Genomic DNA, 113,779 nt, shown 5'->3' on the forward strand with positions numbered 1-113,779 from the left:
GCAAAGAATAGCTTTGAACCACCCTGATCTTTTCTTTTAAAAACAGCCTGAGACCTCCGGGTATAGGGTGGTATATAAATTCAATTATTAATAATAATTAATAATTTGCAAATGCAAACTTCCTGGGATATCATCCATTTGTCCGATTTTGCTTTGTACTAGCTGCCCAGGCTCTCCTACCTTAGAAGCCAGGCTGGGTGAGGTGTGGGGTTAGGAAAGGCAAGAAGTTGCTGTCAGTTACTTTAGAGCAGGGATGGGGAGCTTGGGCTGCAGCTCCCACCAAGCTGCGAGAGAAGGGGGCGTCCGGGTTTACAAATGGCAATGGGCAATATATCTTTTTTTCCGGAAGAGAGCGAGCTGAGTGGGTGCTTAGTTTTCTCCAGACGCAGCTATTAACGTGCCCCTTTAACGTGCAGCAGCCCCTTAATCCAGAGCTGCAACCTGCAGTGCGCAGACACCATCCTTGAGCATCTTCGTTATATTGCTGCAGATAAGCAGGATTTCCCTCCTTTTTTGCTATCCCTGCCGCGAATCCATATTGATCCAATATTGCCTTTATTTCTCTCCTACGGTATTAGCAGCGAGGGATGAGAAGCGCTCCGACCTCATCATACTCCACCAACCAAACCCTCCTCCCTTCGCAACTAGGGAAAGGAGCGCAACTAAACCCACCTTTTCCTCACTGCCACGAAGGGCACGCTGACTCCGCCCACCGACCGCGCTCCCAATAAAAAACTATCTTCCCACCCGGATTTCCTTCCCCACTCCGCTCCTCAAAACATTCCTTCCCGCCGACGGGATGGACGCGCACGCGCAGGAAAGCATTCGAGCCCGCGTCTGCCGCTTCCCCAAGAGAAGCGGCGTAACGAGATAATTTAAACACCCGCGGTTCCCCAACTGAGCGGAACAAAGGTTCTAAGCCCTGACTAGCTAACCAGCTGCGTCGCAGATAACTCTGTTCTGCTCCCCCACCCCAAGATAATGCCTGCTCCCCACTAACATAAATCCTGGCTATGCCCAACCATCCCTATGTTTATGTATTTACCCCTATGCTCTCGTCCCCGCATATGGCGGCGCGCCGATAAAGAACCGGAAGTGAGGCTTTGTATAGTTGTGTCGCACCCCCTCCTGCTCGAGGTTCGCGAGCGCAATGCACTCGCACGTGCTTGTCATTCTTCCCCCAGTCCCCGCCCCTCCCCCTCCCCTCCTCCACCCGGCTGCGACTGCGCGGATTGCAGATAAGCAGAGCGTCGGGTCCTTTCCTCGGCTGCCCACAATGCCCCGCGCCAGTGGCGCGCGATGGTTCTGAGGCTCGAGGGCTGAGGGGAGTCGAGCGGAGGCGGCGCTACTATGGCGGCGGCGCTGCTGTCCCGCGTGTGGTCGTCTTCTGTTTCTGGGCCGCGTTATTTTCTCAGGTAACACTCCCCGCGGCGGGGCGGCATCCTCTCCCGGCACTCGCTTTTCTCGATGAGAGAAAAAGCCATTTTAGGTCCTACCCGGTGCTCGTTGACCTTTGAGGTAAAAGGAGCTTAGTCGATGGGCACAGACTTTCTCTGTGTCTTTCGCTGCTCCTCCTCCTCATGCCGTTGCCAGATCTCGATGTTTTGAGTTCGGGGCGTAAGTCTCCCTGTGGATGTTTCTAGAGTTGAAATAGGAAGGAGGGGAAGCTGTTTTCCGGAGGAACCCGTGCCCAGTTTTCTTCAAGGTAGAGTTAGGATACTTAAAAATAAAATCTGATAATTCAGTGAATCATAGAACTGTAAAGATGGAAGGGGGCCAAAGGGTCATCTAGTCCAACCCCCTGCAATGCAGCTGCCCCATATGGGGGGGGGAATCGAACCTGCATCCTTGGCGTTATCATCACCATGGGCACCCTGGTTTGCTGTTGTGGTTTTATTCGGCAACTGTATTACTTTGTCTCTGCTACCTGGTTTTCTTTTTGGGTGTCTACATGCTCTTGTACTATAAAATAACTACCGTGGTTTTAAAAAGTTTGAACCACCCTTTGTTTCTCTCTGTTGTGTTCTTACCAGGCTTGGTACCTTTCTTGGAAACACTGGTGAAGTTGGCAGGCAGGGAGATAGTAACTTTGCACTTGACGTGCATATGAATGAGATCTTCAAAAATCATTCCATGGGCTCTGACCTGATACACACAATCGTGGCCGTTTCCTGTGGGGGGCAGCTGCCCCCCATCAAATAAATAAAAATAACTAACCAATTGTGTCACAGATAACTCAGTTCTGCTCCCCCCACACATTATTCATGCCCCCCAATAGGCAAATCTTGGCTAATGCCCAGGCACACCATCCCTACATTTATGTATTTACATAATCTACGATATATCCCGTGCCTTCAGTATACCGGTACACGTAAGTCGAGGTACCGCTGTAATTGCATCCCTGGGAAGAACCCACACAACCAGCACATAAATTTGTTTTCAGCCTTAAGTGTTAGAGTCTCAAGAGGCTTGGTGACTCTTCTTACCTAATAGGCAATTGACTTGAATTTGAGTGCTATGGAGCCGAAATGTATTTTATTTTCCCTACTCAGAATATTAGCCAGAATTAGCTACTGGCCACCTTGTGGTTATCTCTTTTGATTAGAAAGGACCTTTGATTGAGACTTTGTTCTTGACTGGAGGGGAATCATTATTTCAGCTGGAATTTCTCACCTATTCTAGCTTAATTCTCCACCAATATGCTTCAGCTGAGTAAGTTGGTTCTAACTTTTATTGAGAAAAAGAAGCCTTCAACAACACACAAAGTAATGCTGTGCTTTTTATTAAGGGAGCTTGGTAATAGGGTTTTATATTTAGTTAATACCTTTTTATCTGGTCCAGACTGTACATTTCTCTTGTTCACCTTCAAAGCTATTGAAATTAATGGCATCATGATTAGAACTGCCAAACAAAAATGTCCAAAAATTATTTTATTTCATTAAATTTATACACTGCTTAAAAAAAACACCTCAAAGCGGTTTACATTTACATCATCATTAGCTAACTCTGTAGTTGCATATGACTTGTAGGGGGGTAATGAAGTGTGTGTGATTGCATCTAATCTCTAAACCAGGCATCCCCAAACTTTGGCCCTCCAGATGTTTTGGACTACAATTCCCATCTTCCCTGACCACTGGTCCTGTTAGCTAGGGATCATGGGAGTTGTAGGCCAAAACATCTGGAGGGCCGCAGTTTGGGGATGCCTGCTCTAAACTGAGCTTGATCCTAGGACAATTTGTTACAGAGGATAGAGGTGAAATCAGAGCTAGCATTCATTGGCTGGTCTGCTGTATAAACCAAAATCATAGAGGTAATTTTGTGTCAGGTCTTTCTGTTTCTGTCCACTTGACCCATTTGGGCTTGATGATATAGTGCTTCGGTGAGTCAAGAAAAAGTTCAATTTCAAAATGTGCCCTTGGAAGTCTGCTAAATCTGGGATTGGGTAGAAGATAGATTGATAGCATTTATATCCCATCTTTTCTCCCAGTGAATTCAAAGTGACATACACAGTTCTCCTCAACCTCATTTAATCACAACAACCCGAGTGGGGATTTGAACCCTGCTCTCCCATGCCCAACACTCTAACCACTATACCACACTGCCTAAACCAGGCTGTTATTTTTTATATTTGTGAATGTAGCTGCATTATTCATTTCCACTAGACTTCAGATTATTCTTTTTTCCTTGGAGTCTGATTTTATCTGAAGCTTCTGTTATATTAATAGGTATCAATTGTGCTTTTTTAAAGGTGCAGTGCTACCGGTACTTGTTCAGTAGAGAAATGGTTTTCAAAAGAAAGTAGTTCAGATAACCGTCCAAAGCACCCACTGACAGCATACATTCGATTTTATAAAGAACAGCAACCCTTTTATAAGAAACAACATCCAGGTAAGGAACTCATTAAGAATGAGATTTCACTGTAATAAAGGTTTTTGTTGTTGATTTGTAAAATGTTAAAAGACTTGACTAGCCTTTTATTTATTTTTTTGCCAGCATTCTCCTAACTTGCTTGAATCGTTGGTTTTCTGTCTGCAGCAAATTAATCCCCAAAGCCTCATTTTTAATTGCATTAAGTATAGCCATTGTGTACACTTGTATTTAGATAATCTGCGAACCCGCGTTCTACAAAAACTGTACTGTATCTAGAATGCTGGAAGGAAAGAGCCAAGTGGATGTGGTATGTTCCTAAATTTGGCTAGGTAATCATAAGTATACCACAAAATCAGTATGTATATCAATTTGCTGAGTAATATACTCAAAAACAATTCTGAAATTTAACTTTATCCTGTGAATCAACAGAGAAGAGGAGAGAATGAATGGCAAGCAAATAAATAACATGCCCCACTTATTTAGGCTTCATTTCAGTTTCGGGTGAAACAGCCCAGAAATGGCAGGTTTTGAGGAATTGTTTGAAGGAATAGAGTGGTGTCACTGTGCAGCAGTTCTGGGAATAAGCAGCATAATGGACATATATATTTAGGGAACCAGAGACTTGCATCCAGAAGTATGAAGAACTTGCACACTTAATGTTGCATGAGTTGATTAGCTGAGACTTTGTGTTGCATGTAGACACATTGAGAATGGATGTATGGCCTGTTCTAGATGTGATTCCACTCCTTCTAAAGGACCAGGTTAGCAGTTTAGGGGTGCTGCTGAGCCCAGCATGAGCCCAGCTAGCCGTGCTGTAGCTAAGAGTGCTTTTGCCCAGCTTCAGCTGAAGTGAGACTTTTTTGGTCACAGCCCAGTTATTAAGGGGGATTTCATCAGCCCCTGGCTTTGGTAGGTGGCCAAGATGATGTTATTTTGTCAAGATTTTAATAGTATTTGAGTGGTTAATCTTTTTTGAGACTGTCTTTTAAAATATTGTTTTCACTATTTTTATTGCTCTCAGTTTCTATTGTATTAAAATGTATGTTCATAATTGTAAACCACACTTTTGAGAACTCTAAGGCATTATATAAATATTTTTATAAATCCTGTGTTTTAACTTCTGAGAACAATAGTGTTTTGTACAATGCACACCAAATTTTAGCTTTGTTTCAAATAGTTTGGATATATCTGTCTGTCAAACCCAACTTGTTTATCAGTGATGAAGTTAATTTGAATTTGTTGATTCCTTAAATTTGTTTTTGAAATTTGACACTAAATTTGACAGGATCTTAATCCTTGTTTTTTTTTTACTCTGCAGGCATAGGTGTTGTGGACATCACAAAAAAGATAGCACACGCTTGGAGGGAGCTGCCAGCATCTGACAAACAAGTAAGCATGGATTTTGGTGTTCATGTGAACAGAATGTTATTCTATTTTACTACTAATAAAATTGCTTCCTTGGTTTGAAGAGACCTCCTTAATGCCTAGGATTCTGTGTTATTTGAAACAGATATATGTGCTTTTCACAAGTTTAGTAAAATTGTGTTTGCTCATATTCTAGCCATATGAAGCAGCCGCCAAGACTGACAGACAGATCTACAAAGAACAAATGATCAAATACAAAGCACAACTAACTCCTGCCCAGGAGGCAGCTTTGAAAGAGGAAAGGAGGAGGAGAGTGGAAAAAAGAAGAGCAGCAAGAAAAAAGAGGGTTAGTATCTAAATAATCTTCATAATTTTATTATCCACCCTTCACCAGTAGGTCCCAGGGCAGGTTACATTTTAAAATTCAAAAATAAAAACATTTAAAACAAATTAGTCACAGGAACAGGATAAGTCATGAAATATGATGATCTCATTGTCCAAATACCTGAAGAACGCTTGCCACCTTCTACCAAGATTTCAGTACAAAACACATGCTCTCACACCAGTTAAACATAAAGGTGGTGTATCTTTTGATGTTACACACCTTTTTTCCTTTTGTATACTTACAACTGCTACCTAATATTTAATAATTGCTGCTTACGAATAGTATAAAGGGAAAAGGTTTGAATTCTGTTTTTTAATTCCAGAATTTATAAACCACTCTACATTCAGGAAGTACTCAAGTGGTGTACAGAAACAGAGTTTCAAACAATACAAATAATAAAATGGTATTAAAGCATAAAAACTAACCTTGGGATAAAAGCTAAGTGTTTGAACCTGCTTCACTTCTAAGAGAACAATTTTTTTTTGTACTGTACATCTACCAATTTAAACTTTGATTTGTTTGTGGCTTTGGGGGGATCTGTGTAAAATCATGCAGATTCTATAACATCTATTTTAATTCTGCTGGGTCTGAATTTTACCCAAAGCCTCTGGAAAAGCAAAATAAAAACAAAAAGCACCTTTACATGTGTACACCTGTGCTTTTTCTGTCTGGAGCGGGGAAGTGGGTAGAAAAACAACCAGAGCAGCATTCCAAATTTGCTCAAGAGACTCAAAATGGTTGGGGGGCCCTGATTTAGGGCTTTAAAGGTTAAAACTGCTTGTTTGAATTAGGCATGGAAACTCACAGAATTGGCACAGAATTGGAGCTGTGTGTTCCAATCATAGAATGATAAGAGTTGGAAGGGACCTAAGGGTTATTTAGTCCAACCCCCTGCAATTCAGGAATCTCAGCTAAAATGTCCCTGACAGATCTCTGTGTCATCGTCTTCATTTCAGCGGCGTGGCTGGCCTTTCCCTTTCCCTGCTGTGTGGTCTTACAGGACTCAACATAGAAGCACTGCAACACTATACACAGAAATGGCAATGGTTTTCTAACCTAAGCCAGTTTTAAGAGGAATCTTTAGATTTTAACAAAATATTCTTTTCAATGTGACTTGGAGACCTCTGATTTCAATTCTATCTGTCTTGGAAATTGGTATGTCTTGTACAGCTGGGATTCAGATGTGTCTGGTGTTTTCGCATGCATGGGGCTTTTCAGCCTCTCCCTCCTTGTGGTGGCCTCTTACACCCCTCCCTCAAAAAGCTGAAAGGTCAGAGGGTCCTTCGGAGCAGCACTCCATAGGGTACAAGTCTAAGCCTTGGTCTGCTGAAAGTCCAAGTCTGTCATTCCCTAAATCGTAGATATAAAGGTGAGTGTGTTTTCTATGGCTGAACTTAATAACACCTGAGAGAAGTGCTCACTGATATCCTTTTGTCATTTTAGCAACTAACAATGCTTGGAAAACCTAAAAGACCTCGGAGTGCCTTCAACATTTTTATGTCTGAACACTTTCAAGAAGCTAAAGGAATCTTAATTCAGGTAAACCAAGGGAGGCTGTTTTAACAGCTACAAGGATGAACATCCTGTCTTTTGTATTGAGAATGAAAATTAGAACTGATTTAATGGCTATTTCCCATTATTGCCATAATCTGTTGAAGGTTCAGTTAGGACTTTTATGGTATTTTGAGTGCCTTGCGGGTTTTCATAGCAGTGTCCCTGACCAAGAGTTTCCACACAATAACTGTCAAAGATCTGGCATCATCAGGCTACACATACTGAAATTCCAAGCTAACATGATAGCTGCAGCTAATGGAAATGAAAACTTTAAATTTTGCCTGTGCGTAAGGGCCCAATTCGTTGGGACAATGGGAGATCCATGGCCAGCTCTCCTGCGTGTTTTTTAAAAAATAAATCTTAAGTGCAGCTGTAAGGGTGGGAGGGAATTGAGTCTTTCTCAATTGACTTAAATTGTTTAATAATAGATTTTGATTGGTCTATTCTGAGTAAGACTGACTTTAGGTAGCACCCATATTTTGTATATCTTGCATTATAAATATATGGCCGGTGGGTGGGTGTAGGGAGATTTCTGCTACAGAACTTCAGCAAATATCTTTGTATGTTTTCGTTCCTCTTGTAGGCAAAGATGAAAAATTTATTTGAAGAATGGCAAAAAATAAGCAGTTCCCAAAAGAAGGTATTGTCATAAAAGTGACTTGGAATTCCAATAAATTGACATTTAAATTTAGGAATTTGAATCTGTCATGCTTAAATGTGCAGCCAAGTGTTCTAGTAGTGTCAGTCAAGGTGCAGTACAGGGGTGTGAAATAATTCAATACATGCCATTCACCTATAGAAAGAAATAGGCATGGAGACTGGCCAGTTGCGTCCAGATAACAGTTCATTTTAAAATTAAAAGGGAAAGTTTTCAAACTCCTCTGGCTTGTGTCGGAGGAGAGTGTACATGAGCCTGAGACATAGTGATTCAATAATGTAAGCTACTACATTGAAGCAGGACACCATTGTTTCCTGTTAAGTCTGAATCAAGTCATAGTGTGTGAATGTGTGTGTTGTGTTCAGAAATCTAGGCCAAATCTTAATACTTACGTATGGCTGAATCACCGCTTCAAATTGTAATATTCAAAATACAAATCAGAATGTCAGTTACCTGTTTGGCACTTTGTGCCACCAAAAGTTTAAATGCCTCAGGTTTGCTTTCCTCAGGGAATTGTATGAGTAAGCATGCTTTCAGGAACTGCTCCTGGCATCACTTTAAGCCAGGGGTCAGCAAACTTTTTCAGCAGGGGGCTGGTCCACTGTCCCTCAGACCTTGTGGGGGGCCGGACTATATTTTGAAAAAAAATATGAACGAAATTCCTATGCCCCACAAATAACCCAGAGATGCATTTTAAATAAAAGGACACATTCTACTCATGTAAAAACACCAGGCAGGCCCCACAAATAACCCAGATATGTATTTTAAATAAAAGGACACATTCTACTCATATAAAAACATGCTGATTCCTGGACCGTCCGGGGGCCGGATTGAGAAGGCGATTGGGCCGCATCCGGCCCCTGGGCCTTAGTTTGGGGACCCCTGCTTTAAGCCATACATGAAACTGTCTTAAAATGCATGTACTTGTCATAAGGAAGATTATGCATCATAGCAAAAACAAGGGGTCATAATAACCAGCTTGTGGTGTTTTGCTGCATGAAACAAACACACATGAAATATTAGTCCTCAGATGTTTCAGGGATGTCTCTAGTAGTTGAAAGTAAATATACTGACATTCTGTAGTATATTACCTTTTAACAAACAACTTTTCAGTACAGTATGTGAATTCCATTTCTCTGTGCATTATTTTCCAGACATATCAGCAACTTGCTGAGGATGATAAGATCCGTTATGAAAATGAAATGAAATCATGGGAGGAGCAAATGAAAGAAATTGGACGCGAAGATCTTATACGTTATAAAAACAGAAGGAAACTATCAACAAGAAAGAAAACTAAAAAAAAAGTTGCTTCAGAAAAGAGGGCTACATCGTTAAAGAAGCCTTCGGGAAGCAAAGTTGCCTCAGCTGCAACGAAAAAGAAAGTTAAGGCAAGGCAGTCTGAGGAGTAAGTTGGAAAATACTTGGATTTCGTCATTTCTGATTGCAAGTGGAAAGAGACTGAAGTGAAGTCTTATCATTAAAGGAAAGACTCCCAAATCAAAGGTTAGACTTATTTTGGAAACTGTCAAGTAAGTAGAGTGAATCAAGATTGAGAGAATTTAAGCAGTGATTAATCACGAGAGAAGAGGTGCTTATCCCCAAATGTGTAAATAAGCATTCTCTTATAATTTTTTGCAGATTCTGTGATCTGTATAAATTCATAATGTCTAGTCGCTTATTAGAAATAGAAATTTAATGTAGGCTGCAAGTTTATTTTGTGTGTAAATGCATGTAATCACTGGAGAAAGCATGTATATTTGCTGATTTCAGCCTTGTAATTAAAGAACTACTGAACTTACAGGTTTTCAATAGTGTTTTTCAATTTTTATACGTACCAACAATGGATACTATTACTTATATTGCTTAGAAAAAAATAAAACTAGCGAGTTTGATATAAAACACTTTTTCCTCTCTCATTTTATTCAAATCTGAATAAGGCCATTTCTGTCTAAGATTGTTTTCAAAATGCATTTTATTGTGTCAAATAAACCCTTATTTCAAACATTAAAAAGTTTAAAAACCCAACTCACATATTGATCCAAACACCTGCACCAACAAGCTTGCTGCAGTATAGTATTAGGAAGAAAGGAAGATGCATATATCCAGGTATTGTCTACTCTCCTGCAGTTCAGACAGGAGGTTTTTTACAGCACACTAGGTGGAGACACCAGGAACCATTAGATCATTGGAGATTCATTCATCGAATCAGAGAATTGTAGAGTTTGGAAAGGACCCAAAGGGGCATCTTGTCCAACCCCCTGCAATGCAGAAATCTCAGCAAAAGAATATTTGACAGATGGTCACCCAACCTCTGTTTAAGTACCTACAATTAAGGAGACTCCACCACCTTCTGAAGTAGTCTAATTGTCGAAAGGTCTTCCTAATGTTTAGTTGGAATCTTTATTGTAATCTGAATCGGTTCATTAGAGGTTCTGTGCCAAAAACATCATAAAAACCAGGTAACAAGGAAATTAGAAGAATGTCAGCAACATATTTAAAAGCACAAAAAATGGAAAAAATATATGGGGGAACTAAACACCTCCCCAAACAACATACCCTTTCAGTACAGTACTTACACTTTTCAACCTCAAGTGGAGGAGCATTTCAAAACTGGCAAGGCAGATTTAAATATTAAATAATGAAGTGAAAAAGGCTGCTTTAAGTCAGGAAAAATAAATACTTATGGGTGACATCCATAGCCTGTACAGACCCACTGAAATATAGACTTAAATAAATCCAGCCCGTTTGAATAAAGTGTATCTACTCAGAATATGACTTAGTGTTGGCATAGGTTTTTTTCTTAGTGGCACAGTTTCTATTGCTTTGCCAGATCTGAAATGAAATGATTCTTCAACATCAACTTTATTGGACTGGTCATGTTGTGTGGATGCCGGATTATCGTCTTCCAAAGCAACTACTCTATTCCGAACTTAAAAATGGAAAGCGTAATGCTGGTGGCCAACAAAAGAGGTTTAAAGACTGTCTCAAGGCAAATCTAAAAAAGTGTAGTATAATCACGGACAACTGGGAGACACTGGCCTGTGAGCGCTCCAGTTGGAGAACACCCTTTAACAAAGGTGTCATTGGCTTTGAAGACACTCGATCTCGGGGAGAAACGTGCTAAGAGGAAGGCACTCCTGGCAAATCCACACCTTGATCAACTCCTGTCCGGAAACCAATGTCCCCACTGTGGAAGGATGTGCTGATCCAGAATTGGCCTGCACAGTCACTTACGGACTCATTGTTAAAACCGTGTTTATGGAAGACAATCTTACTTGGCTATGAGTGATCGCCAAAGAAGAAGAAGATAGGATCCATCTTCATTATGGGAAATAATATTAATATAATAATAATTTATTATTCATACCCCGCCCACCTGGCTGGGCTTCCCCAGCCACTCTGGGCGGCTCCCAACAGAATATTAAAAACACAATAAAACATCAAAACTTAAAAACGTTAAAAACTTCCTTAAACAGGGCTGCCTTCAGGTGTCTTCTAAAAGTAAAAGTTGTTTATTTCCTTGACATCTGCTGGGAGGGTGTTCCACAGGGCAGGCGGCACTGCCAAGAAGGCCCTCTGCCTGGTTCCCTGTAACCTCACTTCTCTCATAGGAACATGGGCGTAGGTGTGGTGTTGTTTTTTTTAGGGGAGACAAAACCTCAAATTTGCATTGATTTGTATAGATTTTTATTGATGAGGGGCAATTGCCTCCGCTTGGCTACGTCCATGTATGGGAGAATCTCTCTTCATTTTCTTACGAGGACTGCAGTCTATGTACCACTCTTCACCTTTTTGTATATCTAGGGTTAGTCCCTCCACTTTCCTCCTCCTCCTCTCTGCCCCCACCCTCTCTTTTAAGTTCGCGACATTTCGCAGGACGGCCGTAAAGCAGCGCGGGGTGGAGCAAGAGTGGGCGTGGCGGGCGGGAAAAGAGACGGGAGGACGCGACTGAGAAACAGCAGCCTCCGCAGGAGCAGCTGCAGGTTACTTTGGCGATTTCCCCTCGCCGAGAGCGGGACAGAGAGCGCGAGCGGGCGCAGGCGCGGTGGTGGTCTCTCCGCGCGCTTGGGCTCGGGGATGGGGCTGCTGGAGCTTTGCCGCGAGGCCTTCGGCGCCGCCGACCTATACCAGGTGCTGGGCGTGAGGCGCGAGGCTTCGGCCGACGAGGTCCGCCGCGGCTACCACAAGGTCTCGCTGCGGGTGCACCCGGACCGCGCTGACCCGGACAGCAAGGAGGAGGCCACCCGGCATTTCCAGGTGAGGGGAAGCGCGGGGAAACCTGCCTCGGACTCGTCGGCTGGAGGTTCTCCTTTCCCCGCCCTCCAACAGGCAGAAACCGAACCGGTTAAGTTCTGCGAGTTAGTTAGCCGCGGGCCCGGGTTCAAATCCTGCTCCGACTCACTTGGCACCAAGCTCGACTTAATCATAATATAATACAGTAATAATAATTTATTGTTCATACCCCGCCCATCTGGCTGGGTTTCCCAAGCCACTCCCGACGGCTCCCAATAGAATATTAAAAACACAATAAAACATTAGAAACTTCCCTAAACAGGGCTGACTTCAGGTGTCTTCTAAAAGTCAGATAGTGACTTAGGCCACTTGCACTCTCCGCCTCCTTTCGCAAAATTGTGTACCGCCCTGGTCTCCTAGGGTAGAAATACGACCAAAGTGGGATCCCTCAAATAATAGGAATAATTGGGTTTTTTAAAATAATGATGGTGACGATGATGATTTTATTATTATTTAATATTTGTACGCCACAGATCTGATTGGGTTGCCCCGGCCACTCTAGGCATCTTCCAGTATATAATTTCATCTGTAGATCTGACTTAAGATAAAAAACACAAATCAATAAAAAAGAACAAAGCACAGCTCCGTGAGGGTCCTCTTGTTCTAGGCAGGGATGCAACAGGAGTCCTGCCCATCCTTAGCCCCAATAGTCAACCTGCCTGCCTCCTTGCTTACAACCAGTAGCCCCCATGTAGAGCGCATTGCAGTAGTCCAAGCGGGAGATTAAACTAGAGCATGCACCACTCTGGCTAGACAGTCCGCAGGCAGGTAGGGTCTCAGCCTGCGTACCAGATGGAGCTGATAGACAGCTGCTCTGGACACAGAATTGACCTGCGCCTCCATGGACAGTTGTGAGTCCAAAATGACTCCCAGGCTGCGCACCTGGTCCTTCAGGGGCACAGTTACCCCATTCAGAACCAGGGAATCCTCCACACCTGCCCGCCTCCTGTCCCCCACGAACAGTACTTCTGTCTTGTCAGGATTCAACCTCAATCTGTTAGCCACTTGAGAAGTTCAGTTTCCTCTTCTGTCCTACCCGTTTTGGTTCTCTCCAATGTTTGGTGTTATTTTGGGTTTTTATAATTATACACTTCTGTTTGCCTACAGAGTCCCTCAAGTATGTTGCAACCACTGTGCAATTTTGGGGTAGTCCCGTTTTGTTGGCACCCAACTACTTTGAAATTCCACTGTTAAGAGGGAATGCTAGCATAGTAACATAACCTGAATAAGAAAGAAGCAAATTGTGAGGCAAGTGGGATGGTATGGGTTGTGTCTTACTGGAGTAGTGAGGTGATTTGTCTTGTCTCCTCTTAGATCCTGGGCAAGGTGTATGCAGTACTGAGTGACCAGGAACTGCGGGCTCTGTATGACCAGCAGGGGATTGTGGATGAGGAGTCAACTGTGCTGACTGAGGACCGCAACTGGGAAGAATACTGGAGGCTACTGTTCAAAAAAGTAGGTAATCTTCCTCAATGTGATGGTGGTCCTTATCTCACAACTGGAATGATAAAATCTGTAAAGAAAGTGCTATTTCTTTTATCTGTAGGGCAAACTTCTGTGGGACCTTTGCCCTCATCCCCTTTATTTTATTTTCAACTGCAGGATGGGTTGTTATTTGTGGTGCCAAATTTTTCTCTGGCTGCAAAAATCGATTTTTGCAAACCTGAACCTTATGTGATTTTTTGGGTGTAATATCCAGATATGATGTTCTGTTTTCACAGCTCAAGAAGTTCAGTGCCCTTTTCATTATTCCTTTGATCCCTGGAGAAATTTGCTTAATGTTATTGTAGTAAACGGGGTGCAGCTAAAAAAAATTTGAAGCTGGCATGGCAAGGAATGATAGCTCTGAAATGCTTTAGTGCTGAAACATCATCCTTTCAAGTTTGTACACTGTGGGTTGTATCCAACAGTGAAATACTCAAGGGTGGACCTATTCAAATTAATAGACTTGAGTTAGTCAAGCCCATTGATTTCACTGGGTCTAAGTATGACTTACGGATCCTTAATCCCCCACCCCCCTTTCCAGGCCAACTTTGACAGGTGGGCAGGACCCTTTGGGTGTCAGTGACAAGTGGCTGACACCTGCCAAAGTTCAAAGGAGCTCAAAGTTCAAAGGAGCTTTGAAGATGTTCTTTCAGCGCCAGTCTGATGATTGGTGCTGGGAGCCTGCCTTCGAAGGGGCTCCCAGTCCCCACCAATCAGCAATTACAGGGAGCCCCCTTGAAGACCAATTGGAGAATGCAGATTGGATTCAAGCTATTTTCTCCAATTGAAGCATGTTTCCTCTGCAGATGAATACAACCTGTGTGTGTCCCAATCTGCTTCATCTTGCTTTGCCTCGCTTTGGATATGGATACATTTCTTTCCATTAAAAAGGCCCTGTACAGATGAACTCAAATTACAGAAAAGTAAAATTTTAAAGTAACAATGAATTTGGGATGGAAAAAATGTGTGTGTGTAACTTGAGTGGGGTAAAAGGGATTGTCGTTCATGGATTCAACTCTTTTTGTTGTTGTTTTAAAATTAGATAACTGTAAAAGATATTGAAGACTTTGAGAAGAAGTACAAAGATTCTGCAGAAGAGCTGGTGGACATTAAAGCAGCATATGAGGATTTTAAAGGCGATATGGACAAAATTATGGAATCTGTACTGTGTGTTAATGATACAGATGAACCAAGAATAAGAGAGATTATCCAACATGCCATTGATTCTGGAGAACTTCCATCTTACAAAGCCTTTACGAAAGAGTCTAAGCAAAAGATGAATTCAAGAAAAAGGAAGGTAGGTTTGCAAGAGGCAAAAGACTCTGTGACAAAATGTGTAATTCTTGCCATCAACTACAGTTCTGAATGTTTCACCATCCATAAACATATTTCCTATTTCACGTAATGTACATTTTCAAATGTAACATCCTTTCAGGGGCTGAACCAGTGCTTGAGTTGCAGAGAGAACACAGCCTGTTTTCTTCAGCTACCGGTTTCTGGAAGTTTTATGAAGGGGAAACCCCCCCTCCCCCCGTTCAACCCAGTTCTTTGAGAGGAGAGAAAGCCTGTATTTCTTTATCTTGATGCATTGAGTGAACACACCAAATTCAGAAAATCCTTATGGAACAGAATCCTATTGGTTTTTTATCCTTCTTTTATAATTGATAGGTATTAAATGAGTACCATCTAGGATTTTATGATATACTCCCATTTATTTACTATTTATGATGTGGTAATCCTTTAATGTAAAACACTAGAATCTACCTACAATGCAGCAAAACATTTGCTGGCCTTTCTTCTCTCTGGGACTCATAAGCAAGTTTTCCTAACATTGTTCAAGCCATCCTGCAAATTTGTTGAAAATGGCCGGGTAGAAATGCTTACAATATAATAACAACAAATAAATTGCTTCCTGCTGCAATAGATTAAGAAAGAAATTTAGCATTCACTTCAACAACTGTGTCAATGTTTCAGGCTCGACGAGAAGCTAAAGAGGCAGAAAAATTAAGAGAAGAAATGGGTCTTGGTGAAGGGGAAGATGACCTAAAAGCACTAATTCAAGTAAGAGTAAAAGCTACAAAAAGCTACAAGTAAAAGCTACAAATCATTCTAACAAGTAGCATTACCTTTTGTTAGGGTAGAGGGAGCTTTTAACTCTAAATGGTTTAATCCTCCAGCATTGCAGAGCTAATTTTAATGTTCAGGATAGCAAAAAGCAGTAAGGTCCAATTGGGATTTTTTTTTACAGAGACTAGTGTTATTTAATTTATTCCGAAATGATCAGGAGTCACAGGTGAGCATTGAGACAGCCAGATTTACAGATGACACTAAATTGTTCATGATAGTGGTATCCAAAGGCGACAAAATTGCAAGTGAGATTTAGTGTGTATAAGAAGTTGTAAAGTGATGCATGTTGGGACAAAATAATAACCCTAATTTCACATACGTGCTGATGAGGTTTGAATAGGGCTGTGACTAAGGGGTTGAATATTTAAGGGAATTTGCGCATGAAAGTGAGGCAATGTGTGATCTGATTTCTTCATCAGTTAACTGCCAGCCAACAGTTGTCCTTAGTTTTATTTTTAAATAGTTCGTCTTGAACAGTATTATTCATACTTCACAGTCTGATCTCTTTCAAATATTCTGCAGATACACTATTTTAAAATATTTATATTCATTTTCTTATGTATACCACCTTATTAGTAACTTGATTAAATGCCAAACCTTTTGTAGTCAAAACTTGAGAAATATTTGTAAGCTCATTTAACCATCTTGTTTTTGCCATTTAACAGAGCAAAAATGAGAATCGAAAAACGGAAATGGATGATTTTCTGGCTCAGATGGAAGCAAAGTATGGAACCAAATCCAAAAAAGGAGGAAAAAAAACAGCACCCAAGAAAGGAATGAAATGACTTTGTTAATTTTCTTGTTTCATTTCATTTCTTCCGTTAACATTAATCTTGCTTTGAGACAGCCAAGGAAAGCAAGATGCTTTCACCAGTTCATTGAAACTCACATTGGGTAGAAGACATTCTGAAGAGGCAAGCTGTAGAACTAAAGCTGCTATTAAATGCTTCAAGATGCCACAGAGGAGTCAAGGTGGCATTTCAGACTGCAGTAGTACAGCAATATTGCTGTGAACAAGAAAGAAACTGGTAAAATGAAAAAACCCCAATCTTAAAAAAAAACACCTTCCCATCTGAATTAATGTAAAACGGTATTGTATGTTGCAGGAATATGTTTGCGTAAGTACTGTCAGTTTGACTTTATAAAGGCATTTATTAAACTTAATATGTTTTTGAAAAGTGTGTGAAAAGTCAAAATCTGCCCATGATGGGCTCTAGCTAAAATGCATCAGTTGGAGAAGCAAGGTAGGAGGCAGACAGGGTGGGGGAATGGTAAACATAGGTGTTTTTTGGGCTCTGTAGTATGCTATCTAAAACCTTGCTTCACAGTTGCTGGGGTGCGTGGCCTGGGAGTCCGTCCAAGAGTAGAAGCAAATTATCAAGCTGGTCCTGCCTTCTAACTGTGCAGGACGGGAAGCCTGAATGGTGGAGAATATCTCCCAGACTTTAAAAAACAAGAGGACAATATTGATGCAGTGAGTGAAAAAACAGTGTGTGCTAAGGGTATGAAATGTCTTGCCAACAGTGTGCCACTCATGCCTATATGACCATACAAACTTGTCAGAGCCAGAAGCTATAATGATAGAATTGGACTAATGCTGGGAAGATCCAGGTTAAAATCCCTGCTGTGCCATGAAGCTTGCTTGGGTCAGTTACTCTTGACTGCACCATTCTTAAAGCCAAGATCTACCCATTGGGATTTAATAACAATTCAAATGCATTTTAGAAAATATTTTTTATTTGTATATAAAAGTTATTCCATATTACAATTTAATAAGAATCTGTTCCCACCAGTTTTTTTTTTTACAACTTTTACATGGTATCTAGAATATAATGCAAAGCTATCTTTAATTTACATAACTTCATACAATTGTCATCTGGCACTTACTTTGTCTAGTAAGACCTAGAACTATTTTTTTATGTTACATTAAAATTACAGCAGACATTAAATGCAACATTCAATGTAGGCAATGCTTTTTCTAAATATTTCCATGTTAACAAAATGTTCTCTCCCCAATGAGAGAACATTAAAACTGAATCGTTCTGCTGTACATTATGTGTGTACCAAACATATTGCTTCATTTAAAACAAGGGAAAGTAAGTACTGAAAGTATAGTTGGTAATACACAAAATTGTTGCACTCCCAAGTTTTAATCTTGGCCACCTTTCAGACATCATCACATGCAGCTTTTTCTAAGTATGCAAACAACTGGCACTCAGAACATTTTATACAGTTAAGACAAAATACTGAAAGTGTGCCCAAGCACACTTGTTTAATTTTACTAAATATATTGCCATCAAGTGCCAATAACTGGCTAGTCAATTGGTGTTACAACATTATCACTGCTAGAGGAATCCAATTCTTTGCAATAGATTGTATTAACAATACTAGAGGTTAGCAGATTTCCTGAACACATGCTTTCAGTACCCAACAGAATACCATAGCTGATTTACAGGAACAAAAATAAGATAGAACCTTGTAGTCTTTGGCATTTGTTTTAAGTCAATACAAAAATAAGACGTTTTGTAAAGAAAGTTTTAAGACCTCTTCTGTAAACAGGTTTGATATTGCTACAGTTGAATACTGATTGTAAAAGCTTCTATAGTCATTCCCACATCTTGGAAATGGATGGTTTATTGCCACAACATTATAGTCCCTGTCTGCTTCTCGATCCACCTCGGCTGTGAGTTCTCACAGAGCCATGTAACTGAAGACCTACTGAGCAAAAACCAGATAAAAGCTGTGAAAGCAACTGTACTCAAAGCAAACATCATGCATGCAGTAAAGGGCTGTATCCAGCACTGCAGCTCTGCTAGTGCATGGGACTTCATGTGCAGAACAGAACTTCCTCTTCTGTCCCCTCCAGCTCCCCATGCACAATCAAAATCAGTTCCAGAGGGTTGGGAGACCCTCCTGGGGAGATTTGGGGGGGGGCATGCCGGGGAAGGAGAGGAAATGTAAGTCCCACTGTACAAGTGGCACCATGCTGGCACATCACTGGATACAACCTAAAATTATGCCTACAAGTGTTCATGCCACAATAAACCTGTTGATGATTCAGAACAGCACATGCTCTTGCGGTGTGATCCTCTCGTGCCAGTGTATATCATAATCTATATGGGGTCCTCAATGACACATACATTTCCAAACAAATTTTGACTGGGATGCATTCTAAGATGCCCTAGGCATGTGAAAAGACTGTGCCATTTGAGTTTACTCTCAGGCCCACTTTATACAAAGGTATAGTTGCTTTTCAGGAGTTCTCATGTGGCTTCCTTTTTACAACATTGTGATGAGAGGGACCATTGACAGTAATTACATCCTTCAGCAGTATGGAGAGCCTGGCACAGGGAATAGCCACATCATCAGTCCATCCCACATAATCAAAACATTATCCAAAAGGCATAAAGTCACCATGAGAACAGCAACCCCCCTGCTCCTGCAATGGAGGTACTAGACCTCAATTGGAAAAGGAAATTAACAATGCTCTGTCCTAAATTTGGTTCATACTGCTGGATTAAAATACAGAGCAAGACTTCTGTGTCTTTAAAACAGCAAGCACAGCTCCTTCACACTGGGTGTGATCGAAGAAGCTTCATCTTCTTTCCATACAAGTATTTGAAAAGACAAGGCCGCCCTATATCAATTTCAGTCTTAACTCGAAGCTACCGCTATCAAACTAAAAGGCACTGTCTATTAATACACATTTGGAATGTGGAATTCATATTTGCAGGGCTGAAGAAGTGTGAACTTGGAAGACTTCTGTGGCTGTCATGTATGAGGGCGTGTGCCATGGGTACTCGGTTAGACTGAAAGAATAAACACAGCTGGAACCCTGCTTTGTATGCTCAACAGTAGAAACGACAGGAATATAACCTAAATACACTATTCCAGGTTCAAAATTACATGTTTGACAAAATGGCCAACAACATCAAAGAGAATGTGATGTATTTTATGATTTGCAACCAAATATAGGGCATCGGTTCCTCTTACTTCTTACCCAGCGGAGGTTGGTCTTCTTTGTCCTCCTCGTCCTCATTCAGAAAATTACCAAGAGCCTGGTGGTGGAAGGAATTAATATAGGAAGAGCTGGATATCCCTAAACTGACTCCCATCACTCCAACATTTATAGCATCTGTAACGTAATACGAGATTTCAATCTTAAACTGTGGCATATTATTAATATGCTTGGTGTACCAAAGCCATTTTAAGCAATACATGCTCCACTTTGCACATACCTGTGCCAGCAGATCCTTTACTATTTCGTGGTTGATTAGCATAATCAATAACAGTGCAAGAGCGACGATACTGTGAGTCTGGCTAAATGCAAAAAAAAAAAAAAGTGTTAACGAATCATAGAGTTGGAAGGGAGCCTGAGGATCCAGTAGTCCAACCCCCTACAATGCAGGAATCCTGCCCCCAGCCAGTCCTGGGTGGGCTCGAACCACCAACAACCAGACGCACTGACCCATTGCGCCACTAGAGGTACCATGTTTTGGATCAGGCTATTGCAAAATCAAAATACTCAAAGCGCACAATCCTTCTCCCATGTCTGGTTCTCCTGTAGCTCTGTTTCTTCCCTACCCCAAAGCCGAGCAGCACTCCAGGGCATTATTGGGAACAGGCTGTACAACTTCCACATCCCCATCTACTCTTCCTTCTCTGCACTATAAAGTTACTCGAGATCTCAAGTAACTTAAGCATGGGGAGAGAGGGTGTAATGTCCTGGTATGTTGCTGCTTCCACATACTGAGGCAGAGAGCAATCATTGTGTAAAGCTACTATTATGAATCTGAAAGCCACTCTGAAGGCTCTCATATCTATTCTCAGGCGAAGTGTCAGTCAGTCACACACAGACACAGACACAGACACACACACACACACACAGTTTCTCTTTGCCTTCTCCCCCATAGTCCTGAAACTAAGCCAAGGTACATGGAACTGAAGCAATTCCATTTTCTACCTCTGCCGACCTAGCCATGTTTCCATTCCTTGCTTTCTCTTGTTTCCCTCTGCCTATTTTAGATGGGAAGCCCTTGTCATATGTCTTTGTCAAGTTATATGTCCACAGATGGTGTTATATAAATTAATATACGTGTCGGAGTCACACAACCTGGGACAATTAGAAGGGACCTGTGCAGATTCTAATTCATTTGCTTAAAATCTACCATTGAGTGCCGAAGGATTTTGTACCCACGCTTAAAATAACAGGGAAACCTGCAAGCATAGGCCCATGGATTTTGATAATGGCCACGGATAATGGCAACATGAATATCTACTCTTTCCAGGTTTGAATGTAATTTGAACACACCTTACCCAAAATGCATGTGATGTGTTGGGCCTGGAGAAACTGTCAGGTAATAAAAATCTCTCATGCACTGGTTGATGGTTAATTTCATCTGCTATTGCACTGCGAGCCCGGCTAGCATTCCCCCGAGATTTCTGCATGGTGAAGAGAAAAAAGCCCATGGGTTTTAGATACAAATTTACACTAAAAGAAATGCAAAAGCTTGCAAATACTGGTATCACACCCTCTGCATTAAGGCAGCAGCAGACAGTGGTGCCGTTTATTAATCTGATGAATAACAGGGAGACAAACCTTTTCACTCTCCTGGTAAACACACTGCATGAAGCATTCTGCTTCAAGGTCGATAGTCTCAAGAAGTAAAAACAGATCACTCACAACCCAGAAATTAGATATAACTACTTAGGTATTAATATTTGCTTTGAGGGTGGGTGTGGGTTTTAGTTTTAAAATGCACAACCATTAATTTTATAATAGTCTCTTGTAAATCATAAACATCCATTCAAACAAAACAAAACCCGATTCTTGCTATCTTACGGTAAGGACCACGATGTGAGGCTTGAAGAATCCCCTGTCATTCTAAGACCAGAATTATTTCAACAGAAGAGGTGGCTTACCATTTGCTTTTGAGATCCCAAATGATCTACTATATCTACTGTACTAATTGGAGGAAGGAGGTTATTTCTGCTCAGTGGCATTGGGGAAGGTGATGACAGTTGTTCATTTGCAGTGGACCTGGAAAAGACCAATGGCAATTACTAAAAAAGACATTTGCACTGGAAATTACAAGACTGATGTGAATTCAAGTTAAATAACAAAACAAAGTCTCCATGCAAGTTGATGAAAAATACTGGGTTTCAGTGTGGGGAGTTGATGAAATTCTGGCCTAAATGGTGAGCTCCACGTGGGAGAAAGTCCAGCAGAGATGAGAAATGGAGGAATTGGCATACATTTTGTAGACATTTGTCTCCAATACTGAACCATCACCAGTGAGGAAGACATTGTAGCTATTTCAAGCTTCAACACTTTTCCTAGTTTAAGGTTAAAGGAAGAAAATAACTGTCTTCCACAGGTAACCTGACACCCTTCAAAGCTGATTTATTTAAATTATTTCACCGCAATGAACAGCAACACAACTTCAGGACTGCTTTCAGATCTATGAAATGCCTTCCTTGTTAAGTCCTTTCAAAACTCTGCTTCTCTTTTACCTCTAAAAATCAATGACCAACGTGACCTACTATCTGATGGATTTGCCTCAAGCTTAACATGTGTCTGCAATAATAGTCTAATAAGTCTTGTCAAAGGCCTAGACTTCAGGAATGGATTGAGGCAAAATACTCGCATGTCATCCATTATTCAATCACCAGAGAAGAGAATGATATGTGTGAGCTGAAATACAAGAAACATACCAATGGAACAAGGCAAGCTATTACTAGCATTTGAAGCAGATATCGTCACACAGTGAAGCTAAGTGTCTGACATAATATACATCTTGGTATATGGCTGAAATGGATGAGACAAGTTGTGTTAAACTCAACTCAAGTAAGACAGATGCTTGAGGGCAAAGGGAAGCTTTTTTGCAGATTCTACATCAACTTCTTTAGTTGTCAGCACCTGTCCATTGATTGTGTAGTAGGTGGTGCACACTTTGGGACCAATCCGTCTTGTGTCCAAGTTTCAACTGTGGTCACATTTACTTCTTCTAGGTCTATACCTTGGTTACCTTGAGGGATGAATACTGCAGGGCTCTCTACCTGGGGCTGTAGAATGGAAAATACAGAGTAGCTGCGACTGGTCCAAGCTCAAGTAGCCAATCTCTTTCAGCACTACTATACTGCCTCTCAATTTTATATTGGACTCAAAGGAAATCCTTGTTCTAGCTATAACTTGGCCTTCTCACTGCCCAGCAAGCACCCCTCTGTGGCAGAGCTTCTGTAATATTTGTTCATTATATTTATGAGCCACTCTGTAACAATGTTCTTTGAGCAATGAACAAATAAAGCAGCTTCACAAAATCAAAGAATACAATGAAGCAAAGACTAAAAGCCAACAGCCAAGGGAGCATGATGCGACTCTAAACTTATCTGCTACCATAAAAGGGGGTGGGGGGAAATATTCCAAAGAGACAAAACTCTAAACTTCCAAGTAAACAAGAAGAACAGAAGGGTTGCAGAGAGAATCAAATATGTGTTTACAAAGAACTGAAACTATTGCACAGATTCTGTTCTTAATGGTAGAATAGTGCTAGTCCTCATTCAGCATTAATGGCAGAGTGTGGCTATCCGCATGCAATGCATGCAGGATAAACTCGCTCTGGAGGTGGAAGTGCTGTTCCCGGGCTCCTTTGGGAGGAAGGGTGGGATATATAAATTTAATAAATAAAGTACCCTCCACGGCTTTTGGAAAATGCACCATGCCCCCTGTATTGGAGAAGAGGAACACAAAGCCTCCACAAACCTTTGTGTTTTTAAAAAAGAATAAATTTTAAAGGCTTATGTAAAGTGGTAGAGGATCCACTCAATAGAGTTACCCTTCTTGTCCTTATTTTAAAGATCATAAAATAGCACAGATGTGAAGAACTGGAAGGGAAGGGGAATTGTGTTGCCCAGCACTAAAGATATAATGGGCATTATCTTTCAGAAGGCTATAATAAGCAGCCACATTTTATGTAGTACAGTGGTACCTTGGTTCACGAACGGCTTAGTTGTCGAACAAATCGGCTCCCGAACTCCGCAAACCCAGAAGTAAATGTTCTGGTTTTTGGACGTTTTCAGAAGCCGAATGTCCAACAGGAGGCTTCCAATTGAGTGCAGGAAGCTCCTGCAGACAATCGGAAACCCTGCCTTGGTTTCTGAACGGTTTCAGGAGTCGAACGGACTCCCGGAATGGATTAAGTACAAGAACCAAGGTACCACTGTACTCTATTGCTGGAGAAAGTCTGCACCCCACCCTCGCCTTCCATAAGATCTGATCCTGTCACGCTGAACATTTCAAAAGGCAGAGATTAAGCCAGAAGTACGTATCAACCTACAGCCGTGTTCCCCTGATGACATCCTCCATGGGTCTCGGTGTTCCCGAGCGAGAATGGCTCGTGTTGATGGGGTGCAGAGTACGTGGTGGAGGGTTGCGTCTTCTAGCAGACTGTGCAGAATAGGACAGAGAAGATGTACTGAGCTCAAGTGGGCGATTTGGCCGAGCTCTGGTTGACAGGATAGAAGTGGAGCCTGGCCTCATAAGCAATCTGTCATCCATGTCTCTGGCACCAAGTGGGGGAAAGCACAGGAGCAAAATGAAATATTCATAAACTGATTTCGCACCATCAGCATCATTTAACGAGGCACAATGCCACTACAAAGGCAGCTACCGCACAGCTACTCTGCTCTATAAAGCCCATGTGTATCCCGGTAGGATGGTCTGAAGGCACATGAGGCCAAAGCTAAGCAGGTTCAGTTCATGCCTGGGTGTGTGAACCACAAATCCACCACCTTTGGCTCCATGACAGAAGAAAGGAGCAGTATAAAATGGGTTTTTTTTAAATGTGAAAGGAAAACAGATTCCATCCTAGAATTATTACCCTTTGCATTTGCATTTCAATGAAATAGGTCAGCACCTATTGTGGTGCAGGAGCCACTAGACTGAGCAAATCCACTAGCATATTAAGTATGAATTTTACATCTTCTGCATGTTGAGAGGTGTAATTGATTTCTATGTGGGGGTTTTGACCTGAGCTAGTTTGTCCTTTAGTCTAGCTCAGTTTTAGACAAGCCAAAATGGACTAGAGTAGAAGCATTCAATGGCTCCTCCACAGCTGTGTATGCATAGAGCAGGAGGAAGGTGTTTAAAAGTCAATTTAAACTTAGCAAAACTTGAATCCCAACACAACTGTTTCCTTATATCCCTAACTCGCAGGGCAGCTTTCATACAGAACAAACAAAAGATGGCTACTCTTACAATATTTTATCCATCAGAGGCAAGTTCCTTTGGTGTAAGGGGATCCCTTGAATAACCATCAAACCATTCAAATTACGTTGTGGACCACCACTCGTTCCTTGTGAGGGATTTGCCTGCAGGTTACAAGAAATTAAATTTGCCCTCAGCATTAAATGAAAGATATGCATTTGTTAATTTCCAATCTTGGCTCTTACGGAAAAAAGGATTGGAAAAGAGTAAATGTCATGGACTCAAGAAAAGCAGTGCATACCCTCAAGTTGTTCATAAGTAACACGTAACAAGGCATGAATGGTCTTATAAGCAGTTCTTATATCTTTTTAAATTACGCACTGTTTATTATATAACATGTCTTCATAACCAAGGTAACCAAGGCAAATAAATTATTTAAGCTTAGCATAAATTAATCTGGACGAAATACTTTCAGCAGAGAACAAATGTTTAGGTCACACGCATAAGCAAACATATGACAACATGGTTAGATTTCTACTTTGTGTATATGCTACCAACTAACTATTCAGTCCTCGTACATTTGCATGACTGCATGATAGATTGATTTCAGTGGACCTTGTTACCAGCTACACGTGTACGGCTGCTGAAATTCTCATTGTTGACAAAACATGCATTATCTTGAGGTAAATCTTAGGAAACAGGGAGAGGGGGCACTTGCTGTTCTCAACTGCTGAACCGGTCCCTGCTGCACATATTGGTAGCCACATGCTGACCCAATGGCAGAGAAATCAAACGAGCATCAGTAAGTCAGCTGGGCTTACAACTGTGTTTCACAACCACCTCTCTTATCAGGTTAGGAGAAAGGACATCTTCCCTCTGCCAGCCTTGTATGCATTTTCTCACCAGAAGTATAATATCTGGTTACAGCAGCTTCTCTGTACTGAAAAGATACGATGTCTGTCATAGTCCGCTGCAGCTTTCCCTAGCTATAACTTCCAATGCAATATAATACCACTCTAGAGTTAGCTGGCCTTTAGGAGTAGGTTTTAGAAAGGGCAAAAGGGGGACTAGGAAAAGTCCTGCTTAGTACTGGGGTGCCTAATCTATAATCCTAAAAAAAAAATGTAAGCACAAATCTCATTGACGTTTGTTACTGAATTTATTCAGGATCAGCCTAAACTTGCTAAGATGGAATAATGCATGACTAATCTAAATTGCTTAATAAACACACTAGTGAATGAGGTTCTCCCTTCCCTGGACACTGCATCATATGTCCCATTGCCTCCTTAATAACAACGGGAATCCAAGAAACAGCGTGACCCAAAGCTGTCTAATTTGGAAGTAGGTTTTGCTGAAATTCATGTACAATACTTCTGTGGTAATGAATTTTGACTCAAAATAGTTCTGCATCATCTGGGAAAATGCAAAATCATCACCATCATCATCCACCTGCCATATTACACTGACAGGGGAAAGAAAAGAGCTATACCCCATGCATCATACATACTTCCAGTGTTTTCCTCTTCTTTTTACTTTTGCGGCCACATCGGTGTTTTGAGTACTATGCATACAATAAGGTATACATGAGGAAGACAGAGGATTATACAGGGAAGTGAAAGGGGGGAAATAAAAAAGGAAAGAAACCGAGTTAAAACAGATCAAACACTAGTTAAACCTTGGGTACTTATCTCTATTATGGAGAGTATGCAGAGCAAGAACTAGTACACATTTTTAAAAAACAAAGGTAATTAACAGAGATGCTTTATACATCAAAGCAGCAAAATAACAGTGCTCTCTGTTGCCCACTAAGCTGGGTAATGATTGAGTTGCTATCTCCCATACCAGTTCTCTAACTCTGTATACCTCTTATTTCATCAAAGCGCAAAGAAGGAAAATGTTTTCAAAATAAGGTGGATAGAATTTTAAGAGTTGTGACAGTATGTAATAAAATGAAAGTTTTGCAAGGACAGATATAGTCAAGCCATTGCAATGTCTAATTTTCAGGCAAGTTAACATGATAAATCTCCTTGCCTAGACACCATCTCAACCTCACGTGTCTTCTTAAACTTACCGGATTTGAAGGGATGGAGGGCATCTTAGTTTGTGGCATTCGAGGTAATAACAGTGGCAAAGGCTCAAACTGCATAAAAGGGCTTCCTGAATCTGTCCGGTTTGTTTCAACAGTTATGACATTCTTCTCATCGTCTACCAGAAACAGGACAAACATAAATCAGTATGCACTGTTCACTTTGGATTCTTATAAAGCTTTTATCTACCTGAAAAGTAGATAAATGGGTTTCATACTCTTGATTTTAATCAGAAACATTTAAAAGAGCTAGAATACATGGAGTTCCATGCATGTCAGTGGACCAAAGTATCTGGCCACACAGGATAAGACTTCCCAATGCAAACCGCAAGAGTCTTAAACTATGACTCACTAGACTGAAACTGTTTCTAGGCATAAGGCATATTTCGGGGGGGGGGGGTGTAGTCTGCTAAGTATTTAACACTGCATTTTGAAGGGGGCGGGGAAAACTTTGGAGAATGATATCCACTGCATTTTAGCCTTGAAACTTACCTGAGACTGAGCCTTCCCAGTGTCTACAGATTAATTGCTCCATATGACCCAAGACTTCACTCCAGACATCATCAAACACATAGGAAAGGACAGCATCTCTCATGCAGTAGGATGGCGAAATAGGAGGGAAACCTAATTTCCGTCTGTCAGGTGAAAGACCCATTTTCCAATCATGCAACTCTTCTTCCCTTTGAATGAAGCAAGATAATGTTACAGTTCTGTTTTAATTTTATATAATCAAAGCCAGAAGTGACTTTGTGCCTACCTGACAAATTTAGAGCTGATGGGTGGAATTCAATGCTGAACTCTTCTAATTGTTCCTTCTGAGCAATCCCTGCAGCTTACCAGATGGAATGATCCCCCCTCCCCCGCCACTGCTCTGGAGGGCTTTCCCAATGCCCCTAAGAGGTGGGGAGAGGAAACCCTGTTGCGAAAGTCCTTGCACAGGGATTCTGCTGACAGAGATGGTTAGGTGACTCCTGCCCTTAATAGTCAACAAAGTTTTACTCAGAGAAGACCCACTGAAGTTAATGGTCTTAACTTAGTCATGCTCATTCATTTCAATAGTTTAATTATTAAACCAATAATAATTTTTGTACATGATATCCAATTGTATTAAGTTGCTTTAAATTATGCACAAGTTGCCTGATTTTAAAATATTCCACCTTATGTGTTTTCTATAAATTCTGTAAGCTTTCGTATTACCATGTAATAATACCATTAAGCTTTGTCCACTAATAAACCAAGAGATTTGTTTCAACGATAATCCTGAGTCTGTGGTTTCCCCTGGTTAAGATATACTCCCCGTCACAATGGGTTCCTGTTGAGCAATTCAAAACTTTGAGGGATTCAATGACTAGCCAGGATTTGGCACAGTACTCCGTGGCCATGAGTGGATCACAGAATTAAGACTCCCTACCTCCATCCCAAAGAAAAATGATCAAGACAGCTAGAAGGAAATACTACAGTAAAGGTGAATAACTAAACAAGAAGGCAGCATTCACTAAATGCTGATCATATTCCCGGTCAGTCCAGTAGCTGAAAAACTCTCTGCACTTCTTTTTTTGGAACTTTATGAATGATAAATAGCAAGCAGTACATTCCCACTAGTTATACTAGTAAAATGGCATTGGATCTACCATGTTAATAGACATTTTATTCAAATGAGACATAAATAAAATGTGCAGCTTGAGGTCAGGTATTTTGGCTCACAAGTTTCCATTGTGTCCTCTGCCATTCAGCAACTTAGTTGCAACAACCTAATACTATACGCACTGCATTATAATCAGCATTAAGAACAACATCGTGTTGCTGGGGAGGAATAAAGCTGCAATTTTAAACTCAACAGCTATTTAGTGAGAAAATCACCAAATCTATAGCGTGGCACCACCGATGAGGATTTACAAAACTATTATGAGCACTTCAGTGGAAGAACAACAACCACAACAAAATCACTGTGTGATTTATTATTTTCTACTGTTAGGAACAAATTACATTTTAGCAATTAATTCCAAGTCACTAGTAGAAAATATCAGTGCAGACTAGGTTAAACAAATATTCAATACCTACACATCTCTGCGATCGAATGCTAAATATTCCTCCATTACACCTTCAGAGACAATCACACCACCGTCTCCTGCTTCACTCTCCAATAAAAACAATTCAGGTGGTTTGGAAATGTTGTCTTCTTTACATATAGGAGTAACAGAAAGAGGAACCTTTTTGCCCAAAATACTAAACCTGAAAAAAATGGCAGTAAATAAGGATTACTTTTATATCTCAATGGTATTGGTGACATGGGCAGATTTTCCCGCTCACCCATAGAGGCTCTTAAGCTCTCCCAACAGCAATGGACAGATATCAAATCCCAACCATAAAATGAAAGCTGGAAAATATTATTCAGTTTTAATAATAATAATAATAATAATAATGGTGATGATGATGATGTTAGGCTTTTGAGTTGACTTATTTCATTTTAGACAACAAACCCCCAAAACAGACCTAATTATCCTGAATGCAATTATACCCTCTCTCTTCTTTTTAAGCACTAAGAGTAAAGAAATAATCTCAGAAACAGTTTTCTTAAATATTCCAGAAAGTAGTTGTGGAGAAATTAGCTTATGAGCCGTCTGACATTGTAGGAGCTAGTACAACCAGCAGTAGAATGCTAAGATTGTTTAGACATTCATTTAATTCCTTTATTATACTTGGTACATGATCACCTTCTGACATGGGAACTACCATCCTACCATTGCCATATGAGCTATCCTTACTATCAAGTTTTTCACCCCTTTGAAATTACGACTGTTATATGTCATGGTTTTTTCTGAACGGCAAATATATTTCATAAACAAAATAGTTACAAAGAAGACCAGTTTCTTCTTCCAATGAAAATAAGGTGGTTACAGTTATGCTATTTTTTTTAAAGTCATTTTATACTTCATCTGAGAGCAACTCATGGTGCAATCCCATGTATGTATATAAGTGTAAAGGATATAAGGTTAAGTGTATATAAGATTGCAGTCCTAAAGTGCAATCCCATGGTCCTGCAGGGGCGGGGCGAGGGGAAAGCATTCAAAGGGAGATAGGATTTGGCGGGTTTCCCTCTCCACAGCAGCTCCATGAGGTCCACCCACCGAGGCCTCCTTGATGCAAAATGTGGGGTGGAGAGCTTGCCCCAGTAGGTTTGCTCTGCCAATCATTCATTGATAATGGAACACTTCCGCAGAATTAGAGATCATTGATACTTACTCACTCGGATATTTCTCTAGTGTTGGGGTCATATCTGATGAACCTAAGGTGTTGCAAGTTGAACTAGAGTACCACCCGTAACCTTCGTCTGTGGGAATCACTACTTGTTTCCCTACAATCCTGATATTAAAGAGAGAATTACAAAAAAATAAATAAATTACAAATGGATTTGGAGAAACTGGAAAAGTATGCCTAATCCACAAAATAAGACCTAAAGCAAGCATAGGCAAACTTGGCCCTCCAGCTGTTTTGGGACTACAATTCCCATCATCCCTAGCTAACAGGACCAGTGGTCACGGAAGATGGGAGTTCCCAAAACATCTGGAGGGCCAAGTTTGCCTATGCATGACCTAAAGCATTCAGCAGGTATACAAAACCTACAACTCAAGGAGGGAATTTACTTGTGAGGGAAGGACGGTGTAAGCAACAACTACTCTTGAAGAGCACTTCCTTTGCAACATCAAGATAAAATTATCATCTCCTGCAACACTATGTTAGTATGTTCCAACAGAAGCACTTCTTACAGTTGAGTCATTCAGCATCAAAGAAGAGATTTGGAAAGAAACGGCGGAATCAATCAGCCACTGTGTTGGTACATAATGATTCACTCAGGAACAAGAGCAGAGAGGGCGGCACATTCAAAACAAAAATTGAACCTCTATTAATGTTAGCTACAGCAGTTGTGAAGCAGCTGAAAAGTACAGCTTTGTGCTATTTTCTAGTCCTGTGAAATACACCACTAACACATCATGAAAATACCTGAGATGGGGAAAGCTTGACATCCATTGTTGGCACTCCTCCTCTAGGCCTTCAACATACATGCTTGTTTTTTGTTCATACAGGAGCTCATCAATATATCTGAATATCTGCTGTACTTGCCGCGTGGCAGCTTTATCAAATTCCTGGACAAAAAATGGAGCAGAAATGAAAAAGGAAAACAGAATTACATTTTTTTGGGATTATGTGGACTAGCTATATTTTTTTACAATTTCTTCATAAAGCAAATATAAAATTAACCTTGTGGCACACACCCACATGAGACGAGATGGGGGGGGATTTATAATTCATTTTTCACTACATCTCCTCCAGGTAGCACACCTGAAGGGCTAAGGGGTCCTCAGGGAGATACACAAGGCTTTAGAACCAGGTCAATGAAGAAAGCTCAGTGGCCAGAGAATACTGACTGTGTGCTGAGAGGGTTTTTTTGTTTTGTTTTGTTTTAAAGGAAAGCAAACAATGGAGTATTTATCCATTTATTATTTAAAATAAATACTTAAAGAAATATATTCGGAGGTTATGACTGACAGGCTGACACACTGAATAGGAGCACTCTTTGTTGCAGGGCCCACTAGGAAAGAATAAATGAGTAAGCTGAATGCAGAATTGCTAATACAACTCAATAAAAATAAAAAAAATCCTTCCAGCAGCACCTTAGAGTCCAACTAAGTTTGTCATTGGTATGAGCTTTCGTGTGCATACACATACCAGTGTGTGTGCATGCACACAAAAGCTCATATCTTAGTTGGTCTCTAAGGTGCTACTGGAAGGATTTTTTTTTATTTATTTTTGACTACGGCAGAGCAACAAAGCTACCTACCTGTAACTACAACTCAAAATGTAGCTCAAGGCCAAAAAGGAATGGGGCTACACCAAGTACAGTGGTCCCTCGACTTACGAATTTAATCCGTTCCGAATGCACATCCGTAGGTCGAAAAGTTTGTAAGTCAAAAAAAGCGGTTTCCCATAGGAATGCATTGGAAACGGAAAATTTCGCAAGTCGAGTAAACCGCATCTAAAATTTGTAAGTTGAGAAAACCCCATCTAAATCACAACGGTTTTCCTTTCGGATGTCGTAAAAAACGTAAGCGTGCAGCCATTTTTTTCCATTCGTAACTCGAAATTTCGTAAGTCGAGTACTTCATAAGTCAAGGGACCACTGTACATTGCTATAGGATGGGATCCAAGTCTTTTAGAATCTTATCAGGATGGCTTAAATTTGAATGTCATTTGTTTCCAAGGACTATTTAAAGCAGTAATATATCAGACCTGAGTATTGTCCTAAGCCATGAAAGTTTTACTGACTGATTTGCAGGAAACTTTTTACATTTTAATCGGCAATACAATAACAAAACTATCAAAGATGAAGAGCAGAAGGAGGAGGAATGGGGAAGGATCAGATAAGAGATGGAGTTATTGAGCCCCAGGTACAATCCAGGTAATAAGATGATTTAAGTATATGAAACAATGCACCAGACTGCAATTCTAATTTTTGAAGGATCTAGTTTGTTAAATTATCCAAAACAGAGTTACTGATTTCTGAAGAGGAACTACACTAATAATATTTATCAGAAACTCTTCTAAAGTTATTGGACTCTGAAACCTGCAAATATTTTTAAGATAAAGACTGTTCTTAAGGATGCTGAATTCTGTACTAACTTCCAAGAATGAATACACACAACTCTATTGCATTCGCTGCAAAAAAATCATGTGCATGAGTGTAACTGAAATATGTCAAAGCTGACTTATGTCTACTGACTTACAAGTGTATTTGTTAGGACCAGTGTGTGAAATTATGTGAAGGACAGAGACCTAAACTTATCAATAATATTTTTCAAAGGATTATTCTCATTTTAACTGAAGGATTATAATCTACTCACATCATAGCCCCAAGAAAAGACTGAGCTGTCTTCTGTAGAGGTGCCTGTGAAGCTCTGACTAGCTGACCATGAGTTTCCATCGTCTACTGAAGTGACAGATTGGTAGTTTGAATCTTTTGTACTTTCAGACTCACTAAAATATACAGGGGGAGTGGAGAGAGAAGAGAGAAAGGGAATCTCAATATAAGAAAAATCATATGAGTTAAGCATTCCAAAGTGAATAGGAAGAATATGTGGAACAGTTTAGATTCTAGTGGGGAAGGTATCTTTCAAATAATGTAATTCTGTGGATACACATTAAAGGTACCATAAAATAGACACACATATGAAGTTCCGCTAATGATAAAATATGTACAGCATTCATTTATTACTATTGGACTGAAGAAGGAAGCTAAAGTTACATCACCAAATGAAACAAAATAAAAAAAATTTTTTAAATTCTTCCAGTAGCACCTTAGAGACCAACCAAGTTTGTCATTGGCATGAGCTTTCGTGTGCATGACACTTCTTCAGATACACTGGAACAGAAGTCACCAGATCCCCACATATAGTGAGAGGGTGGGGGGGGGGCACCACTCAAAAGGATGGTGGGAAACCGGACTGTTTATGACCACATTTGGTCTTGCAGGAAGAATTTATGACTGTTTAGACCTGGTCTAAACAAAGACACTGGATTCTTATCTCATTATACATGATAAAGCTATCTTTAGCCATCTCACCCATTGCTTTTCCTGTGGGACCAATTTGCAGTCGTAAACGGTCGCAAGTTCTTCCTGCAAGACCAAATGTGGTCATAAACAGTCTGGTTTCCCACCACCCTTTTGAGTGGTGCCTCTCCCCTCACTATATGTGGGGATCTGGTGACTTCTGTTTCAGTGTATCTGAAAGCTCATGCCAATGACAAACTTAGTTGGTCTCTAAGGTGCTACTGGGGGGAAGAAATTATTTTGTTTCGACTACACCAGACCAACACGGCTACCTACCTGTAACTATCACCAAATGAAGTTTAGTAACAATGAAATCAAATTATACTGTAACTAACAATATTATATAAACATAATGAAATATAGATTGGTAACAATGAAATCACATTACAGTATATTGTTTCTAACAATATTATTTAAACATAAATGTATGTGAACAATACTTAAGAACAGTTGTTGTTGTTTGTTATACTGGAGCCCCAAATTGCAATTATACAACTAAAAATGAAACATGTATATCAATCAGAAAAGAAAGAGTTGTTTTTAAAAGCAGCTATGTTTCTATTGCAAGAAAATAGGTGCCTCTTCTTAAATGGGGTTTCCGTGTATTACCATGTCCCCATTCTAGAACACTGGAAAAAAGAATGACTTTATTTATTTTCAATAAAGTTTGTAATTAAAAAAAGGAAAAAGACTATCTCTTAGAGCCTTTTGTATCTGATGACACCATGATGCAAATTAAAGCATTAGGTTATGCCTTTCCAAAAGGGCATTACTGGCTTCATAGGATTAACACCTCACCATAACCAAACAACAGTCACTATTTGATTGCATGTTTAACAAGTGTCCCAGACCTACTAAACGTGGAAGGGGAAATAGCCATAGGAATGAGAAATGAAAGCAGTCAACAACCCCCCCCCAACAAATATTTATACTATCTGAATACCTTGAAATGTCTTCCTGACTTTCAGTAGATGGATAACTGTCATCCAGTGAGTCTGGCAGGGGATGATGTTCTAAAGAACTTTTTGTAAGTCCTCGGCTAAAAAAAAGTTGGGGGAATAAAAGTAAAAATGTGATTAGCGGAAATAAATTCCAGTCTCTAACAGTGACTTTAATGTCTTCTTACCAACAAGCAATCAGCATTAAAATTGTTGGGAACTGTTTCTTATTAACATAAATATATTAAGTTTTTAAAATATACATTCAAGCCTGTCACACCAGAAGCCTGTCACACTCAAAAGGTTTTCGTATGACATTGATTGGTTCTCTAGCACATGAGTTGGTCTACAATTATGTACAGTACTGTATTCCAATTTACTTTTACAATGAGGGTCTACAAATAGGTCAGCGCCAGCTCAGAATGCATAGTTGGCAACATAGTGGCTAATCTAGTTCAGTCTCAGCCCCCACGTGCAAATACTCAAATTGAACTTGAGTATGGGTAGGATCAAATGTGCATTCAGAAAACTGCAGCTCAATCCTATACATTTCTACTCAGATTTTAGCTCCATTGTGTTCAATTGGACTTATGTCCAGGTCAGTAGAAATAGGATTGTAGCTTTAGCCTACAATAATGTGCTCTTTACCATACTTTGCAACCATGCTTGGCAACATTTGCAAACTGTCATTTGAACCAGTCACATATAGTACTAGCAGGTGTTATACTGAATCATGGGAGAGGGAAATATTGAGTGCAAGAGAGGAAAGGAACAGAAGTGTGCAATCCTTTGCAATGTTCCCTATTTCCAGACAAAAGTTAGGATCTTAATAATGTTATGCATTCACCAAGCTATGAAAACAAAAGTAATATACGTAAAGAGCAAAGGCTAAAAAAACTGGACCCTGGAGATAGGTAATGCACATTTTTTGCACTGACTTAATTTTTAGTATGTATTGCAGCTGTTCCAGTCACATTCCTTGATTCTATACTGATGTTTCCATACCATTATGTACTATAACACCATTATGTTATTCATGAAACAAGTGCACACTGCAACACATTTCCTTCCCACCGCTTACCAAGAAATTTTTCACAAACACTTCCCTTAAAACACACACCCTTCATCCATACTCAGCACAGGCATTGTTCAAAGCCTTCTTTTTAAATGGAATGAGGTTTCCTATTTAAATTCTGCTTAAACAATCACAAATACATTCTTTCTTTTTTTTATGTGTCATATGAAAATCAGAGTCCACCAACAACTAAAGGGCACCAGGTTGGCCAGTCATGGGCTACAATAGTCCTGAAAGGGCTGAGATTCGCCACAACTGTATGCAGAATTAGGTCTGCCTAGGCCCGCTGAAACCAGCAGGCTTAGGCATGCCTAACTCCACAAAGCCTCTGAACTCTCTGCCTTTTCCAAGAATTGTTGGTTCCCCTGTTCCCCACAGCGTCTGATTTATTCCATGAACATCCCAGGAAACCTCTCTGCATCTATAGTAGTGACCAGAGGAGAAATGACCACTGGGAGGAGTGCAGAGAGAAGAAACGCCATGGTGCATCTAAGACAGAACCAGACGCCTTCATCTTACCCAGCTACAACAAAACATGTCTCTCCCCTATCAGTTTCTACAGCCACAGCAGGCGCTGCAACCTTCCAATGGTTTGACTTCACCCCCAAAGGCACACTCTTCCATTGTTTCCTGAGAGACAGTCGAATGCTAACAAACTCATACCAGTAGGTCAAGAGCTTTCCAAACTGTGCGTCACAGCACGTTAAGTGTGTCGGCCGCAGTGTGTAGGCGTGTCAAGCCTTTATAAGGGATTAGTTCAACCCCCAGTTTGCTACGGTAGTACAGCGGTACCTTGGGTCTCAAATGCCTTGGTACTCAAACAACTTGGAACACAAACACTGCAAACCCGGAAGTGTTCTGATCTGCGAACTTTTTTTGGAAGCTGAACGTACTCCGTTTTGAGTGCCACACTTCTGTTTTGGGCTGATGATTTGAGTGTTACGCTGAGGTCCGTCTGTTTTTGCTATTTATTTTGTGTTTTTGTGCCTTTTTTGTTTCGTTTTTGTGACTGTGTGGAACCCAGTTCAGCTACTGATTGATTGTGTGACTGCAATACATTGTTTATTGCTTTCATTTTATGGATCAATGGTCTCGTTAGATAGTAAAATTCATGTTAAATTGCTGTTTTAGGGGTTGGTTTTAAAAGCCTGAAACGGATTGATCCATTTTGCATTACTTTCTACTGTATGGGAAAGCGTGCCTTGGTTTTGGAACGGAATTCTGGAACGGATTTAGTTTTGAGAACCAAGGTACCACTGTAAAGCTGAATTACTGTGTTGTGAAATGATGCCTGTCTCCAAAGCAGAAAGTTTGGGAAGCTCTGCCCTAGGTGGTAGCAGTGGCAAGATTTTATTGATGTTGCTGTTATCTCAGCCTTCGTTTTCAGGGAGGTGGTAAATCAACTCCTGTGAGTTAGTATGACGGATTGTTCCTCCACCAATGAAAAAACAACAGTCTAAGCCAGGCACACGCAAACTCGGCCCTCCAGATGTTTATGAACTACAATTCCCTTCATCCCTGACCACTGATCCTGTTAGCTAGGGGTGTTGGGAGTTGTACTCCCAAAACATCTGGAGGGCCGAGATTGCCTATGCCTGCTTTAAGCCTAGAAAACAGGCGTCAGGATGAAGGTTAGGCTGGGACTTTTCTCTCCAGCAAGGCGGTTTTCCACGTGGAGGGGGTCTGTTTTGGTGGGCGCGAGAGCATCCCGTCAGGGGAGCCTGCTTTCCCCCGAGGCACTCCGGAAAGATACAGCCCGGACCCGCCCCCTCCCTCGGCCTCCGTCTCCTCCGGGACGCCCCAGCAGGCCGCGGCGGCAGGGTCGCTGTCGGGGAGTCGGAAGGGTCCGCCGCCCAGACGGAAGGCGCCTCAGGGTTGCGACGCCAGCAAGAAAAGGCCACTCACATCCCCTGGGCGTCGGGGGCCACCGGCTTCCGTGTGTATCGCGAGATCATCCTCCAGCCTCAGCGCTGCATCCCGGTCCCTGTCGGCGCTGCCGGCTGGCCGCCTCGGCCCTCGGCCGCCATGGCGACGCCCCGCCCCGCCTGCCCTTCCGGTCCGCTCTAGGCGAGCGGAAGCCCTCGCTCTGTGGTGGGGGGGGAGGGCGCGAGCGCGGCCGGCGGCGCGCGGCGATGACGTAGCAGGGCGCGTGCGGCGGCGTTGTCAGTGGCAGCTCAGGTGAGCCGTGGGTCGCCCGGTGGGGAAGAGAGCGGGAAGATAGATACATATCATATTGTTCTAGTTACAGGTAGGTAGCCGTGTTGGTCTGAGTCGAAGCAAAATAAAAAAATTCCTTCAGTAGCACCTTAAAGACCAACTAAGTTTTTATTTTGGTATGAGCTTTCGTGTGCATGCTCATACCAAAATAAAAACTTAGTTGGTCTTTAAGGTGCTACTGAAGGATTTTTTTATTTTACATATCATATTGATTATACATGAGCGGCTATGTGTATGTGTACTGACATAGAAAGGGGTGGTGGCATTTTCCTTTCAAATGCTTTGTTGGGGCACTTTGCAAACGGGCAGAAGTAGAGGAAATTCAGATCGACTTCATTCAGTCACTCAATGGCTAATCGGGCTGGTAAGCTGAATGGAGAGCGGGTAATGGGTTTTTTTTGTGTCCAAATGATAGCATAGATTAAAAAAGTTTCTGGGACTCTTCTTGCTGTTTTGGAAGTCAGGGAAAAATTGATTAAAAAGTGCTCATTATGAAATGTCTTGATATACCTATCCTTTACCTAGTCTGGAAAATTAGAAGCATGCATGTTCTCTCAAGTAGCTGGAAGTGGGAAAGCAGAAACACGTTCTCTTTGCAGTTTTTACGTGAAATCTTAGGCGCAGTGCTGCGCCCAGAAGCTCAGAAACTGTTCACCCTAATGAAATTCCTTGTCGCAAAATTCGCCTAGAACAATAGGAGTTTCGAACACTGCTTAAAGGTGCTGCCAGCATTTTCAGTGTGGTGTGTGTTGGAGGAGTTCTTATTGTGCTGGTGTAAATGGTCTTGAAATATTTATTTCTAAATGGTGCTTTTTCAGGAAGTACAGAATGGAGAAACTGAACCTTGCAGCAACAGAAGATGCAGTGCAGTACCAGTTGTTCTTAACAGATGAACCAGAAGACCCTGCGCACTGTCAAAAAATTCTTCAACAATACATTGAAAGAATATTAACACACCTTGCACCCATGCTGGTTTCCTATATTTGGCAAAGCCAACCATTTAATCTGAAGTACAAACCTGCCAAAGGTAAAGCTATTACATTTGCTTCCATTCTGTTTTGATGTTTGGGAATCTAGAGCAGGTTCTTCCAATTCTGTAAGAAACAATAGAACAGGGCTAGGCAGCCTAAGGCCCGGGGTCCAGGAATCAGCATATTTTTACATGAGTAGAATGTGTCCTTTTATTTAACATGCATCTCTGGGTTATTTGTAGGGCATAGGAATTCGTTCATTTATTTATTTTTTTCAAAATATAGTCCAGCCCACCACATGGTCTGAGGGATGGTGGACTGGCCCATGGCTGAAAAAGGTTGCTGCCCCCTGCAATAGAACATGCAGGTAGTGATTCTGTAGCATTATACAGGCTGTCTTTGAGTTTTTATACTGAATTATCATGATTGGACACTAAACAGTTATCCTGTGCAACATTCTGAGCAGCAGAGTCCATTTTTGTGCTGATCATAATTTTATAATGAATTTGGATTACCTGAAAATTGTCGAATTTTTGCCATACTGGATATTTCTGTATGGTTTTTGAGACCCTTATTTAAATATTTCATATGCTCTTAAAACTACAGTATGTTTATTTTTCTATTATTCAGAAACAGCAAAGTCTAGTTTCAATTATTCAGAAAAACGCAAATGAACATAAATCTCTTAGCCGAATGATCAGCCTTGTTGTAAGAGGAAACTGAGCTCCTCCAGCCTTCTCTTATCACTTCAAGTGTAAATTGTTTTGTTTTGATTACATTTCTATCTACTTCTAAAATAGAATACAAATTGGTTTAGTTAGAGTAACCATCTGTTGTTTACATTGTGTTTTGCAAAGAGCAGCTTTGACAGAGCCCTGTCCCAAGGAGTTTACCATTTTAAAATAGACACTTGGAGGAGGGAGGAGATGGAGGCGATGGCAGCATAGGATAAGATCATACTATGAACCTCAATGAGTGTACTTTGGCTGGATTGCTATAAGGTATTGGGAATAGCAGATAATTTCAAAGGCTATCTGGAAAATAGTCTGGCGGTATTATACTGTAGTCTCATTTCCCCTTCTCTTTTTTAGAACATATTCCTGCTCATATAGGTGGTCTCACAAAGTTTGGGGATAATATTGAAGATGAATGGTTTATTGTATACCTTATCAAGGAAATTACAAAAGAGTTTCCACAATTAGCAGCCAGGTACCTTTTCATTACTAATTTTTACATTCAGAATTTGAACACTTGCTGATTAAGGTGTCACTTGTGAAAGTAGCTTAAGCTAAAATGGTGCATGTTTTCTATATGTTATACCAGGCATCCCCAAACTTTGGCCCTCCAGATGTTTTGGACTACAATTCCCATCATCCCCGACCACTGGTCCTGTTAGCTAGGGATCATGGGAGTTGTAGGCCAAAACATCTGGAGGGCCGCAGTTTGGGGGTGCCTGTGTTATACCATTAGATTTATATTATACTAGTGTCCAATGGAGGGGGATATTCAGTTAAGAGTGGGCCATGGTTTCATTACATCCAAGTAATTTATAGTTTTTTCTTTCATTCTTGCTAAATCAGAATGATAATGTTTTATGTTTACGTAGGAGTAAAGCTGCAGTCCTATACACATGTGCCTGCGTAAGCCCCATTGAGTTCTGCCATCATTTTCCATTTCAATAGGGTGGACGATAACGATGGTGAATTCCTTCTGATAGAAGCAGCTGACTTCCTTCCCAAGTGGTTGAATCCTGAAAACAGCTGCAATCGGGTAAGAGAGATTTAAGTGTGCCAGCTACCAAACCAGTGCTAAACCTATGCCATGCCTGTGTTTATATGGGCTATGCTTATTTAACCTGTTCAAAATGCTTTGTTTTTTTTCTTGTGCTGCCTTGGAAGTCCCCCTCCCCCCCAAAAAAGTGGCTCAAAATGCTTTCAATGTTTATCTTACAGAAATACAATGTTGAAGACTTTTAACGTTGTGGGGTTTCTGTTTCATTTTCTTTCTTTCTTTTGTAAACTGTGATAAATTGTGAATGGATGAAGTACTTTCAGACTTAGCAAAGAAATGTATGTTTTTGTCAGGTGTTCTTTCATTGTGGGGAATTATGCATAATTCCATTGCCAAAGACTCCTGAAGAAGAGACCTTACTACCTGCTACCAGTCCTACAATTCCTCAGGCACTGAAGTTGCTGTCTGCCCATTCTGGTGGCTTTGTGGCTGCAAAAACTATTAGAACAGCAGTATACAAACGCATCAATGAGTAAGTGACCTGATCTGGAAAAAAATGTTTCTATTAGAGTGTCTGGAATGCTTCACATACTGCTTAGGTGTCCATGTTATGGTATGTTTTCTGTGATAAAGGCATGGGAGTTTTCTCTAGGCTTCCTCTCATTGTTGCTGGACAGATTTCTAAACAATGTTGTAATGGAAGGACTGTGTAACCCTTGACATCCAGGGCTATGGTCGCACCTGGCTTGAGCAAAAAAGAAGAAGAGGTGGAGAAATACATTGCTAAAATCTGGCAACTCCAGTCTTTTAGTCATTTGTCTATGAGAAAATAGTATTAGCAGATTTTAACACGGAGTAGTGGCTCTCCCCTGCCTTCAAGAGCAGACAAATTACAAATGATACTGAAGCAAGAGTCTCTTTGAATAGAAAAAACTTTCAAGTCACGTGGGTGGCAGCCCAAGACGAACTTGGGAGTACAGGAACATGAAATTTATTATGGTCAGAGACCAGATTGTGAAACCCAAATGGAACTACAATCCCAAAAGCAAAACAAACATTTAAAACAATATACAACAATGGATTTTAAGTTTTAAAATGCGGTAGGCATATAAACGCATAAAAGCTTTAAGATAGACTACGATAGAGAAATGACCCAGAGTCGCCCGTGGATCCGAGTTTGGGATTTTTGTTGATGGATCTAGACCAAGCCCTCTGCTACCACACCTGCGAGACGTTGCAGTCTAGGACACCGATTCAGGAACAGAACTTCTGGAACAGTAACTTGAGTTGTAGTTGCCTTTATTGTACAGTATACAGTAGGGTAAAGCGCAGCTTTCTACAAGTTACTATAGACAGCTCTCTCATCTAACACACACCAACTAGCTCCAAACTCCAACTACCCAACAACAGTCTTGAAGTGTCATGCTGCTTATCAGGGAACCTTCAGCCAATCACAGCTTGTTGCTAGGCTTCCCAATCTCTAGGCAGACTTTGCAGACTTTGGATCACATACTCCATGTTAACCTGGCTTCTTGGCAGCTAGCTACTTGCTTGTTCAAAGCTGCCATTTCTCACAAACCTTAACAATTTTCTTAACAAACTAGATTGAAACGGGGGATGGACTGCGCCTACAGATCTGTGCGCAAAATCTGGCGACTATCTGGGTTGTCTTGTGATCTTTGCCTAACAGGAGAAGATAGAATTTTTGCTATACCGGGAGGTCAGCAAGCCTCACCAGCAGGGGGTCAATGGTATCTCTATGTGCTTCTTCATAAAAGGGACATCTAAAAAATAAGTGCTCTGGGCTTCCTATCTCTCCCAATGAACAGGTACAAATTCTCTGGTCATATGGGACTTTTTAAAAGGATCCTTCCAAGACCAGCGAGGGTAGAGCCGAGCTTCTGGCAAGTGTAAAAGCCCTTCTTGCATTTTTGGATATGAGAAAATAGAGATGCTGCCGGTGCAGCTATATACGTATATTCCGGCGTATAAGACGACTGGGCGTATAAGACGACCCCCAACTTTTCCAGTTAAAATATAGTTTGAGGTATACTCACCGCATAAGAAATACGACCCGGCATATAAGACGACCCCCGACTTTTGAGAAGATTTTCCTGGGTTAAAAAGTAGTCTTATACGCAGGAATATACAGTATCTCTCGATTTCTACAATTTTGTAGTTGGGGCACCTTAAGCAGTCCTGTTGTCTCTCGGTGTCTATAATTCTTTGCCTAACCATAGCTTTTGCTTGGCCCAAGCCCAGACTTAGAAGGGCTTGAGGGGCAAAACCCAGTTTCTGAAGAGTGTTCAGCACTGCTCTCTGCCAGCCTGACTGAAACTGGTCGCAAAGGATCTGTGGAGCTATACCACGGGGGGAACTTGGGAGGAAGCCCCATTAGACTCACCTGGGTAATTGCAGGGTTTGTGGAAGTCTGGGAGAAAACAGATTTTTCTTTGACTCTGTCCAGACTTTGAATATATCCGACATTGTGGATAGGCTTGAGTTTTCCAGTTGGATTTTATAAATATATTTTGCTACCTTAAATCTGACATACAGGTGTATGTTGCTAGACCAAAGGAGAGAAATCACCTTCATATAAACAAGGTTTATACGCTCAAACCATGTGTCTTAATCAGCATCTTGTTACAATTTTTTGTGCCGCAGGTACCCTGAGCAAATCCAGACTTTCCTACACCGAGCTCACTGTTACCTTCCAGCTGGTATTGCAGCAGTACTGAAGCAATGTCCTGCATTACTATCTGCAGCAGTCCAAGCTTTTTATCTGCGAGACCCCATTGACTTAAAAGCATGCCGCAATTTCAAAATTTTCCCTCCAGATACACGCATAATGACTTCAGTAAGTGATGATTCTACAAGTCCCACCATGTCTGCTTTACATAAGGTTTTAAATGGGCTTTCATGCTATCTTTTTCCTGTGTATAAGATGAGCAGAAATGCAAAAATTATTGAAACTGCACCTATTGAAATCTACTTTTGTGAGAAGCATTAATTTTCTGTCATGGTTTAATACAACAAAGAAAATGTATGAAAATAGAACAGGAAAACACAAAGTAGGCATGGCCCAGGATCAAGGGAGTCCTGTGGTTTTTTCACATCTGAAGCTTTAGTGATTTTTCTTTTCTGTCTACTCAGGCTATGCTTAATGATACTCAGGGCAATGAGTCATTTTGTTAATGTGTGGGAGGGGCTGGAATGGAAAAGGAGGGCCTGAGCACAAGTCTGCATGTGGCTCTTTTGATGCTGGCCATAACATTTTATAGCATTAAGAGAGAGTGGTGGTGATGATGATGAATAGATAATATTATTAATGAATTTATATAACATTTTGTGACAAAATGGGCTTTTGAGTTTTTGAAGTATAAAAGCCAGTTACACAAACATACAAATATCTGTAATTCAAGTTAAAACAATTCCATTAAAACACAGCAATTAAAATGGGAAACTCAGGTTGCATGATCAAGGGAATCCCTGTGTAAGCAGGTGTGTCTTCAAAAGTCAGCAGAATGCCATTACAGATCGGGTCTCATATTTTAGCAGGGAGTACATTCCGTAACACCAGTACCACCAATGAAAAAGCTTGTCTCTGTGTTACCATCAGCTGATCATAATCAGACCTCAGCATCTAACTGATGTACAGTACTGTGGCATAAGCTTTACAGGCTCATATTACTTATCAAATTCATCTTAGTGCATCTGATGAATCAAGCTGTGGGTTATCAAACATCATGAGTCATTAGACAGGAAGTCCCCAATGTGTCAAACAGTATATATTTGGAAAACCTTGTGTGTATTTTTCCAGTTTCCATAATGCTTGAAATACTAGTCAGGGTACATTCAAATGAAGCAGCTGCAAATTTAATAAAGTGTTGTGATCATTTCAGGTTACTTTTACGAAGTGTCTGTATGCACAGTTGGTTAAACAGACGTTCGTACCAGACAGACGAAGTGGATATTCATTGCCTCCTCGTTCAGATCCTCAGTACAAAGCATATGAACTAGGCATGAAATTGGTAAGGCTGTACTTTACATTTCCCACACAAAACTTTTGTTTGCCTTCATTAAGAACTTTCTGGAGACAGTTTTCTGAAGATTTGGTATTGTGTAGTTTGAGAGATTTTCTACCTGTGTTACCAAGAGGGTTGCAAACATGTTCCCGATTTCAGTGAACGCTTGTCAGTTTCTTATATAAAAGAAATAAACTTTTTCCATTTGTTTTTAATTGTTTTAGCTAGTTGTATGTTTTATTAATGTATCTAACTTTATAAATCTGTGACTGTAATAAATCACTCATTTTACTCTGTATTTCTTACAGGCTCATGGTTTTGAAATTCTGTGTTCCAAGTGCAGTTCACCTTCTGATGATTCCAAGGAACACATGTTGAATGTTCCGCTGTGGGATGCCTTTCTCAACAGTCTCAAGAAAAACAATTATTTTAAGGTGAGATTTTGCAAAAACCACTTTACCATTTAACTTTGTGAATTGCAAGTCACAGCTACAGTGTCACCATAGTTGCCTTGGGCCAGACATGTCCAGCTCCCAAGAGACTGCGATCTACTCACAGTAGAAAAAGACTGGCTGTGATCTACCCACTGTCATTTCCAGGAGTTGTTGAGCTTTTTCTAGGGGAGGGTTGACCAAAGGCGATCACTAAACTTCATACCTGTTGGACATGCCTGCTGGGGCCATTGACCAAATTTGCATTCAGTGCTTTGAAGATGAAACAAGATTTGTTCCCACCTAGAGTCATAGACTGAAAGGAACTGTACCTTTTCCTTCACTTATACAAAATCAACTGAAACAGGATACTTCAGGGTCTTGGAGGGTGAATATAAGAGCTCAACTAGAAGGTTGAGTTTCTTGCAATTAATCTGTTTCTGGACTCCAGGCTACAGATTAGGAATCTGGTGAGGTGTTTAGAAACCATTTCCCAATCTTGAGAGTTATTGTGTATTATAGAGTTCATGAACCTCCCCACACATATGTTGCATTGTGGATGTTTTCTTGTATACCTGTATCAGAGCAGAATGTATTGACCTGCTATTATGTTTGAATTTCATAGGGAGAGCTGGAAGGTTCTGTGCAGTATCTCAATCTGTTGCACAGAGCAGAAAATTATTTCCAACATGCTGTAATCAGCCCACAAAGGTAAGAACGCCAAGGTGGCTTATATAAATTTAGCTGTGCTTAGCTTTTCTAGTTTCCTTAATTTCTGTGTATTTTCCTTACACTGGCACTTAATGTGTATGTATACTGCAAATGTAGATTATTCAGTGCTGTGAAATATTCATTTCTAATATTCAGTTCCCACTAGATTATGCAATCATGGAATGATAATGATAGAATGGTAGACTTGGAAGGGTCCCTGAGGGTCATCTAGTGCTAGTGCAACCCCCTGGAATGCAGGAATCTCAACGAGATTATACATGACAGATGGCCATCCAACCTTTGCTTAAAAACCTCCAAGGAAGGAGAGTCCACCACCTTTGGGGAAGACTGTTTCACTGTCAAACAACTTTTACTGTGTTTCCCCTTATTTTGACTTTGTGAACATACATTCACAAAAGAAAATTGTGCCATCTGGAATTGTTCGCAAATATTTTTTCTAAGAATGTACCGACACTGTGTCAAAAGTTTTCTGTTGGTCGCATTAAGACTGCCTTAAACATAGTTTATAAACACTGAACCTTAAAAATACGTACTACAAACATGCTGAAAAAATAATTATAGTAAACTAGTACAGTGGATAATGTTTGCAGAGACTTCAACCCTTTCTAGAGTTTTCTTTACAGCTGGCTTCCAAACACATGTATACATACCAAAATACTCAAGATTTTCGCACACATACACGGTTTTTCCTACACCTGTGTATGTGAAACATAGCATGTAAGGCAGCTGTGTCTACGGTTAAGGTTATAGAAACACTTTTTAAAAACTGTTTCATTGTTAATGTATTGAGCTATACAACTAGAAAAGTGGTTATAAATTGTGTGTGCTCAGCAAATTTTATTTGCATTTTTAGAATTGTGTTGTTTTCTTTGGTAGTTCAGTTGCCGATAGCCCAGGTGAGGAAATTCTGAAAATATTGAAAGCAACTTCCTTTAATGTGGAGGATTTTGGAAAAGAAACCACCAGCCTTCCTCCAGAAGATGGTAAGAAGAGTGAATGAAAGAGCAAAGTCAAAGAGCAAATAGGACTTTGTGCCTATTTACCATGTCTTTTTTTGCTGTGATTGTCAGATGCAAAAACCAACAGAGTGGCCACATTTTAAGCAGCATGTATTTATTGTGTCCTCCTTTTTCAGATGACGGTTGGTTGGAGATCTCTCCAGACACACTGGATCAAATTCTTAAGGAGGCAGCAGGCACAAACAAATCCACTTCTACCTCAGACGAGGAGGAACAGAACTATGACTTGTCACAGATTGCTGAAAACATGAAGGCTTTTATATCTAAAGTCTCAACTCACGAAGGAGCAGAAATGCCATGGTATGCTTTTAAGTACCTAATCAAGTTTCTGTGTAGCGGGAGTCATTTCATTTGTTTATTAGTTCAGTTTTCCATGCAGACATAGTGAGGTCAGAGAGGCTTAAACTTCCCTAAATTTTGCATCATGGAAAAGCTTTTAAGCATTTACAAAATTGCAAACAGGTCCTTTAGTTACTTTGTTAAATTGGCTCATCCTGAACTGGTTAACTGTGGCAAAAATTGGAAATGGAAAAACTCCAGAAATGCAAAACCTATTCAGAATTAGAGATGGTATAGAATCTATGGATAATACGAGGCCTGTACAAGTTGGTTGCTTGCCCTGTACAAGTTGTTGGGTCTCTTACACACATTCACACTCAAACAATTTCTCCATTAGTTTGACAGCAGCAGCAAACAAAGCTTTCACACTCTCAGCGGTTGATGCACCAGGTGAGGCAGATGGATTGTGTAGTGTGCCTGGCTTGTTGGCTGCAATAAGCTGGAGAAATTGGCGCCAGCTCCCCTAAGCCCCCATAGAGAGGGAAAGTACTATGGATATGATGAGCGCAGGCATTTTTCACTCATGTATTTGATGGATTGGGTGGACTTGAACACTCCCAAAAGATGTGGCAGAAAGTTACAAACAGCAGATATTTGTAATTCCCCCCCCCCCAAAGGCCAGAAATATACAGGGAGAAGACCGCACCATTAGCCCGTGGACTTTATATGATACATGTCTGTCTGGTCAATGTGCATGACTTTAAAAATATGCAGGCCCGATAAGTTAATGTTTAGGTGAAGGCTGTCTTTAGTCAAAAGTCTTACTTTGAAAGACTTTGAACCATCCTGGTCATACATAGTGAATTCTGCCAACCTTCATAGGCAGACTACGCATGGATACATGTTTTTTTTCTTGAATAGTAATGCTACTGCGCTGCAACAAAAAGAGGAGTTAGTACAAGCTTTGGACCGTACAGCTGAAGTATGATTTATGTTGCTTCTACCACTGTATTTGTAATTATTTCTGTGCTTTTCTGTTAATATACAATGGGCTGGGTCCAACGGTCCCTGAGTAAATCTCTGCTACCAGAAAGGGGGAGCTGATGTGATTTTTTCCAGATTCCTTCTGAGGCCCCACCACCACTAACCCCCCCCCAAAAAAAATGATGTCTGGGTGGGTTGGATGACATCTTAACAGAGTGAGAGGTGGCACAAGGGACTGCAGTGGGGGAAATCTGCAAAATTTGCTTTGCTGTTCCTGTTTGCAGAAGCTTCCACTGGATTAAAGCCCCTTCTGCAAATAGGACTCCTTCCATTCATGGCAGGGCTCTGCTGGATCCAGCCCAATATATTCTTTCTCAAATACCAAGCAGCAGATATTTTAAAAAAAATGCAATTATGAACTCTTTACTTTCAGGTATTCTGCTGAGGCCTCTGTCACTTTTGATGTGGACTCATTCACAAATGCATTAGACAAAATACTGGGTGAGTTTACTGCTAGTGGTGGAAATTGAGAGATAGAAGTATCTTGAAATATACCGGTAAATCATGTTACCCTTTTGCCTGAATTTCTTTGTTTGTTTCCTGCCTTTTACCCTAGATCCCCAGGTCAGGTTATATAAACTACAATCCAATCGCAAAATAAAGAATAATCAGCAAAAAAAACACAGCAATAATAAATGCATAAAGCAAATGCCACATTCTTCCCAAAGTATTAGCAACCAGTTTTATTGGTTATTCAAATATATTTTCATTCTCTCTCTTTCTCCCTGGGGGCATTGATTCTATTATATTTCTAGGAGCAAATTCAGAAGAGTTGGACTCTGACGATTTAGAAGAGGAAGAAGAGTTTGAATTTCTAGACAGTGATGAAGAATCTGAGCTAAAACCTGAAAGTCATGGGGAAACAGTATCACAGATTGAAACACCTGGAAGTCTCAGATCATACATGGATGAAATGGACTCTGAACTGGCATCCACCAATATTGGGAAAAGCTTTACTAGTCGGCCCAAAGTGGTATGTTTAACTTAGATTTCCTATCTAGGGACCATTAGGGAGAAGAAGAAAGAAGTATGCAATCATTGCCTTGTTCCAAAAAACTCTACTATTTAAACTTGCATAGTGCTTCTAACATTTGGCTGTCTCTGCCCACAGACGTGTGATTTCGTTAAAGATCTCTGCATGCAACATAAATAAAAATGCAATTGAAATTTCACTGTTTACCTTTTTCTACAGGTTGGGTGTGGTAAAGGATCTTCGTCCCAAGACCCTGACAGTGATTTTGAAGACAACATTGGTACAGAAGACACCGACTTGGCACCTGTGGATATAGACTTGAACCTTGTGACTAACCTGCTGGAATCATATAATGCTCAAGCTGGACTAGCAGGACCTGCCTCTAATCTCCTACAAAGCATGGGAGTACATTTGCCTGAAAATACGGACAAAAAATCCCACTAGGTGTTCAGATGGAGAAACCTGGTTTCCTAATATAGAAATAGGTGTCATAACAGAAGCCCAAGAGCAGTTCTTGGATTTATATTTTTTGAGTGAAGGATGAAAGCTTTTCAGAACCCAGGAGACCTAGTATGTAAACTACTTTAAATACATGTGAGCAGCATATTCAGTTTCACTTGCTACCCTTGTGGAACCAACTTTTTTTTAAAAAAAGTCATGGGTGTACTTAAAAAAAACTGTATTAGTGATACAGTGTAAGAAATTAAGATGGAGGATTGAAAATATTTTTCTATGACTATATGCAATAAAAGGCACATAAATGTACATTTTTTCACGTTGTAACTTTAGTACTAAAAATATTAGAAGGGCGCAGAGGGCTTCTGCAAAGACCATTTGCAAAAAATCAAAACCCATTTTTCTTTTTCTGCTTACTAGTTGTAATAACTGGAAATTTGATTATCTTTCAGGGCAGCTTCTTTATATTTATCTCCAATATTAGATAATTAGGCATTTAATGATTATGCAGGAAAAAGCTTTCTGCATATATCAGTGTGGTTAAAGCAGTTCAGAGAAGGCAACATTAATCTGTTGACCTGATCGCGGCTGTTAAGGTTTTCTTTGTACAGATATATTTTCTGTTTGTTTGAACTTAAGTGTGTGTACAGCACTTGCACTAGGATTGACCTTGCTTGCCAACGTTTAGGCTGTCATTAGCCTATTTTACATAAGGAGTCAACAGTAGGTTGCAGTCCCGATGCAGCTGAGTCAGATCTGACTTCTGTCTTGTCCTAAGTATATCCCTTTTAACTGGCTTTCATCTTCCCCATCTGTAATATGAGCAAATTGATTTAATAAGTTGCCAAATGATGTCATAATCTCTCTAGCTTGTGAAAGTAAACTAATTTCAAATGAAATAACTCACCCTGTGTTAAAAGGGATGATAAACACAAAGCCAGATTACTGCCCTTTCTTCAAGCTCTTTTTTCTCAATACAAAATTAAAAAATTGTAATGGGGAGAATGTTTTTTCTTTTCTCCCTTCATTATAGTTTGCATTAAGATTGTTTTTATTATCTACCTTTGTCTTTCCAACACCCCTCACTGTTAAAACTCAACTTTCATGTAGGTAAACATTCAAAAACAGCTGCCGGTAAAACAAGAAGAAGGTCCTACAACAGGCATCCCCAAACTGCGGCGCTCCAGATGTTTTGGTCTACAACTCCCATGATCCCTAGCTAACAGGACCAGTGATCGGGGAAGATGGGAATTGTAGTCCAAAACATCTGGAGGGCCAAAGGTTGGGAGTGCCTGTCCTAGAATGTTATCGTCTTTCTGTCCTCAAGTAGCTACTGGAAGTATATTTTAATTTTGATACTGCTTTTCCATATATGTAAGTTATACATGGTGAAAGTTTACAGCCAAAGGACTAACTGCATCCTGAAGTGGGGGTGGGGGTGTGTCTCAAGTGCAATGCTGCTTCCTGCCATTAAATGGTTTCATGTCACAACTCATTGTTTGGTGTTTGTGGAAACAGTGGAGAACTTCAGTCTTTAACTATTTTGTCCAGGAGTGGACTCTTGATACCCAGCAGGCCCCAATCACTATGGACAATGGTCAGGTATGAGGAGAGTTGCAAGCCATGAACAACAAGTTACCCCGCTTTAGCAGCTTTCTGAAGCGTAAGGTTGCCACCAACTATTAGTAGCATCAGTAGTTGCTACTGAAAATGGGTGGGTAAAAGGCGGAATTACTTTTTCCACTGAAGAGTGACAAGCTTATTTCCTTTTGTAAAATGGCCTGTTTACATGGTTCAAGATCAAATATGATCACCCTGTCTGAAGTATTTTCTTCTATTTTCTATTTCTATTTCTATTTTCTACTTTTCTATTAAGTACCAGTAAGTACAGTGGAACCTTGGTTTTCGAACATAATCCGTTCCGGAAGACCGTTCGACTTCCGAAACGTTTGAAAACAGAAGCATGCATTTCCGGAAGCATGTCCGTCCAGAAAACTCAATACGGAAGCCGTGTGGCATGTTCGACTTCCGAAAAGCATTCGAAAGCCAAAATATTTGACTTCCGAGACGCTAAAAAAATAGAGGTACCATTGTAACTGCTTCTGCCCTGCCTTAAAGAAAACATTTTTCCACAATAGGAGAAACTACTGACATTGCTAAGCTTCAAATCCGCCCATTTCTTGGAACGGAATACATCCCGAGAGAGGGAGAGGGTTATGCAAAAAACAAAAACAAAAAAATAGAAATATTACAGCTGCTCATAACTTCTCTCAAGATACCTAAAATACTTGCTCAGTCACTTGCTAGTCTTTAACATGAATGGAAAATTATTCATGCTTAAGGTAGAGTATGCCCTGTCAATTAAAATAAATCTCAACAGTTCATTTATCAAACATCTATGGTAAAGAATGGACAATTGCTCCCAAACTTAAGTAGAGGAGGTCGTGGATGCTAAGTGTAACATTTGTTGAGGCCACAAGAAGCCCTCCGCTCCACTTTGGTTCCAAGAATCTCATAAGGTCTTTTTCTCAGAGAGTGGCAAGCCCCAATACAGTGTTCTGTTGGGCTGAAACATCTGGTGAACTTTCCTGAAGAAAGGGCAGTTGCTGTGCCTTCCACATTTTGACTGATAAGCAGGCTCCTGAACCGAATGTGACCTCTATATGACTGATCTGAGTTTACAACTGGAACATTTAATTAAATAAGCTGTTGAACCAAATGGGTGCTTCAATTGCATTTATCACTGCAACCTAATTCCAGCTATATTTTTGCAGCATTTTCGAACAAGAAAACAGTTGAGCACTCTGGCTTGGAAGCAGTGTTTGGGCAATATTCCCAGAAAGAAGAAATCTGGGCTGATGGAATCCTTTTTATTTGCAGGACGAGAGTGTTATGCACAGACAACGCCCAGGACAGGAAAAATTGTGGACTACCATAGGAGAAACAATGAAGCAAACAACAACAACAACAATAATAATATTTCTGGTTTGGTATATCAGTTCCTTTAAAAAAAGTAGGCAAACAGTTCAAACCTCAGAGAGCTTATAGCAACAGCAGTAAATACTAAAGGCAAGTCTAACTACTCTCTGCCAGGAAGATGGAATTCAGTTGCAGGCTGTCACAGAGGAAGTGAAATAGAAGATGATAGCCGAATGCCTTTACTAAATTGAACTTTACAAATGACTCTAGAGTATTTGTTTTTCAGCTGCCGGCAGGCTTTAAACTGTTTAGAAGTTAGTACAATTAAGCAGCATATAAATGTCGCTAAATAAAATAAATAAATCACATTTCAGGTGGTGTAAGCTTTTGAGAGGCTTTTGTTTTTAATTGGAACTTTGGCATTGTATCTAGCAAATAACTTTACCAAACATTGGGAGACTCTTTAGACCAGAGCTTGCCAACATGGCACTGCCTACGGGATCCATGCCCCTCACTCCTTTTCCCACTGAATTTGGGCCTGAAATACTCATTCTATTGCTGCCAACGGCAGAGGCGGTGGGGTGGGTGGGTGGGTACGGTGCCCACAACAATTGCAAATCATAGAATTAAATGTGCTCATGAGCCCCAAAAGGCCGGCAACCATTGCTTTATACTTAGGGTCAACTCTGACTTACCAGTTATACTCTAGAAAAGCACTTGGGAATGATTTCCATCAAGAACTGTGAAACACTGGAAGCTGCAGTGACCCTTAGCAGCATTCTCCCCCCCCCTCCTTTCAAACCCATCCAGGTGATATATATACACCTTCGGGATCTGACGGACAAATTCTTTAGCCTCAGGCAAAAGTGTGAAATGGAACCAGCCTCTCTGCCTATAAACGCCCTGCAGAAAATCTTAACATAGGGAGTCACTGAAATTGGGAGGCCAACTGGCACTCGGATTTTTACCTGGAGCAGTAAATGATTGAATAAGTGTCTCTAAGTAGGCACAGGAGCTTGATTTTTGACCCATTCCTGAATCAGCTGGTGGGCTATGGCTTGCTTAGGTGGCACCCAAAATGAGAGGTTGTCATCCTTGCCTTTGGAAGGTTTTGGGTTCCGCCCAAGAGCCTTCACCACTTCCCCATGGCTGAACCACTCGGCAGCTTCTAGCTCCTGTTTGTTGATATTAATCTGCAAATGAAAAGTTTAAAAAATAAAAACAGCAGCGTCATAACGAGAGTTTAGAGTAGTGTTGTAGTTAACAGACAGGAAGCCTCAAGTACCAATCTCGCCCCTGTCACAAAATCACGGGACTGCTGAGCGGGGGTTACATATGAGTATGACCCCTGTTCCGCAGAGTACACGCAAGTACTAGTTATAATACTGAAGAAGCATTAACCGAAACAGATGATTACCCTGGATCACTGTCTGATTTATGGTTAACTACAGATTAAAACAGTTACGTTTTGCCCAAGAACTGGTCGACGTGTTGCCTCCTTTTCTCAGCATTTTGACTTTAATTTGCAACACAGGGGTTGTTTTATCAACAAAATCACTTGGTGGCTAGACAATGGACTCCTGCCTCTCCCCCCAATCAATGTGAAGTTAATAACAATAACCTATCTTAACAGCAACTCCTGCAGCCCGGCTGGTGCCAAATGTTATTTCTCTGCTTTCCTTTGGACCACATCAGCGAGACCGGGGGGGGGCATTGTCATCTGACCAGCCCAGGACCTCCATACACACTGCCCAGGCTTGCACCCCAGAGAGGTCACTTCAGTGCCGCTAACACAGCAAGTTGATCTCACCCCCAGAGGCACACTCCATTCTCTCTCAAGCCAGACAGATGCCAACAACGACAAATGTGTGTGTGTGTGTGTGTGTGTGTGTGTGTGTGTGTGTGCATACACACGTATCTATTGTTGTTGTTTAGTTGTTTAGTCGTGTCCGACTCTTCGTGACCCCATGGACCATAGAACGCCAGGCACTCCTGTCTTGCACTGCCTCCCGCAGTTTGGTCAAACTCATGTTCGTAGCTTCGAGAACACTGTCCAACCATCTTGTCCTCTGACGTCCCCTTCTCCTAGTGCCCTCAATCTTTCCCAACATCAGGGTCTTTTCCAAGGATTCTTCTCTTCTCATGAGGTGGCCAAAGTATTGGAGCCTCAGCTTCACGATCTGTCCTTCCAGGGAGCACTCAGGGCTGATTTCCTTAAGAATGGATAGGTTTGATCTTCTTGCAGTCCATGGGACTCTCAAGAGTCTCCTCCAGCACCATAATTCAAAAGCATCAATTCTTCGGCGATCAGCCTTCTTTATGGTTCAGCTCTCACTTCCATACATCACTACTGGGAAAACCATAGCTTTAACCCTAGCTTTAACCATAGCTTTAACTATACGGACGTATCTATTAGAGTCAGATATTTATGGCAGTGAAAGTAACTTCTGCTTGCCAGGCTGCTTGGATAGACAAACGGGGATGGGAATATGAATGCACCTTCACGCTCTCCAGAACCGTTTTCACTAGTCAAAACCACAGAAGAATCAAGACGGCGAAGGAATTTAAGTCACTGATCATATACATTTAGATAAGCCACGTCAATAAAGGTTGGTTCAGTAACCTTGGGTCCCCAGATGTTGTTGGACTACAAACACCCATCATCTCCAGCCAGTTTAGCCACTGGTCAGCAGTGACAGGAATTGTAGTCCAACAAGTGGATCAAATGAAAGATTCCACCACCACCTCCTTACCTTACTCCGTTGTGGGTTCACCAGGGCATGGCAGCCAATCATTAGCGTGCTGCTTGGGAATGGCCAATGCTGAGATGCAGAATACCTCACAGACTCCACCTCTAACCCCACCTCTTCAGCCACTTCTCGCCGGAGTGTCTCTTCCAGAGTTTCACCTTGGGAGTAGAAAGCGTATCTTAAGGGCAGCATCGTATCCTGAGAGAAGGCTTACAAGTTTTCTTTTGAGTAGGCATGAGGATATATCTCACGATAAGCATTTCTTGTTTATGCTTAATGGATTTCCAGCCCACCTTTTAGGTTAAATGCCCTATTTTAACACAGTTCAAGCAGGGTTGGCCAAGCCTAGTCAGTCGACCAACTCTTTTTTTTATCATGAAGGCTTGATGCTGGTGGTGTCTGAAGAGGTGGCTTGCTACGTGGTGGTACAACTGCCTTTGAAAAACCAACATTTAATAGTTGCTTATTGTTACATTTTCTTCTCAAATGAAATGCAGACTCGTCCCTGATGAGATAGGATAAAAACCAATGACAAGAACTGTTCCATGAACTGTTCACATCTTTGAAAAGCCTACCTAACATTGTTAAGTCATAATAATTTATTGCACGTCTTTAAAAAGTTAATTCGCTATTTAACAATAGCAGTTAACTTACTTGTTTTCCACAAATAAACACAATGATTAAACTTGGTGATGATTAAATCCTCTTCTTTGTGAGGAAGATACAATAAAAAATGCTTGATGGGGCAGCTGACCAATTTATTTATTTTTTACTGGTCAAATGCCCAACTAAGTCGAAGAATTGAGACTTGAGCTTAACTATGCATTCTGACAAGTGCAGAATTTACTCAGCTGGTGGATTGCTTGAGAGCCATTGTAAAAAGCGACTCTGTTGTTTTGGATCAAGCAAACCAACAGAACAGGGGACTACCAATGGAGATACACGTTTCCTTTACAGCCTGGTTTCCGCCAGTACTTTAACAGAGCTCCTTTCTTCAGCTAATCTTTATCACCACCAGCACTAACCGCTAAATGCTAAACACTAGAATCTAAAACGGCAGAATATGGCATCCTGTTCATATCTACTTGCACCTTTTTAAGACTTCATCTTCAGCAGGAAAAATGCAAGAGTAATGAAATTCCTTCCAAAAATCCATTTTGCTTTTATGGCATGATTCCACTTTTACCTGTGAGCTGCAGCTCTTACAGTACTGTGCTATTTGGACCAATGGTGTGACACAGTACAAGACAGCTGTTATCATGAGTCCTAAAGCAGGACTCAGTCCAAACACCAAGTTAGACCAAGCAAGGAATCCAATTTGGCCTGCAAAGCTGTTTTCCCCAAACCAAGGCTACGTACCCCACACCTGACATTAATTGAGGGGCGGGTAGAGACATGGTTAGATTGCCTGTGCAACCAACTTTTTCAAGTGGAACTCAATCACATAACCACTCCCTGAAGAAAGGCTTTAAGTCACTGCCCATCCAGCACTGATGCTGAAAATATAACTGCAAAAAGCCTAAGACAAGTGTTTTTCAATTTGCAAAATGTCTAAGCCCATCAAGGTACTTCAAAAGCTGACTCAATTATTGTTATTTTCAGAGTAAGTACAATATAGCCATTAATTGTTGCTTCCTCGGGTTCGTACGTTACACGTGCCAGACAATGAGCAAATTCTTGTTAGGTTCCCCACAACTCATCATATATCATCTCTGAAAGTGAGCAAGTTTTCTACCACATGCTATGAGGTAGCAGCCCTCTAATTAGAATACTGTGCATGCAAACTTAACAGTCTGGTGTCACATGTTTCCTTACCTATATCACAGAAGCCAGACAGAGCACTGTACATCCCTTTAGGAAACGATGCTTGCCGTACGAGGAGACATCGGCTCCCATCAGACACCAAAGTAATAACGACTGGAGACATCTTTTTATGGGTTTTTTTTTTAAAAAAAGAAAGAAAGCCAAAATGGACAAGAAATTAAGAGTGGGATCAGACCTGCTGATTCCAATATGAAATACAAACTGCAACCACAAGTTTGGGACATGTGAAAAATGCAAGCGACCACTACAAAGGCCCCCACACTTACACTTTCCTGGCTGTTATGTTATGGGCAGACCCTGGAGCAAAACAATTGGCAGTTCAGAACACAGTATCCTGCTGTGGACTTTGGCACCATCCCGACTATCAGGGTCCACCTTAGTGCTCTTGCAGAAACAAGAGGTGTGGAATGCATCTCTGTCCCTTTAAAACTTTTTCAAATAGCCGCCATGTGGGGAGCAGGGGGCTGGGTGTGTTTGAAGATGCTAGGATTGGGATCCAGTCCATGGTACTGGGGAATTCTGAAGGAGGGAGCCTTGGTGGTTCCCCTGTTGCACAATGCTTCCCTAGAGAATCTCATCTGGCACCTTCACTAACATCTTTGAGGCACCAGGAAAAGACTTCTCTGTTATCTCAGGCCTTTGAACACCATCTTAATCCTTTAAAAAATATTGAGAGTGATACTTTTATGGCTTTTATGATGGACAAAAGGTGCTTTGACCTTTTAGATTATTTTAGCAGTTTGTGACCAACTTTCTCTGTACAGTTTTGGTTTCCATATTATTTGACGACGACGACAACAACAACAACAACAACAACAACAGTGCATACTATGATTACAATTAATTATTTTGTTTTTGTTTTAATCATGGTAAATGGTTCAATTGTACGTCGCCCAGAGAGTCCAGGTAACCGGGTGTCCAGTGAATATAATAAATTTGTGTTCCTTTCTTGGCAACCTTTCAAGGCCCATGTGCCACCGGTGAGGAGAACCAAAAGTGGATGGAGCACTGGATGCAAATTTTACCTTTGTACAGTTGGCTAGTTTCTAGATACACCCACACACCCTTCTCCGCCCCCCATCCAGACAAGCAAGAGGCATTATCAGAGTTCAAAGACACATGCCAGCTGGACAAAAATATCTGAGGGTGCCCACCTGTGGGTAATAGATTATTTCAGTGCCCTGACAAACCCGTTTGCTTCCAGCCAAGTTCTTCACTGTGAGCTGTCCAGTTTTCCCACAATACTGGTTGTTGTCATGCCAACGAAGGAGAGCCTGAGCCTATAAACATCAATCAGGTTATGAAGAACGCTGAGGGGATATGAACTGCAAGCCATTTGTTAACCCCCCACCCACACCCCAAAAAACCCCACTCATCAAAACTTGGTTTATAAAATAAGAAAGCCACTTCCATCCTTGCCAGGAGGTGGGGTTGCAGGCGGTCACGATCCCTCTGTGTGCACAGGGGCTGGGTGCCCAGTCCCTGTGCAATTGGGGGAATCCTGGCCGTGTCACTAGCCAGGACAACCAATCCGTCCGGCCTGGGGGTGTGGCCTGCTGCATTTAAGCAGTGCATAGCCGGGGTATCTGCCTGTTTCCCTGCTTATTCCGTTAAAGGAGTCTGGGGGGGGCGTGGCCCTGTCCGAAGCCTAGGGAGGTTAGGGCCTAAGGCACGCCCCCTATCGGTGGCCCCAGGGTGAGTTCCTAGTTGATGTGCATCAGCAGGACTCCCCCTACTGGTGGTTAACCCTTCCTGGACTTCCAGGAAAATGGGCTGGAGTCAGATATAGTCGGGTAGATCCAATGCCTAAGCCAGGCACCCCCAACCTTTGGCCCTCCAGATGTTTTGGACTACAATTCCCATCATCCCTGACCACTGGTCCTCTTAGCTAGGGATCATGGGAGTTGTAGGCCAAAACATCTGGAGGGCCGCAGTTTGGGGATGCCTGGCCTAAGCCAATACCGCTCATCATCTGTAACCAATAAAGTTGTGGCCTTTTATGCCCATTAGCCATACATATTGTGTCTTGTGTCTTTAATTTACCACCGGGGGGGGGAGGGGGGAGGGACATCGCCATGCAACAAATTGCTCCTGGAAATGCATATTTTCTTTTCATATGGCACAGGTGTGAGGAATCTTTGGCCCTTCAGATGTTGCTGAACCACAACTTCCATCATACCTAGTCATTGGCCATCGTGGGGGCCTGAGGGAAGTTGTAGTTCAACAACATCTGAAGGGCTAAAGGTTCCCCACACATCCTCTAACAGTAGCACAACCTCTAACAGAAAAACCCTCAGGTCAAGTAGGCTAGGCAGAAGTTTGCCCAAGAATAACCACTGAGCTTCATGGATGAGAGACAGATCTGAGATTCCCACAACCAAACACAACACTACACCCTGCTAGCCCTATAACAAAAGGAGCCACACCATCTTCTTTGGCCTCCATGTCCACTTGCTCTTAGGAGCTAGCTTCTCAAGTATTGCTGGGGGTTTATAAAATCAGAATAAATTACTCCCCAACGGATTGCTTTCCTTAATCACCACTGCAGCCCTTTGAGCGCTTTATCGTCTTCAAGAGCCCACTTTGATGCCCCTCAAGTAAGAGCACACAACTGTGGAGTGTGTGCGCATCTTTGGTCCTGGACAGCCCAACTGCCAGCTCCGTTAAGAGTTGGTTCTCCCACAGTATGATGAATAAACAACAGCCGGCAATGCTGTGGGCTGGGCACACTTCAACCAAAGAGATAAAACCATTTCTTGAGGACTTTGATGTGGTAAAGTGAAATGTGGGAACCAGGCCCAAACCGTAGTAAGTATAAGAAGTGGTTCAGTTTCACCCTCCCTCTTACATCAATGTGTTCTACATAGGAAGCTGCGTCATAGTGAATCAGGTCTGCCTAGCTCAGTATCTTGTATACACTGACTGGCAGGAGGTCTCCAGAATTTCAGGTCGGGTTCTCTTCCAGCCCTGCCTGGAGATGCCAGGAAGTGCACCTAGGATGCTAAAGCCAATGTTCCACCACCTAAGGGATTCTGTGGTGGAGCCTCTAGCAGTAAGTGGCAGCACAGAGGGGCAGGACATGACAGGCCCCAGGTTCTTAGGCTAACAATATCCGGCCTGCTCTGATCAGGGTCTCTGAATGTCATTGGCTCAGCTGAGCTGTTCTGACGGCAGGCAAATGGACCTAAGGTGATGGAAGGAGGGTTGGAGGAATGACGCAGAGAGGATCAGGCTGGAAGGACATTTGTAAGGTGAACAAAAAGTGGGAGAGAAAATGAGTTCACAGGGCCAGTACGTGCGGAGGTAAGGAAATCTGGATTTTAAAAACACTGATTTGAATTAACAGCCCCATCTTGGTCTTCAGCTTTCTAACATTAATATAATATCCAACAGAAGCAGTCTCTGTGTTTACACGTAAAATCATACCGCGGAAATCAAAGTGGCATCTTCTTCTTCTAACTGGAAGAAAGCTTTCCTCATTTCCCCAAATGATCCATTGAGTTCAGCTTCAAGGGCAGATCTTTCCAAGGATCCTGGAATTGAATAAATATGTGGGAATTGGATACTTGTTACTACCCCTACCTCCACGCCCTTTGATCTATATCAATAGCACATGATTATGGCACTGTAGCTGATAATAATAATAATTTAGTATTTATACCCCACCCATCTGGCTGGGTTTCCCCAGCCACTCTGGGCGGCTCCCAAATGAGACTGCTGCTGTCACACAGATGTCAACGTCATCTCAAAAGCGGCATGTTCTTACAAAATGAAGACACATTAGGACAAATTGACTTCAGTGAAAAGCGGGTGTGAAAAATATAGGCCTGTATACAAGTTTGAAGGTGACACCATATTATTAAGGATGGTGAAAGGCCAACTTTTCTGCGAAGTGTTCCAGAAGGGTGGCTCCAAATTGACTGAGTGAATTGGCACCAAAATAGGAAATCAGATTCTATACAATTAAGCATAAAGGGATTCACATTGGGGCACATTACTGGGGGATGAAGAACTGGCTATCTTCCACCTCGGGATTAGAGCAGGATATGTATGTATTGTTATGGGTTGGGGGGTCAGTCCAGATGATATCCTTGGATCCCTTCCAGGCCTGTGATCCTGTATTCAGTGAGGTTTAGAATCTAGCAGTAGAACAGGCTGCTGAACCTCTCAGACAAGTTTCCTTGCAAGGTAATAGCCTTCGGTGTTTCTCAAACTTGGGTCACCAGCTGTTGCTGGACTACAACTCCCACCATCCCTAGCTAGAAGGACCAATGATGAGGGATGATGGGAGTTGTAGTTAAGTGCTCTCATCAGCATCTCAACTAAGTGTCCAAGAAGGGACACGGGTAGGCTTCTTTGCTCCCTGCACTTGGCTGGATGGCACCTCATCCTAGGTAGAAGAACAATAGCCAGAGTTGTGTCTGTGAGTTTGCTGGCTGGTGCTGGAAGCTGGATATAGAGACATGTCAGTTCTGTACGGGAATAGGCCCTTCCCTGGAAACCTAATCAGGAAGCAAGATCTGTTGGGTTGTTAATGCTGTGAGCCCCTCCATCCTATGTTCTGTGCGTGTGTGTAAACAAAGCCACATATCCTAAAAATACCACCGTCTCCACTGAACTTCATTCCAAGGAAACTGAACCTTGAGTAAGTGCAGGAACCCCTCAGTCTTTCGCTGCTTGGAGATTTGGGTTGCATGCAACAGTATATTAAAGGTCATTCTAACCTAGGTCCAAAGCAAAATACGGCCTGCACTCATCTGAACATCCAACCAGCATGGAATCCTCTATCTTTTCTCCACTCTGTCTGAACTTCTCTAGAATCCTCTTGATTTCTGAAAACCAGACAAACAGAGGAAGAGGAAGCTTAGAAAGGCACATCAGCACAACATTGGTTAACATTCCTGTAATCCAGGACAGCTGTAGGGCTGGGCGATGTCAGCTTTTCAACACTGTGACGTATCACTAGCCAAACATCACGATATGACGATATATTGCAATGTTGAAATGGAGGGGATGGAACACGAAGAAGAAGAAGAAGAAGAAGAAGAAGAAGAAGAAGAAGAAGAAGAAGAAGAAGAAGAAGAAGAAGAAGAAGAAGAAGAAGAAGAAGAAGAAGAAGCAGCAGCAGCAGCTAGGAGAGGGGAAGGACAAGCATCTTGTTGCTTGCTAGCTTCCCCAGCACCACAGTCCCTTCCCCCCAGGGCAGCCTATTCTCCAAGGAGCTGATTTGTCCTCTGGGCTCCGGTGCACTCCTGCCCAATCTGAAGTCAACCTTCACCACCCGCCCGATTCTCCACACTCCTTCACCGCACGCCCAATCTGACAGCTCTTTCCTTCATATATACACCCTGGTTTCAAGCATCCTTCATCACTGATGTATCAGTACATCGCCCAGGCCTAGACCGCTGTCCTAAAACAAAAGCCACAGGTATTTTTTTATAAATCTCTACCACGAAACCTGAAGTCATCTTGAAATTTGTTTCACAGTGGAAAATTTCATAGAAACATAAGATCAGCCTTGCGAGATCAGGCCTGTGGCACCTCTGGTCCAGAGGTTTTCAACCTTTTTGGGTCCACGACTCCCTTGACCTACTGCATTCTTTCTGTGGCACGCCTGCGGGGCTCAGAAACCCAGTTATGTCACCCCTTGCCATCATGCTTAAAAGCTTCCTGAAGGAACACCAGGAATTGAAGCTTTATTAAGAGTGCTGGTACCTTCCTCTTAAAAATTTCAAACCCCCTGCCTTCTCCCCGCTCCCCAATTTAAACTCAGTGATATGGAAGCCAACAGCAGGAGGAGGCAAAACCAATGACAGGCAGAGACAAAAATTTTTAGGTTTATCCCTGTCCTCTCTTATCCTTCTCACTGTTGAATTATCCAAGGGCAACACTGAGGCTGAGGTGGAAGAAAGAGGACAGGCAGTGCTTCCCGTTGGACTGCTTGTAATAGGGCTGGCAGGTGGGGGCTGGCTGGGGGCAGACTGAGGTTAGTGGGGCAATGCCTTCTTTGCCCTAATGAGCCACCTTCCACTGCTTAATCTGCTGTTCTCCCAGGTTCTTTGGGAGCAGGCACTAAAAGCATCTTTAACACCTTAACAGGTAGGACATTTCTCGTGAAAAGGAAGGATTGTTGCAGAATAAACTTGTTACCTGCTGCATTCAACTTTGGCGCCAGGAGCATGTTTCCCTTCTCTTGCAAGAAGGGAGAGTAGTTGTGAAACAGGAAGAAAGTTCCCGAGTTAGAGGCTTCCCTGCATGCGTCATCATTGTCTTTTAGCTCTGACATATACCTGCAGGTGGAAAAGGATCAGAAACTGCAGCGCATGAAGAAGACTAACTGTGCAAGCCTACGCATCTGTTCCTACGGTATTTTCTCCGGGTGAGTTTCCTACTGCAGCCCAACATGTAATTTCCTTACTTACTTCTACACAGAAGTTAAGTCCATCTCAGATCAATGGGGGTTATTCCCAGGTAAAATGGGTACAGGGCTGTATCCAAAGTATTCTGTGGTAGAATCTGTTGTTGCATTCTCCATCTTTGTGCTCCAGATACTTTTAAAAATACTGATAATACAAGGTCTGTTATTGACTGACTGATTGAATTTATATCTTATCTTTCCTCCCAAACAAGCCCATGGCAGCAAACAGATCCATAATTTAGTAACATCAACAAAACACAACATTCTAAAACCTTCTAAAAACAAATACAGTTAAAACGGAAAACTGTTACAATTAAAACACAATTCTATCCAGAGATTGCTAAGAACAGTAGTCTTCAGCCACCAAATGTCTGGGTAATTAAAACAGTAAGCCGTAAAAACATACAGGAGTAATTCTAGCTTCATCCCATTAACAACAAATTCTAGCATATTGGGCTCAACAAAGGGAAACCCCAAATTCCCCACAGGTTAGGGATTTACCTCATTCTCTTGACATAGGTTGAATACAGCCTGGAATACAGAGAAGAAGCTCTTCTATATCCCACTCGATAGACCAAAGTGATTACCATCTTGTGTGCCATAGCTTAAAAACAAGAAAAATACCATATTATTATTAATAAGTCATACATATGCACAGATATGCATCTTCAAGGATATATATGCACACACACACACACACACACACACACACACATACAAAAGACTTATAATAACTCTGATGGATCCTCTGATTCATTTATAAATGAGGAAAATCAACACTGTGAACCCATATTGCATTTTTGGGAAAACCAAGTTCCTCTTTCAATATTCAATAAAAATGAAGACCAATTTACCACAAGCATGCCTCACTGCCTTTTCTCTCTCTTGTTCTTGTAAAAAGTGTAAGTTAATGCAAACACCCACATTTTCTGTCTGCTCGCCTACAGAAGATATCGCTTACAGTCTCCTTTTTTTTTTGCCAATAAAACTCTTGCTACTGTAACTATGCATGAAATGAATTCCTTATTTTCCACCTTAACTGCACCATCCAAACAGAACAGGAAAAAACAAACAGGGTGCCATAGGATCCTGTAGTATCCTCGGATCTTTACTGTCTGACAACAGACATTTGAGAAGAAACTGTACTTTGCCCTAAAAGTCACAGACAGAAGAGAGTTCAGGAACAGCCGCAGAAGCTCCAGCTCTTCCTACTTACCGGAAAAAAGTCCTTATTTTCTGGTAGCTGTCCCTTCTTGTGGAATGTATTTTAAAAAGCACAAAGGTACATTAACTTTCCTTCCATTCTGCCCACCCAAAACAGCTGCTGCCTGCCTTACAGTTGTAGCTATTCTATCAAGCAGGGGACTAAAATGCAATCCTATGCATGTTTACTCAGTAGAAAGTCCTTGACACCCACTAAATTTGATGAGATTTATTTATTATTTCTGTTTCTATACCATTTGCCATTCAAAATTTCAAAGTGGATCAGAGATAAAAGTACATAAAAATATTAAAATGTATAAAATATGCAAAAACAATGGAAATGCTGTAACTTCAGTTGCAAGATGATTTACCGACATGGTGAGGAGTTAAGAGTATCTGACTTGGGAGAGACCCAGGATGAAATCTCTACTCAGTCATGTGACTCACTGGATCAGACACAGCCTCTGAGCTTACTCAGTACTTCTACAGTAGTGTGGACAAAAGTCTTCAGGCATATGCAAAAGTGGAAAGGGAGAAGCACTCAGACAGTAGTTTTTAGTTTTGAAAACAAGATGTGTTCCTTATTACAAATGTCCTATTTCTACCTGTGCAATGCCAAAGAGCATGAAGCTCTGCTCCCAAGAAAGAGTTATACGTAAGTGGGATTTCTGACATCAGTGAAGGAATTCAAACTCCCAGGAAGACTCTGTGGCAGGTTCTTGCATACCGTAAATGCTAAATCAATGACGGAGAAGTTGAACTTTCAGATCTCAAAAGTGCAGACTTGCTTTTTCCTCCAAGCTGCTTCTCAGTCTTAAATACCTGCAAGGCCAGACAGTAGTCAAGAAAGACAAATGTAAGCTTTTGACTTACTGTTATATAAAAGCACACGGCACTTTCCACCAGCAGGAAGCATTTAGCAAACACTCCACACTGATTGGCGCTCTGTTCAGGTTGTCTATTAATCCGAACTACACTACCCATAATCCTTTGGCTCAAAATGGGCCTCTGGGAAGTGTAGTTCAACAGGTACAATTCCTTTAACAACATAACCAAGAGTGGAGGTACGTATGCTGAAAGTGCCCTAAAGTGCTTGTGAATATTAGTAGGATTTGGACAGCCCCTTTCCTCATTTTCCTCCAACGTTGGTTTATATTAAATTTATCCAAGGCTTCACACAGCCCAAAGGAGACCTGAAAGGCAACAGTACACAAAAAGATAAAGCTAACAACAGAAAATGTGTTAAAGCAATGCAAATATACTAAAAGTGTTTCTCCAAAAAAATTACCTACCATTTAAAATATACACCCTCATCAAACACAATAATGAGCACCAAAAATTATTATAGCAGGAAACTATTGTTACTAATTACTGATAATAATTACAACACAAAAATAAATGAGCAAGCCACTTTTTAAAAGCAACCGCAACAAAATATTTGTCAACCTGTGGCTTCCCCAGAGGCATCTAGTTGGGGGAAAGGATGCTGAACTAGACCTGATCTTCCTCTGCCTTTACGTTAGTACTGTACTGCTTACGCAGCATTGCTATACGGTACTATTGTTTTCTATTTTCCCAAATAAGACTGCCAACTCAAATTTATGGTTTCTGTATTGGGACTGCAGGTGACCTTTCAAGTTGTGATAATGGAACAGAACCAGCTATTCATTTATAGATCCAGTTTTTGGTGCGGTTTGGAGCAGAACCCAGAATAAATCCGTAAGATGCCACGCAAATCTTTTTGTATTCATCTGATGTAAACCATTGCAGGTTTGTGTGTATGGAACCAGCCTTAACTGCCTCTTGTGTTTCTGGCAACTGGCCCAGCAGCAAAACCACATTCGTAGGAACAAATGTACCTGCTTTGTACCAAGCCAGGTAATTGGTCTCTCTACCTCAAAGTTGAAGAGCTGCTGCAGCCAGCAGCAGCTCTCCAGAATTTCAGACAAAAGAATTTCCTCAGTGCTACCCAGGGCTTTTTTTTCAGCCAGAACTCCTCAGAGCCTGGAGTTGTTTGAGTAGGCTACTACAGCCAACACTTACCTTACTGCATGAGGAGTCAATAACAATATTCAATCTATAGAACAAAAAGTTAAATGAAGTCTCTGAATCTGTGTAGATTAAAACAACCACTTTGAGGATGTCATTTGTATGCTTAAGGCACTCTGGCTGATGAATTCTTAAACTAAACTAAAAATAAATAAATGGGAGTATTTACAAAGTATATTGATAGTGCCATCCTTTTTGTTTTGTTTTGTTCTCAAAGACAGTAATAAAGGTTGCCAGGCATTTAACTGGGAGATATACATCCATACACAATTTGAAAAATGAGCCGTTATGGGGATATGGCACACTTGTTCTTTGAATGATATACAGCACTGCCGAGTTTTGCTTGAGTGTTTCTCAGGAGCTTCCTGAACATAGCAAACACTATCCAATTAATCCACTAGGCTAATAGGATTAACTGAGAAAACAGCTCACATAAATCTCTTTATAACAAGCAAGACTTGAGGAGTGTCTATGATAAAGGATACGTCTAGCTTGCTTGGCAGAAAGATAGATGGAGCTTTCGTCTATTAACATATATAATGCTTCTAACACAGTTTACTTGAAAAATTACTTACTGTGCTATGCTGTGGGTAAGGAGACTGATATTACAGTATAATAATAATAATAATAATAATAATAATAATAATAATAATTTATTATTTATACCCGCCCATCTGGCCGGGTTCCCCCAGCCACTCTGGGCGGCCATTATGGTCACATTGGCACTATGCATGATGCCCCTTTAACAGTCATGGCTTTCACCAAAGAATTCTGGAACTATAATTTTTTAAGGGTGGTGGGGGTTGTTGGTGTTAGTCTGATAAAAGGAAAAAATACATTAAAATAAAAAGGAGCATTCCTTGGCTGTCTAAGATCCAGTTTTTGGGTGAGTACTCTTTGGTGAATAAGCCCCAGCAGAGATTTAAAATCACAAAAATGCATCAATGTAAGGTGTGGAAATATAGGCTGTTAGACCTTTAACCCTTACAAGTTGCTTCCAGAGTTCCCCACTTCCCTTAGCATAGAAAGATACTACACATTTGGTAAGTTAAAAAATGCTTTACTTACAAACTCTTCAAAGGCCATATTCATGTGCTTTTCCATACAGCACTAGGAAAACACAGGCAGTTTAACTGAGGTTCCAAAAAGAGATAAATTATTTGTATAGAAACACAAAGATTGTTTGCTTAAACCAGTGGTGTCCAAACTTTTTTCAAAGAGGGCCAGTTTTGATGAAGTGAAGGGCCATGAGGGCCGACCAAAGTTGTTTACCTTTTTATGATTATACCAAGTTGTTGAGTTTTTTTAAGGACTTTACCCCAGGAAATAAACTGCCACAAGGACCGGATTAAACCGACCGGCGGATTAGGCCCCCAAAACAGACTTTGGACATGCAAAAGCATCCAGCTTTGACCTTGTCATTTGGTGCAAGTGGGAGAACAAATGACAGGCTACTCTATTGCTTTAACCCCTTTGTGCATTAATTAGAGTTAAGCATCTATCCCACAGTTACATGACCTCTATTCCCCTCAGACCATTGTAGCTATGTGAGAAGAACAGTGGTCTCCTAGCAATGCTTAGAAACCTTAAAACTACAATTCTCATGATTCTTTGGGGGAAACCAAGTGGTATCATAGTGAAGTTGTTCCATAAACTGGGACCCGCAGATGGTCCTGACCCCAACAACATGTAATTTCCCTCCTACTGCACCATAACATCCACCTGTTGAGTGTGGCTTTCTGAGCAGGGGAAGCCTATGCATGTAGGATCCAATGGGAAGTGTGGGACCCCAGTCATTGCTGAGATGTCCCAGGTAAGGACACTGAAGACAGGGCCAGCTGCGCAGCTCCACTGCCACTTCCAGAGCACATCTAATATCTGAAGCAGCTTCTGTTGGGCTAAAGGTAGGTCCTGGTCTGAGAATGTTAATGACTACCGTTCTAGGTCATACTATGGGGAACATACCCATGGAGCATCCTCCTAAAAGAAAAACAAATACGCCTTTTCGTTATTTTTAAAAAAACCCAAAGTAAGAGTTGCTTCTGTGTAGTTAAGCCCCAAACTACACTGGTAACATCAGTAGGAAGGATTTATACGGACTGAGCAAATTACATGGTTCTTGTTGTTGTTACTACTAGCCTACTGTACTACTAACACAACCATGAAAGCAAATCTCACAAGACAGCAGTTACTGCCGGAGTCAGTCCCAATGTAATGTCCTGAATATACAAATCAGGCATTAAGATACTAGCACACCACCACCACCGCAACAACAACAACAATTGATGGGTGCCGATTGTGGGGTGGGTACTCCTCATGCCTGCAAGTTTTTCATTGGGCCCCTGCATCATCAGCATCAGAATGCCAGCCCTTTATTCCAGATTAATTCTGGTTCATCCAGACTAGACGAACTCATTCTAGTTCACCCAACTTTTCGGGGTGGGGGGTGGGGAATCCAAAACAAAACCCTGTTGCCAATAATCCACGATTGGCAGTATCTGAAGAATCCATTTACGCTTAAGGTATTAATCTTGAGCAACCCTTCACCCCTAGAGCAACCATGAAACTATGAAACGACCCGTCAGTTTTGAGCTACCCAGTATGCCCTACACAGAACACTTTCTTGTCTGCAGAAGCCTGGCGAGTGGCGACGTAGGAGCGTTTTCAGCGCTATTGATGATTAATTTTTTTAAAAAAAAAAATCAAAGCCCCCTACTCTTTTCGCCCCGTTACGTAGCAGCACATCCCTGGGCATGTTTCCTCCTGCATAAGGAGCCCCGCGCTGTGTTCAATGGGCGATTCCGCCGCGCGCGCCCCCTCGGGGAAAAAAAGAAAAACCCTTTCCCAATTAATTCAAGGCGCTAATTGGCCCCCACCAGAAGAGGAGAGAGGGGAGGGGATGGAGCCGGGTCTCGCGCCTGCGCATTCGCCGGGGGCGCCGCTGCCGCCGCTGCTGCTGCTGCTGTTGCTGTGCCCGGCCTCACGTACAGCTCCGGCGGCCGCTTCCCTCTCCGCGCTCCGAAGGGTCCGCCTCCCAGGGCCGGCGGTGGGCGGGATCCCGGCCCGCATAAGCATTCCGAAAGGGGCCTTGCTGCGTGCAGTCCCGGACCGGGCGGAGAGGCGGACAAGACGCAGCAGCGCCAGCAGCAGCAGCAGCTTTTGGCAGCTTTCCTCCGAGGTGCGTGGAGGGGCTTTTCTTCCCATTTCCCACCCACTTCCCCCAACTCCTGGTCGCGTGCATGGAAGGGGCTTTTCCCACGGGAAGGGAAATAGCTGGCATGCCTGGCTTTGCTGCAGAAGCAGCAGCAGCTGCGCCCAGAGGAACTAACTTCCCCATAAAGTATGTCGTACTTTTTATTTTATTTTATTTTAAGCATTGGGGTTTTTTTATTTCTAAAACAAAGCACACAATCCCCCACAAGTGTGCTTTTAACAAACAGCCCTCCATTGTGGCTACTTTGCTGGGCTCCCCTCTTCGCTACCCCACCACCAACAAAGGCATGCTGCGTGGATAAGTCCCCTTTCGCCCTCTTTCTGGGGAATCCCTTTCCACCAGGCACTTTCTCTTCCCTTTCTTTTACGCTGCTGAAGAGTGCGATGGACTTGGCATAGCGCTCTGTCCCTCTCCCCTCTCCCCCCCCCCAAATAAAATTGATTTTTTTTTTAAAAAAAAAAAGTTCCTGAAAATATCTGTCTAGTAGCAACTCGCCCAGGACAGCCCAATCTTGTCAAAAATTCTTGCACAGTTCCGCCCATGTCTGTGCCCCAAGGGAAAAACGGGTTTGGGGCTGACGTGGATGTGGGTCTTCCCCCCCCCCCCTTCACCCTCAAGATTGCCTCCTAAGCCTCTTCAGCCATTGAGCTTCAGAGGCTGTTCATTTTGCGGTATAATGAGTGGAGTGAGTTTCTGTAATCAGTAGCATATACTGAGAGTAGTATATGAGAGAAACCTGATTCCTTCCTTCCTTCTAGAATCTCCATCTCTGGCTGTTACTCATTGAGCAGATGATAGTTATCCAAGTTTGCATGTGGTGCTTCTTATCCGGATATCTGTATTCATGCAAGGCCTAACAGTTGAAACTTTTTTAAAAGACAAAAAAAACCCCTGACTTAGCCAGAGAATAAGTTTTACTTAGACAAACATGCGTTCGTTTCCAGTTATTTCTTAAGAGAGTTATACAACTGTCAAGCAGGATTGGTTTGTGCGGAAATTCCTAAGCAAGCAATGGTTACCTCTCTCCCTTCCCCTTTGTAAATTGATCTCTTTGCAAATAAGAGGGTACAAAAACTGCAAGAATGGACTGAAGAGCCAATACAAAAAGAGGGCTGTTTACACAGAAGCTTGACTTCCATAAGGCTCTGGTACTTTCGCTAAGGCTCTGGTACTTTCTGTTAGACTTCACTTGGGAAGATTTTTGAGATGAACGAGTGTCCGTTACGTGAGTGGGGGAGGGTGAAATACGTGGCAGTAGCATTTTTTTCATCAACCTTTCGCTCGCTTCACAAACTTCTGGAGAGAACCTATTTACGGTGACTGGTTACTCATGCTTGCTAAGTATGAATAGAATGCATTTCTAAGCAGCTCACACAGACATGAAAAAATCTGAGCTAAGGGATATGCAAAGTCAGGGTTTTTGGGGGGGACTCTGTGCTATTTGATTAGCATTCAAATGTTTTTGAGTGTTTGAGGAGTATTGCATCACACTTGGGTCATTCAAAAGTTTGTCGAACTTACTCGAAGTCTACATATGAGACTTCAGCAGTGAAGTAAAAGTGGGGTTCCTGAAACTCGTGTGGCATAAGAGGCTTTATGGACAAGAGATCCCGCTTCGATGTACACAAAATTCTCTTGGCAGCCGAGCTGATTTAAATTGCTGGAGGCAAGCTGTATAACTTTTTTTCCTTGCATAAAAAAATCTAAAAAGACCATCTAGCAAAGGCTGTGCTGTGCTCATGCCACCAAATCACTTCCATACTGGAATGGGGTGCAACTCTTGAAACAGTTTTAGAATAGGTAGGTAGGTAAGTAAAAGGTAAAGGGACCCCTGACCATTAGGTCCAGTCGCAAATGACTCTGGGGTTGCAGCGCTCATCTCGCTTTACTAGCCAAGGGAGCTTCCGGGTCATGTGACCAGCATGACTAAGCTGCTTCTGGCAAACCAGAGCAGCGCACGGAAACGCCGTTTAACTTCCTGCTGGAGTGGTACCTATTTATCTTCTTGCACTTCATGCTTTTGAACTGCTAGGCTGGCAGGAGCAGGGACTGAGCATGGGAGCTCACTCTGTCGCGGGGATTCAACCCGCCGACCTTTTGATCGGCAAGCCCGGCATTCCCAAACCTTGGCCCTCCAGATGTTTTGGACTATAATTCCCATCTTCCCCGACCACTGGTCCTGTTAGCTAGGGATCATGGGAGTTGTAGGCCAAAACATCTGGAGGGCCGCAGTTTGGGGATGCCTGCCCTAGGCTCTATGTTTTAACCCACAGTGCTACCCGCGTCCCTCGGGTAGGTAGGTGCAAAAGACACTCCGTGTCTTCTCTAGTTGAACTATCCTGGGAGAAGTTTCATGAGAATGAAGGAAGCATGTGAAGTAGACATCAGTGCCTGCTTCATCTGAACTCCCTCCCACAGGCCCTATTGGAAGGGTCATAATCACTTGCTGCATTTTGATATTTACTTATTGCAGGTGTGGGGAACCTTTGGCCCTCCAGATGTTACTGAGCTCCAGCTCCCATTAGCCCCAGCAGACATGGCCAATGGCCAGAGGGATTACGGGAGTTTTAGTTGCTCCTCCATACCTGATTTATTGTGATTACATTAATGTATTTTGTTTTCCCTTCTAAGAGTTTTGAAAGGATTTGTACCCTTAAAGTAAACAAGCAATGTTGCAATTTCTGTTTACAACAGGGGCTTAATCTATTTGGGAGGCCCAGAAAATAAAAACCCTATGTAACCCACATGTGCTGTTTTACAACTACGTACTGTGGGACCCAGGTGGCGCTGTGGTTAAACCACTGAGCCTAGGGCTTGCTGATCAGAAGGTCAGCGGTTCGAATCCCTGTGACGGGGTGAGCTCCCGTTGCTTGGTCCCAGCTCCTGCCAACCTAGCAGTTCGAAAGCACGTCAAAATGCAAGTAGATAAATAGGAACCGCTACAGCGGGAAGGTAAACGGCGTTTCCATGTGCTGCTCTGGTTTGCCAGAAGCAGCTTTGTCATGCTAGCCACATGACCTGGAAGCTATACGCCGGCCCCCTCGGCCAATAATGCGAGATGAGCGTGCAACCCCAGAGTCGGTAACGACTGGACCTAATGGTCAGGGGTCCCTTTACCTTTACTGTGTGTTTTATCCAGCTAAGTTCAATTCAGAGTAGATCGTTGAAATTAAAGGACTGAGGTTCACCACGTCTGGTAACTTCAGTGGCTCTACTACTCTGAGTAGGACTAGCATTGGCCACAAACCTGTATGTTCAGTTTAAAAAAGTTCAAAGTGTGAAGCAGGATATGAAAGTTCTGCACACTGTGCTAAAGCAAACACTAATGATGCTCCAAAATTTTTATTTTATATTCTCTAATGAATGGGAGGCGTGTCCAACTACTAATTGTCTATTGTATTCTAATTAAGAGACTTTCTCGTTGTATCTTTCATATTAGTTGGTAGAACTCAACATCTTCTTCCCTCCAGACTCTGACATGTTGTTTTTATTCTGTTGGTACCTAAATGAAAATTTGCAGGAATGGCTTTGCATGGGCGGGAAAGCATAGCAGCACCCTTCTGGTCTTGAATTGCACATTTAACACAATTCAGTTGTACCATTTAATGCAATGCAATTGTTGCACTGCCTGCTCCGCACTGTTCTGGGGGTTCTGCTTATTCCCCAGAGCCGATTTCAAGGAGGGGGGGCATGGGGCACGTTGGGGAAGGAGAGGGGATAAGCTGGCTCCTTCTAGTGGAACTACTTAGTTGAACCCTGCCACCAGGGTCCTTTTCTGGTTATTTCACAATATTTATTTACCACCTGTTTGTAGTAAAGCATCAACACTACAGTGCTGAGATTGAACTTGAGTTTAAAAAGGACAGAGGCAGTAAGTTGCTTTTACCTTTAGCACTCCTAAGATTAAACTCCAGGATGCTTTGGAAACAACCTCCATGCTCTCCTCTTCATTTACAGAAGTAGTGCAAGCACAGCCAGTACAATCAGTAGCTCTGGGAAACAGTTGGTACTCATGTGTGTTAAGTCCTGCAGGCGAGATGACGCTCATTTATGCTTGACATGTTACAAGCCCAGTTTGCTGGGCGAAAATCCAGAGGTGCTGTTTGCACATCTGCCAAGAGACTTTGCTGCCCAGGTGGTTTCTTTTGCACATGCTTCTGTTAGAAGCATGTAAATGGCTCCTTTGGTTATTCTCAAGCACCTCGTGATTGTTAAAACTATGCCGTATTTTTAAAAGTGCTGTTTTATTTCTCTTTCAGGCGTTTGTTAAGGCAACAGCAGAACAGTAGAATGATGATGCCCACAAAGTCATGTTGCCTTCTAGTCCTCTGTGTTGTGCTTCCCTTTTCATATGCGCATACAGATTTCTTCACTTCCATTGGTGAGCAAAACTTTTGAGCAGAATTGTCAAGCATTTTTTTAAACGATTCAGCAATAATGATGCAGAAGTGGTTCCTTGAGTTGCATTGCTTGTTTATAACATTTATGAGTTGCCCTTCCAAGATCTAGTGAAGACAACGGAGCTAAAATACGGCCAACAAGAAAGTCTAAAAATTTAATAAAAATCAGAAAAACGCCCGCAGATAACTTTGAAACATGGCAGCAAAAAGTACCCAAGTATCAGTAAATAGGTATTTGAAAGCACTGAAACAGTGCTGTGCTTAGCAAAAGTAGTAGTAGTACTGAACATTTAGGAGAATAATATTTGTATTTTATTTATGAAACTATTTATTAATAATACTCATGTATTAAGATCTGCTGGTCATGTGCTCAAATTGGTTAAACGTGTAACATGGTTGTATATCTCGCCTAACTTAACCTTGCTGATAAATTGGGGGGACGACCCCTTTTGCCTGCCGCACATGGCAATTGTTACAAGTTTACTTGGGTCATGAAGAGAGGAAGAGATCCTAATAATAATAATAATATTTATTTATTTATTTATTTATTTATTTATTTATTTATGCCCCGCCCATCTGGCTGGGTTTCCCCAGCCACTGTGGGCGGCCCCCAACAGCAAATGGCCAACTATATGGTTGCTCTTAGAAGTTAGTACAGTCGTACCTCGGGTTACGACCACCTCGGTTTGCGAACAGTTCGGGTTACGAACTGCGCAAACCCGGAAGTGATTTCGCCGCGCGCGCGATCTGCGCATGCGCAAAGCGCGAAAATTGCACTTTGCGCATGCGCAAAATGACGGCGCCCATCGCGTTCGGGTTACGAACTATTCGGGTTACGAACTGCGATCCGGAACGGATCGCGTTCGTAACCCGAGGTATTACTGTAGACCTATTGACTTAGAATAGTAATTCTATTGACTTTTCAAAAGGTAAAGTGGCCCTAGGGAAAGGTCATTTGCACTGTTTGTATAATATAATGGAAAGGAAGATTTTTGGCATAATCGCTAATAAATGGAATGTGACAAATATTTTATGCTTGAAAACATAATTCCAAACCCAACCCTTCTCAGTTTCCCCAGCCTATGTGAAACTAGTAAATGGTAAGGATATTTCAGTTGGATGATTGCTTTATGGTGTTATATTCATGATTTGATGTTTTATCAGTTGGGACAACTTTGGGTTTCAAAGTGGGGAGGTGACTTGCTTTTCCAGAAGCGTGGGAAAGGGTATGAGTCTTCTTACCATCTCAGTATCCACTTCTAAATTCCCTTTTCCTTGGCTATTCATATCAATATTGTGTGCTACAGAAATCAATTTGGGGAGGAAGGGAATCCTTGATTAACTTACCAGTAATTCTTGATGTGTTATAAAACTGCCACTGAGAAACTCTCTAATGTGGAAAAATCAAAATCCACAGGGAAAGTATGGAGCGATTTTGCAATATTTGCAAGACATTAGTTTAGAGAAACAGACTGCTGCCTTGCAGCTTACATTCTACTTGAGATACATTGGTTAACTTACTGACAATATATTCTGATTACATGGCGAAACTAATTAGGAACAGCAGGGAGAAATATTTCCCTTGCACCTTTTTTGTAAGCATTAGAAAGTGTAAAGTAATTGCAAACCCCCTGTGTATTTGGGTTTGTTGGTTGTTTTTTTAAAAGCATATTGTTAAGATTTTGAAATTGATCATAGACATGAAGAGTGAATTAAACTTTCTTTTTAGGTCACATGACAGACTTAATTAATACGGAGAAAGACCTGGTGACTTCACTAAAAGACTATATCAAGGCAGAAGAGAGCAAGCTGGAACAGATTAAGAAGTATGTACAGGCTTTAATACTAATATTTAGTGGGTGACATAAAATTTTCCCCAGGCCAAATAATATATGGCTTTTTGTGGGCGGAGGAATATTTGCTGTTTCTGCAAAATGTTGGCTGTAAGCCAGGCACCCCCAAACTGCGGCCCTCCAGATGTTTTGGCCTACAACTCCCATGATCCCTAGCTAACAGGACCAGTGGTCGGGGAAAGATGGGAATTGTAGTCCAAAGCATCTGGAGAGCCGAAGTTTGGGGGTGCCTGCTGTAAACCATCCAGAGTTTAAATATGGGCTGTGGATAATGAAAACAACTTTACTTCAAACCTTTGGAAAAAGTACAGAAATGTATAAATAAACAAATGTACATTATTTATTCAGTTTATTAGTCACTCGATACACACAGGGAATCTCCAAGTAACTTGCAACATTTAGAATGTAGAGAAGAAACTATTAAAAGCTAGCCGCATTATGAGCTAGCTTTGAAAATCTGTGCTTTTTATTTATCTTTAGACCATGCAAATTATTTATGTTTTAGATCATGAAACAATACAAGGTATCCGATGTCAATTCACAACATTAATGTTGGCACACAGAAAGTGACATAGTAAAAATATTTCGGTCTCATTTTGTCTCTAGGTGGGCAGAGAAGCTGGATAAGCTGACAGACACTGCAACGAAAGACCCAGAGGGGTTCTTGGGGCACCCTGTGAATGCATTCAAATTGATGAAGCGACTTAACACAGAGTGGAGCGAGCTGGAGAACCTAGTCCTGAAGGATATGTCTGATGGTAGGCTTTTTAAAAGCCTTTGCAAAGGCTCGCTCGCAGGCTGAGAGCTGTGTGGGTTTCAGTGAGCTGTGGGCCAGAAAATCCCTGGTTTCCGTTCTCTCTTTAGCCACTTTAGTCTCCTAAAAGGTCAACAATTTCATACTGAGGAGTCCTGAAATCTCAGTGAGATCTGGGATTTTGTGTCAGCAGTAACTCACCTTGGTGTTGTGGTATCTGCTAGAATCCAGAATCTTTGTTATGCCGAGACCACATAACACCGGTCCTAAGAGACCTACATTGGCTCCCAGTACGTTTCTGAGCACAATTCAAAGTGTTGGTGCTGACCTTTAAAACCCTAAACGGCCTCGGTCCTGTATACCTGAAGGAGCGTCTCCACCCCCATTGTTTAGCCCGGACACTGAGATCCAGCGCCGAGGGCCTATTGGCGGTTCCCTCACTGCGAGAAACAAAGCTACAGGGAACCAGGCAGAGGGCCTTTTCTGTAGTGGCCCCCGCCCTGTGGAACGCCCTCCCATCGGAGGTCAAGGAGATAAACAACTACCTGACATTTAGAAAACACCTAAAGGCAGCCCTGTTTAGGGAAGTTTTTAATCTGTGATATTTTAATGTATTTTGGTATTTGCTCGAAGCCACCCAGAGTGGTGGGGGAAACCCAGTCAGATGGGCGGGGTATAAATAAATAATAATAATAATAGGAATAGAGTTTCAACACTGTGCTGTGTGTTTTTATGACATGAGTGGGAGGAGGGGAAAATCAAAAATTCAGGTGTAATTCACTTCTGCACCACCTTGTTTGTTACCCAGGTGAGGGGGCCACCTTTTAAATAAACCACGGAACCAAGGAAACTAATTCAAGTGCAGTATCCAGGAGAGACCCAGCATTTATTAAAACTATTGCCTTGGCAGCCAGCTGCTAGTTGGAAGGACTGCCCTTCCAACTAAAAGCAAAGCTTTTGAAGGCTACACAGCACACAGAGTCATCAAAGCATCTTTAAACATCTTCCTACATACATCAATAAAGGTTACAGGTCATGGTATGTAAAATACACATGGCTCCATATTGGTATCTTCGACCCTGCAATCACCTTGGAGTGGTCCAAATACACTCAGGCCATTTGGTCTCAGAAGTTGCACTTCTATCACCGTTGTCCTAGCAACCAGGCCTTCAACGGGCTGTTTACATTCCAGTCCCTATCCATTCCTTGGAACCTTTCAATGAGATGCTGTGTGTGTGTGTGTGTGTGTCTATGAAGGTTTAAGATTTACTTGATTTTTTTTTTGCTGTATTCAGAGATGTAAAGGGGATGGGTAATATTGGTAAATACTGGGGGATGTTATCTAGAGATTAATTGAGAACATAAGCAGCAACAGGGGTTCATCTTGGACATATAAGGGGAATGGGAAGCTGGTATTGGAAAATTGTATCAAATTGAATTAATTCTGCAAGATTTGTAATAATTTGGAAAAATAAATGAAAATAATTGGCGCAAAAATAATAATGCCGGATTTCACCCAGGGGCTTCACCTCATGCCTTATTCCCCCTGCTCCTTCCTTCACACATAGGTAAAGGTAAAGGGACCCCTGACCATTAGGTCCAGTCGTGACCGACTCTGGGGTTGCGCGCTCATCTCGCATTATTGGCCGAGGGAGCCAGCGTATAACTTCCAGGTCATGTGGCCAGTATGACAAAGCCGCTTCTGGCAAACCAGAGCAGCACATGGAAACACCGTTTACCTTCCCGCTGTAGCGGTTCCTATTTATCTACTTGCATTTTGACGTGCTTTCGAACTGCTAGATTGGCAGGAGCTGGGACCAAGCAACGGGAGCTCACCCCGTCACAGGGATTCGAACCACCGACCTTCTGATCAGCAAGCCCTAGGCTCAGTGGTTTAACCACAGCGCCACCTGGGTCCCCCTGCTCCTTCCTTCACACATACACACACCCTAATTTCAAGCATCCTTCACCACACGCCCAATTCTCCCTGCACACACACCCTGATTTCAAGCATCCCTTGCCACACTTCAGAATTCTATCATTCTAAGAGCTTCTTTCTTTCTTTAGGGTTCATTTCTAACATGACTATTCAACGCCAGTATTTCCCAAATGATGAAGATCAGACTGGTGCTGCCAAAGCTCTCTTACGGCTCCAGGATACGTATAATTTGGATACAGACACTATATCGAGGGGAAATCTCCCAGGTAAAATTTTGGTAATTTTTGTAAGTATATTGGGGAAAGACGTTTAAGAAAACGACTTTGCAGAAAGCATTTGAGGGTGATTAGGGAGGAAGAATTTGTTTCACATAGTGTATTAAACCATGTTTTGTTGCTAAAAGACTGAACCTTATGCCCTGTAACACTGTTTTCCTTCCTCTTCCCCTCCCTTTGCTTGCATGTTTTTATAAATTACTGGCTTCCTCTTTCGCTCAAACCATAGCTATGATTTGTGTTCGTCTTCCAAATCACTGCAGAGGGCAGGCACTTAAAGTCTTAAATTATTCCCATACCAGGATCCCAATCTAGATTAGGATCAACTAATCTTTGTGTTGTCAAAAAAGGATCCATTAAAATTGTTTAGGCAATGCATATTGCAGGTTCTGGATTGTGAAACAGTAGGAGACAAAACACTACAGCCCTTCTTTAACCCCCTTCTGGGCTCCAGATCCAGATTTGGCCCTCAGTGCCTGCTTTTTGCATTGGACCGTGGCAAACACTCCTGTTGGAGCAATTGGGATTAATTTCCTACAGTACAAATAGCAATAGTGTGTTTTTTGTTGACTGAAAGTGTGAGGTGCCCCACCTGGGCTTGGCTCTATTTCCCTGCACATTACCCCTGAGGGAATGTGGCCCTCTCGGGGCAGGGGGAGGCAGATTCCACACCCTAGGACACGCATCCCCAAACTTCGGCCCTCCAGATGTTTTGGACTACAATTCCCATCATCCCTGACCACTGGTCCTGTTAGCTAGGGATCATGCCCAAAACATCTGGAGGGCCGCAGTTTGGGGATGCCTGCCCTAGGATTTAGGAAACACAACAATTTGGTAGGGCACACTCTTGGGACTGATTGTCTTGGTGGTCTTTAGGATCCCTATCTAAAAACCGCTATCATTATAACAAGAAGTGGTAAATGCTCTAAGTTACAGTAAAATGCAGCCTATACAAAATTTTAAAAATTAAGTTGCTTTAGTTAGCACAAATTTTGCACAGCTTTTGTTTTTCCATCATAGGCTTTGTAAGGGGTCTTTAATCAGATAATAAAAAGAGAAAAATGCAGCTTCAGAAGAAGAAAAAAATCAGTGCAAATGATTCAGTACAGCAATTTCAATGCAACCTTGATTAAACATTATTGGCTTCTTGTTTGTTACAGGAGTGAAACATAAGACATTTCTAACAGCTGAGGATTGCTTTGAGCTGGGCAAGATTGCATACACTGAAGCAGACTACTACCACACTGAACTGTGGATGGAGCAAGCTCTAAAACAGCTGGATGACGGAGAGGTTTCTCCTTCCATTGGCAAGGTTTCTGTTCTGGACTACTTGAGTTATGCTGTGTACCAGCAGGGGGATCTAGAGAAAGCGGTGATGCTTACCAAGCGTCTACTTGAGTTAGGTATGTTAAAGAACTTGTATATTTCCTGTGGGTTGCAATAACTAATTTTGTGCGCTAATTTTCCTGTGCACCAAAGATCCGTTTGCTGATTAGTGCAATTTTTGCTTCCTGTCTCCTCCTCCCCCCTTTCTCCTGGATGGTCTGGAAATTTTACTGAGCCGTGTGGGATGGGAGGGGGCTTCTGAAGGAGAGAGGAATTACTACCAAAACAGGCTTTGTCCCCGTAATTTAACTTAAGGAAGTCCTTGGAAGAACTTCCCATTCCCTCTCGTCTCTCCAGTGAAGTTTTGAAGAGGTACAAATGGCTGCAGGTGGGGAGTGGGAAACTTGCCTTCCTTTTTTTAAAGTTAATTTATCTTGGGTCAAATTCTTAAATAGTAGTTGCCTTCAAAACTATAGCTTTTCCTAGTGCCAGCAGCTGTGGCATTCTATATTGGGTAACGGGGAGCAAGATAATCCGGCTCTGCTCCCATTAGCTGATAGCTTTTGTGCATTCAAAACAAGTCTGAACATATATCAGATCACTTCTGAATAGGTGAGGATTGTATGCTCCTAGTGGCATAAACGGGAATGCAGCAGGACTTAGAAGCCCCCCTGCAGCCTGCTGCTCCTGTTTGCTCTCCCCATTTTTTCAAACTTACTGAGGCTGCAGGCCCCAATAGACCCATTTCAGATTGTCATTGCGATTCTGGAAGGGACTACTAATGTATTCTCATTGGAATCTGATTCAGATGTGGGGACGCTTCCAAAAGCCAATCACCCCATGTCAGTTCCTGCTCAAGCACAAGTTTTAGATTCCACATCTTCTATTCTAATTTATATTGCTACTATTGGTTTATATGCACAAAGACTTATTTACCCAGGTGTTTAGCCAATCATTAATCTACAGCTTGTTAAAGCTGGGGTGGGTGTCTGTTATTACCGTATGATTATTTTATTATGTTGTCTGATACTATATTGGCAATATTCAGATTTAAGCATATGCTTAAGAAGAAAACGAAAGTTAACCATGAAAAGCAAGTTTGTTGAAAGGTTAGCCTTTCACAAAGGGGCCCAATCCTTTCTTTTCCAATAGATTCAGAACACCAGAGAGCTAATGGCAACATGAAATACTTCGAGTACATCATGGAAAAAGAAAAAGAAAAAGAAGCAAACAAGACTATTGCCCAAACCGATGGACAGACTGAAAAGGATAGCAAAACTCAGAAAAGGGGACCTGCCAAAGATTACCTCCCAGAGAGACAGAAGTATGAAATGCTGTGCCGTGGGGAGGGTCTCAAAATGGTAATTAACATCTTTTATGTACAGTTTATAAAAATGGCTTAAAAATAGATGGTGAAAACCTGCTGGTTCAGCTAGATAGCTGTATCGTTTCAGATATTTATGCATTTGTTTACAAACTTTTTAAAAAACATTTTGCTTCAAACTTTCAGACCCCAAGAAGACAAAAGAAGCTTTTTTGCCGCTATTACGATGGGAATGGGAATCCCAAGTACATACTGGGCCCTGTTAAACAAGAGGATGAATGGGACCGCCCTCGGATTGTTCGCTTTGTTGAAATAATCTCTGACGAAGAAATAGAAACTGTCAAAGAGCTTGCAAAACCGAGGGTAAATAAAGAATCTCAATCTGTCCATGATAACTTTTAACGGCACTACAAATGCATGAGCTCTTCCGGCCAGTCTTGTTTCATGATGGGACGCTTTGCTTTGGATAAGTCTGGAATAAAATATTCCCTCCGTATGGCATTAAGAACTGACACTTTAGAATAACTCCATGTTAGAGCACATGCTGCAACATACGGAATGTCCCTGTTCAACCCCTGGTATTTTAAGGTTTTTTAAAAGGGTTGTTGCTTTTAAAAGTTTATTTTTTTTTTAAAAAAGTGAGTCACTGGCTATCAAAGTTGGCAGAACTGGGTTAGGTTGACAAATAGTGTGATCTAACTTCCTCTGCAGGTCTCAGCAGTTAAACTGGGGAGGACTTTTGATGGCTGGCTGTGACAGTCCTGAAAAACTATAGTGCGGGACTTCACAATCTTTGCAGCATGTGTGAATTGTTTTAATTCTGTTTTCAAAGTACATTAGACCTATTGATACAGCTGCAGTTGTAAGTGACAATACCTACGATGGTGGGTCACAGGCTTTTTTGTTACTCTGCAGTTATGAAGTTACAATGTAGTGTGTAAGCAGAATGGCGTTTCACTTGGCCCTGGTTTGCACATGGCCATTTTGCACATAGTCTGGACTCCCAAATAAATTTAAGGGAAGGCAAGAGTTTAAAGTGTAGGATTGAGTGCAGAGCATAGTTTCTCAACCGGCCACCCAGTGCAGATTTTCATTCTTTTAAAAATGGCCCCAACAATGGCCTTTCCTTGGAAAAATAGAAAACTTATGACTGATCCATTTTAGACCTATATGTAAAATCTTGTTTATACTTTGTATATTGACATGATTAATTATTTGGTTTAGTTTTTTAGGAAAATATTACTTCCCCCACCCCCAGGTCAAATAGTTTGGCAAAAGATCTTCTCAGCCATGGCACAAACCTCCCCCCACAACCCTAGTCACCAGGGCCTGTTTGTCCCCTTAAGCAGGGCCGACCCTAAGGCAAGGCTGGGTGGCGCAATGCGTCAGGGTGCCGGGCCGCCAGGGGGCACCACGCTGCGCCCGCCAGACAGCCCGGCCGCCGCGGGTTCGAGTCCCGGCCTCAGCCTGGCGGGTCGGGGGCATGAGGACAAGAGGCCGGGCGCTGCGCGGCACCCCCCCCCCAGCAGAGGCCTCCACGCAGGAGGAGCCGGTGCTGGCGCCCCGGAGGACAACCAGGCAGCCCAGCCCACCCGCTGTGGCGCCCCTGAGTCCGACCCACCCTCAGCGCCCAGCCCGCCCATGCCATGTCCCTCCTCTGCGTCCGCGGTGAGTTGGGGGGGGGCGGCAGCAGAGGGACCTTTGCGCCACGGCGCTCGATGTGGTTAAGACGGATCTGCCCTTAAGTCAAAAAATTGATTTCAGGCACCCCATCTGAGAAATGAGAAGTTGTGCCAAAGAGCTAGCAATTAGATGCAAGTGCCTTCAGGGGTGACCTCTCATCTGCCAAAGGAGGAGATGCCTGCTGTGTTGAAAGAGCATGTGCGTCTCTCATGCGCTGTTTTTGCCTTGTCAACACCAGTCCATCAGCAATTTGTGAATAGGTGCTGCCTTGGCCGGTAGAAGCATGTGAGTTGCAAGCTTTTTTTTAACCCAACCCGCACCTTCTCTTTGGGAAAGGAGAGGTTGTTCCTTGTTGCCTTGATCAGAGGGGTGCTTGAGAGGTAAGTGGCACATGCCAGCACTCTGTAACTCTTCCCCACTTCAGATTAGGAGTACCAGTACCCATCATTGCCTCTTCCCATGCAGCTGGGCGTTCCTTCTTTTAACAAAATGATTATTCAAGAGGTGCCTGCCTGGTAAGAAGTGTGATCACATCTTGCATTTCAAAGCTGTATCAGCCCCTGGGAAACAGTCTAGAGCAGGCATCCCCAAACTTCGGCCCTCCAGATGTTTTGGACTACAATTCCCATCATCCCTGACCACTGGTCCTGTTAGCTAGGGATCATGGGAGTTGTAGGCCAAAACATCTGGAGGGCCGCAGTTTGGGGATGCCTGGTCTAGAGTGAAGCCAGATGTGAGTTGTTTGTATACCAGCTCGGTTCAGTATACCTGATCCAACAATAAACTTTATAGAGATGCATAACCTACAACTCCCATAAGACTACAACTCCCATCATCCATGATCATTGGCCATGCTGGCTGTGGCTGATGAGACTTGGGAGTCCGGCAGCATCTGGAGGACCGCAGATTCCCCATTCCTGTAGGTATGTCAGATACCTACAGTAAGCTATCCTGTTTGGTCGTGGTTGTACAAGCCAAGCTGATAAATTACTGAAATCAAAGTAAAAAGCTGGGTATAAGGCTATTGGGAGTGCCCTGTTGCTCCAAGCTAGTTGAAGGTGAGTCGCGTTCTTACACGTTACAAAAAGAGAAGTACCCGGTGGTAATGGGCCTCCTCCATACAGTATTCTGCATGATATTATACCATTATGAGAACCAACCTGCTTTAGCCTGTGCTCCATAATAGGGTTCTGAATGGTCGGATTGATGTGATGCAATAATATACATTGTAATGCAACTATTCTGATTGGTTCGCTTCACAGCTGAGGCGAGCCACCATTTCAAACCCCATAACAGGCGTTTTGGAGACTGCACATTACAGAATTAGCAAAAGGTAAGATTTCACTTGCCATATATTCTTTCCCTTTAATGAGTGCCTCTGCGGTGCTCATTAGGGGAGAAAATGACCAGAAAACACAAGAGTTTGATTATTATTTTTCTGGTCCATTTCTTTGCTCTCTGCAGATATTGTAACAAACTGTTACTGCTGAGTTTCTCAGATTCTTCCTTTAACCAGAAGTTCTGTCCTTGTATGCCTATTTAGGATGTATTCCTAGTTTGTTCCAGTCTGCCTCGGTGTTTTCTTGGGTAGAGATTTCAGTTTTTCCTTCTGCAATACAGAGTGCCATTTTCTCCATCAAAGTCTTCCATGTCTTGGTTTTTAAAGGATAGCCTCCTACAGAACTGTCAAAGAGGCATGCAGAATAATTAAGTTCACTAGTAAAATGAGCTCTCTGCTTCCCGTCTGTGGAATCTACAGAGAAGTGGTCTTGGCAAGACGGCTCTTCAGCTATTTGTATTTAGGGATATAGAAGCACTTCTGCACATCCATCGTAACAGAGACTACCGTTTTATCTTGCATGATTACTAATTCCAGTTTTGTTTTGCTAGAGCCAGGTGACACATTCCCAGAGAGACTTCTACTAGTTGTGGGAAGTGATTAACCGACTTAATTAACCTAAACTACTGACTCGATAAATTTTAAACGAGTTTTCTCTTGGCAATTGCTCACACTTACTAAAAAAAGCTATGGGGTTTCCCCATTTATCATGACACAATGTTAATAGTAATTAATCACAGCTTAATATTTAATTACACCTAACTCTTATGTAAAGCTCTTGCGCATGGCAGCGATCAGTTCCCCCTCTGTTTAGATTCAGCTGCTCCCAGATAATTCACTGACCACTACAAAAAAATTATGAATTACAATATTTATACTCTGGGCAGTTCATGCAACAGTTAACTGAAATAACCCTATTGTAATACCTTGTGAGGTAGGTTAGATGGTGAATGGCCCAGGGTTGCTACAATGAATTTAAATATATATGTATATCTCCTGAGTCTTATTGCAAAACAATAAACTTCTGGGTACTGAGAAGTTCTCTGTGAAACTCCTGCAAACAATTGGCTTGCATAAACTTTCCATTTGGAGGGAAAAAGTGAAAGGACAATCTAACCAAATTTACTGAACCAATTGAGATTAATTGTGGAGTCACAGTAGCAGCAGCTACTGTAATCCTTTTGAATGTTCTTGCTGATCTGAGCATTACATTCCATCCAGACCAATCGGAACCCTTCTAATTGCCTGTGGCTTGGCCCAGAAGACGCTTGCTACTAAAGTAAGCCCCTTTGTCCTTTCTCTTTTTGTAGCTGAGCCGAGCTACTGTGCATGACCCCCAGACTGGGAAACTGACCACAGCACATTACAGAGTCTCTAAGAGGTAAGGGGACGCTGCTATGTCGATAAGTTGCTACAGAAATTCTCTTTGCAGTGGTTTGTTTCAAGCTTGGTGTGGGATTCTGTACCTTCCCCCCCCTTCAACTAATTGCTAACTAGATGAAAAGGATGGAGCCTTAAAATAGAATGCTAACCTCTGTGGCTCTGGAAGTTTGGAAGGCTTAAAGGGGAAAATCCTCAAATTTAAACTCCATGGGTAAAGAAGCAGTCAAAGCTAAGCACTTCAGGAATGTCCTTATTTCTCCCACGCTCAGATCAGTGAGTCTTAGGTTGCAATCCCATACATGCTTACCTGGAATAAATCCTGTTTTAAGTCAGTGAGCTTACTTCTGGTTAGACATGTATAGGATTGCTTTGTTAAACACTTCTGTGTACGTGTTGATGTTTGCACCTTATTTTCTTGTCTGCATGACCCCACCAGAATTAACACTGCATTGTTGCATTTTAGAAAGAATCCTTGTAAACGACATGCTATATAGCATCTGCTTGCTTTTACTTCTGTGTCAGGATCATAGCTGTCAAATTCTCCCTTTTTAAAGAGAAATTCCCTTATGCTGAATTGGCTTCCTCGTGAGAAAGGGGAAAACTTGACAGCTATGGGTCAGGATGCCTATGTTAATCTTAAGCACTTCCTAGGAGGCACATGGTAAACAGGAAGTACATTCTATGTTCACGGTAGCTTGAGATTCCTAGTTCAGATTCTATTTTTAAATAGTTGGTGTACTAAATATAGTAGTTGTCTTTTCCCATCCTTTTAAATGTGTATGATTAAAAGTTACAGTGGTGCCTCGCTAGACCAATTTAATTTGTTCCATGGGTCAATTCGTATAATGAAAAATTCATCTAGCGAATCCCATTGAATTTTTTTTTAAAAAAATTGCCCATAGGAACGCATTAATTGAATTTCAAAGCATTCCTATGGGAAACCGCGATTCGCTAGACGAATTTTTGCAAGGCAACCTCCGCTCGAAAAATCTCTTCCTTAACCGAAAAATTCGTCTTACAGGGCATTCGTCTAGCGAGGCACCACTGTACTGTTTATGGCAAAAAAAAAATCCCTTACTGGCTTAAGGGGGTATTTCAGTGAGGTGCTTATAAATACTGTTACTAGTTTGTGAAATTATTTAATTTCATGGGTTTCTCTTCTTATAAAAAAGTATGGCATAAGCAGCCTCAAAAATTATTTGCTATTATAATACCCCTGCCCACCAAAAAAAAAAAAAGCTCAGGGAAAAGAAATCTACCTTTTACATCAAATGTGTGTAAATCAGGATTTGTGCAGTTACAGGTAGGTAGCCGTGTTGGTCTGAGTCGAAGCAAAATAAAAAAATTCCTTCAGTAGCACCTTAAAGACCAACTAAGTTTATATTTTGGTATGAGCTTTCGTGTGCATGCATACTTCTTCAGATACGTGCAGGATTTGTGCAGTATGTCCTGTACTTCCTGAAAACATAACGTGAGATTTCAAGATGGGAACTGGCATGCAAGAGCACGCATGTCGCAAATTTAGTGGAGAAAGTGGTCTTGAGCTGTTTAATGGATCAATACTTGGCCCTCGTATACACCTATTGCAAAACATGGGAAACAGTTCAGAGGAAATGAATGTCTCCTGTTAAGGTTGGGTATAGCCAACACTTTTGTACAAGAGCCAAGCAGATTTTTAAAGCAAAGACCACTCATTCATATTAAATGCCTTCTTGAGGCTTGTATTGTGTGTGTTCATTCGAAGAAAGAGGCGCTGCCTTGACCTTCAGGGATTTGTTACATTAAAAGCCACACTTCAGGAGCAGGCAAAAATGCAGACTGCTTTCCTTTAGTAATTAATTGTTATGTCTTCTGTTTCGTGTGTGTGGTTTTAGTAGTGATAAAGCGTAGGAACTGATTTGTGAGCTGTTAGGTATAATGTGTGCATCTGTAACCTCTTTTTAGAGAGAGCTGTTCTTCTCCTGGTGGTTTAAATCACAGTAGAAACTATTGTACACTCTCAAAATATTTACGTCAGCTGCAGTTTATATCCACCAGTGGGCTGTGCGTCGTGACTATCCAGTTTGAATCTGTTTTTGCCTTGTGCAGTTCTGTGAAAAGTTTCACACACTAAGCAATATTAAGAAGACAGATTTTTTTTCAAAACCTAAATCTGTATTGGCGAAGGAGTAGATTTTCATTCCTATCATCAAGGATCTCGGTATTATTTTTTTAAAAAACAAACTAGTAAAGCCACTTTTACAGGGAACCCAAAAACTCTCTCGTGTATTTTTAAGAGAAGTCTGCTTCCTCCTCCCAAACATTCCAAGCACTCTTTCCTAGCTAACGCATTTCTATATTAATGGCATGCCTCTGCTTATGACAGGACTACTGTTTGTGCTGAAGTACGTGGCAGGCTGCATGAAAATGGCATTTTGCCAGCAGTGGAAAGCAGCATTTAGAGCCAAGCCATGTGTATGTAGTATCTTCATATTTCGGCCAGTCTGACTTTCAGGAAACTGCTGGTCATGATGTATCCCTGTGAAATAGCCAATTACTCTACGATTTAATTTCCTCTCTAGAAAGGGGGGGGGGGCTTCTTTAAAGGAATTTCTTTAAACCATCAGACAAATGCATGCCTTTCAACATTACTTTTTAAAGTTTTAGGAACAGTCCTTCTTAGTAGTGCCATTTTTAAAAGCTTCAGTGGAAAGATGCTGAATCTTTTAAGGAATGAAAGTAAAGGTTGATGGAAGTGGAGGTACCTTTCTTGAGTATTAGTTTATTTCAAAAGGAGAGAATCTCAGAAATATTGTTACGGCCGCTAAATTTAACTTTTGACAACATTCAACATGGAAAAGCTTTGATGATGCTGTCAAGAGCAATAATAACACGTTGCAGCATTCAGAGAGCACAATTTCCCCCACAAATGATACAGGGGCATTGCAGGATTATTTTAGCTTCCACGTGACTGTGAGCTGAAATGAAAAGTGTTGACAAGTGATCTTCCTGGGAAAGGAAATGGGAGGATGTGCTTGTTCCTCTTGCAAGATAACGTCTTTCTTCCCCTGCCCCCCACTCCATTTCTGATGGATATGTAATTGATGGGTATATGTTGACTGAACTGAAGTAGAAAAAAGGCATTGAAACAATTAAAAAAGTTGACATTTTTACAAATTAGGCTACAGGAGAAGGAGAAGGCTGGAACATTACAGCATGGCAAAAAAGACAATCACGGGAATATGTAAACAGTGCAAAAACAAAACTATACCTTGATAAATCCCTGAAACAAGATATTGATAAAGTGAATGATGTTAAAACTAAACTAATAATTGTTCAAAAAAAAACAAGATTCCCAAAAGAAACCTTGATATAGAAAAAACATAAATTTCTCAAAGAAACCTCTAAATAAAGTAAACCTTGACGAGGTGCCGGCTGAGTGACTCGTTTCACTGGAAAATCTCTAACTGTTTCCTCAGAAAGAAAATATTTAGGGGCTGAGGCTTTCTTATCAATAGCTACACAGGAACTGTAGACTCTGAAAAAAGTGAAAGCTACACCGCAGTCTGGGGTAAAATTTCCCAAAATAAGACTCTAGTTTTGTTTAAACCAAAGGTTAGCTAATCCTATGAGAAAGTTGAAATAATGAATATCATAGCTATTTGAAAAAGATTAGGTAGAGGGCTGTAAAAGCTCTCCTAGTTGTGATGTTATAACGCCATTGCTAAGACTGCTGACTATAATATTCAAATGATATTTCTTATGTTTGCAATTGCTCTGTATGCTCACAGTAGTTCTGATAGTTCCTTCCCTAAACTTCCTTGCTTACTAACTTCAGAAAAAACATTCAGCTCTCCCTTCTCCTTACCCTTTGAGATTCTGTAACCTGTGTGGTGTCATGTTTTACCGCTCTTGATTAGAGATTTGCTGTGATCCTTTTGAAAAGGAGGGTATTAAACAAACTCGAGTGGTGGTGAAAATACAGTTCAATCCTTTCAAACTAGTATACAGTATATACATGATGTGTTTCTGCAAGGGATCTTTGACCATCGATGGTGCATAAAAATCACGTTTGCTAATTGAACAACTAGCTTTTGATTACTGTTTGGTTTTTAAGGTGTGCAAACCGTGAAACTAGGGTCTTTAATGTTGTCCAAGCTGCTAGAATATGTGGGGAGTAGACACTTTAACAGAAAATTCAGGTTCGAATAGAAAGAGGCAAAAGCTGAGTGGGCACTTTAAAAAAAAACCCGTGTGTGTCTGATAGGGCAAAGAATTTTGGCAGGAAGAGAGCCAAACACTTAACAGCTTCTCCAGTTTCAGATAAGATTGTGCTATTCCTCTGCCCCCAGCCCTCAGCCCACATTTAAATGAATGCTTCTTCTGGACACTACTTTTTACTTGGGAGTAGTCCATGTACTTTACTGCTTCAAACAGTCCACCCCATCATTACAGTCCCTGGTAGGAATGGAAATAAGTCCTTGAGACTAATCTAGTCTTGAATCCAACTCTAGTCCATGAAAGCTTATTCCACAATAAAATGTGTTTGCCTATAAAGGTGCCACAAGACTCTTTGTTGGTTTTTTGTTGCAAAAACACAGCTAGCCCTCTGGAAACTAGTCTCGTACAATGAATTGTAACCTTGTACAATGGTCACAATCCGAAGCACCACTTATCGGCGACCCTGCTGCTAGCTCAGTAAAATGGTTTTCAGGATAATTAGTAATATATAAGGTAATCTAGTGACCCCATTACACCGCAGAGTATTTATGCTGGCCAACCAAAGGGGGTTGCTTTGAAGAAATACAGTAGAGCTGCAATATATGCAAGTAGGGCCAAAGTTGTTCAGTGGAGTTACTGAGATGTCGGCTATCACATTTAGTGTCGGCATTTGCCTGTAGGCATTTTTGCACAGTTAAAAAGTTGTTTCTTACTAGTCTTGAAAAGTGATGCTCTGATCATACTGGTCAGGAATTATATCTGTTTCCATGTTTAGTGCCTGGCTGTCTGGATATGAAAACCCTGTAGTAGAACGTATTAATGCAAGAATACAAGATCTTACAGGACTGGATGTTTCCACAGCAGAGGAGCTGCAGGTGAGCTGAGTAGATATTTAAAAACCCAAATGTCACCCCACTTGAGTATTAAGAATCTTGCAAGCATCAACTCATCTCATGCTGGTTTAAATACATATTCGAATATGTTGTTTGTGTCACCTCACCCTCCCCATTTTTGGTGGATCAGTCTTAAAAAAGGAGAATACTTCAGGAGCTTCGGTTCAAATTTTCTTCTTCACATTTGATATTTGCTTGTTTTGCTCTTGTCTGCTGACGTGTTAGCAGATCATAAAGTAGCAAGCATGTAACTGAGCCCCAAAAGTCCACTTGCAGAGACACAAATTTAGAGGAGAAAAGCAATTCTGTCCATATGTTTGCTTAGCCCTGGCTCCGTTTTGGAGGGGTGGGGTGGGGGGAAAGTGTGGTTCATGCAACTCTGTTTCACTCTAAAGTCATGGCTTTTCATTGGGGAAAAAAGAGCTCTGTTACCTGTGCTTGTGTGTGGAATGCAGTCAGCCACAATATTTAAGTGTATGGTGAAAAATTTAAAAATACAAACTCCAGTTCAGAATTTCCTTGGGTGAGTTCAGTTGAGCAAAACAGGGGAAATATTTTTTTAAAGAAAAGAAAAATGTTTTATTAGGGTGGGAGCTGCATTGTTGAAATACATTGTTTTATTACTTTGAAAATCATTTTTTAATGGAAAATGAAGTTGGTGAATCTTCAGTAAGGGCAAATGAAAGGGAAACCTCAGGCCGTTTCTTAATTTAGTTCCTTATTTGGGAGAGTAGACTCAAATTGGTGGCACTACTAAAGAGGGCATAGTTCAGCCTTTATTGGTTTGTTAATTTGTGCAGTGGAACTTCGGCTCCCGAATGCCTTGGGAGCTGGAACATTCAGGCTCCCAGACGATCAGACACTGGAAGTGATTGTTCTGGTTTTCGAACATTCTTTGGAAGCCAAAAGTCCGACGCGGCTTCTCATTGGCTGCAGGAAGCTCCTGCATCCAATCGGAAGCCGTGCCTTGGTTCCCAAACCATTGAACGGACTCCTGGAACGGATTAAGTTTGGGAACCAAGGTTCCACTGTACTTACAACCTGTCCATCACCAGATGGCAGGGTGGCAGTGAGGTTGGGACCATGTGGTTGCAGTGGGTGGGACCTACCAGTCAGCTGTTCCTGATGGTGCACCTTCGTAGCTCCAACCTTGCCACTGCCTTGCAGAATTGGTGCCAGTGCTGGGAGGGAAGCTGTGCCCCACCACACACGTTGTTCCTAGGCCTGATTTTATGACCCTCCTCGTTAGCAAAGCACCACTGTACATATGAAGCAGAGACTTCATCTCTCACCCTGGGTTGATTGGCTGTTTGTGCTTCTTCTACTCTAGGTCGCCAACTACGGCGTAGGAGGCCAGTACGAGCCTCATTTTGATTTTGGAAGGGTAAGTCTTTCTCTGTCCTGCCTTTGTGCTTTACACGCACTGTGTTTCTTTCTTCCAGGTAGCAAATTACGGAGTGGGAGGACAGTATGAGCCCCACTATGACTTTGCTCGGGCAAGTAAAGAGATGGGTGAAAAATGAAATAGTCTGAAGCCTAGGCCTTTCAGCCTGTGGCACAAATGTTTAATTGGGTGTTCGTGTTGCATTCAAGTCTTCTAATCTGTGTGAAAGGATTAAAGTCCTCTAAACCACCATCTGAACAACAGAGAATAACAAATATTACCAAAATGTGAAAGTGAAATGCTGTTAAGTGAATGAAAGGATTAAAGGGGGAAATGCAGGAAATGGTGGCTGGTACATTTAAGGTGATGGTATTAAAAAAAAACCAACCAAAGCTCTTATGCAGGCATCCCCAAACTGCGGCCCTCCAGGTGTTTTGGCCTACAACTCCCATGATCCCTAGCTAACAGGACCTGTGGTCAGGGAAGATGGGAATTGTAGTCCAAAACATCTGGAGGGCCGGAGTTTGGGGATACCTGCTCTTATGTCATAGTGATATATCTGCAACCAACCATAGGGTGAAGGGCTTAAAAAAACACCAAATGGGTTTAGGTAGGCTTGGATATTTATGGGTTTCAAATCACTGAAACTGTTAACAGGTTTATACACCTGTTTTAAGTTGCAGTACAGATTAGAGGAACCAAGTGATCCTGAAGGGTTAACATCTCTGTATCTCTCGATTTTAGCTTATATTTACTTCTGGGTGGGCTGCAAGATTTTTTTTTATACTACCTTTTATTTTTTTTATTGAGACAAGGCTGCAAGAAATAGGGCAACTGATCTCAAATGGTGGTTTACAGGGCATTTATGTGTTAAATTACAACCATCAATTAACATTCTCCTTTGAGCCCACCATTAATTCATTAAAATTATTGCCGTAACATAAATCTTGATTTGATTCCCCCCCCCTTAAGAAAATTATATATAGTAAGTCTGTATTGGCTTATATGATGCAAGTTGTTAATCGTTTTTTCCTCCCATGCATGCGTTTAGCAGAAAAAAATTTTTTTTGAAAGAATATCTTTGCTGTGCAATCCTGTTCAGTAAATCCCACTTTATTAAATGGGGCTTCCTCCCAGATACAGTATGTATAATAATGCACCCTTCCAGCATATATGCAGAAGTAAAACCCATTGACATAAATGGGTCTTACTCCCAGTAAGTGTGTGTAAGAGTGCCGCCTTAATATGCTAAAATAGCATCCAATAATATAATGTGTGGGGAAAACTGGATTCTTCCCAAGCATGTACATGTGAAAGCAATTAGGGTTGAGCAGTGGGGGGAAATCCCTTCTAATTCTAGGGGTGAAAAACACATTGTTTGCTTTGACATAAATCATTTAAATTGCCAAGTATATTTTAAACTTCTGGTTGTCTTGAGTTGCAGTTGGTGGTCAGCATATAATTTCTTGTTGCCTGGTTGTTCTGTGATTTTTAGACCAATTCCTCTAATCTGCAGATGTAGGAAAGAGCAATGGAAACGTGTTCTGCCTAAAAAGATTATGTGCCTTCAAAAGTCATGTTACTTTTCTAGATTGTGATGGCTGTCTTCATGGGATTTCTGAGAGGTCCCCAAAGACCATGAACTTTGTGTATTTATTTTTAAAAAACATATTTACTCTGTATGCATGCAACCGCAGGTGGAAGATATCTTGCACTATTTCCTATATTTCACACTATACATTGGACCCAGGAGGCTCAGCTTACAGGAAAGATGTCTCTCCCCAGCAGAGAAAGTTCTGAGCAATGTAAACACTTCAGTGACTCATAAAATCACCCTTTTTGCTTTAGCGACCAAAAAGGTCAGAAAGAACACCCTAGACAATATAGCAGTGAACTGTAAGGGAGACGCAGAGATCTAAATAGAAACCATTGTGGCGCGACACCCCTTTTGCTTGTATTTATTTTTTATTCAGATTTGTCATGGCCAATGGCTACTACATTAAATTATTTTGATTGGATTGGATTGAATTTACACTGCTTTTCATCCAAAAAGGCTCCCAGAGCAGTTTATAGATCAATAAAAAAAAGATAGCCCTTGTCCTCAGGCTTACAACCCAAAAGCCATGACACACAACGAAAAATGAATGGGGAGGGAGGAGGAAACATGTAAGCTTAGGCATCCATCCTTAAAATTACAGTTCTTATATTGATCAGCCAGGATCAGAACTGTTCAGATAGCCTGATAGAAGGGCTGCTTTCTAGGTGACAGTTGAGGGAGAGCAGCTGAATTCATAGCAGAACAAATGGAATAGCTCCGCTTCCCTTCTCTCCCTTTGCTCTGCAGCCTAATGAAATTATACAACTCTCGGTAGTGATATCTTAAGCATCAGCAATACATCAACAATAACTTACACAGTGTCCAAATCTCATTCCTGTTGGTTCATTCCATTCTCTCTCTCTGTTATCCATCACTGGAAGGAGTTAAGAGTTCTCAGTCGCAGCATCAGAGAGATGCCATGTTAGGATAACCTAGCAAGTAAAGTCTGGCCAGGTCCCAGGACACCAGAAGCATACCTTTTGCCTTAAGAACTTTGTATGCTGATAGTGTAAAACTCAAATGCTGAAATGACAGCTTATTTGAATGGATACCTTTAACTTCTGGGTGAAACGCTTGATAATTTTTTCAGATAACTACTACTAATTTTCCCTTACTTACATCGTGCATTCTAAAAATTAATGTTTGTAAATGTCTAACGCTGTGTGCCGTTGTTGGGTTTCGCTTGTACAGTAAGACCTCGTACTGCATGTTTTTCTACACAGAAAGATGAGCCGGATGCCTTTAAAGAATTGGGTACAGGCAACAGAATCGCAACATGGTTATTCTATGTAAGTAAGTTACTTTGAAGGCAACATTCAACCATGTCACCAAAAGAGCTTCTCTCACCCAGTGAAAATTATGAGGAAATGTTTTTTTCATATTGCTCCTGTTTGTGTTATGGCAGCATAGCCAGTAGCCGTGCATCAACGCTCACCTGATCTCCTGTTTCCCATGTTGATGCTGCTTCCTAGGAGGTGAGGTGGGAGGAGAGTGACAGCGAGGTCAGCATGGCGCATTTGCCCTGCACCAACCTCACCTTTATCTCCCAGTACGTAGCAGTAATGTGGGCCATGGGAGATCAGGCGAGCATCACTGGATTGCCTGCTGCTAGTGACCATAGTGCTTCAATTGTTTTGTTTTTTAAAATGTAAAACTACAGTGTGCGACAACTTGAGAATTGAAAGACGGCTCACAAACCTAAATGAATGAAACGTCTAGCCAGGTATCTTTGTCACAAATATCCTCTGTCTCTTAAGGCTTTTGACGCAATCTGTACCTGTCCCGGGTATCATTCCAGCATCCGCAGCGTATTCCCATAGTTGATGGGGTTTCCTTTCATGTACAGGTTGGTGATTCCTGTACTAGAATGTAGTGCTGTGTGCTTCTAGTGGAGTACTTTAGATATCCATGTGGTACAGGCATACCCCTTTAAAAATATATATATTCAATCTGCCTTATTGTACAAAATTTCAATGGCAAAAAAAAAAATCCCTACAAAGTGCTGCAGTGCCCTTGAGATCAGATCAGTAGTGAGTTCTATGGGATTACTTTTTGGAGTGGATAGCTTAATGGCTCACACCATTTCTTTTGTCAGATGAGTGATGTGGCAGCAGGAGGAGCGACGGTGTTTCCTGAAGTAGGAGCTAGCGTTTGGCCTAGAAAGGTAGGTGAAATACCTGTATCTAATAGCTGACAGTCTCCATACTATTCCTTCCACTTAAAAGCCACCTATGCTGGATCATATAATGAAGCTGCGTGAAACGTTCTGAATGAGAAGATTGGTACTTACGCATATCCTGGCTTAGAGGTAAAGTGTGCATTAGGAAAAATTTCCGATGCAAACTGAAAATCTTCTGATGCGAAACAGCCTGTGCAGATAATTTTACGGAAAACTCGCATCGCTGCCAGGGGCTCAATAGGTGATGTGTGAGCATAGCGTTGAGCAGCACTTAGAAATCCCAAGGGGAGTAACGATCAGTACATTTTCCACACTTTTGCAGTTTTTAGCCTGCCTTAGCTCTTCGCTTTCCAGAAGTTAAACTGAAGGCAGTTTAATGAGTCAACTCTCCTTTATATCTTCCCAGGGGACAGCTGTATTTTGGTACAATCTTTTTCCAAGTGGTGAGGGAGACTACAGCACAAGGCATGCTGCCTGTCCAGTATTAGTCGGAAACAAATGGGGTAAGTATGAAACCAGAGAATTTGCCCAGGCATCATAGCTGTCGCATTTTGAAACATACGCAAATAGCCAAAAGATAAGAACAACAAAAATATCATTCTTAAATGAAATGTGAGAGCGATTGGGAGGGAGATGAAACCTAAGCAAGTCCAGTTTGCCGGCTACTATATAATTCATTGTCGGTAGGTGGGGGTTTTCCAATGCAAGTTCAATATTGGTCTTTTCAGATCAATATTACCAGGTGTTAAATCACCTCACAGGGTTGTTAGTAATGGCGAAAAATAATAATAATCTCATTGTTCAACAATAAATAGGAAGTAATTTTTCATGCCATGTTTTTAGTTAGACTTTGGGAAGTTGCCATTCAGTAACCAGAGCAGTTTTTTACAGATTAATATGTATTCACTGTGAGTAACCGTATGTAAATGTGCCTCTTCTCTCTTCCTTTTCCTGTAGTATCCAATAAGTGGATCCATGAACGTGGGCAAGAATTTCGAAGACCGTGTAGTTTATCAGAGTCAGACTGATCCATACCTCTCCCTTTTCTCTTCCTTTTCATGCAAATTGCAACTTCCTTCCACATTTCCCTTGATTAACACTGATAGTTTTACACTAACACTCCCCTACAACTTTTGTCTCCAGTGCCAACCAGTGCTTCATCTCTGGACCTTCTTTTACATAAGGACAAATGTCTTTGCTAATATACCGTTTTAAATTTTTTTATAGAGAGAGTGTAATTGATTTCGAATGTTTTGAGTTTCCATGGCCAAAACAACTTCTGCCAGAGACACTATAAACTACATTCTGCTGAGGGTAGAATGAATATGGACAGTCTGTCCTCAGACAATGACTTTGTTTGCTTGGAGGGTAAGATGCTGTATGTCTCTTCCACTTCTGCCCTTGTTTTTAAGAATGCCTGACCATGGCTATAGAACTGTAGGCAAGGGCTGTGAGCTGCATCCCATTGACATCCGTAGCAAAACTCCCCCACCGAATGCAAAAGATCAAGGGCTGTGTCCATGAGCCTTAACTTTCTGGATTACGTTTCCAGCGTTGTGAACGTTCAAACACAGAAGGTCTTCCTATTTTATATTTTAAAAAATGCCTCTTGGATGAACCTGGCCAGTGATCCTAAAAAAAAAAAAAAAATGAGCCGGCAGTTATGCACATAACTCTATAGTTGCTCAAGCAGTTCTGTACTGTTTGCAACTTTCCAAGAACAGTTTTGTGGGAGGGGCAGGACTTGCTTTCCAAGTATGAATCTTCTGAACCATATCACGATTCAGCTTCTTCCTTTTAAAAACCGATTGCTGCTTTTATCGTTTTGTAACTAGCGAAAAAAACACTATGGATCCATAGAGACAAGAACATTGTGGGCTTAAAACACAGCATTGTGCCTTAGTCTCGGAGTTTGATTTGTATAAAAACAATTTGTATGATGAGAAGACGCACACTTTCATTCCCAAAATGCCAAACTTTTCTCCCAGCCGAGGTGTTTTGTGACAAAGATGATATATTTATAATACTAAATCCTTTTGAAAGCTTTTTGTTTCGTGTACTTTGGTATGTTGTGGACCCTGAATGTGTTCTGTTTCAGTTCACTCGCCTTTTACCTAAACTAGGGCTGCATTTACACAGGATGTTAATTTGAACTCTGCAGCATACACAGTTCTGAAGAGGTTAGTCATAGCTGTCTCCTATATTCTATGCCACTTCATTCTTCTGAGTAAGGATTTTCATTTTTTATAGACAAGTCTCAGATCAGAGCCTTTTAGCATGCCTGGTGTTTCTTTGATGCTTGCTGTCAAATGCAGCCAAAGTTGTGCCTGAACAAAGATGGGTGATTTGGAACCCACTGTGTACACATTTACTCCTGGCAATAGTTGGATCAGTGTTTTGGGACAGAAATGGCTGGTTCCTGTACAGAATCTCTTCTGACAATGTAGGTAAGTGTTTCTGATGCAGCTGAATTGACTAATCGAAAGACCTAGCTTCAGCCTAAAGTTCCTCTGGGAGCAGTAAAATGACATCTTGACTCTGTGGTGTCATAAACAGACGCTGGCTTTCCAAAATTGCTGCAAGCTGTTGAGAGGGGGGGGCGAGAGAGAGAGAGTATATATAAATGGTATGCGAAATTTGAAGCGGTATTAGTCCCATACTTTCACACTTTAATACTGGCCAGGTTTTGCAGTGAAGACAGACATACAGTGGTACCTCAGTTTTTTAACCTCTCTGTTGACGAACGTTTCGGAACGCAAACACTGTAAATCCAGAAGTAAATGCTTCAGTTTTCGAACACACCAGAAGTTGAACATGCCACGCAGCTTCTGTATTGAGTTTTATTTATTGAGTTTTTGAATGTTTCGGAACTAATGGTCTTCCGGAACAGATTATGTTTGAAAACCGAGATACCGCTGTAATACAAAGAGAGAACTCAAAATCTTGTACCTCGGTCATGGAGAAAGTCCTACCAGCTTTACAGTCCAAATAACTGATGTGCCTAGTAGTGTATCGAACGTTAGCTAGAAAACCTGTTTCCCTTATAATAAAAAAGCAAAAGCAAAGCTTGCTCTACGAATTAGAGGAGGGGATGCTTTAGTGACAGGGTGCAGGGGCAAAGGAAAGACAATTAGCACAATGTACAACTCACTTCTGCGACAAACATACAAAACTAGTTTTATTAAGAACTCATCCCTGGAGAGCAGTAGGTATGTTACTCTGACTGCAATGCAGCCATTTCTAAAATGGCCCCACTGCCTTAAAATGTTAACGTCTGTCTTCACATTTTTCGGTGGGAGATTTTGAGTGCACAGGGGGTTTGGGGGTTTGTTTGTTTTTAAACAAAAGTTAATTTTGCACCATAGCTCCTTGGTGCATTTTGTTTTCATTGGGATATATGCCACTTCCATTGAAGTTCCACATCGTGCCTTATTTGTGCCTTTCTGTGGTGCGTAAGCACAAAGATCATTGCAGGAATAATAAGGAACTTGAGTTAAAATGGGGTCTACTTGAAACATACCGTAGTACCATGCCACCTACTCAGGTTTGCTTGTGGATAGGCTCTGCAGCTTGCAGTTAAAAACAACAAACCTTTGGAGTGAAGCTGTAACTGCAGACACAATCCAGAATGAAGAGAGCCCCAGTGTTGAAAATATGAAGCTGCTATGTACTAAGTCAGAAAACTTTGCTATTTGGAAACCGTGAATTGGAGATTACACTCATTGCCTGGGTGAAGACGGAACCCACATATACGAGAATAACTTTAATTAGTTTGTTTAAACTGTCATAGCAAAGGCCAGTCCTTTGATTACGTAAAGGCTGTAGTTCCATGCCCTTTTACTTTATGGTAACTCGCCTTGAACTCTTTTTACTCGAGTTGGATGTAACTCTAAACTGTAGCACAGTGTTAATGTACATGAACCTCGGTTTCAAAAACTTTCTCCCCACCACCAAGACCACAACACAGCCATAAGGAGGAAATGGCACACTTTCATGTTTGTTTTTATTTCTGTTTACAATCGACTGCAGTTTACCATTTACACCCAAACCCAGATAAACTGTAGCTAGTCTTGTCTCAACTGTGGTTTAGGGAACATGCCAACCTTGTAAACCATGGTTTGAAGTTGGCTTTTTCTTTTAACCACAGTTAAGAGTAACTACGGTTTGTTTGAGTCTATATGTTATGGTAAACTGCAGCTAATTGAAATTATTAGCAAAACACCCCAAATTCCTTGTTGCATCTGTCTCAGGGTGCCTCAGGTTACAAAAGAATCAGTTGATTTAATTTAAGCATATCTGAGCAGCGTGCGACAGTGACAATTGTAAGGTAAAGCAGTAAACATTGCAATGTACTTCAAACTGAAGCACTTATTTTGCTCTCATTGCTTTTAGTGCCTATTACTTCAAAGTGTACGATACATCAGCTTAATTATATTGTGGAGTGCACTGCCAAAAGGGCATGCATAAATTGAGAAATATTGCAGGAGGGAATATTGAGACAATGAGCCTCTTGGAAGATGCTATAGACATGAATTCACATTCGATCAGGATACTTTTATCCTTTACATCACAGCTTGAGGAAAATGTTGATGGGCTGATGGTGCCAACTTCATTAATCCTTTTAGGTATTTAAAATGTTCTATATTGGAGCTGCTCTAATATAGAAGTTCAACTCTTCCTCTTGGTGAGTTAAAATTCAACAGCAGTTCTTATCCTTGGCTTTTCTCTCCAAGGTAGAGAAACAGTAGTACTGCCAATCGCTCTATTCCTAAATATACTCTGCCAAACGAGTCAGGATACACTTGGACTTCCATTGAAAAGGGGTCTTCAGTGATTTATGGTACCTTCATTTGGCACATTTTCCAACAGTGAAGTTGGAAAATCGCTAATCTTGGGGAGTTTTGGATTTCAAAACTTATTGGGGTGGGGAAGATGTGGAGCCCCCATTTTCACCAAAGGGTGATGCATCTCTCTTTACTTTTATATGAGTGTTTAAAGGCCGCCAATCAAAGCTGAACCCTTTTAGCCTGGGGGAGAAACTAACATTAGTCCCATATGTTTGTTCAAAACAGGATAGGTGCTTGAACGCTATATTCAAAGACACTCCACTTGCTTGCCATAGTGAGCATAGTCCTTAGAATACAGAACACTCTTCTTTGTGTGCAAAAGCAATGCACTTCCTTTCCATAAAAAAAACCCCATGAATTGTACGGCGTCATGGGGAACACAAAGAACACACTGGGTTTAGAAGCACTCCTAGTGCGTAGTAGCACTCCATTCCCCAAACAAGTAAGAATGCATTTCTTTATTTTCATTTAAAAGAAGCAAGAGTTACTGCGCAGTGTGATTGACTATGAACTGCAGAGAAATCTCGGGAGCTAAGCAGCGGGGCATCTTGATAGTGGATGGAAGCTTTAAATCTTGGTTTGGATTTTGCTAAAGCAAAACAAGCCATATAAGATGGAGAACGTGCCAAAACAAGAGAGACCTCTTGTTAATTAACTAGAGATATGATACATAAGGAAATCCATTTGTGTTAAGAGCTTTTTCTGGAGTTCGTACTTAAAGTAGGTTTTTAAAAATTATATAAGGCTGCATTTCTATGCCACACACTTAACATGCATCGCGGAAACATCTAAATATTTTTGGGTGTTTAGAAAATCCATGAGGGTTGTTTTTGCAATCTAACCTAATATTTTGGATTGCTAGGTGGTCACGTAGGATTTTAGGAGGCTAGGCACTTAGGAGGTTTGTGTTTTGGTTCTTACTGGCTCACTTGTTACTCACAAAGTGAATTGCCACGATGTTTGAATAAGTGAAACGTAAGAGAGTACTTCTTTTTCTGGAAAAAAGTTTGCTTTTATGCCTCCCCTTCTTGGGGGTGGGGCAGCACTTCACTTTTGCAAATGGATAGGGTCATTCCTCATGGTGGAAGAAGAGCAAGTACTACACCTACTTTTCACTTCCATGACTAGACTGAGCTTAACTCTTATGTGAATGCACTTCTGTGTGAAGTTTGAATGACAACTGTTTTGGCTTACAATGATGATATTTTGAGAAATTGCCTTATTGTATTATTTTTTTGGTAATAAAAAATAAATATATGTAAAAATACCAGGCTCTAAATAAAAAGTTCTGCCATTAAAAGGGACAATCTTCACATCGAAGTGTGGTATGACTTTGCTTTACGCTGCATTTCAACAACAGAATTCATTTCTTGTATAGGGTCTCGCAACTTAAATTATGGACAATGCCAAATAGTTATAGTTTTTGCTACTTCCTACAGGTTCAAAGCAATGATAACATTCACCAGAATTGGATACGGCCTGGAGGAAAGGGGGGTTCTGTTTAATTCACAGGCTTTTTCAGTGAAATGGGATCAGACAGATCTTTGAGTAAGAACTGTAAGATAGTTTTAACATGTTACACAAGTTTGTTGCCCCGTGATTTTGGAGTGGCTCGGAAGCAAATGGAGAGCTTCTCTTGCCATTGAGACCAATGGAGTGTTCTGGTTGGTTAGATAAGAGTTACGTCCGAGCAAAAATGGCCTGCTGCCATTGAATGGGAAGTTGCTGCGCTACTTCATTTCAAACACTGATCTGGGAAGAAAGCTGAAAATTTAAAAATGTGCTGCCATTAGCTTTTCTGTGGCCCGAAGGAAGACTTAAGCAGAAGATGAGGCATTAGACCTGTTTTTAAATTGACCAGCTCAGTAGTTTGCATCCCCAGAGATTTTAACTCCTGAGCACCCACCTGCAAGTTGCAATGGATACAAGCAAATTTAGTTCCTGTTAGAAACTAGATGGGCGGGGGAGTGCCAAGAGTGCTCTAAATATACGTACAGCTAACTTGGTCTGGCTTAGTTCGTTTTGATCTTTTACAACTGACCCTATTCTGTTCTTCATGGCACATAGGGATGCTGTTGCAAGCCTGTGATTAAAAATGCTTCTGCAAATACGTCCCTATAACCTAGATTCTGAACACACATACAATGAATATAGGCGCCAAACCTTCCATTCTGCAATGTTATTGTGAGAGAGGAGGCAGCTGCATTAAGGAAAGGCATAAGATGGGAGTCCGCTGGAAGTTTCTACTTTTTGCTCGAAAACCTATTTTAAGTGTTGGCTGGTACTTAAAAAGTTCTTCAGTCAAGTGGCATGAAGCTGTGGTGAAGTGGTTTGTCTGGATTCTCAATAAAAGTGAAGACTTCCCTGTATAACCAGTTTTTGGAACTGCCACGTTCAAAGAGAGATGTTTATGTAAGTGTAGCTTCTGGGCAGAGGGTAGTTAGGTCCTGATCCTATGAACTCAAATTACAAGCTGCATCTTATATAGCTTTTTATCAGTCAATCAGATATCAATTTCAAAAACTTCCTAAAATTCAGTTTAATTAAAGCAAGGTCATGGAAGAAAAATTTGCCATTCGTTCCACCTTCAGCTACTTACATTCTCCAGAAAGCTCTGGAAAGTTGGGGAAGCCCTCTTGACCAGGTGTAGGCGAACGGCCCTCCAGATGTTTGGGGACTACAATTCCCATCATCCCTGATCACTAGTCCTGTTAGCTAGGGATCATGGGAGCTGTAGCCCCAAAGCATCTGGAGGGCTGAGTTTGCCTATGGTTGTGAGGCAATGCTGGGGTAAGTGGTGGTAAACTTTCCTTCTGTTAACTTCTGTAATTTATATTTGGATCCAAACCTTATTTGGGGTGATTCCTCCCACCCCTTCACCCATCTTACATTGTTCAGAAAGTCCTCCCACATCATCCACATAAGCTTTTATTCTGTGAATTTATTTTTTTTTGCAAGTTATCTTCAGAGCCAAGCTTGAGCCATAAGATTTTGCTCCGGTGGCCAGCTGCTCAAAAGTCACCTAGAGATCTCGGAAAATTCATTTGCAAATGTTACTGCTGCGAAGCCAAAATTTCTGTAGCTACTGTTTCTTTTTAGGCTATATGGTATCAATAACAGTTATCTGGTTTAGCAAATCTATAAGGCCTCGGGCACTTTCCTCTCCCTCTGCTTTCATATGGTGAGGTGATTCCTTGTGCTGCGCACCTAAAGAGATTTTGTACCAACACATTTAGAAATGAAAGAGCCTGACTAATTCAAGGACGCATGAAAGAGATTCTCCATGCAATTGTGGGTGCATGGCCACCTGAGGGAGCTGGTGGACTGAGATTTTCATGTCTGCTAGTCTCTTCTCTCGCGCTCTATATATTTATCAGCGATGGAGCTGCAAATTACAAGCCTTTGAATTCCTCCAAAGGAAATATATCAGTCATCTTGGTTCTAGAGCAAGCTGAATATTCTGTACCTTTTGCCTAACCCAGAGCATATAAGCAAAACTTGCCTTCTAGCAGAAGCTGGTGCCTTAGGCCAAATGGGGCACTTGCCCCACCCTAACCCCCCCCCCCAAGCTATACTGCAGTCCCTTCTCTGTTCCTTACATTTATATTCAATACATTACTTAACATTTAGAGACATGCTGACTTGTTTCTGTCCATCTCTTCTATTGGCCAATCATCTCTGGGCAGCACAACCAATCACAGTCATCCCTATGGTGTCACCCCTGTCCCCAGGGGATTTAAAATAATAAATCTCCCAGTAGAAGCCGCTTAGGGTGGATAGGGGACCCCTTTGGGCCTCCATTTTGATTATGTCCCCCACTTTCCCCAGGAGGTTGATCAGGAGTCCCTCGGAAATGCCGTTGAAAGCTCCAGATAATTATGGCAGCGCTTAGGAAGAGCTGCTGCAACCGACCAGAGGCAAGCATTTCAGTCTGAGCCACCGGAGCACGATTTCTGTTCCTATCCTGAAGCAAAGTTCTTAACCTGAGGTACTATTTCTGGGTTAGCGGAGTTTGTAACCTGAAGCGTTTGTAATCCGAGGTACCACTGTATGCATTTGCAATCTGTTCTTCCTCCCTCCCACCCGAGTTTACGTTTCCATCTTCTCACTTTTGTGAGGCTAAAGCACCTTGAAGCAGTATCCTCTCTGAAGCCGGCCTGCCAGCCCTTGATAACCATAGCAAGATGTCTTTGTGAGTTCAGTTCGTTGTTCAAATGGGCAGTGAGAGGCAGGTATGTTGCTGGCCTGGAGGGGATGAGAGAGAAGGAAAGAGATGTGGTGGGGTATTTTGGGTCTTTGTTGGCATTGGAGGGGGGGAGAAAAGCAGAGCTGTCCAGGAAGGGTGACCAATAAGCCTTTGGCACTGGGTCAGGGAGTTACGCAAAAGGGAGTACTCTGCCAATCTGATATCAGATTTGATAAAATGTCAAAGAGAAAATAAATGAAACAGCCTGATCCTATGCATACGCTATATTCCCATACATATTTAGCTAAGAGAAAATCTCATTGAAATCTCTGGGTAAAGATGGCTATGATCACACTCTGCAGCTGAAACCCCCAAAACACACACAAACCTGGAAGGGCATTCCTTTGAAATCAGTTGATTTGCCACCACTTAAACATAGATTTGAACTGAAAGTATCCAGATTAGGCTGCGACAATCTCAACCAATTAGGAGATAGTTCAGATTTTGGGTTCCTAGGCCATTTCTAACCTCCGTCATCTAAAGCAAGTAGTAAATGCACCGTGGTGTATTTAGTTAGCAGCCATAGGGGCAGGTGCTAATGAGCTGCCTGTCTTTGGTCTACTACAACCATCTTGCATCATTTAAGCTTTATCACAACAGCCAGTCTGTTTTTTCAAAGCACAAGCTGCACTGTGGCATTCCCTGTGAGACCACAAGAGCCACAGGTGACATCTACAGAGAAAAACAGAGGAGCTGACTGGGAATTTCCCAAGCTTCAGTTCGTCTTCTGTTGACATCCGTCTGTCCTGAGAGAGAATGAAGTGCACCTCATGTCAAACGTCTGGAGAATCACAGTGCCTGCTATGGCTGCAGAGACCAGGAACACGGAACTGCTACCTCCTGTATCATTTCTGCTGCATTAAAAACACCAAAGTAACTTCTTCAGGGCAGTGTGTGTGGAACTCGTGGGCTGCCCAGGCGACACAACCCTCCTCTGAGCCTTGCTGCTGATGTAATCCAAAGGAAAGCAGAATGATATGTTTGGCACTTGCTTGGCTGGAGGAATTGTCAGAAGTAGTCAAAGAAGCCACCGTCCAACCTTCTTAGGGACTCCGCTCTGGATTTGTGTAGGGTTTACTCCTTAGCCCAGGCATCCCCAAACTGCGGCCCTCCAGATGTTTTGGCCTACAACTCCCATGATCCCTAGCTAACAGGACCAGTGGTCGGGGAAGATGGGAATTGCAGTCCAAAACATCTGGAGGGCCAAAGTTTGGGGATGCCTGCTTTAGCCTTTTCTTCTCCCAAAGATGTCCCACAAGGCTGCAGATGCAGATTTTTTTCCTTAGGGTTTACTCCCCAAGCCTTTCTCACAAATGAGTACAGCCACAGGAAGGCAGAGGTTTAGGATCGGGTCCATGCAGAGGTGTTAATTCAGGGACAAGGCTAGCCAGCCACTGAGAACACACTCAACAGGTCTGCATTTGGCACTGCAATGCACAAAATTGAGATGTGAAGCTTTCAGGAGCCAGACTTGTTCCAGTTTTGACAAATCTGTATTCTAGATATGGAAAGCTGACAGGATGTTGCTGTTGTTTCTGCCTGCACCCCCTTCTCAGAGGATGCCTTGCAGCATTGAATGTTTATCTCTCCTGCACTCATTGTTCATCCCAATGTAAGGAGGAAAGCTTTTAATCAGAAGCAATCATTATGGTACAGCACACACTTCTTTATTAAAAGCCATACTGGATGAACTTGTTAAACACGACTGCACAAATCATTTTTTTAGTTGCGTTCGTAGCTGGAGCTGAACTGCTAGATGTGATATCTGAATATTTCTTTAATTGAATTTGGGCCCACAAGTTGTTAACTATATAAACATTACAGACATGGCAATACAGCTGGAACTTTTTGAACCAGTTTATCATCATTTTGCTTCCCGCTGCTAGATGGTATAAAGGAGCAAACATTGTGAGCAAAATAATATTGAGGATTAGCCAATTGACCAACCTGTTTATCTGAACCTGCATTTTTTTCTACTGCCAAATGAAACTAGTTGCCTGTGAAACTGTACAGAGCTGAAGCTGTTTACTTTTCCGCATGTCTTATTCCTGGCTCCCGCTTACTCTGCAAAGACTGCAAAGGCAAATCCAATTGGGATCATTCATTCTGTCTTATATTTGGTGGTGTTCAACTAAGCTTTACTCAGAGAATACCTACTGTAATCAATTGAACCGACTTAGCAATGTTTGTTCATTTCAATGGGTCTACTCTGAGTAATGCGTAGTTGGCTACCACTCCATCTCATTTCTTCTCTAAGTTAGAAACAAACTTCTCTCTTAAGAGTAATCATACAGGTGTGGTGTTGTTTTTAAATCCATACAATGATGCATCTTAGAGCAGGATACCCGCACTCATGTAGTACTGAAGATATGACTGAGGTGCAGCTGTTTATAGGAACGCAGGAAGTTGCCTTCCACAAAGTCAAGTCATTGGTCCATTTAGCTTGGTGCTGTCAATGCAGGCAGCCAGCAGCTGTTAGGATTTCAGACACGAGGCTATGCCAACACTTTGCAGGAAGTGCTTCATTCTGTAAAATGGGCCACATAGCTCATCAGCACCTTCAACTGGCAATTTGGCCACCGCCTGATGCCACAGGCACTCTTGAATCAAGAGTCTTCAGAAAAACTGCTTTTACTGCAAGTGAGTGGACCTAGACTGGAAAATTGGTGTTCAGATCCCACCCAGCCTCAAAAAGGCGGCATACTAGGGGATCATGGGCTGTCCACAGTTCCTCATCCTACCTTACAGGATTGTTGTAAGTACAAAAGGGAAGGCCTTAACATTGGCTTCACTCTCCAGAGGAAGGGTGTGATACAAATGCCAGTTATGTGGTTCTCCATCATTCTTCGTAAGGCTGAACAGAAGAGTAACTGTGGCGCTATTAATAACACAATAAAGTACCACCCCGTGCATTTGAAGCACACTCAACACACGTGTCTTCCCCCCAAAGAATCCTGGGAACTGTAGACTGTTAAAAGATGCTGGGGGTTGTAGCTCTTTGAGGGGGAAACTACAGCTCCCAGGACCCTCTAGGGGAAAGCCAAGGGCTTTAAATGTGCACAGAATGTACTTTAAATGTGTGCTAAAGGAAGCAGCAGAGTAGCATGGCTGGTGATGAATTGCAAGACTTTTATTTGTAGTGTTCTCATTTAATGGGAGAAAAGAGCAAGCAAGCCCTGTTCTAATCATGGTTTAGTGTTAAGAGGAGAGCCATGCAAAGAGACATGTTAAATATGCATTGAATATATTAAATTGTGTTAGATAGATGCACACTTGATATTTGGGGTTTACAGGCAGATCCATATAAAGCAAAAGTGTTAACCTGTATATAAGGATTCTGAAAGTGGTGTCATTGCAGCTCCCTCCTGAATGCAGAGAGAAGATTCAGCTCAGGAGTATCTTAATTGCTCCTTGAAATGAAGCAGGCTGGGCAACATGACTCTTGAACCTGCTTTTTCCTCTGTCTCAGCACTTCCTGATAACAGATACTCAAAAAAAAAAAAAAAGGAAAACCAGAGGGCATTGGTAATCTGCTCTGGATAGGTCGCGTCGATCTGATAACTGCTTTAACTGGAAAATATATGTGAATAAGCAGGAGATACAAAGAGGTTCGTCACAGAATATACGACGGCCTTTTTTTACCATGCCACCTCTAATATTACGCTTTTTGCAAGCTTTCATGACAAGAACTAAATGCGTGACTTTGCAGAAAATTGGAAGCTTGGGCCAGTCCATTAAAAGATACCATCTTTTTTTCTTGCCTTCATCCTGGAGACAAGGGGAAAGCACAGCAGCAAGTGTCTCTCCTTAGCCTAGGCAGACTGAGGAATCACAGGCCTTCCTTGCCTGGTATGTAGAACGAACGTATCTGCTTAGCAGCAAATTTGTCCCTGATTTTTTTGGGCTTCTGCTGACTCTGTGGCATTGGGCAAGTTTTCCATATAATGCCATTTGCCGGACTCGCCCAATCCCACCTTTCACAGTAAAAAGATGTGTTGTTTCACATCATATTTTCTCAAACTGCTGCCTTCTTGTTGGCTGCTCCCAAGACACTTGAAGTCCCTCCCTAGAGAGGTCAGACTGGCTCTCCTTGTTGTCCTTCTGCTGGCAGGTGAAGACTTTCATGTTAAAATGGCCTTTTGGGAATGGACTCTTTTAAAGGAAAGGGTTGGTGCTGTGATGTTTTTATTGTAATTATATGTCTGTTTTAATAGATCGCATCTATCATCTGTCAAGCTATCTATCTATCTATCTATCTATCTATCTATCTATCTATCTATCATCTATCTATCTAATGTTTGTTTGACTTTTAAATTATTGCTTCCCCTCCCTTATGTTTTTAGCTGTTTCTATTTTAGCTATCCCCTTCATGGATCAATGCCTTGTCGTGGCGAAGGGGCTTGAATAACTCAGAGAAGCTATGAGCTATGCCATGCAGGGCCACCCAAGATGGACAGGTCATAGTGGAGAGTTTTGACTAAACATGATCCACCTGGAGAAGGAACTGGCAAGCCACTCCAGTATCCCTGCCAAGAAAACTCCATGGACAAAGACAACAGGCATATAAAAGTTATGACGCTGGAAGATGAGCCCCTCAGGTCGGAAGGCGTCCAACATGCTACTGAGGAAGAGCGGAGGACAAGTACAAGTAGATTCAGAGCTGATGAAGCGGCTGGGCCAAAGCCGAAAGGACGCTCAGTTGCGGATATGCCTGGAAGCGAAAGGAAAGTCCGATGCTGTAAAGAAAAATATTGCATAGGAACCTGGAATGTAAGAACCATGAGTGGAGGTAAGCTGGATGTGGTCAAAAATGAGATGACAAGAATAAATATAGACATCCTGGGCATCAGTGAACTAAAATGGAAGGGAATGGGCGAATTCAGTTCGGGTGACTATCGTATCTACTACTGTGGGCAAGAATCCCGTAGTAGAAATGGAGTGGCCCTCATAGTCAACAAAAGAGTGGCAAAAGCTGTAATGGGATGCAATCTCAAAAATGACAGAATGATCTCGATACGAATCCAAGGCAGACCTTTTAACATCACAGTAATCCAAGTTTATGCACCAACTACCGGTGCTGAAGAAAGTGAAATTGACCAATTCTATGAAGACCTACAACACCTTCTAGAAATGACACCAAAGAAGGATGTTCTTCTCATTACAGGGGATTGGAATGCTAAAGTAGGGAATCAAGAGATAAAAGGAACAACTGGCAAGTTTGGCCTTGGAGTTCAAAATGAAGCAGGGCAAAGGCTAATAGAGTTCTGTCAAGAGAACAAGCTGGTCATCACAAACACTCTCTTCCAACAACACAAGAGACGACTCTACACATGGATATCACCAAATGGGCAGCATCGAAATCAGATTGATTATATTCTCTGCAGCCAAAGATGGAGAAGCTCTATACAATCAGCAAAAACAAGACCTGGAGCTGACTGTAACTCAGATCATCAGCTTCTTATAGCAAAATTCCAGCTTAAACTGAAGAAAGTAGGAAAAACCACTGGGCCAGTAAGATACAATCTGAATCAAATCCCTTATGAATACACAGTGGAAGTGAGGAACAGGTTTAAGGATTTAGATTTGGTGGACAGAGTGCCTGAAGAACTATGGATGGAGGCTCGTAACATTATACAGGAGGCAGCAACGAAAACCATCCCAAGGAAAAGGAAATGCAAGAAAGCAAAATGGCTGTCCAACGAGGCCTTACAAATAGCGGAGGAGAGGAGGCAAGCAAAATGCAACGGAGATAGGGAAAGATACAGGAAACTGAATGCAGATTTCCAAAAAACAGCAAGGAGAGACAAGAGGGTCTTCTTAAATGAGCAATGCAAAGAAATAGAGGAAAACAATAGAATGGGGAAAACCAGAGATCTGTTCAAGAAAATTGGAGATATGAAAGGAACATTTCGTACAAAGATTACCATAATCAAGGACAAAAGTGGTAAGGACCTAACAGAAGCAGAAGACATCAAGAAGAGGTGGCAAGAATACACAGAGGAATTATACCAGAAAGACATGGAGGTTTCGTACACCTCAGGTAGTGTGGTTGCTGACCTTGAGCCAGACATCTTGGAGAGTGAAGTCAAATGGGCCTTAGAAAGCACTGCTAATAACAAGGCCAGTGGAAGTGATGATATTCCAGCTGAACTATTTAAAATTTTAAAAGATGATGCTGTTAAGGTGCTACACCCAATATGCCAGCAAGTTTGGAAAACTCAGCAATGGCCAGAGGATTGGAGAAGATCAGTCTACATCCCAATTCCAAAGAAGGGCAGTGCCAAAGAATGCTCCAACTACCGCACAATTGCGCTCATTTCACACGCTAGTAAGGTTATGCTTAAAATTTTACAAGGCAGGCTTAGGCAGTATGTGGACCGAGAACTCCCAGAAGTGCAAGCTGGATTTCAAAAGGGCAGAGGAACCAGAGACCAAATAGCAAACATGCGCTGGATTATGGAGAAAGCTAGAGAGTTCCAGAAAAACGTCTACTTCTGCTTCATTGACTATGCAAAAGCCTTTGACTGTGTCGACCACAGCAAACTATGGCAAGTTCTTAAAGAAATGGGAGTGCCTAATCACCTCATCTGTCTCCTGAGAAATCTCTATGTGGGACAAGAAGCTACAGTTAGAACTGGATATGGAACAACTGAGTGGTTCAAAATTGGGAAAGGAGTACGACAAGGTTGTATATTGTCTCCCTGCTTATTTAACTTATATGCAGAATTCATCATGCGAAAGGCTGGACTAGATGAATCCCAAGCCGGAATTAAGATTGCCGGAAGAAATATCAACAACCTCAGATATGCAGATGACACAACCTTGATGGCAGAAAGCGAGGAGGAATTAAAGAACCTTTTAATGAGGGTGAAAGAGGAGAGCGCAAATTATGGTCTGAAGCTCAACATCAAAAAAACCAAGATCATGGCCACTGGTCCCATCACCTCCTGGCAAATAGAAGGGGAGGAAATGGAGGCAGTGAGAGATTTTACCTTCTTGGGCTCCTTGATCACTGCAGATGGTGACAGCAGTCACGAAATTAAAAGACGCCTGCTTCTTGGGAGAAAAGCAATGACAAACCTAGACAGCATCATAAAAAGCAGAGACATCACCTTGCCGACAAAGGTCCGTATAGTTAAAGCTATGGTTTTCCCAGTAGTGATGTATGGAAGTGAGAGCTGGACCATAAAGAAGGCTGATCACCGAAGAATTGATGCTTTTGAATTATGGTGCTGGAGGAGACTCTTGAGAGTCCCATGGACTGCTAGAAGATCAAACCTATCCATTCTTAAAGAAATCAGCCCTGAGTGCTCCCTGGAAGGACAGATCGTGAAGCTGAGGCTCCAATACTTTGGCCACCTCATGAGAAGAGAAGAATCCTTGGAAAAGACCCTGATGTTGGGAAAGATTGAGGGCACTAGGAGAAGAGGACGTCAGAGGACAAGATGGTTGGACAGTGTTCTCGAAGCTACCAACATGAGTTTGACCAAACTGCGGGAGGCAGTGGAAGACAGGAGTGCCTGGCGTGCTATGGTCCATGGGGTCACGAAGAGTCGGACACGACTAAACGACTAAACAACAACAATTTTAGCTATAAGCCTCCTTGAGTCCCAGTTGGTGGAAAAGGCATCATCATCATTATCATCATCATCATCAATGTGTGCTAATTCTCCCCTTTGAGTCTTTTAAACAGAAAATAAAGTCAATGCTGGGTCAGGAACTCTCTGAATAAATCTGGTATCAGCCAGCTGTTATCAGCCAGCTGTTATCAGTTATGGTGCTGGAGGAGACTCTTGAGAGTCCCATGGACTGCAAGAAGATCAAACCTATCCATTCTGAAGGAAATCAGCCCTGAGTGCTCCCTGGAAGGACAGATTGTGAAGCTGAGGCTCCAATACTTTGGCCACCTCATGAGAAGAGAAGAATCCTTGGAAAAGACCCTGATGTTGGGAAAGATTGAGGGCACTAGGAGAAGGGGACGACAGAGGATGAGATGGTTGGACAGTGTTCTCGAAGCTACGAACATGAGTTTGACCAAACTGTGGGAGGCAGTGCAAGACAGGAGTGCCTGGCGTGCTATGGTCCATGGGGTCACAAAGGGTCGGACATGACTAAATGACAAAACAACAACATCAGCCAGCAGCTATTATGACCCAAGGCTGATGAAGTTCACTGATATGTATCTGGGTTGCCCCATGCCTTACACACAGAGAGAGATAAGACTGATTTTGTTTCCTTCCTAAGCAGTCCTGAG

General features: G+C 41.8%; 6 protein-coding genes across 24 annotated transcripts; 4 read left to right on the plus strand and 2 right to left on the minus strand.

The window, feature by feature from the left end:
• The first annotated feature begins 1,263 nt into the window (after window positions 1-1,263).
• Window positions 1,264-9,630, plus strand: TFAM (transcription factor A, mitochondrial). Its single transcript, XM_035137819.2, has 7 exons — window positions 1,264-1,415; window positions 3,749-3,888; window positions 5,189-5,259; window positions 5,432-5,581; window positions 7,064-7,159; window positions 7,758-7,814; window positions 8,987-9,630. The coding sequence occupies exons 1-7, from the start codon at window positions 1,351-1,353 to the stop codon at window positions 9,239-9,241; spliced, it is 834 nt and encodes a 277-aa protein (XP_034993710.1). The 5' UTR covers window positions 1,264-1,350; the 3' UTR covers window positions 9,242-9,630.
• Window positions 9,631-11,750: 2,120 nt separating this feature from the next.
• Window positions 11,751-16,915, plus strand: DNAJC9 (DnaJ heat shock protein family (Hsp40) member C9). Its single transcript, XM_035137818.2, has 5 exons — window positions 11,751-12,089; window positions 13,440-13,580; window positions 14,653-14,907; window positions 15,585-15,671; window positions 16,403-16,915. Exons 1-5 carry the CDS (start codon window positions 11,910-11,912, stop codon window positions 16,520-16,522), a joined length of 783 nt encoding a protein of 260 aa, XP_034993709.1. The 5' UTR covers window positions 11,751-11,909; the 3' UTR covers window positions 16,523-16,915.
• A 44-nt stretch (window positions 16,916-16,959) lies between these two features.
• Window positions 16,960-37,697, minus strand: FAM149B1 (family with sequence similarity 149 member B1). 8 transcript variants are annotated; one of them, XM_035137814.2, is made up of 16 exons: window positions 37,554-37,697; window positions 34,579-34,674; window positions 32,929-33,061; window positions 31,031-31,173; window positions 30,272-30,391; window positions 29,090-29,260; window positions 27,521-27,708; window positions 27,014-27,147; window positions 26,450-26,503; window positions 24,994-25,106; window positions 24,074-24,298; window positions 21,660-21,777; window positions 21,054-21,179; window positions 19,976-20,057; window positions 19,738-19,872; window positions 16,960-18,452 (listed from the first exon to the last, which is right to left on the minus strand). In XM_035137814.2, the coding sequence occupies exons 1-16, from the start codon at window positions 37,601-37,603 to the stop codon at window positions 18,385-18,387; spliced, it is 1,956 nt and encodes a 651-aa protein (XP_034993705.1). In that variant the 5' UTR covers window positions 37,604-37,697; the 3' UTR covers window positions 16,960-18,384. The 8 variants fall into 8 exon arrangements, with proteins under 8 accessions (XP_034993705.1, XP_034993704.1, XP_060130871.1 ...); XM_035137813.2 differs by having other exon boundaries at window positions 16,960-18,455; XM_060274888.1 differs by having other exon boundaries at window positions 16,960-19,078.
• Window positions 37,698-37,779: 82 nt separating this feature from the next.
• On the plus strand, window positions 37,780-49,514 carry ECD (ecdysoneless cell cycle regulator). Of its 2 annotated transcripts, none has more exons than XM_035138037.2 (14): window positions 37,780-37,826; window positions 38,684-38,892; window positions 39,928-40,045; window positions 40,519-40,606; window positions 40,921-41,099; window positions 43,232-43,424; window positions 44,470-44,598; window positions 44,901-45,026; window positions 45,649-45,734; window positions 46,632-46,738; window positions 46,891-47,074; window positions 48,471-48,538; window positions 48,853-49,070; window positions 49,290-49,514. In XM_035138037.2, exons 2-14 carry the CDS (start codon window positions 38,694-38,696, stop codon window positions 49,512-49,514), a joined length of 1,920 nt encoding a protein of 639 aa, XP_034993928.1. In that variant the 5' UTR covers window positions 37,780-37,826; window positions 38,684-38,693. The 2 variants fall into 2 exon arrangements, with proteins under 2 accessions (XP_034993928.1, XP_034993927.1); XM_035138036.2 differs by having other exon boundaries at window positions 37,804-37,896.
• Window positions 49,515-50,277: 763 nt separating this feature from the next.
• On the minus strand, window positions 50,278-69,537 carry NUDT13 (nudix hydrolase 13). Of its 8 annotated transcripts, XM_060274892.1 has the most exons (11): window positions 67,758-69,537; window positions 65,246-65,462; window positions 63,939-64,041; window positions 63,170-63,309; window positions 61,744-61,851; window positions 60,446-60,552; window positions 58,174-58,299; window positions 57,011-57,122; window positions 55,199-55,353; window positions 53,414-53,638; window positions 50,278-50,338 (listed from the first exon to the last, which is right to left on the minus strand). In XM_060274892.1, the coding sequence occupies exons 2-10, from the start codon at window positions 65,313-65,315 to the stop codon at window positions 53,444-53,446; spliced, it is 1,116 nt and encodes a 371-aa protein (XP_060130875.1). In that variant the 5' UTR covers window positions 65,316-65,462; window positions 67,758-69,537; the 3' UTR covers window positions 50,278-50,338; window positions 53,414-53,443. The 8 variants fall into 8 exon arrangements, with proteins under 8 accessions (XP_060130875.1, XP_034993930.1, XP_034993932.1 ...); XM_035138039.2 differs by lacking the exon at window positions 50,278-50,338 and having other exon boundaries at window positions 52,669-53,638; window positions 67,758-69,536; XM_035138041.2 differs by lacking the exon at window positions 50,278-50,338 and having other exon boundaries at window positions 52,669-53,638; window positions 65,368-65,462; window positions 67,758-69,533.
• Window positions 69,538-69,739: 202 nt separating this feature from the next.
• P4HA1 (prolyl 4-hydroxylase subunit alpha 1) lies at window positions 69,740-98,478 on the plus strand. Of its 4 annotated transcripts, none has more exons than XM_035137795.2 (15): window positions 69,740-69,867; window positions 74,163-74,284; window positions 76,033-76,129; window positions 76,763-76,914; window positions 78,978-79,115; window positions 80,285-80,527; window positions 81,603-81,811; window positions 81,961-82,137; window positions 84,720-84,790; window positions 91,155-91,254; window positions 92,603-92,656; window positions 95,477-95,542; window positions 96,349-96,417; window positions 96,839-96,935; window positions 97,390-98,478. In XM_035137795.2, the coding sequence occupies exons 2-15, from the start codon at window positions 74,194-74,196 to the stop codon at window positions 97,458-97,460; spliced, it is 1,635 nt and encodes a 544-aa protein (XP_034993686.1). In that variant the 5' UTR covers window positions 69,740-69,867; window positions 74,163-74,193; the 3' UTR covers window positions 97,461-98,478. The 4 variants fall into 4 exon arrangements, with proteins under 4 accessions (XP_034993686.1, XP_034993684.2, XP_034993685.2 ...); XM_035137792.2 differs by lacking the exons at window positions 69,740-69,867; window positions 84,720-84,790 and adding exons at window positions 69,883-70,029; window positions 86,107-86,177; XM_035137793.2 differs by lacking the exons at window positions 69,740-69,867; window positions 92,603-92,656; window positions 95,477-95,542; ... (1 more) ...; window positions 96,839-96,935; window positions 97,390-98,478 and adding exons at window positions 69,882-70,029; window positions 92,715-95,469.
• The last annotated feature ends 15,301 nt before the right edge of the window (window positions 98,479-113,779 follow it).

Source organism: Zootoca vivipara, chromosome 5 (genome assembly GCF_963506605.1).
Source record: "Zootoca vivipara chromosome 5, rZooViv1.1, whole genome shotgun sequence".
Lineage (NCBI taxonomy): Eukaryota > Metazoa > Chordata > Lepidosauria > Squamata > Lacertidae > Zootoca > Zootoca vivipara.

Bases quoted from the DNA above. Each gene is read 5' to 3' on its own strand.
- P4HA1 (XM_035137792.2), top strand. From the start codon at position 69,929: ATGGAAGGGGCTTTTCCCACGGGAAGGGAAATAGCTGGCATGCCTGGC. The intron at 82,138-86,106 runs GTAAATAAAGAA...CTCTTTTTGTAG, and splicing joins AAGAGCTTGCAAAACCGAGG to CTGAGCCGAGCTACTGTGCA. The intron at 86,178-91,154 runs GTAAGGGGACGC...TTCCATGTTTAG, and splicing joins CATTACAGAGTCTCTAAGAG to TGCCTGGCTGTCTGGATATG.
- FAM149B1 (XM_060274886.1), bottom strand. From the start codon at position 37,603: ATGATCTCGCGATACACACGGAAGCCGGTGGCCCCCGACGCCCAGGGG. The intron at 34,675-37,553 runs GTGAGTGGCCTT...ACTTTTTTTTAG, and splicing joins GCCCCCGACGCCCAGGGGAT to CCGAGGACTTACAAAAAGTT. The intron at 30,392-31,030 runs GTATTTTCATGA...CTTTAATATCAG, and splicing joins TCAAGCTTTCCCCATCTCAG to GATTGTAGGGAAACAAGTAG.
- ECD (XM_035138037.2), top strand. From the start codon at position 38,694: ATGGAGAAACTGAACCTTGCAGCAACAGAAGATGCAGTGCAGTACCAG. The intron at 38,893-39,927 runs GTAAAGCTATTA...TCTCTTTTTTAG, and splicing joins GAAGTACAAACCTGCCAAAG to AACATATTCCTGCTCATATA. The intron at 40,046-40,518 runs GTACCTTTTCAT...CCATTTCAATAG, and splicing joins TTTCCACAATTAGCAGCCAG to GGTGGACGATAACGATGGTG.
- NUDT13 (XM_060274892.1), bottom strand. From the start codon at position 65,315: ATGTCAGAAATCCCACTTACGTATAACTCTTTCTTGGGAGCAGAGCTT. The intron at 63,310-63,938 runs GTAAATCCCTAA...TTCCACCTGCAG, and splicing joins ACCTATGTCAAGAGAATGAG to GTATATGTCAGAGCTAAAAG. The intron at 58,300-60,445 runs GTATGATTTTAC...TGATGTTTATAG, and splicing joins ATGCCACTTTGATTTCCGCG to GCTCAGGCTCTCCTTCGTTG.
- TFAM (XM_035137819.2), top strand. From the start codon at position 1,351: ATGGCGGCGGCGCTGCTGTCCCGCGTGTGGTCGTCTTCTGTTTCTGGG. The intron at 5,260-5,431 runs GTAAGCATGGAT...CTCATATTCTAG, and splicing joins TGCCAGCATCTGACAAACAA to CCATATGAAGCAGCCGCCAA. The intron at 7,815-8,986 runs GTATTGTCATAA...ATTATTTTCCAG, and splicing joins TAAGCAGTTCCCAAAAGAAG to ACATATCAGCAACTTGCTGA.
- DNAJC9 (XM_035137818.2), top strand. From the start codon at position 11,910: ATGGGGCTGCTGGAGCTTTGCCGCGAGGCCTTCGGCGCCGCCGACCTA. The intron at 12,090-13,439 runs GTGAGGGGAAGC...GTCTCCTCTTAG, and splicing joins AGGCCACCCGGCATTTCCAG to ATCCTGGGCAAGGTGTATGC. The intron at 14,908-15,584 runs GTAGGTTTGCAA...TCAATGTTTCAG, and splicing joins TGAATTCAAGAAAAAGGAAG to GCTCGACGAGAAGCTAAAGA.